Source organism: Rhinolophus sinicus, linkage group LG09, assembly GCF_036562045.2.
Source record: "Rhinolophus sinicus isolate RSC01 linkage group LG09, ASM3656204v1, whole genome shotgun sequence".
Classification (NCBI taxonomy): domain Eukaryota; kingdom Metazoa; phylum Chordata; class Mammalia; order Chiroptera; family Rhinolophidae; genus Rhinolophus; species Rhinolophus sinicus.
Genome location: NC_133758.1, coordinates 115,163,676 through 115,307,854, shown reverse-complemented (window position 1 = coordinate 115,307,854; position 144,179 = coordinate 115,163,676). Strand labels below are relative to the sequence as shown.

General features: G+C 46.4%; 1 protein-coding gene across 3 annotated transcripts; it reads left to right on the top strand.

Annotated features, from left to right (window-relative positions):
• Positions 1-84,544: 84,544 nt before the first annotated feature.
• On the top strand, positions 84,545-142,917 carry VWC2 (von Willebrand factor C domain containing 2). 3 transcript variants are annotated; one of them, XM_019731701.2, is made up of 4 exons: positions 84,545-84,821; positions 86,658-87,456; positions 103,597-103,726; positions 142,406-142,917. In XM_019731701.2, exons 2-4 carry the CDS (start codon positions 86,761-86,763, stop codon positions 142,555-142,557), a joined length of 978 nt encoding a protein of 325 aa, XP_019587260.1. In that variant the 5' UTR covers positions 84,545-84,821; positions 86,658-86,760; the 3' UTR covers positions 142,558-142,917. The 3 variants fall into 3 exon arrangements, with proteins under 3 accessions (XP_019587260.1, XP_019587259.1, XP_019587258.1); XM_019731700.2 differs by lacking the exon at positions 84,545-84,821 and adding an exon at positions 84,903-85,424; XM_019731699.2 differs by lacking the exon at positions 84,545-84,821 and adding an exon at positions 84,903-85,634.
• Positions 142,918-144,179: the final 1,262 nt, after the last annotated feature.

Here is a 144,179-nt window from a genome sequence, read left to right as displayed (position 1 = left end):
TCATGTAGACCTCCGCAAACTGGCAGCTCCCCGACGAGAGGGGACACTGCATCTTCGCTGGCCGGCGAAGACTGTGTCCTGGAGTTCAGATTCTGGCTCAGATACAATTGCTTGGGCTCTAACCCCTCATGGCATTTACTGTCTATATAATCTTGGCTTTGTATTTCAAACCCTTGCCTCAGTTTCCTCTCCTGCACAGTGGACATAACAAAGTGGACTTCTTTGGGGTTCTTTCTGGTGAGGGTTTCATGAAATGACACCTACGAAACACATAGGAAGAAGTTAATGTTTTCTCTCTGAATGTTTGTGGTGCGGTGCCCAGCCCCTGTGAATGTCAGGAAGTATCTGGTTAATAAAGCAATAATTAATTAATTATACCAAGAAAGGCCTAGGCAGGAAGTAAGGAGAGGAGGAAAATTAATAAGAATCATAAAACATCCACACACTAAACTGAAAGCCCTCAGAGGTATAAATGGGCCAGATTTCTCTAATGGCAATGAAAAGAAGGCATTTGAGAAAATCCATTTCCTTTCCAAAATGTTATTCAAATTTGTATTCATTTGCTAAAAATGGCTTTAGATGATGTAAGCAGCAGGGACTCTGAAGCCAGGAGATACCCCTGCCTGACAGCACTGGTTACAGGACCGGCATTTCTTGGCCCTGCAGGGCTCTTTCATTTTATAAGCTCAGAAGAGAGAGCTTCCCCGCTCCCCTCTCTGAGATGACCTTGACTCTCTTTTCTCTTTGGTCTTTGGGTGAGTGCTGCAAAGCAGAGAAGTCTCTGGTGAACCGGAAGCATATCCCGGAGAGAACGAATGAGGCCACTTGGCAGTCCTGCCAGATGGTGTGTTGGGGCTTGTCAGGGAGCTGGCACCGAAAAAAGGACATGGGGTCAGGCAGGCCACTGGCCTAGCTCGTTGGTGTGACTGGAATCTAGTTTAGTAAATGAAGTCTTAGCTGGATGGACTTGCATGCAATGCTACGTTGGAAAGTCACCTCTGTGCGTTGTCACTATTGCTACTTCAAACAGTCACCTGTCAGGTCACTTAGCTGTATGGAATGTAACGGCGTTATTTTATCTTCATTAATCCCTTCTCCAGTGCCCTTCCTTTCTGTCTGGAGTTCAAGTTTCTGATCTACGTAATTTTCGTTCTTACTGAAGAATTTCCTTTAACATTTCTTGTCCAGTAGGTCCTCTGGTGATGAGTTCTCTCAGGGTTTGATTATCAGTGAAGTTCTTTGTCCTTCATTTTGAAGGCTACTTTCACTAGATATATAATTCCGGATTAGTAGTATTTCTCTTTCAACAATTCAATATGTCACCTCACTCATCTCTTGTTTGCATGATTTCTGATGAGGATTCATAATCATTCTTAACTTTGTTCCTTCATCAGTAATGTATCCTGCTGCTCCGGTTTTGTTTTCTCAAGGTTTTTCTCTTCATCTGTTTGTTTTTAGTGTGTTTTTTGTTTGTTTGTTTTTAACTTTGAATATGTCGTGACTTGGTGTAAAGTTTTTGTTATTTATCCTGTTTGCTGTTCTTTGAGCTCCCTGGATCTCTATTGTAGTATCGATCATTAATTCTGGAAAGTTCTTGGCCAATATTACTTCCAATCTTCTTCAACTCCGTTTTCTCCCCTGGTATTCCGTAATACCAGAAATTGACCCATAATTTTTAGGTGTCCCATTCTTTTTTTTGTTTTTTCCCTTCTTTTTCTCTTTGTGTTTTAGTGCATAGCCTACTGATAATCTCATCAAAGGCATCCTTCATCACTGTTACAGAGTTTGGGATGTTTAGCGTTTCCTTTTGATTCTATCTTAGAATTTCCATCTCTAAGCTGACATTACCCATCTGTTCTTGCATGCTGTTTACTTCCTCCATTACAGTCCTCTACGTATTAATAATAGTTAATTTAAGTTCCCTACACGATTATTCCAACAGCTGTGTTATATCTGAATCTGTTTCTGATTTTTATTCTTCTCTCCTCAGATTGAATTGATTTCTAGCCTCTTGGAACACCTGTGATCTTTTGTTGGAAGCCGAACGTGTTGCATCGGGTAACAGGAATTGAGGTAAGCATTTGGTGTTTAGATTTATGACAATCTGACTAATATTTGTGTTAATCTGGTTAACATTTGCTGTAGGTGTAGGTGTCAGAGCCTTCCGATTCATTCAGCATCTTTGTTTGTCTCCTCTGTTGTCTCTGAGCCTCCCAACTCCTCCTTGGGGAGCGTGCGTTTGTTCCAGCTCCTCCCCACGTCAGCCATGTTATCGCGTTGCCGCCTTGTTGGTGTGGTGGTAAGGCGTGGGGAGGAAAACTGCTGTGGCCGTAGGATCGCATGTCAGCCTTTGTGGGCTTGTGTTCTTGACCATCGAAGTGCTTCTTAGTGTTTCATTTACCCTTTTACCTGTGAATGTAAGGGTGAAGGGGGTGGAGTAGAAACGCCCTTTCTCCAGGTGGGACAAATCTCTGGTAAAGTCTTTTCTGCTATGGTCTCGGCCGTTGTATGGAGCGTGATCTAGGATGTTTCATAATGTACACTTGCCTGTCCCCTGGCAGAGCAGCAGGGGTCTTTCTGGGGTGTAGCTGTGAGAACACGATGGGGTTCCTGGAGGCTAAGCCCATGATGTATAGGGGTCCCCTGGAGTCTCTCACTCTTGTGCAGTCCACACTCGGCCTCCAGCAAAAATGTCAAACAAAAATGTCAATATTCCTCTGAGTTTCTGGCTCCAGTAAGTATATCTCAGCTCTGACTCTTTGGGATTTTCTGTCTCCCCAGATTTGGGGGTGGGGGGAGTTTACCCTGAAACTCCAGTTCTTTGATGAGTCCAAGAAAATGTTTTGTTTTGTTTTAGCTTTTTCTCATTATAAAGACAAGAATATATATTTCCAAGACATTTACATGTTAGAGCTGAATCCAGAAATCCTCCCAACTCCCTTTCAAACCCTAACGTTTCTCAGCTGAATCTGTCTGCTTTGCCTCATGTCAGTGTCCATAGTCCTAGGGAGGGCCAGCATCTGTCGCAGGCGGGACGTGGTCACGGCCCGAACGGATCCCCACATTTGCACTCTAGCCCCAGCCAGTTCTCTGTAACACCCAGAGAAACGTTTTCAAATGCAAATTAAATCAGTTTTCTCTGCCACTTAAAGCTCAGCAATGGTGGTAATGGCAATCGAAGGGAGGGCTCTTCTGTGTAAACTTTTAAGATTTTAAACATACAAAACCAGAAGAAATACTATCTCGGGAATATAAGATCCAATGGAAAGAACAAGGAGATTTGGAGAGATGACCAAGTCTAAAGATGTCGGATGATAAAACAGACCGGGTGCATGACAATAGCGTGAGAAGGGCAGAGAAAATGGAAAGATGAGTTGGGGGTGCAGAGTGCTTTAGATGTGCTGGGTGAACAAATGCAAGGGCACTGATTCCTCCTCAGGATGCTGGAAGGTCTTGGCCAGTGGGCAGCACCAGGTTCTCTGGTGGATGATGCCAGGTTACCAGATGGGGATGAACAGGAGAACCAATTGAAAGTCTGTGCAAGGAGTGGCTGGATACCCAGGTTTGCTCTACCACTGTAAGCATCCACATGGCTGTCCCACCCCTGCCCTACAGAGGAGAAACACACCTGCGATAAACTTGACTCACTGAACTAAACCAGAGCAACTTAGGATGCAGACACTGGCCAGAGCCGTAGGCAAGAATGGGGAACTGTAGGGAAAGAGGGGTTCAGTGACAATGTGCATATTCAGTTGCTGTCTGCGTACCGTGGTGCCTAGAGGCTCAGTGAACACAGGAATGCATAACTGAGTGTGTGAGCGGGCGAATGAATACATGAATGAAAGGTTTAACCAGCTGACTTCTAAATATTTACAGCTTTATTTATACTGTCGAGATTTTACAATTTTTTCAAATATCTTCCTGGGAAGAAAAATTAAACGATTAACTTCTAATTGGAGGGAAACATGAGCACAGCGGCAGGACAATAAATGTGTGACAAAGACGATGCCCGCTTGCCTCGTCCATGGTAAGAAGGTGTTTTGTCCCGTTGGCTTCAACTGTCCCATGGGGCTCACTGCAGCGTGTGTAGAACAGGGATGCGGACTCGCTAAGCCCGTAGCGTGACTGTCAGTGAAGCAGCCCCGGGCGTCCCTGTAGCAGCAGGAACTCAATGATAATTGTAGTCAAAGAGCAGCATTTTGTTCAGACCGATCCCAGGCCAGGAAGTCATAATTCAAAGTCTATTCACTGGTTCAGGAAATTTGCTTGTACTTACGTGGGCGTTCACCCCACACATTTAATGCAGCTGTTATCACTAAACTAGTTCTCGCACGTCTGTACTCTCTCAGATTAGTGAAGGCCAAAAGCACTTCTTTGGCAATGAACATGTAGCCATGTTGGACTTATTTCTTGTGGTCTGAGTGTAAATCAGGGCAGGTAGATGGGATAAACGAAGCAAGCACAGTTCAAGAAAGGCCAGTATCACTTATGAATATGGATGCAAAATTGTGCAGCCAGTGGTAACCATCCACACAGAGCAATGTCCAAAAAGGATGATGCCTCGTGATCAAGCCAGAAGTATCCCCGAAATGTAACATGGATTTGACATTTTAAAAAGTCAATTAATATTATCAGCATTAGCAGAGTAAGGTCTCAAAATAATTTTTTTGGTCATCCCAATAGATTGAGAAGAAAAAAAAAAAGCATATTATGAAACACAACCTTCATTTGAGATTAAACAGACACAAGAAAAATAATGAATCTTAGCAAAACAAATTGGAAAATAAGGAACTTCCTTAACCTGATAAAAGTTATCAATAACAACAACAACAATCCCTTTGAGATTAAGGCACAAAATAAAAGTGCCTGCTTACCACTGCCGTGCAATCGGGCACTGAAAGGCATAGTCAGTGGTACAGGGGACAAAAAGGAAATGTCAACATGTATGTGGATCAAGAGGGAAAAAAAGATCTCGTTTAAAGGTAATTCAGTTGCATAAAAGAATATTTAAAAGTCTCAAAATATCTAACTGAATAAAAACATGCAATAAGAAAACTCAGTGTAAAAGTAATATTCAGAAATCCATTGCATTCTTATATATCAGAAAAAACAAAGAGATACAATTTAACATCAAAAATATAAACTAGAAATAAATCTAACAAAATAGTTGGAAGATTTTTATGGAGACCTTTATCAATAATATTAAGTGGTATTAAGGAAAGATATATAGGTCTTCATAAAAGAGGTTATATCCATGTAGTAGAAAATCATGTTTATATGTCAGAGGACAATATTTTTAAAATTCTACCTTTCTATTTTATCTGTAGAACCAATTTCATCTTCATCAAAACCTCAGGAGGTTTGTTTTGTTTTGTTTTTCTTATTTATTAGGTATGTTTTTTAGAAAGTTATGACCAAATGATCCCCAAATTTATCTGCACTCCTAAAACATCAAGAGAGTTGAGAAGGGGGGACAAGGTGGAGAGATTAGCCATAATTGGCATTAAGGTTTATTTTGAAATAATAATAATAATAGGACATTGTGGTTTGGGAAGAGGCTCAAAGAGATCAATGGGAGAACAAGAGATCCCAGAAGCACATGTATGACACAGGTAGCATGACACAACAGTGGGGACATGACAGGCATGTTGGTAAATCATGATGAGACAGCAGTGTGTGCACCTGGGCAAAAAGGACGATGGACCACTTTCTCACACCACATAACTACTTCATTCTAGGTGGATTAAAGAGCTACATCTGCAAGGCAATACTTTAAAGCATATTGGTAAAAATATTGGAAAATATCAAGACTGAAAACATAAGCCATCTATTTATCTAGACTATATAAGTAAGCATATGAATTAATAAGAAAAAGGTGAAACATCCATCTAAAAGTGGGCAGAAGACTTGACTAGCCAGTACAAATGCAAATGGCCAACAAATATAGAAAATCTGCTCAATGTTATTGATAAACAGGAAAACACAAATTAGAACTGCAATAAACTGCTATTAAAACCCTAACTGGCTGGCAAATCTGTTAGAATACAGAGTGATGGCACCTTTCCTACATGGCTGGTAAATGTGTGAGTTGTAGAAGTACTTTTGGGCAGAAACGAGCACTTATTCTTAAATTAAGAAATTTCATTCTTAGGTATATTTCTTAAAGGAACCTTTGCCCTTGTGAAAAAGGGGACCCATACAAGAACATACATAACAGCATTGTCTGTAGTGGCCCCCAAACTAGAAACAACTTAACACGTTGCGTATGGCAGGGTTTAAATCCCTCGTGAAGATTCTCATGATCCGTGATCTGTACGCAACGTGTTAAATTTCCATCAGCAGTAGATTCGATAAACAAATTGTAGCATGTCATATAATGGAGTGTTGCAAAGCAATAAGAAAATCAGTAGCACAGCCATGGGCATCCCAGCACAGAGATACATCTTAGAAATGTTGAGAAAAATAAACAAACCACAGAAGAATACCTGTAGTATGATTACATTCACATGAACGTCAGAACCAGGCAAAATCAAACACTGCATCTTTAGACAATTGACACATGGGTGATAAAGTCACATTTATAAATGGCAAGAGGGTGCTTCTGAAAACCATCAGTTCATCTCGCGGCGGGGGTGCGGTGCAGCTGGGGAGGATCGCAGGGGCTGGCCTCCAGAAGTGACCATCTTTCTTTTACCCTCCAAGGTGGTTACATGTGTTTATTGTTATTTGAAATATGCATATATAATGTCTATGCTTTTTGGCTACATTGCTGATGGCTGGCACCCTTATCAGACGATACAGGACTGAGTAATATTGCATGAGTGGTATCATGAACACATGAACCATAGAGTGTGCCAATGAAACTGTGCATCAATTAGGATAATTAGAGGGTGAGTAGCAAACGTGGGGGAGGAGTTGGGAGTTGAATTTGGAAAGGTACATTGTCAATGGTGTGGGAGGCTGTAGTTCTCCAGGAAAACTGGACTCGAGCTGTGGTCAGTTAGGAGATGTCGAAAGTTTCTGGAAGGAAGTGTGATATGAGAATATCTGCTCATCACAAATCCTTAGAGTACACACACACACACTCACATATATAACCATGAAGGTACACGAAGGTAATGTAGAAAGTTCTTAGGTGACATTGGGTGGGAGTGCATGGATTGTAAGCTAGCAGGATAGTAGACATATATGCTTCTGTGGGTATGTACATTCATTTTTGAAAGTATTACTTTAGAGAAGCCTGAAGGTTAATCAAATGTTGTTACCTGTCAGGTGGTTGGAAATACACATGAAGAGGGGAGAGGAAAGGAGGGAGAAGAATGTAGACTGCGGATCCTTCCTCGTGGAGTAAAGGGGGAACTCTCAGAAGGTGAAGTCTTCAGGGGTTCAGTAGAGTTGAGAATGACAAAGGGACAAAGGCAGAACTGCAGGAGAAACCTAGTCAAACAAGAGATAGCAGAGAAGAGCCCATCATGGGGCAGAGAAAGAGGCCGATAAGTGGTAGGAAGATCACTAAAATCGATTAATGAGCAGATGTCGAGGAAGGAGAGAAGAATGGGGAAAATCCGAAAGACGTCCATAGGTTCTTTGAGGGCTTCTCTCTCTGGAAGGATTGTCCTCTTTGGCAGCTTTCATGATGGATCAAGGCAGAAAGAGACCCGTCCCCAGCCATGCAGACCAAGTCTAGGATTGCCCCCAAATCTCCAACTCTTTCCATTCATGCTCTCCATCTCCTCTGGGTCAGTATGGCCAGGACCTTTGACTTGCTTCTGACTATGGCAAAGGTGGTGTGACTTCATGACTAGCTTACATAAGATTGTCACCTTTCTTGCTAGTAGACTCTCCCTTGCTAGTTTGATGAAGCAAGCTTCTATGTTGCAAACTTCCCGAAGGAGGGGCCCACACAACAAGAAACAGAGGACGGTCCCCAGCAACTAACTTCCAGTCAGAAATGCACCCCTCAGGCTTACAAGTGACAAGGAGCTGTCAGTGGTCAGCCCACATGGGCTCAGAGGTACATCTTTCACCAAGTGGACCTTGCGATGGAACCACAGTCCTCATGGATGTGGTGCTTGCGTCTGGCTTGCTTAAAACCATGTGCATTTAGTTAGTGCTGTATGGTTTCTGGGGCCAAGGAAGATTTAGCTGGATCCTTTGCCCTCCCCTTGACCTTGAATTTCTGGCTTTCAGAACTGTGAGAAAAGTGATTGCTGATATTCAGCCAATCAATCTATGGTGTTTTGTTATAGCAGCCCTTGCAAACTGATAGAATGAGAGAGAGAGAGAACTTGAGGGAAAGACATTTCAATTTCTCTAAACTCTAATTTTGCAGTTTCACTTTTTTTTTTTTTTTGAAAAATAATATAAGGTAGGCACTCAGGGAAGAGTATATTTCTAGAAGTTATTTTTGCATTTTGCTCCTAACTGCACAAATAATCCTTACTGATATATTGCCAAGATAATTTTTTCAGTGGCTAATTTGTCTGGATATCATTTTGCTTATAGACAAAGTTCACCTATTGTAACATCACTCTGCTTGGAGTTTCATCTTCTGAAAACAAAGGCTCCATTTTGGTAATGGGTGAATGATAGACGTTATTGTTAGTGAACCATCCTTGGGACCAAAAGACTTTTCCCCGTAGCAATAATTACCAACAAAGGGTACAGACTCAGATTTTCACAATTACAGGGCTTAGGTGACCAGTAATGGCTCAGCATGCATTTAAATTTTATGAAAATGTTCTTGAGTAACAAGATTTTGCTTCCATGGTAATTCTATTATAATCTATACATTTGATGTGTATAATTATGGAAACTGTTTTGTTATATGAATTGTTTGTACCTGTTTTGATGGCCTTTCTTTGTTCATTACATTGAAATTAACCTAATAATCCCATTAATGTTAATGGGAACTGCCACTTCAAATCCTGTAAAAGGGGATTAATATGCCCTGCAGTCCTGGGACATGACTTTGATACATTTTATATTATTAATCTCATTCATGGGCAGGTTTTATGTTGTTACAAACAGGCATAATGGTACTGGATGCCTTCAGCAACAGAGGAAAGAGGTGGTGAATTAGGGAAAGGTAATAGCCAATCCAGAAAATTCGGAAAGGAAGTTCACAGATTGTTGGAGTAATTGAGTCATTTGGATGACATCAGGCCTTGTGCCTCCTACTGGGGTGGGATCTCCTGCCCCGCCCAGTACAGGTGTATAAGTCTCCGCACTGCAGGACTTATACAGCTGGCAAACACTGTCCAGTTCACTTGTGGTGGCTTTTTAAGCACTTCCTAAAATTACAATAGCTCAAATCATTGACAAAAGTGATATATGTGGGTCAAAAATTATTGAACACAAAGAAAGAAATTATGTGAACTGATAGAATATATATATCTGCCCCGGATCCTGGCACAGAGCTCCCAAAACCCTTGGAATTTCCTGGGAAACAGGAGTGTCTTTTGTTCTAATGAGATACCTCTTGGTGGCTCCTGGAAGGGGGATGGTCATCAGAAAGACCAAGCCATGATTAGAAGCTTGGAACTTTCAGCCCCACCCCTCATCCTCCAGGGAGAGAAGAGAGGTTGGAAATAAAGTCAAGGGTCATAGTTCTGGAGGCTGGAAGTTCAAGATCAAGATGTCAGCAGGGTTGGTCTCTCTAATGGCCTCGCTCCTCAGGTGGCTGCCTTCTCCTTGTGTCTGCTGTGTGGGCCCCTCTGTGTGGTGTCTCTTCCTCTCTGAACAGGCCAGCAGCCCTATTGGATCAGGACCCACCCTTATGACCTTGTTTAACCTTAAGTACCTCTTCAAAGGCAGTATCTCCAAATACATTCACATGCGGGGTTAGGGTGTCAACAGAAGGGGCATAATTCAACCCACAAAAATGAGTTTCCAGCTTTGCTTTGGTTGGTTTTGTTTTGTCCCTTAACAGAAGCTGAATAGGAGTCACATGTCACCTTACAGAGCACCTTGGCCTGCATCGGGCCTGGCTTTGATAGGAGAGAGTAACCCCAGACCCCAGCACCTGTACTCTGAATTAAGTGAGATGTTACTTATCCTGAGAGCTCGCAGCTTCCTGGAGCAGTGAAATAAGAATAAAATTAGAGTTAGAGGAAGAAAACGTGCCAGCTGGTCCTGAGTACGAGACGGGGAGTGGTGGGCGTGGCCCTGACGGACGCGCATGTGTGACAGTGGCCACAGCACACTCGCGAGGTGGCAGACACCTAGGAGCGGGGGGCCACAGGCTGCCCCAGTGGTGCCCGCATGTCCCAGGGGTGCGCGCTGCGGGCGGCAATGAGGGCGCGCGGGAGGACCCGCCACCGCCCGGAGCGGGAGCGGGTGACAGACTCCTGAGCCGGCCGATTCACAGCTCAGGCCTCAGCCCTCCGTGAAGAGCCTGTTACAGCTGCAGATGGAGCCCTCAGCCTCTAATTGCGGAGGTGAGGAATGGTGGCCACAGAGTAGTGTCCCTAAATCATGTGACTGGGGACCTGATTTGTGTGGGTGCCGTGGTCGCTCAGGGAAAGGATGACGCAGCTGTCTGAGGTCGACTCTCCAGCAAAGGCTGACAGGAATGCAGCAGGGAGCCAGGCAGAGTTAAGTGTGTTTGGGGGAGGGCAACACACCCGGCATGCTGGCTCTAATAAATAGGGCCCCAGGGGTCACGAGGGGCATCGTGTGCCCGCCAAACCACTGGGGTGGGCGTGGGGTGGGGAGCGAATCACAGGCCCACCTCCGTCTGCAGAAAAGCCGCCTGGAGAGAGGATGCAGGCTCGGGATGAGCCCGGGGAGGCGCGGGACCGTCCTTAGTGCTTGGACATCCAGGCTGGCACTCCGGCCAGTTAGTGCAACGTATCTGTTATTCCAAATCCCGGCATCGTGCATCCTTGCAGCTGCTTTCTAATTGCATATGTTTGTAGGAAATAATTCATTTGTGCATATGGGCATCTTTGTTCCCTCAAAACAGAATGAGAGGGAGGGAGGGAAAAAGAGAACAAAACCCACTCTCTTCCATGCTGAACCACTGGCCTGTCTGAGGTCAAGGGAAAGGAGAAATGGGACCCCATCCAGGGGCACAGAAAGCCCCTGGCAGCAGAAAGGAGACAGATGGAACAGGCCAGACAAGAGCAGAAAACCCAGAGTCACATGAGGGGCTCAGGGAGAGAGCACAGGAGTCGGGAAGCTGACCTCGGATCAGTGAGGCAGATGGGGCTTAGGCAGAGGCACGCTTTCCAGGGACCGCCAGGCCCCTCACTCCCAAAAGGAGGAAGAAAGAGGTACCATACACAACATGTATTCTCTCTTCCGGATTTAAGCACTTTTTTGAGCTTAATGAGACTTCAAAATCTTACAAACACAAGTTTATTGGAGAATCAGCCCTGGCTGTCAGAGGCCATCTCAATGAGATGGCTGGTGGGCCCACCACTTGCACGTGTCCCCTGCCCGGGGCCTGAGCCAGAAATGGCCATGTGTCCTGCTTCCAGGGAGCTGTGCCCTGCACCCTGTCTGCGCTGCAGCCCATCTGACCCACAAGGGGGCACCTTCAGCCCCCAGAGCGCTGAACCACAGGGTCCCTTTTCATCCAGTGCCTCTTCTTTGTAGCCCCAGAGTTAGCAATGTGATTCCCTGGGAGGAACCACTCATCCCCGCCCTCCTCCCTTAGGGGCCCTTCCCTACACGTGGAAGCGACCCAGCGCAGTCTCCGAGCTGCTGTCGATGGATCGGGCTTCTGCTTCTGTCTGAACCAGCCTAGACTCTTTCTGGAACTGCACAGCTCTCCAAGGACAAAGCACTTGCTCAGAAGAGCCGAAGGAGTGAGCAGAGTGTAGAGTTCCCACGCTGATTAGAACGCTGGCCAGGTAAAGACCCTCTCAGACCCTCTGTGCACCAAGGAGCAGTAGTAATGGAGGTCTGAGGACTCTGCCGTCCAGACGTGATAAAGCAATGCCGATTAAGCTTACTTTCAGCCAGGTTTCCCCAAAGCTGAAAGCTGACCCTCCCTCCCAACGCATATCCTCACAGGGGCCGGGTTTGCTTTGGAAGCATCTGATCACCTCCCCACAGAGCGACTTCCCATTCCAGACTGACGCACATGTGTATACAGACCTCATTCATGGATCCATGTGCACAGGCCTGTTTATTCACGAATCCATACATGCAGACCTCCCCATACACACAGATGTATGTACACAGACCTCCTCACACACAGATCCATGTACACAGATTTTATCATACACTGTGGTAAGAATGGGCAACATCCCCCCTCCCGCACTCGACCTGCCTGTACCCCTCATCTCCCCTAATCATGGCGTCTTGGAATGTGGTGCCTGAGCCCCAGAGTCTCAGATCTCTGCGGTGATTATGGAATTTCATAAAACCTATCACTGAATCTAGTATTCTGCTGAAAACATGAAATGAATGCAAGCAATAAGATGCCCTAGCTGGGAGGCACAGAAGAAAGGCTTACTTTCTGCAAACCCCATGGAGACCCACAATTAACGAGTGCTTCATAGAAATGTCTGGGAATTAACATTTTCGTAACATCACAAGGTCTTCTGTTAATTTGGTTTTGACAAATATGAATAGAAATGAACCTGTTTTAAGACCATGGTGCCTCCCTATCCTAATTGTTTGGCTTCATGAGCCTGTGTCCTCATCTAGAAAATGGAAATCATCATAGCTGCTGCACCACGGCTGCAGCCCAAACCTGAGGTCACACGTGGGAAGTGACGCGTACAGCTCTGCACAGAGCAGGCAAATGTTAAGCTAAAATCCCCTTCTTCCTTCCTTGGGGACACAAAGGAGTATGAACATTAAAGTTTACTCTCTCCTCAAACACAACGTTCTTTACAGTATGGTCTCTTTTTAGAGCAGGATCTCTCCTAATTAAAGAAAATCAGACAACTAATTATTTTTTCTTCTTGAGAACCAGTGTAGTCAGATTTCCAAGGCAATACATGGGAACTGTACCACAGTGGAGGAATTCAATTATTTAAAGGAACGTCTTTTTCCAGCTCCTAGCTAACAGAGGAAGATTTACTAGAATAAAGCCTAACCATAGAGAGAATCCAAGCAAAGAAAGTAATCTGCAAAATAAAAAGGACCCCAGGAAACATTACTGTCGTGGGGAGCTACATCAGGAAGGAAAACAAACATTTGTTTTGTTTTGTTTTTCCATCTGCACTGTTCCACTGTGTCCAGAAGGTTCTCAGAAGAGCTGCCTGCTTTTCCCTCTGAGGGGCGGTGCAGTGGCCTCTGTCCCAAGTGGAAGCAGAGTGAGGGAGCCTGCTGTAGACACGTGTGTCAGTGGTTTCGTGACTTAAAAACCCCGTGCATTTTCCCCACTTCAGCCTCACACCAACGTCAAGGCCCACAGCTTTCTGTTTCCCTCCATGACTGCTGGCGTTTCCTGATTTCTGCCCAGTACCCGCATTCCTTCAACGCCGTGGCCGTGGCCCGACCTCCACCACCTTGTCTTCCCCAGAAGCTGTAAAGAGACACCCGGGACTCCCTGCACACCCTCCCATCCCTGCACACTGCGGCTTCTAGACACCAACCGCGCATTGCCTGCTTGCCGCTCCTAAGTGGAACCCGTTCCTGCAGCAGACAACGTCCCAGCAGAGCCCCCCTCTAAACACAGCAGCAAGCTGCATGCAGGTCCTTCGTAAATGATCTGAAACACCGTAGATGACACAGGAAATTGACAAGGAGGACAGTCCAGTTGGCAGAAGGGCCCAGCCCCTGTGTCCCCAGCACGCTGTCCCCTGGTGTTCTGGATGAATCAAGAGTCACCGGCAGTAGCCAAAGGACTGGGTGAACGGGATAGTCTTCAGACATCATCCTTGAATGTGGACGCTTACACTTGCCTGTGAGACAGGGAACACGTGGCAGGGTTCTTGATGTTGTGTTTCTTGACAAGAATCTAGGGTAAAGAATTCCCATGTTGCCACTTAAGGGTTTACCCACATGTTGAAATAGAGTCAAGAACATTATCTAAATCTTTCCTCACCAACATTTAAAGGTATGTGGCTTTGGGAAAGTTGTGGGGGCGGGAGAAGTCCCGTGACTTTGTGGTCTGATTGACAAAACGCAAGTAGCAATGTTTATATCACGGACATGTTCTGAAGCACGGATGATGTAAGCAGATGGACATCGCTAGTTACTGACATACCAGACGAGGGGTTTGTGGCTTCTTGTCTGAATCACAGCCACTCCCAGTCTTATTCCCAGCAGCAGTGCCCCCATTTGGACATGGGGAGTCAGTGTTCTTCCAACTCATTAGTTTTAACTACAAAGTTTAGTTGACCAGTGTTGGGTGATGCGTTGTATAGACAGGTGTTAGCTAAAACTGGAGGTAAGTGCATTATGACATATAAGTGTATCAATTCAACACATTGTACACCTTCAACTTCTACAGTCTCATATGTAAATTATATCTCAATGAAACTAAATAACATGCCTCGCCATTTTAAAACAAGAAAACACATTACCCTACAGTTAGATCACACCCATTGCTCTTTCTGTCACCTCGAAAACATGAATTATGATCACACAGACCCTTTACTCTTGGCTACTTCTTCATTAAGCACCCGTGTGTCCTGTATACACACCTCCCACCTGCCTGGACGTTTTATTCTGATTCTTTCATCATTCATCTGAAATATATGCTTGAATACTAATGTCAGAAATGGAAAAGGACATTTCTGAGTCCCTGTTCCTCCTACAGTGCCATCTCTTGGCCTCCTTGGTAAACGTGGGACTTCAGGGAACTCACATCCGTGTCCCCTTGGAATCACAGGTGTGGATCTGTTGCCCCGGCCACTCGGGGCTGACTGGCCAGGCAGGTGACGCTCCAGCCGGCCTCAAACTAGCCCTTTGGCATGAAGTTGTCTGCATTTCTTTAATTATTGCTTCTTTTTCACATGTTCTCTGCTCTCATTTTGGAACTCCTTTCAAATGGACAGCATCCCAGGATGTCACCATGCTTCTGAATTTTATCTGCTTATGTTTCAACGACACATGAACACTGGCCTTGAACTCAGCCAGGATCTGCCGTTTGCCAAACACTGTTCTAAATCATTATTTCACTTTTCTTCAAAGCGACCAGCTCTGTGATTTTTCAAATTTTATTAATCAATGTCAGAATAGCAAGAATTTCTCTTGCTTTCAATTTACGAGTTTCTTCTTCCTTCATAACTGCCTGTTCTTGTATCTCCATGTCATTGTCTGAATCTCACTGAGGGTGATGAGATGTATGTTCTTTACCATTTCCTGCATCAAATGCTTTCTACCTGAGGAGTCTGGCCTGTTTCTTCTGAGTTGCTGATCCTTCTCCAGTGATGAGGGATTCTTGTTTAGGTCTGACTTGGTCAGTCCCTTGTTGGTGGCCACCAAGGCCCCTCAGGCACATCCTCTGGCCTCAGAGCCCCCACCAGGGACTCGCCTCCTGCCCCACCTGGTGGCCCCTGGAGGCCCACACTTCACCATCCTGTGCAGAGTTCAAGTGCTGTTCAAAGACCTTAGTGTTGCCACTGGCCACTGTTACTAGGCCCCATATGTCCTGTCCCTGCCGGTGACTTGGGGACATCAGTGAAGGGAGAGGGAGGTTATTCCTGTGGGGAAGTAGAGAAGGTTTTGCTTTGGAGATGGAACTGCTGAGCTCATGCTGAGCAGAGGGCTGCGGTGGCCGGGAGGGAGGTCCTTCCACAGATGGCTGTCCTGCTCGTGTCTCTGACCACCCCATAAATCCCCACGTCATTTAGCAAGAAAAGTAAAATATGGGCATGAGAGCTGCTCCTGCGTCGTCAGCTCATAACTATTAGTCAGTTCAGGCTAACAGCGTGCCACACGGTAACATAAGCGACAGAAACTCATTGCTCACAGTTCTGGGGACTGGAAGTCCAACATCAGGTGCCACCAACTCAGGCTCCTGGTCAGTACTCGCTTCCTGGCTGACAGGGGGCGTCCTTGTCACTGTGTCCTCACGCAACAGACACAGAGCCAGGAAGCTCTCTGGAGCCTCTTCCTGTATTATCAGTGCACTAATCCCGTCATGGGGGGCCCCACCCTCATGGCCTCACCTAAGCCTCATCACCTTCCGGAGGCCCCACATCCAAACACCACCACACTGGGGGTAGGGCTTCAACATGTGAATTTCGGGGACTCAGTTCAATTCATAGCAACATTCGTGGCTGACGGTGCTGACGCCCACTCTTCGTGCCAATTCCGAGGGTCTCTGGCTATCCTGAGAGAAGCTGGTCTAAGCCTCACATTCCCGGGGCGGGGGAGGTTAGTAGGCAGCTTCCTAGGCTTATCCTGCAAGCTCAGCCCTGAGCAGCTACCCATCTGCAGGCCCCACTGAGACAGAAGGGGTTAAAGCAGCCGGCCTGTGAGCCACTGGACCTCGGGAAGACAGGGGTCCCCTGGGAAAGGAATAGAAGGGAACTGGTTATTCAATCCGATCTCTTGGAAACTGTGTCTTTGGGTCAATTTTTGCTAAGGGAGCAGTTACCTAAGGGACTATCCATAGTTGGATATGCCCAGTGCCCCGCTAAAGAGGCGCGTGGAGCCGATGGGCCAGAGTCTCTAGGCCGGGCTCCTGGGCACTCACCTCTGGGGAGGGACGTGCCCTCCTGCCATGGGGCACCCCACAGACCTCACCGCGACACCTCGCCCGCTGTTCCTGTGCAGGGTGTGTGTCTAAAGGAGGGAGGGAGGGCGTGAGGGGCAGCGTCGGTGTCCGCGCTGCTCACGGCTGTGTTGGTGCCCCGATGGGCATCACTGAAATTACTCCCCACACTTGACATGGGGCAGCTCTGACTGGTGGGAATGCGATTTGATGGGCACTTTCACGTCAGCTCCCCGACAGAATGAAAAACAACAGAAAGCCACATGCCACGCAGCCCACAGAAGGTGCTCTGTCTGCGTCGCTGCACTTCCGAGGGGCTTTAGTATTGTTCTCACTTACCTGCGGCTGCATCTCTTTGGAGCGAGAAGCAGTTGAACCGTGGATTGAATGAACTGCCATATTGGAAGTGGGGCCCTTCTGCTACTTTAATGACGTCCATATCTTTCCCTCTGCTGGGTGACAACACGGTACATTTCAAATGAAAGCAGAATTTGTCACTTTTATCAGCACCATTTTTACTAGACAGAAAGCAGTGATCTGAGGAAAAAATGATAAGCCCTTCAGCTAGCCATGGCTGAAACTTTTCATCCTGGGGGTTTCACAGAGAAGTTCCCAGTGTAGACATAATGTGCACGCAGAAAAAATCAGAAATGACAAACCAGTAAGTGCTCACAAGACGAGACGACTCACAAAGAACCGTGTTGAACCCAGGTCGGAACGCCCACGTGTCTGGGCTCCCTCGAGTCGCTTACACCTGGTTCGCACTTTCCTTTTGGCTCATTGCTCGCCTAGGAGTCCCAGCAGATGGCAAGGTAGCATACAGGGAACTCACCTGCGGCAGGTGAGGGCCTCGGAGGCGGGCAGCGGGCTCACGTTATCCATCTATGGGAACAATATTACGGGACACCTTCCAGCACACTAGGGGCTTTAGACACGTTACTTTGTTTTGTTTTGTGTTTTACATAGTAAATGTTATTGTTTTAGAATGGGTTTAGGTTTACTGAAAAATGTAGCAGAAAGTACAGCAGTTCCCACATACCTCTCACACCCACCGCTTCTCCATTGGTAGCATTTTGTGTTACTGTGTCCCATTTGTTACCAATGGTGAGTCAATACTGATACATTAACAGGAATCAAAGCCCATAGTTTACATTAAAGTTTACTCTGTGTTGTAATTCTGTGGGTTTGGACAAATGGATAATACATGTATCTGTCATTACAGTGTTATACACATGTATTTAGGGTTCCTGGCCCTAAAAGTCCTGTGTTCTGCCTGCTCATCCCTCCCCCTCCCCGTAACTACTGGCAACCACTGATATTTTTACTGTCTCCCTAGCTTTGCCTTCTTCAGATGTCATATAGTTGGACAAATACCGTATGTAACCTTTTCACACTGACTTCTTTCACTTGGTAACGTACACTTCGGCTTCACTCATGTGTTTCTGGTTTGACAGCTCATTTATTTGTATCACTAAGTAACATTCCCTAATCTGGATGCACCACAGTTTGTCTGTCTGCCGACCTACTGGAAGGCATCTGGATTGCTTCCAAACTTGGGCAGTTATGAACAGAGCTGCCATAAACATCTACGTGTAGGGTTTTGAGTGGACAGAGGTTTCTATCTCCTTTAGTAAACACCAGTGGGAGTGATTGATGGATCATATGGAAGAAACATGTTTAGCTTTGTAAGAAACCACCAAACTGCCTTCCAAAGTGGCCACACCATTTGCATCCCCAGCACCAGTGAGGGTTCCTGTGGCTCCATGTTCCTGTCAGCGTTTGGTGGTGTCAGAATTCCGGTTCTGGGCCATTCTAATGGGTGTGCGGTGGTGGCCCACTGTTGCTTTAACTTACGTTCCCTGATGACATGATGTGGGACATCTTTTCATGTGCTTATTGGCTAACTGTGCATCTTCTTTGGTGAGGTGTCTGTTCAGATCATTTTTTCCCTTTTTCTAAGTTGCTTTTTTGGTTTGTTTGTGTATTGTTGAGTTTTAAGAGTTTTTTTAAGAAAATACATTTTGGACACTAGTCCAGGCTTCCCACATACAGGGCTTGGTTTTGCCTCCGACATAGCTCAGCCTGTAGGCACATCCAGCCAAGGCTGCTGTGACAAACGTCATCTGACGCCGTCTGCTTAGGATGTGCAGTTGCTCTGCCCAGTTTGCTCACCCCTACAATGAAGTCCCTGAGAAAAGCATTTTGCTTTGTTCTCCTTCTCACATACATTTCAGTGAGTGCAACTGCAAGGGTTACAGGTGTGTGAATCTTTTACTTAGGATATAAGGCCCACATGTTTCCCAGAGAAGTGCCAGAAGGTTCTGTTCACAAGCCCTGGGTGAGACACCCTGGGGTTCCCGCTTTCCCCATGTTGACATCTGTGGTGCTTTCTGTGCCTGCAGAACGAGTGTTAAATCCTGCCTCGAATGTCCGTGATTTTCACCTCGCTTTTCACTGATGGTGTCGCACATCTCGACTTGGGTTTTATTGCACATGTTTTCATTTTCAGAGACACCTCTTCAGGCCTGTGCTATCCTTCTGTCTATCGTCCTTGCTAATCACAAGCCAGTCCCTGGAGAAATTGCCTTGTATTTCAGCCTCAAAGAAGATGGCCTTTACCAGGCTAACGCTGTGTGAGCTCTCTCTGTGATGGCTTTACTGTTCTAAGACTTTAGGGCAAGTCAGTGTCAAGCTAAAGGAAACTTCCAGCAGTTGAGAAGGGGGAAAGTCCAACCCAAGGCATGCCCCCTGGAATGAATATAGTTTAGACATAGGATCAGGTTCCGATGACTGCCTTAGAAATTCCCAGGGGGTGACCCAGTCGGAACCTCTAAGTTTGGGCAAGTCTAGTGTCATTCAGGTGACACAGTGGAGGGAATCCAAATATGAGAAAATAGCTAAGGGTCACGTGGGGCTGCGTCCCTCACCTGGAAGTGTGCCTACTGAGCTGGAAGGAGGGCAGGAAAGCTCCTGGGGGGAGTTAGTGACGGGCGCGCCATCCACGGGAGCCTGCAGACCTGACAGCTGTGAGCATTGAAACGTCTATGCAAGATAAAGACACCGGGTCAGCACAGAGAGGTCAGCTGCAGAGCGTGGGTTAAATCAAGCTAGGATTTGGAGATGCAGCTGCTTTTAAAGCAAAGAGTCATTTTTTGGGAACAAACGGCCTACATCTGATTGGCAGGAAAGGATGTTGTGGAATCCAGTTTGGGTTCCAGGAGTCACATGCTACCTGTTCCAGTGCATGGGGGTGGTGGCTTCACTGAAAGGCGCATTGGTGAGAGATAGCTGCTGACATATTTTCTGATTCCTTCAGGACTGAGACTAGGACCACTAAAGCTTCATGCAGGAAGCCTGGTTTTGAGAAAATACAGAGGAGAAAAAGGAATGTATTTTAATGAACTCTTTTTACACTCAATGTATTCTAAGCCCCGGGACTGTTCAGGGACCGAGCTCAATCAGATACAGCGGCTGCGCTCAAGTTGGCTAATAATAGTAATTATAACACGGGTTAGTTAGTACTCGCTATACAGAGCATCTTACATGGATTATCTCATGGAACCTTTAACGAGAACATATAAAGTAGGTGCCAGTATTCTCCCCATTTTCCAATGAGGTGAAGCGGCTTCCCACAGCCTTCCCACAACCTAACTCACTTTGTTGTGATGTTAACCATCTCAATACATTAGACTAAGTACACATAAATACGGACACATTGATAAATCCTATGCGAATCACAAAACTAATATAATTTAAAATAAATAACATATGAATCAGGCAGAGGTGCGGTTCTACCGTTGCCGTCGTCTGTGAGCCCGGCCCACCATGGCTCCGGCTCCCACCGTTCCCTCTGTTTGAGCGATTGTGAAACTTCATCAGGACAGTATGCCATGGTGCCCTCTGGCCTCCGCTAGATGAAAGCACGGTACTTATGAGTTAATTCACCCTAGTGCTTTCCCATTCACTTGTGACAGTAAAAGAAACGTTCTTTGGCACCAACTCAATAATAAACACAAAGCCATAAGTGGGCACTAATATCTCTCAGCTGGGATGAGGTGAAACCAGCAATCTCCTAGAGAAAACTGGACCCCAGTTTGAGAAGGTCTTCATTATGCTCTCCTGCCTACCTCTAACCAGCCCTAACCAAAAAAGCAGTTATCTCCCCGTGTGGTAAACACCAAGGCAGGGGAAATGCAGGTACATGTAGAGGACTCCAAACCATCTATCCTGAGAGGATAGGAAAGTTTTCTGAAAAGTGTGAGCCCTCAGCTAATTCTTGACCAAGTTGGCCTGTAGAGGAAGAGGAGGGTTTTCCCGGTGAAGGGAAAAGCATAAGAAAAGGCGAGGGAACATGAAGCAGCGTGATGTATGCGCAAAACAGAAAACACACACACACACACACACACATATATATGATGTATGAGGAACAAGAAAAGGGAGAGCAGGTTGGAGAAGCATGAACAAGACAGGTCATGGGGCATCTCCATCTCCATCTCCTTCTCCATCTCCAGCTCCATCTCCCTCTCCATCTCCATCTCCATCTCCATCTCCTTCTCCATCTCCTTCTCCATCTCCAGCTCCATCTCCGTCTCCTTCTCCATCTCCAGCTCCATCTCCTTCTCCAGCTCCAGCTCCATCTCCGTCTCCTTCTCCATCTCCATCTCCGTCTCCATCTCCATCTCCTTCTCCTTCTCCGTCTCCGTCTCCGTCTCCATCTCCATCTCCTTCTCCATCTCCTTCTCCATCTGCTTGTACACTTATTTGTATGTCTACATCTACATCTATATTCCCAACCTGCCCATGGCCACTGTAACAAAAGAGAGGAAAATGGGCAATGTCCCTGGAGAGTTTCCATTTCCATTTCCCTCTGCACTAGCTCTGCAGTGAACACCTCTATGCTGTCTGAAATGGAAAGGCCATGACTTCTGATGAGGCAGTCTCCCCCCAGTCACCCTGGACATCCACCTTTGCGGTGGGCATCCTGACGTGCCAGGGCTGCAGGAGGCCAGGGCTCTTCAGTTCACAGAAACAGCACTCGTATTTCCCATCCCTGGCACTGGCTTGTGGTTTGCTAGCTCCTTTCAATTACAGTCCACGTCCCGTGCTCTGATCGCTGCCGCTCTCATGGTTACATTTCTTAAAGCAATAGCTTTCACTTACAGTGATGCTTCTTTAATACCAGGGATATGTTGGCCAATATTTGTGTGCACTTACTTGCATCGCATTTTCTCATCTAGGAGCTTGTGCCAACACTAAATAGGCAAATTTAGTAAAAGCAGAAAAGCATAAAGAAGAGAATAAACATGACCCATGGACCCCTTCCCGGAGTCTCTGTTGACATTTGACATGCTTTCCTCAGAGTAGTTCCTTTGCATAATGGGAATATATTGAATTTGGGGTGTCACTGCTAACATTATAATATAAATATGTCAATATAACTTTACACTTATTGGAAAATAATTCAATGGCTGTGTACTGTTTCCTTATATCCCTTCATGATTGTCGGCCATTGCTACCACACTCGGTCCTTCTTTGGTTTCTTTATTCATTTATCAAACACCTGCTGAACCCTCTGCACCAGCCCTGATTCCAGCCCCGAGATGAGCAAGGCGAGCAGTCCCTGTCCTGGGCGCTTCCTGGCCGCGTGTCAGAAGCAGACAATGAGCACGTGATGGCAAGAAACAAAATCCCAAATGTGCGTATACTGTATGCAAGCCATGTACAGAAGAAAATTCAGTATTTAAATTTCATTTATAATCCATCATCCACATAATCCCATCTACTAAAATGTGAATAAAAGATAAATAAAGATAAAGTATTTATAAGAAGTATGTATCAAAACATGAAAGATGAAGTACAATACATTTTAGTACCTACCAAGAAACCTAGGCTGATTAACAAAGTGGAATGTTTTCTTAGTTAAATCATGGATTCTCTAGTTAAAGGGTCCCGTTAGGTAGGTCCCTGCTCCGTCGCCTGCCCGCCCCCAGACCCGTCCTCACACTCTCTGCCTGCAGGCTTGTTGTCCAGATCCCGAGCTGGCTGGTCCGTTGTGTTCTCAGCATCTTGAGTGTCTGGGTCCTTTGCCTGGCACTGGAAGCCAAGGGGACCTGAAGTGATGCCACAGAATCCCTCGGCCACCGGCTGCCACAGGGCAGGCCAGCCTTGTGTGGACTCACCTGGCAGCCATCCTCCCCGGAGCGGTGGTCCTCACGGTGTGGTTGCCGGGCCAGCAGCACCCGAGCATGTGTCAGAAGAGCCAGTTCTGTTTCCCCGCCCAGACCCACCCATGCAGCCTGCGCCGTAGGAGCCTGGAGCGCTGTCAGGGAGACGCTGCCGTCCACTCAGCTGGGACAGCCACCACCCAAGTCACTGCACGTGCCTCTAGTGGAGAAACCCACATCCTGATTATCTTCTCATCTGTAACTCAATCAAACGTCTCTAAAAACCCGGGCCGTATTCCAGGCACAACCCTGGAATATGTAGTGGGGGAAACTGAGCTTCAGAAGCCACCTGTGTCTTGCCGTCTCCTCCGCCCCCAGGTGCCAGGTGGCCCCACCCTGGCCCTCACCTGAGGCCACAGGGCTCGTTTACCTGCCAGCGTGGGAGCCGGGGCCCCTCTCGTTTCCGGAAGGGCACTGCGTACGCCCCCTCCAGGCTGGGTTCTCAGGATGTTGCAAGCCTCCAGAAACCTCCCTGCCTGTCTCTCCTGCTGTCACCCCAGCTCCTGTGTGTCCCCACAAAGCCACACTTGCAATCCTTATTATCTTGATACAGTTTCCAACAAGCAGAAATATCGATTGGACAGTCCAACTGGAGAAATGAATGTACTGATTTAACAGGTATGTCTTCTCTCTCTGAAGCATTGTTTTAAAGGGTGTGAAGTCTCCAGGGCCAAAAACAAGTCGGAATATGGAAATACATCTGAAAATATTTCCAAAGGCAATATCCGCGTTGCACCAGCACAGAAATCAATATGAACTCTTTCACTGGACAAGTATTTATGGAGGCCCTTCTACATGCAAAAGCACTTCTAGGCTTTGGGGAGTCAGCAGTGATGCTGGGAGTTCTGTAAAAATGGTTGCATCCTTCGGCCCCCAAAGCAGCAGTGCAGGATGTGGCATCATTCTGTCTTCCAAGAGCTGAGAACGTGAGCAGCAGTGTCCAGAGAGTGCTGGTCCCCCACATGCCCTGTGCGTGAGGTGGCAGGTCCCGCCTTGAACTGGAACAGCCTTTCCGCTCAGTTCTCCACGTGATGTCACCTGGTCCAGGGGACTGTCTCTGGGTCTCCCATTTTCTTCTCTGCCACAGCATTTTCTTTGCTATTGTGTTTTCACATTCTGTGTGTGCACAAATGTATATGTGCACAGCAACGCGTGCATTTCACTCACTTGTTATCTGCTTATCTGGCTCCCCCATCCAGTGTGTGGAGCAGAATAATACCCCCCCCCCAAAAGTGACCACTTCCTAATCCCTGGAAACTGTGAGGATATTATGTGACCTGCCCAGGAGGGAGTAAAGCTGAAATGGACTTAGGTTGCCTAGCAGCTGACTCTAGGACAAGGAGATTATTCAGTATTATCCTGGCAGGCCCAGTGCAGCTCAAGGATCCTGTAAATGTGCTGGAGAGACGAGAGAGTCAGAGGGAGGCGGTGTGACAGGGCCTCCGCCAGCCATCGCTGAACGGTACCCTGGCATCTCCAGCCAGAAGGCGGCCCTGCCGGCACCTTGACTGCAGCCAGGCAGGGGCTGGGGCACTCTTCTAAGTCCCAGAAGTCCAAGATAACAAATGCAGGTTGTTCTATGTTCAAGCAGTGTGGGAGGAGAGAGCCAAGAGGACCTAGTAACTGGTTAACTGTCCTGAAACTCAATCTGGTAACTAGGCTAGCATTCAGTTCTCCTTTTGTTAGTGTTTGCAATGGTCCAACCAGGGTTTGGGATGCAGGCCTGACAGGATTAATTAGAGAAGATAAAAATGCTTACAGGGATATCATATTAAACAGAAAGCAGGTCATATGACAAATCCAGAGAAGGTCTGCTCAAAGGATGGGAAGGATGACTCGATTTGCTTCTTACCCCGTAATTAAGTTATTGACTGCTCTGAGCATTATGTGGTCTATCCCTCCACCATGAGACGTGTGAATTATGAACTTACCAGAAGAAGAGATCCTTGACTTTCTTAGAACTCTCTCCGGAGAAATAAGTATTTGCCCAGTAGGCCAATAGATTCTAATTATCTGCTCTTCCCAGAAGCTGGATGCCCCCGATACTTCCAGCAAATCCCTATTCTCAAGGCTGCGTCCACCAGTTAACTGTCTTCATCTCCAAGCATGTCTGCCAATGCCTGGTCCTCCCTGGGGGAGTCGGGGCAAATCCGAATACAAGAAAGACTTCCCTCTAGCCTGTGTTAAGGTCAGTGTCAGAAAACCTTACAGGCAATCAATTGTGTGAATCCACACAAATTTAATAATGAGTAAAGTTACTTCACATCTGCTGTGAACACAGAATTGGTAAAACATTTTCTGGAAAGCAATTTCAAAATATGTTTCAAGAACCTAAAATTAAGACACCCTGTGGCTCAATAACTTCATTTGTTTCTAGCAAAAAAAAAAAAAAGAGAGAGTAAATTCTCAGAAATACAAGCAGACATTTACATATTCACCACACTTTTGTAAATAAGAGGCCAAAAGTGGAATCTCCAGTATAGGATAATGGTTAAGTAAAGTATAGTTCATCCATCAAGTGCCGTCACAGGTGTAATTAACTTTATTCTTAAAAGCAAGTAATGACACAGGAAAATTCATATTGGAATGTTAAGTGGAAAAAAGCAGGATAGAGAATTAATATGCTAAATTATTTCAATTTTGTAAAAACAAATTATAACTCTTTATCTCTGGGAAACGGAAATTGGTTAATTATTTTTTTCCTTTGTAACATCTACAGTTTTGTATCCGAGGAGTGCACAATTCGTCCATGGGTAGGGAATTCTCTCTTTTTGAATTTTTTGCTTATCCACCCCACACACTTATGTACCCGGCTTTGTTAGGAGAGAAAATGTCCTTTGGCTTCTCCAAGGTTAAAGCCTGGCCAACGTTTCCAAGAGGCAAGTGACACCCAGTCCCCCATGAGGCTCTTTATCCAAAGTGTCAGTTTGATGTAAATCTCTGCCCTGTGTGCCCTGCAAGCCAATGTGCTAGCTGGAAAATCCATGTTAGGATAAAATTGCCTCCTATTTTTTGCAAAAATCACTTCCAAGCACAGAACAAGTGCTAATAATTTGCACAGTCTCCAAACAACTGTCAAATTGGCGAGCACCCAGTTTGCAGCTGCTGCAGTTCCTATTTGCTTTAGAAATAGGTACATTTGTTTTTATGGAAAAGATCCTGGCATAGAGTTAACTGTTCTGTTTTTTATCAAGTTTATTGGGGTGATATTGGTTAATAAGATTATATGAGTTTCGAGTGCTCAGTTCTCTGCTACATCATCTGTATACTGCCTTGTGTGCTCACCACCCAAAGTCTAGTCTCCTCCGTCACCATATAGCTGACCCCCTTACCCCCTTCAGCATCCCCACCCCCTTCCCTCTGGTAACCACCACCCTGTAGTCTGTGTCCATGCGTTTGTTTGTTGCTTTCTGTTTCGTATCCCTCTTATGAGTGAAATCATATGGTTCTTGTCCTTTCTTGTCTGACTTATTTCACTCAGCATGGTGGTCTCAGGATGCTGTGGAGAAAAAGGAACCCTCATGCACTACTGGTGGGGACGTAACTGGCACAGCCGCCCTGGGCATCTCTGGGTCATAGTTACAAATGTGCGCTGTCCGAATTACCTGCTTGATGCTTGCGTGTGCTTGCTAATGATAGAGTATGCTTATATCATAATTTACCCCAGAACTTTATAAGAATATTTTCCACGTTTCAACGTTTCAAAAGTTTTGAAGTAGTTATGCTCGGGTGGTGAAGGGACAAGTGTTGCCCTTCTAATTAGGAAAGAAAACCAGGTTGTCATCTTCTAAGTCAAATGCCATAGTTGCAACAAGGTCGGTCCAGTGCTAGATGTCCTTGCTTTTACCCTGTAAACCACTGTCTGGCGTGCAAGTGAGGAATCTGATGTCCAGAGGAGCTGCAGGATCCCCAAGGTCATCTGTCTGTGGCTAGTGTGATGGAGGGAGGTCTGGCGCTTCAGTCCTCCTGACTCGAGCTCTGGTGTCTTTCATATGCTCTATCTACTTGGAGAGGTCTGTAAGGAGACAGAAATTGAACAAACACTGATGTCATTGCACCGGCCATTGAATGAGGCCACTAGCATTAAAAAATGGGAACATTTAGTCATATACAGAAATGGAAAAACAAAGAAGTTCTCTGGTCCTAAAAAGAATGTCTTCATGTAAATAAAGTTATAAAATACCTAATTCTTTATGTCTGGCTTCTTTCCCTCAGTTACACTTGGAGTATAAGTCTTTCGTTATTTATCACTTTATGATTTTACATTGTATGGACATATTACAGCTCCTTTACCCAATTTATTGTTGAATGCAATGTGCTTTTTAATTATGTATAAATTTTGAATTTTTGAAAAAATTGATCACATATTAGGCAATTCTAGAGGTTTGCTTATTTGTTTATTTCTGTATTATCTTTTAGTTTACCTTTCATAATATAGTCTCATTTGTCTTCTCTCTTTTAATCAGGAGTTCCTTTCTTAGATTAAGTTACATTATGCTAGTTTCTATTTCCTTATATTTTCTAAATATTTTTTTATCCACTGTTCTTAATTTTATCTAAAGTATCACTGAATAACTTTTCTGCAAGCTTAATTCTACTCTTTAATTGCTTCCAAATCCAATTAGTTAATCAAGGTCTTCTTTACAACATATTTCTCTTTCTGCCTCTGCCTATTTGTTTGATACATGACGTGCTCTGTAAGTAAATTAAGAACAGATAACAATCACTCTATAACTTTATGTCATAAGCTGTTTTCATGGGGAAGATTTTTTCTACATCCCTAAACATTATTCACTTGATTATTTCAGATGATTGACTATATATAATTAGTAAATTTGATATAAAATATTATTATAGTGACACCTACATTTTGAACTAGCGATGCCTGTTCTAATAGAGAAATTATTAAGCTCCAAGGGTGTCTGTTGAGGTTTATCCTCCCAGGGTTCTGAATGCCACTGGATAGTCCTACCTGGATTCGAGGTGGTATTATTGGAATTACAAACTCACCTTCATAGGACCGAGTAAAAATAAAGAAACCATAGAGCTTCACAATTATGGGAGAAGCACATGAGGAAGGAGGTGACAGACCTCATTACTGAGCGGAGAAGCCTGTTGTGTCGAAAAGGCCAGCTCTGTCCCTGCTGTGGATGTTGCCACATGTTTTCTTTCCTCAGGATGCTCTTTACAGAACAACGAGCATTACCTCTCTCCTGTCACATTCTCGGAAGGGCATCTTCAGTAGCTTTCTAGCTGCTCTGTTCTTCTCTGGGTTACTCAGGAGCCAGGAATAGTTAACACTTGAGGCGAGAATTGTCAAAATGCTTGTAGGAAAAAGTAATCATTTTCGTTACATGAAAATGTAGAAGGAATCAACTGAAAATTTCCATAGCAAAGAACTAAGAATCAAAAGCTCTAGGGTGCGTTTCAGACGTGTCACTGAGTCTCAGTCAGAGCCGTCCAGAATTGCTCCCCACCCCCAGATATTAAAAAAAAAAAAGTGTAGTAACTTTTGTATTCATGGTAGTTACTGAATTCTGGGAAAGACAATATTCATGTGATTCAAAATAAAATTATAAAAGAAGAGGGAGAAATCTCACTGGCACCTGCGTTCTCCATCTCCCCAGTTACCATCCACCTCACCTCTAACCGTGTAACCACTTTCTTATATATCCTCCTGACATTCTTCATAAAAAAATAAGCAAAATTCTAATGTCTCATTTTTCAGCTTTTTAACAAATGGGGTCGCATGTGATCCAGACTAGGCTACATCTTGATTCATTTATTTAATTATGTTCCCTAGAGAGATTTCCATTCTACTATCTACAAGCATCCATTATTATTATTTTTTTATTGTTTCAGAGTAGTTTATTGGGGGAAAGAGGACCAGAATTCATTTTATTATCCCATATTGATGGAAGTTTAGTAACCTTTTTTCTGTTTTAAACAATGTTGCAGTGAGTAATACAACACACTATTTTTTAAATGTCTGAGTATATCCATAGCATACATTCCTAAAAGCAGAATCGATGGGCCAAAGGGTAGATGCGTCCATAGTTCTGATCAGTACTGATAAGTTACTGTCGTAGAGTTTACATTTCTAGCACATGTGATTCCCTGCTCCCCAGAGCCTTACTAACAGAGAATGTGAACGCGTTTGTAGTGTGCCGCTCAGGAGGGAACTTACTCATGTGCTCTGAGGTGTCCCCCGTGCACTAAGGAGGTCAGGCCTTTACACGTACACTGGGACATTCCTCCAATCATTCAAATTTTGACTATGCTCAGCTGATGCTTATTCTGACCATCTATCTATATATCTGAGGTTGTCATTACTCCCTTTAAAGTAATGGACGTTTCAGACTGTCCTGTCATGGTTTGCGGATTTCAAATTATGGTTAGAAAGTCCTTCTGCAGTGTGAGGTTATAAATAAATTCTAATTTTCATTAATTACATTTCAATTTTTGACCCAATTTTTTTCAGCTCTTTAATGTGAAATTGGGATCTAAATTAATTTCTTTCCAGATGGCTAGCCTCATTTTGTCAATAATATTTATTGAATAGTCCATATTTCCCCCCACTGGTTTGAGACACCAACTTTAATTTATGCTAAATATTATATTTATATGTATGTTTGTATATTTTCAAACTGTTAGTCTATGTGATATTAGTAGATCAGTGCCATGCTATTTTAATTACTAAAGTTCTATCGAAGTGTTTCATAACCGTTAGGACTGGTCTATCTGTATTGATCCTCTGTTCCTGTATAACATGTTTTGTTTACTTTTCTATATAACTTTAAACATCTTGTGTACTATACAACAAAGGAAAAATAACTTACTGACATTTTTGTGTATAATGCATTAAATTTATAAATTCACATGATATAGTTACTAAGTTGAATCTTCCCGCCCAAAACATAGTAAATATCCCAGTGTCCTTTTCAGTGAGTGGTTTGCTTGTTACTTTAATTGTTCTTGTACATTTTCTGTGGCATTGATTCCTAAGTACTTATCTATATTTTATTGTGGTAAATGACATGCTTTTCCTAAGAAGATGTCCTAGTTGATTGTGGTTTATACATATGAAAGCCAGATTTATTTATAATGAATTTGTGCCCTGCTATCTTACAGACTTCTCTGATTATCTGTTTTGGTTTTCTAGTCCCTTCTCTTGGGCTCCCTCAGCATACATTCAAATAATTTTCAAATAGTACTTGTCTTCATTTCTTTCTAATTTTTGTCACTTGATTTGTTTTCTCTTTGCTAAAAGTTACTGCTGGTATCTCCTATGCAGCATAAAACAATAGAAGTTGACAGAGTTGTCACATGTGGTTCCCTGTCCTTAGAAGGGTGACACCAGAGTCCTGAATTTGGGCTGAAACAGGTCAATTTAATCAGGTTACACAAGTACGCATCCATTTGTACTTAATGATTTGGTTGTATCAAGATACTTAAAAATGTTTTCCCAAGTAGTTTTTCAGAACATGTAGAGGGGATCATAAGATTCTGCACATTGCAGTGTATTTCAAATGTAGCTAATTAGGAATTATGTTTTAGACTCAATAATATGGTCTTTTTTTAAATCATGCTAAATTAGGAATTAATTTTCAAAGTATTATGTGTTTAGCATCATGAATATTTTAACAATAATATAAACTCCCATTTCCTCACATTATTCTGTATCAGTGCATCATTCTCTTCTACTGTAATATTTTTGTATTATTGGTATTTTGTGTATTTGTGTTGTCTTCTCAGAAGCTCATTTTTTCACCAGGAAAATGGCAGTAGATTGTGGTTTTTATGAGATTATTGTGGGGACAAGATGAGGTAATGCCTATAAATTCTGTTGCACTGTGCCTGGCACATAAAAGCTGAATTACTCTTGGTTCCTTTTCTGCCTTATCAATCATACATACAAATATTTCAAGTTTATGTAGCTAACCCTCCATGCTATCCAAAGAGTCACCATCCATATGTCTTTGTGACACTTGACTAATGTGTAAAGTAACAGTTGAAGTTAAAGCAGGCAGAAGGATCTCAATTCTCCGTAACGGTCAACCCAAATCAATGATTGCCTGTCAGTGACAACAGGACCACAGAAACGTGTGACGAGGGGTTCTTCTTCCAGGAAAATGCATTTGAGTTTTTGCCTGTTGGGTGAAGGCTGCTACAGGTGGATGTCCACAGAGTATATAATTTCCTCACAGGAATTCTCTTGTTTCCTCATTCGGCATTCGTTTTACAGGACACTTGTGGCCAGAATGCTAGTGATACAGATGGCAAGTTATCATCTATTGCGAGAATTAAACCCACATTCAAAACACTCCATCCCACTGATGTCATGACATGAAGCTCAGCCGTGTTTCCAGTGTCAACGAAAGGAGAATATAAAACATGGGCTTTTCCCCATAAAGTATTTACCAACTTGGCATTGTATTAGATCCAACACTTTTCCACTACATTCATCCTTCAGAGGCTGTTTATTGTCTCATCACCCCAAAGGCAGGTCAGTAAGCACACAGCAGCCATCGGACACACATGTACCAAATCCCTGATGCTTAGCTCAATCGGACCTCTGAACAGATAAAGTTCTCCTTCTGCTTGTTTCTCATCATAAACTGTCCAATGGAAGGGGCCGTCCTTTCATGATATTTAATGTGTGAGCCCAGCCAGAGATACCGTCTCCATCTTCCCTTATATGGGACATTGGGCTTTCTATGAACAGGGATGAGGTGGAAAATATAGGAGGGGAAAAAAAAGGCACAAATCAGCCGGATCTGGGCATAGCTCCTGGCCTCCTTACTTAATCAATGCTCTCAAATGGATTCTAAAACTAACTCGTCCCAGCTTCAGTTCCTCACAAGAGCTGACACGACCAGACCCACGGAATGTTCTCTCCTTCCGTCCCCTGTCATGCTCACAGCCTGTCTGCTGTCCTGCAACTTCTGCTCTCGGCCTTTTTCTGTCCTGGCAGCTACTTCTCCTCAAAATTATTTATCTTCAAATAGCCTCTTGTTCTCCTCACCCCAGCATAACCCGGGCTTCCTGTACCATTACCATCTTTTCAGTGGAAAGAAAGAAAGAAAGAGAGCGAAGGAGGGAGGGACGGAGGGGGGGAGAGAGAGAGAGAGAGAGAGAGAGAGAGAGAGAGGGAGGGAAACACGCCCTGCACTAGATCCTGAAGGACTCCATCAGCTCAGTGACTGAAAACTTCGGAAGGTCTGGTCTTCGTGCCCAGTCTCTTCATACCATCTGTGAACAGTGGTTTTGCTGGGATTCTCGCCTTTTCCATATGCTGCCTTTACCCAGAGAAAGATGCTTATCAGTGTGGCTGGCGCTCCATGCTTTTCACCGGGGAACCACAGGTCTCTTCCCATGGCTGTTATAAAGTGTCCTCAGCTTCAGTGCCCTGGGTCATCTCCGGCCATGACAGCCTCCTGACCAGTCGCCGAGGTGGGGGCACTGCATCACCCGATGGGCTCCATCCGCGAGACCCCCTCCTGCGCTAGGGAAGCTTTCCGCAATGACCAATACCTGACTGCCACACAGGGGGAGAGTGGTGGCGTGCATTCGCGGAAGGGAAGTAAAAGTCTCCATTCCCTCGGTATCACCAAGTCTCTGCTTTGCACAAGGTTCCCGAGCTCTGCCACCTTTGCTCCTATGTGATGGCGTTCCAACCCAACAGGATACCCCTGTGCCCACACCAGGAAACCCAATGCAGAGGCCACTGTGGACAGCAGGTTGTGGACGCATCTCTGAGGGCGGGCCGCCTACTTGGCCGCCCAGGGATATTTCAAGAATTTTCTAAAATTGTGACACTTCTTTGTTAACAGCTCATGAGTGTGAAAGTCTTCTGATTGGTTCCAACGTAAAACTCACCTACAGAAACAGACGTGCACGTTTCAAGAGACACTGCTTTGGGAGAGAAAATTAGAGGGACAGTCCAATAGCAGAGAAATTGTTAATGAAACTGATTTATTAGTCACATGTTACTGCAACAATGACAAAGGCATTCAGAATGCAAATGTCATAGCATTTACAAATAATTTATATTAAATTGATATATTTTGATGTAGAAGTATGTCTAGAGTATGATACTAACATGAAACAAACAAGCAAAACGTATGTGGGGTGGTGAAGAAAACAGAAAAGATGAAAATATCAGGAGGGGCCAACTTCGGAATAATAGATACCTTTTTACTATGGAAAGGAGAACAACCACTAGTTTTTAAATTACAGCAACACTGTCAACAGATTGCATAGAGACTCTGTCACGTTATAATAAATACACACAGCCTCTCAGAGAGACAGCTTTATGTGAATAGTATGTGTTATGTTCAGTTCGAAGGAAAGACAGCAGCAATGCCTAGTAACGCGCGTCCGAGCTGGCACCTGTAATACTGGGCCTGCCTGTCGCTGCTAATACGCTGTTATTCATCATCCCCTCACGCTCTCAGAACGTTCTCCTCAGCTCTATTAATCCTCCATCCTCTAAACAGTCTGGCAGAAAAATTTGCAAACATGCTACATGTATACACACAATAATGAATTTTAAAACGTCACAAACAAATACAAATATGTCTCCATCTTTAAGAAACCTTATTCTTCTCAACCAATGAGAGCGTATCTACATAAACACCTATCACAGGACACCCTAGACTTCTGGTTTCTCCTCCTGAAAAACTGGAGCCGCCAGCATCTTCTGGCCAGATTCCCAGCGCCTGATGCTTTCATTTCATTACAACACTTGCCCATTTTAATCTGATTCTCTCTTCATGATACATGGGCGTCTCCTGGCAGGCTAAGTTCATCCGAGTTCAGGCCTCTCGTTTTGAATTAATCAGCCGCTTTCCACATTATCCAGGTTGAAGTGTTGATTGTATGCTATTTATCTTCTTAATAACAAAAAAATTAATCTGCAAAGGAAAGATCAAAAGAGATAGTCTGTTCTCCATGGTGAGAGATGGAGTGTTCTGAAGTTCTCGCTGAGAGTAACATTTGCCTCCTCATATTTATTTCTGGGGAGACATTATTCTGTCTAAATGTGATTGCTTTCTGGACCTGATGTTTCCCACATTGTTCCCAGAACACCCATCAGATTCACTCTAGGTCTCACCGAGACCAGAGCAGTGTGCTGGCAGCTTCATTGCCACTTTTAGCCAAACCCCCAGGACCCCTTTTCAGGACCACAGATGGAACATCCACCAGAAGCCACCAGTGAGGGAGGCTGGGGGTTCTGCAACACTCGTCCTTCCTGCCTGGACAATACCACCCCTTCCGACCGGCCTCCATTGGCTGCTCACCTGACCCCCTTCCTCCTCCCCACTGTACAGCGTGATGGGCAGACGTGCTCCATTTGCAAATGCCCGATGGAAGCAGGCAACACGTCCAGTCCCCATGTGCCTAAGGAGTTAGATGGGGTTCTGATTCGGCTCAGGCTTCTCTGTACCATGGGGCTAGGCCTGTGCTGCATTGGAGAACAGCTGTCCACGGTTACCCCAAGGTTAAGAGCAGATGAAGAAAGACAGGGCTCCTTCTAGAAAATTCTGCTCAAAGGAGTCAGTGCAGAAGAGGACACGCCCCACAGAGAAACACTAACAGAGCCTGCGATGAAGTCTGGTCTCTGTATTGTTACCTCCATCAGCTCTCCAGCGCCAGCCACTCCCCAGGCTTGGGGAGTGCGGCAGTTAACCCTGTCATGTCATGTCACTTGGAGGACATGATCAGTGAGCCCAATAGTAGCACAGACTTTTACAGAGAACTCATTAGATGCCAGACATCGCTGTGAATGCTTCCCAGGTGTTTCTTCTTTTGACACACAAACATACTGCGTGGAAGTCACTGTTACTGTCCTGATAATTACAGATGAAATGACATAGGGACAGAAAGTCTAAATAACTGGCCCCAACACACACGGCCAGCAGACTGCCCCGCAAGGATCAGTGAGTGGGCAGGGTGGCCCCCAGATGGGTTATTTGTGGTGTCAGGGGTCCCTGTCACCCTCCACACTCAGTGCAGTTCATCTTCTCAGAACAAGAGCAGATGACAGAATCTTTGGGGCAAGAAGTCATGGGAGAGGTAATTTTAGCCACAACTCTAGTGTTTTGGAGCGAGGAGACTGAAGCGCAGGAAGGGCCACTGAGGGGCAGGCACGGGGACTGTGTCCCCATGTGTCACGCCACCTTCCTTCATGTAAAACTAGCTACAGCCAGGCTCCATGCTGCCTGGGTCGCCTCACCCCACTTCCCAGCCTGCACGCAGCAGAATGGATGCATTTGAGCAGCGCTGCCTATTGTTAAGTTCCCTTTCTCTCTCTCCATTTCCCCCGACTCTCCACGTCTCCCAGTTGTCTGTCTGTGTACTTGTAGCCACGTCTTATTCCAAGTCTCGCGTGTGGACCGCAGGCCAGCACACACCAGCACGGCCCTTCTCGCAGTGTCCAGCTCTCCCATGTGCAGTGTCATGTGTTTTCCCTAGATGAGTTCATCACTGGTAAGGAAGCAGCTAGCTTTCTGGGGTATCAAGGAAACCAGGGTGTCCCCAATAAGAATAACACTCAGTATAGCTGGGAATCTCCCAAAGCACCGAGGGGGTGGGGGAGTGAAGGGCCGCTCATCTCTGCTCTGCCAAAGCCCAGCCCGGCTCTTCCCTTGGGTGAGTGTCCTCGTGTCAAGTGACAGTTGAAAGGTTACAGCCTGCAGAACAGTAACCGTCTCATAACAAGTGCCCTGAATCGGTCGCTCTGATTATTAATGAGAATTAGCCCAGGGTTGGTTACCTAGACGTTTTCACTTTGTGGAAATGTATGGCTTCTGATTTGTGCACTGTTGTGAGTTCACGGTACACTCACTAACATCCATGAGATGTGACCTCACAGAGGCTGAGTGGAGGCCTCCAGGGACTCACTTCCACCTTTGGATCCAGTCGAGTCTCCTCATCCACCCTGGTCTCCACTTATAAATCAAAAGAGTCACGCCTCCCCATGTTTTCCGGGGAAAATACACACACAGAAAAGCACCGGGAACACATCAGTCCCTCAGCAGTTCTCATAAGGGAAGAAGAGACTGGCATTTTCACCTTGGTTCCCAAATGCCCATCATGAAATATTAACAAATGTTCTGTTTAAATTACCTATTAAGTGACTGATGGACTGATTTTTCTCTCAGAGACGGCGTATCTCAAATCATCATGGCCAGAGAGCTTCATTTCAGACAACACTGAATTACGGACCTGGCTGTTCTTTGCACAACCCAAGTAGCAGACGAGTCTCCCTGGGTGAGTTTTTTCTCCCGCCAGTGTTGAGCGCAAGTCCCGCTGACTTGGCTAATACGGTCCTCAGGGTCTGGCCTTCACGGGGCTGTCCCCGGCCAAAGCCTGCACCCAGCGGTGCGTATTTATGCATGTAATTACCCGATTTGCATCGCTAATTGGTGTGGACTGTGCCAGCAGTCTGGAGGGAGGCTGAGAGCCAGCACGCGCCTGGGGAAACTCTGTCCCTGCTGTCCACTTGCCGAATGGCTGACACAAGTCACCGGGCGCCCCCACATCTCAGTTCCCCACTCTCTGCAGCAGTGGCAGTACTTTATATTTGTTTACCAATTAACTGACTCAGTTAATAAATTTAAATGGCTTTGTAGGTAGGTGATCTCGAGAGCCAGGAAGTATTAATTACTGTGATTTGCGAACATGTCTGAAGTGGTGCGTCTTGTATGCAAATGAGGTAATAACTTGCCTAATTTGGTAAAATGAGAAATAGTGCTGAGTGTCAGCAAGTGCCAATGTTTACACAAAAGAAGAAAGGAATTAGAAGAGTCTTTGATAGGAAATTGTCCTTGGACGGCCAAATTGGTCTGTTGCTTGCAGAGATTAAATAGATCCAGTGGCCTGGGACAGGACCCTGGGGAGGGCAAGCAGAAATCCAAACACTTGGCCCTAGAGGAAGCAAAGGTGGCCCACCAGGCCCTAGGGCTGTCCTTGGTCGTAACGGATTATTGGGTTCCCACACCTGAACCTGAATGGGCTGTATCACCGTCCTTCGGTGTCGGGTAGGGGACTACGGCCACAGGATGGACATATGCAGCATCTGAGGAGTCATATGGGGTCCTAGGTAACTAAGTGGGATTAACCAGGCAGAAATGGGGAAGGAGAGGGTTGTGGGGAGCACGTGTGCCGTCAGCAGGTCGTTCTGGCGGCCATGTTGAGTACGGACAGGACAGGAGCAGGGCTGGCGAGCCAGTGGGAGGTGATGATGGTAGGTGAGAGGGAGGGGAAGGTGTGGCCTCAGGGCGGATCTGAGGCAGCTCGTTCAGGCATTGTTACCCAGGACCAGACCCTGCAGGCACCAGGGACAAGATTTCACATGTGCGGAAGGAGCACATCCCTCAGTCCCCGAAACTTCCTTTCCCAGTGAACCCCAAAAGTAAAGCCATGATCAAAGAGCATGAAAGCGTTAAGGTCATGTGACTAAATGTACAAATCTCAGGAAGCCAGACGCCTTAGTTCCTTTACATAAGGGATGGTGACTTCCACATTCGTCTGAAAGGGAGATAATCATTGTGCTCACTTCTTTACCCACCCACTTCACGCGCACACACACACACACACGCAAGTCTGTGCTGGACACACGTCAGCGCAGACTGAACCCTCTTCCTACTCAGGATCCTCACTGTTCGCTGTTTGGGGAGAGAGGCCTCCTCCTTTTAGGGAAGCTGTTCGAGAGCAGACAGCCCCCTTCCCATTCGGAGGCAGCCCCGGGATGGCCCGTGAGCGGGGCCAGCTACCACCTAAGTGCCGCCCACGTGGGTCGGGGCTGTGGACGTGGCGGGAGGGAGCAGAGACCAGCGTGGCTCGAGACGATGTAGTGGGGGCTGCAGAGCGTGTGTGCTGATGGTCGTGCCGGTGGTAGCAACCCAACTGCACCTGCGTCGGCTGCATAACCTCCCTGGATTCCAGCCCCAGCCCTTTTCCAGCCTGTGCCAGGGCCCTTTACTGGAGCTCAGGGAACTCCCAGTATCCACTGCAGGAGTTTCTTTTCTGTTTGAACTTTCAACCAAGAATGCTGACTACACTGCACAACTCCCATCCCACACCTGTAGAGTACAGGGACATCTGCCCTGTCCAGCGCTGCCCAGAGGTTCCGCCCAGGGCTAGCGAGGGGGGCACCCAGCAGCATCTGAGATTTGGCAGAGCAGACGTCCTGGAAGCTGCCCAGGAACAAGCCTGATGGTTTTGTCCATATTCATACACCGTGACCCATGTGAGCGAGGACAAGCCACCATTTGTTCATGCCCTATGTGTTCACATGCCCCACCCTCTTCCATGTGCCATCTCATCTCTCCTATCACCCATGGAAGGACATGATTGTCCCTTTACAGAAACAGAAACTGGGCTGAGAAAAGGTAGGTGATTTGCGAATGATGCAGAAACAATCCATGTCTGCCCAACTCCCAACCCACATGCTTTCTGTTTCACCACAGTCTAGGTAGATCTGAGACAGGAGGTGTGGTTATCTGTGACAAAGGGCGTTTAACAGGTTGTGCAAAAGGGGGCAGTGCAGCCAAACAGAATTAGGGAAGAACGTGCTTAATTTTAGGCTTTACTGTGTTAGTAACAACCCCTAAAATCCTGCAGAGACAGAAGCTGTTCTGCTTTTACCTCTTGTGTTGAAAAAGAAAGAGAAGATTGCATATTAATGCTGTTCCTTAGATTCCACATATAAGTGAGATCATATGGTATTTGTCTTTCTTCATCTGACTTATTTCACTTAGCATAATGTTCTCTAGGTCCATCCATATCATTGCAAATGATTTAATTATTCTTCATGTCCAAGTAATACTCTGTTGTGTAAATGTACCACAGTTTCTTAATCCAGTCATCTGCCAATGGGCATTTCAGTTGTTTCCATGTCTTGACTATTGTGAATAGCACTGCAGTAAACCTAGGGGATGCATATAATTTTTTTTTGAACTAGCATTTTGGATTTCTCTGGATAGATACCTAAAAGTGGAATTGCTGGGTCATAAGGTAGTTCTATTTCCAGTTTTGTAAGACACCTCCAGACTGTTTTCCATAGTGGCTGCGCCAATTTGCAATCCCAACAGCAGTGCACAAGGATTCCCTTTTCTCCACATCCTCGCCAGCATTTGTTGTTTGTTGATTTATTGATGACAGTCATTTTGACTGTGGTGAGGTGGTATATCATCGTGTTTTTATTTACATTTCTCTGATGATCAGTCATGTTGAGCATCTTTTCATATGTGTATTGGCCATTTGTATGTCCTCTTTGGAGAAATGTCTCTTTGGGTCCTCTGCCCTTTTTTAATGTCATTTCATTGAATGTCAACTATAATTTAATAAATATGTAGTCACAGGATGTGGAGCACAGCATAGGGAATAGAGTCAATGGAACTGTAACAGCTACATATGATGTCAGAGGGGTAGTATATGTGGGGGAGGTTACCACTTTGTGAGGGGTGTAAATGTCTAACTATTACATTGTGTTGTACACCTGAACTAATAAAAAGAAACAAAGAAAGAAAGACAGAAAGAAAGAAAAGAAAAGAAAAAAGAAAAGAGGAACATATGTAAAAATCATATATCCGATAAAAGATAGGTAATGTCCTGAATACACAAAGAATTATTACAACTTGATAATAAAAACAAATAACCCCATTTAAAATGGACAGATGTCTGAATAGACATTTCTCCAGTAACGACATTCCAAGGGCTGTAAGCTCATGGAAAGATATTCAACATCATTAGGCATTAGGGAAACTCAATTCAGAAGCACAATGAGTTACCACCTCACAGCAACTAGAATGGCTAAAAAAAAAAAAAAAAAAGACAAAAAAAATAACAAATGTTGGCCAAGATGTGGACAAATTAAAACTCTCACACCTTGCTGATGAAAACGTGAAATACATGCAGCAGCATGGATGCGCCTCAAAGCTTGATGCCACGTGAAAGAAGCTACTCACAGAAAACACATGTTTAAAATTCCGTCACAAGACATGGCCGTGATAGGTGGATCTAAGAGACAGAGAGTAGAGGAGCGGTGGCCTGAGGCTGTGGCCCGGGTGGGGGCGGGGGAGCTGTCCAAAGAGAGGCAGTGCTGCCTAGTGGGTCCTAATGGTCCCCGCTGATGTCCGTTCCTACTCACATAACTACGAAGGTAGTTCAGTAATTGCCCCCGCTGTGGCTGACCCACCTGAGGTGACACAGGGTGGTGACTAGCTCGGAGTGACACTGTGAGTGAGAAGCTGACATCGGAGCTGCAGGCAGCAGCCCCGGCCACATCTGTCCCTCCAACAACAGAGACACGAGCTCAGTCATGTTCGTAACCAAACCAACATCATTCAGTCGACGTATTCACTCTATTTTGGAGATTTTTGCATTTAACCCACAATAAGTGTCTGCTGTCTGTTATTATTTTCATTTTATGGCTAAGAAAACTGAGACGTGGAGAAGATGTTTTTGTTTTTAATTTCCATAGTTAATAAGTGGTCCAGATGTACATTTCTTTGACTTCAAAATGGCGACTCATTCCTATTGTGCGTATTATGTTTCCTTCTTTAGAAGTTCAAATCCCTAGTACTTAATTATTTGCTTCAAAGCTAGCAAACAGTTATGGAAAACAGTGGTTATTTCTTCATAACTTTTACAAAGAAATAGGTGCCAAAGGATTGCAAAATTTGTCAAAAGGCAGCCAACACGTTTGAATGATGACGTTCATTTCATTCCCAGCCTAGTATTCTGGAAAATGTTGGAGTAGTGCAGTGCCACCTAGAAGCGACATTTAAGGTGGTTTTCTTTAATTCTTGTGATCTTATTCTGTAAGAATAAGGGGAGCACATGTGCCGTAAGCAGGTCATTCTTGTTTCTTCTTTAGAAAAGCAATGTAATGAAAGCACTGATGGTTAAAGGGAAAAAAAGACCTTTCCGTTTTAGAACACAGGTGTTAAATTAGCCACAAGAGGACTCTCGTGTTATTTCCCAAATGTAACACAATAGAATTACAAGGAATGCATCATTAAAAAGGGAAAAGCTTTTTAAATGCCTGTGCTTCGGTCTAAATTAATAGCTTCTAGGCTTATTGGTTCCCAGAAGGAAGCGTCTGGATTTGTTTACTGCACATGTGAGTAATCACGTCTATCTTGTCCCTTCGGAAGAAAACACACCAGCACGAGGCTGCTCCCGGTTAGAAGCAAACAGGAAGCCCAGTGGGGGTGAGGGGGAGAGGCAGAGCAGACTGGCCCTGGGAAGCTGGGTTCCTAGATGGAGGCAGAAGAGAGCGCCGTTCAGTGCGCGGCCGTGACTCCTGTGATGTACCCACCAGCACCAACAAAGAAATATTTCCCCCTTGGAGAGTTCGAGGTCTCCCTCATCCCAGTGCCAGACAGTGAGTTTCATTCTGGGGTAATAGGGAGAGAGAAGACTGGGAGATGGGAATAAGTGACTTCCCAAGATAAGCCCACCCTTATATGGGTCTTACATTGAAAGATACTTAACGTTAGCAAACCTTACTGAGCAGGTTAAACTCATGTAAGCAATGATTTCTATGATGTAATGTCCATAAACCACTGAGATACTGTGACCTACGCTGTCCAGCGTGCAGGCCCCTGGCACGCCGCCAAAGCCACTGCCCCAACCCCTGTGACTGTCTTCTCCTGGAGGAGCAGGCAGTAGATGCAGGGCTGAGCACCGCAGCAGGCATGCAAGCCCCAGAATACAGCCTGGATCGGGATGACTTGCTCAGCCAGCTGCTGTCCTCTGAAGCCACTGGGGAAAATGACCCGGGACCGTCAGTGGTGGCACTCGCAGTGAAAGGATCAGGAGGGACCAGGTCCCGGAAGTACCATCGGGACTTCGTGGCAGGCAGCACGTGCTCGCTGCAGCCGGGGTCTCAATGGCACAGTCCCCGCACCTGCCTCTCCCCTCCTCCCCCCCGTGTTAGCGGATCAGTGGTGGTGACTGTCCATACACCCTTCATCATCCACGCAGGGTCACAGGCCATGGGGTGTGTTCTTCCCAGGGCCACAGCGGAGCTCCAGGGCTCTGCCAGCTGTGCAGACACAACAGAAGCCCGTCTCGTCGGCTGCTGCCCTGTGGCCCAAACCAGTCACGAGGTGCAGCCCAACGCCCAGGACGTCCCCTTGCTTTCGTGGTGGGAACACAAAGGACAAGGGGTGTGGATACCAGGAGGGTGCAGAGCGGGTGGTGATTCAGCACATCTGCCTTCAGCAGCGACCTTCGGGGAAATCATGGCAAGGCTCCACTCAGGGTTTGCAGCAGTCAGATTCGTTTGGCAGGAAGAAAACTCTGGAAGGGATGCGTTGGTAGGAAATACTGTTCTCCCTTCCCTGAAACACGTACGGATGGGAGCCGTGGCCTCTGGTGAAGGACGCAGTGCTCATGCCCGGCCCCCGCAGAGGAGTCTTGCCGTCTGGTGCCTTGATCAGCTCGGACCCCTGCAAACGGCGCCCACGTGTCTGTAGTTTTCATTCACATGCGTCCAAAGACAAGACACCAAAGCAACTAGGATCAGATTTCAAACCCTCTCACAATTAAGGAGCACACTTGTATCCTATAAGTGTCTTTTTATACCTTTATTGAATAGAAAACTTTTGAAGTTACCACCTAGTTTTTATTTAACGTATCCATTGCCCTCCGTAAAAGTGTGTCTTCCCACATCTTTAAATCGACTGAAGTATCTTTACAGCCTGTACTGAGCTGTCTCCACCATCTGAGCTCCATTTAAGGAACATGGTGGAGCATCCTGGCTGGAAAATGCACCATTATCTCCAGTTTTTTGGACTTTGAAATCACATATTTGAGCTCCTAACTTTTCTGAGCCTCAGTTTCCTTGTTGCAGAAGAAATGCTAATACCAACATTTTGGGACGTGTGAATATTAAAGGAAATGTGCAACAAGCGTCGTGGCTGACAGGGTGCCATGGACAAATGGGAAGCACGATATTGTTACTGTGTGGGGCCACTCAGTCACCAGTGGATACACAGTTACGCAAAGGCCTGGCCAGCTAACCATGGACCCCGCCAATCCTGCTGAAAAGACAACAAGGAGGAAAATGGTTTGTTCCTTCAGAATCAGTGACTGAAGCAATAGGGTTTAAAAGAAGAAAGCACTACAGCATTTTCTCCTTCGTGGTTAGTTTGAATCCAGCTCTGCACTGTGAAGACTGAAGGTCATTAGTGGCTGATGGGCTGCGATAAAGAAAGTGTGCGTCTGGTCCAGTGAAATAATTGCCGGGTCCCCTCCCAGATCCGGAGACAGGAGAAGAGCCCACTTCGCCTGTTGATGTGTGGTCCAGAGCAGCTTCTGGGGGGGCTCAGAGGTGGAGCAGGCGACAGCAGGGAGAGGCCCACATGCCGACTTTTCTGTTCACTCCCCCCTCCCCTTTACGAGAGCAACATAAGCTCCACTTCTTGGACATCAGCAGTTCAGGGGAGCCCTGGGCATTAGGTTCACATGGGGCTGACGAGGAGTCCGTGGGAATAAGTATGGCCACGTATGACAACGTTTCTGTCGTATACACTTGTCATGTACAAGTCACGTGTACATTAACATTCTCTATTCCTTCCAAAATTAAAGTGTGAGGCACCTACTGATCCATTAACCACAAAGAGAAAAGAATCAGTGTATTTGGCTTTGATCTCTTAAGCATGTGATTGAAAGGGGCTACCCGGCAGGCCTGACAAGCCTAATAAATAACGGATGGTGTGGTCACTAAAATCCCTGGCTGAGCACGTTTGGAGGGGAGGCACCGCTGAGGCCTGTGTGATGGATTCATTTTTACTTTGAGAAGCCTGTCCATTGTTTGTGTGCATCTGGAGTAACATACTTTAAATGTCAGAGTGGTCTCTTCTCCAGAAAGCAGCACCCCAGTATCAGGATCAGGGTGAGACAACCCCGACATTCCGCTCCCTTGTTCTTTACCCACACAGCTCTGTACCCTGTGTGTGTTACACGCTAACGGCCCTGCCCCCCCTGTGTAAAAGTGTGCGTCTCTCCATCTTGCTTTTGATCCATCCCAGACACCTCCCCGCTTTGCTGCCTCCTGACTCTCCACCTACTGCTGCTGGCTCCATGTACCCCCCTCACGTCTGTCTCCTTCTTTCACTCTAATGGATAAATGAACTGCGAGACCACTGTGCTTCAGACCGTTCTCTTACTCCTTTGAGATTTTGCTTCTGGGTCTGGCCCTCAGACGTGGCTCAAATAAACTCTTCAAACCTTTCTGTCGGTGTGGAATTATTTTTGGTGACAAGCACAAGAGTCTTAAATTTTCCCAAGATCCCCCATTAGACTTTAAAGCACATGCTTTTCCCTGTGTGAAGAAAATACCTGTTTTTCTAATTACATGGAGACTGCAAGCCTCACCTTCATCCAGACTTGTCCTACAAATGTATCATTGATGTGATGACACAGGGGCGGTGCGTTCATCAGTTTTTGAAGTGGACGAAAGCCAGGACAATTAGCCAATTTATTGGGTGCTGGCATCCCGAGTGACCTCACTAGGCTGTGATAAAGCCAAGCTGATGAAGAGGGACAAGCATAAAATTCCATCTGCTAGTTCAAGAAGTGAAGGGAAGCAGGTGTTTTTGTTTTTGTTTCCCTGTACCTAGTTGAAAAAAGTATAATGTTTCTTCCATCCATCCCTGTAATACAGGGACCAAGAAGGGTGTGGGGGTGGGCAGTGCCAGGCCAAGTCCACTGAGGCCGCGCATGAAACAGATCAGTAGAGAGCGTCAAGAAGACAAGCCATGCAGTGTGACCTCCAGGTGGTCTGTCCAAGAAGTGGTGAGCTGCAGTCAGGCAGCCTGCCGGGGGTCAGCAGGTGAAGCAGGAAGTCCTGGCCTCGAGCGAGCGCCAGTAAACGGTGCTGCCCAATGTGGACACGGGGACAGAAGTAGTCATGGGGCCGAGGAAGGAAATGCAGGCACCTGCAGGGGGCATGGCTGATTCAAGGCTGTGCTTGTAGGTGGGAAGCTCAGAGCACAAGGTCCCAGGCTGAGAGGGGCCCCAACGTGCTCTGTTCTGTTCAGTGATTCTGAGCAGACGATCAGTGTGAGTCCCACCACTGAGGAACAGCACAGAGTCTTCTAGAATGAGTCACTTGCAGTCTTACCAGATGTAACGTGACAGTGACAGCACTTTTGCCACATTCTGTTGGAGAAAAGCAAGCCACAGACCCCGCCCACCTCAAGGGGAGAAGAGCCAGGAGGCAGGGTCATCAGGAGCATTACCGAGTCTGTCAGCCACACCAGCCTCTTTACCTGGGGGACCGGGGAGGGAATGCTCCACAGAGGAATAGCCAAACCCCAAAACTGCACACCCCTGCCCATGGTATGTCTCCTCAGTTCATCCTAGGAACAATCTCTCTCCTGTTTGTGCTTGGAGCAGAACCCGTGGAGGGCAGGGAGTGACCACTGGAGGTTCAGGCAGAGGCAGAACCCTGGGCTGGTTAAGATGCCGGGAAAGGACGAAGTGCTTACACTACATGCATTTTATATCCAGTTCCTAATAGAAAAATTCGGAAAGGATGTTAACATGGGTTGACCACCCACTATTTGTCAGACACTGTTATAGATGCGTTTTTGAAATTCTGCCTCTATTGTATAGAAAAGGGAAATACACTTCAGAGAGAATAAGGAACTGTCCCAAGATCCTACATGTAGAGAATGTCAGAGCGGAGGTCACAGCCAGTCAAGCTTTTCTACTTGGTTTTCTGAGGGGGTTTACTTGCTTCACCTCACGGTGCCAGCGTCTAACCTCGGTGTGTGAGAAATGATCACGCACAATCAGAATGTAAATTTGATTTAGTTTGGCCTTTTCATTAGTGACTAATCATGTTATCCTATGAGTCGGAGAAGAAGACAAATACGGCAGCAGCTTCTGTGGCGTCCTCTCCTCCCCGTGGCTTAGTGGGAGGGGAACAAGAAAAGCAAAGCTGTATAAACATCTTGGAAGACAGAAGTGAAACTCACGCTACCTAAATAACACTGTACCTTTTCCTGGCTGCTGACTCATCTTCAGTCAAGAAAAGGGTAACTTGGCAGGGATGGGAATACAGAAGAATTACCAAAAATCTGGGTTCCCCCAGAATCAGCAGAGAATTACTACTGAGCTCTCCAAATACTGGGGTTTCCCTGAAGACAGAAATTAAAATTCCTTGAGAAGTACCACATGGCTCTGCTGGCTGGAAAAGCAGCCCTAAATCCAGTGTTCCCTAAATCCTCCCTATGGAGTTCCCATTTCTGAAAGAGTTGTCAAGGATAGGAAAAAAAAAAAGAAGCAGAAGGGGAAAAAATCTGAAGCAAGAATCTCCTTTTAACCGTATTATATGAACGTATTATATAAAAATGAACAATAGCCAACTTTTAGGAGAAGGGGGTGATCAGTGTGACAGAGGGCAGAGCTCGCCCCTCCCCTCAGACGCCCCAAACGCTGCTCTAGAGCTGTCCATGGTCCTTCACTCACCTCTTCAGCTGGTGGTTGTTACCTGATTTTACGTGGTAGGCACTCTTCTAAATGCTGGTACTGTAACTGCGGAAGCAGCTCAAAATGACCCTGTCCTGTTTTTAACATGATACTGAGTTGCTTTTCACAAACAACAGACCAAAACCATAATCAAAGTCTCGCCCCCCACCCCCAACACACACGCACACACGCACACACGAAACCCAAGGACGGGGACATAGCCTGAACTTGAACGCTCCTTACCATGCATGGCCAAGCTCCAAGGTCCTCCAATTAAAACGTGCCCGCCAGCGTGTCCCCATATCTGTTCCACCTAAACCCTGAAAACCCACCACGAACCCTGCATTAAGGAGGTGGATTTGGCTGCCTTTTGAAGTAAATTCTTTCTTTGTTGCATAGTCATTTTAGGGTTTGGTCTTACTGCACATCGAGCGTACGAACTTGGGTTTGATGACAATATCAGAAAGCTAGCTCCACTTCTTTCCAAAGCCCAGGACTGGTGGAGAGGGCAGGCTGGTTAGTGGGTGAGGGGCCCCAGTGTTCTAAGAGCTGTGAGAGTGGGGTGTCCTGTTGGGCGGCGTGGACTCGGGAGCCAGAGCAGCTCGTGTGGAGGCTCAGGGGTCAAACAGAAGAACTGGCATCAGCCACGCCATTGACGCCGTAAGAGTCTGTGTAGCCACACTCAGCACAAGGAAGTTCGCTGATGGACCGGAATCACGGTTCACGTTGAGCCAGGTAGCTGAGGGGCCGTCTGCTGGCAGACTGCCGTGGTGTGATCTCAGCTCCCACAGTCACTGTCTGTGGAACACTAGACACGTGATTTAAACTCTCTAAGCCGCAGCTTTCTCCACAGTAAGATGAGCGTAGCAGCAGTCTTATTCCATGATAACCACAGATACATGTGGTTAATGTACTACCTGAGACGTATCATGCCTTATACAAATATTTGCAATTGTTTTCTTCATAAGTTAAATGCAAATGCTTGGATGTGTTCCCTCCATTGAGGATGTAGAAACCTCCTATTCTCTGGATAGAAACCTTCAAGGAGCCAGTGGACTCAGTGAGGGAGAGGGGAGTTCCGGGTGAGCATGTGTTGTCCGGAGAGGAAGCCCTGCCGGGCGTGTGCTGGCGAGTCAGGGCTCTGTTACAGGAGGCTGAGTTTTTAAATTTTCATTGACATAGGCACAAACATTTTTCAGGGTGTCTAGGACAACCTGGCTACAAAATGAAGACATTGTCCATGTTTCCAAGATGACCAGTGAAAGCATTAATATGTATGAAAGGAAATTGGGTCTTCACACTGTAGTGTATAGAAGGGAAAACAGTCTATGCACAAAACAGGATGCGTGAACTTGGATGGGCCATTTAAGGTGTTCAGGCACCACACACATGGGACTCCAGTGTCCTGCACCGTTCATGCTCTGGGAACTGCCAGCTCCCCCAGCTCCTCACTCCATCACATGATCTTGTTTATAATCCAGTGTCAGCCTTTCAGTCCTTACACTTCCTGGCACCTGCACTTTGCCAGCACCGCTTCACTCCTTGCTGGCGCTGCAGGCTGCCCTGCGCTCTGTGTTTGAGTAAACAACCCACCCCATGTCTAGGACCCTTGGAAGGCAATCCTGTGAAGGAGAAACCCCTCTAGACTCGCATAGCAGATAATTCTGAGCTTCTAGTGTGTTCGTTAGCAGAACTGGCTACATAATCTGAGGGGCCCAGTGCAAAATGAAATGACAGGGTCTCTTGCTCAATATGGTGACAGCTGAGCCCTAAATCAATACAGGACCATGTAAGGTGCACATGCACGAAACCGGCCTTGTTCATCAGCATCCAACCAAAACACCAGGAGCCACCATAGTGATGTTTGAAATAGAGAACTGAATTAAGGGAGTGGGTTACTCAGCTTATGGGAGAGCTGAATAGATGAAGGGAGATGATGAAACAAGCCAGAAATTGACAATATCAGGAAGTGGTCGTCACCAGTTTTTAGAGCAGAGACTTTCCCGAAGTCCAGCAGCTAAAGGCACCCCCCACACACAGGAACGAGAGTGAGTCCGTCTGCCTGAGGCTGGGCCCCCAGACAAGCTCCTGCTACATCTGAGGTGCTGCCTAAGGCCTCTCCCCTTCCCTTCCCTCCTCCAGCCTCCCCATTGCCTCCTACTGACCAACCCCAGTCGCGGGCCAGCGGACAGACAAGCCTGAGCGCTCAGCCTGCAGTGATGCGCCCTGCTGTGAGACAAGCAGCGAGTAGGGAAAATAGGGGTGAATCTGAGGGAGGCAAGCTCAGGACGTGTACAACCATCCACGTCAGGACTCAGCAGCAGCCCTCACTCATTTACCCTCAAGGAACACCACCACACTTCCACGTGCCACGGGCCAACAATACCATGCAAACGAAGACACTCTCACCTTCTGTCCAGCAAGCTGAGTCCCCCAGGTCACCACAGCCATGTCCAAGCCAGGATACCGTGGAGCGGCAGTGCCCACTGAGGTGTGGATGTGACTCTGCTTGGTCTGCTCAGCTCCCACCTAAATGCCACCAACACCCCTCACATGCAAGAGTGGGAAGGAAATCGTTGGTGCCTGGTTGTATGCACAGCAAAGCTCTGTAGCTATTTCAGTCCCCTTTGCTGTCCCTGGCCCAGAGTGGTCGTTTATATTTATGACTGCCCCCGTCCACACCCATTGCTTGGCGCTCTGGCTTCAGTTCGCTCCTTAACTGCTCTTCATCTTTACCTGGTCAAACCCTTAATGGTCCCCACTTAGCCAGCCCTTGTAGTCACATATTAACTGTTATCGTTGACCCTGGAGTTACTATGAGACACTAGAGAATTTCCTAGTTTCCAGATAAACAACCCCTAAACTCATTGTGAGTAGTACCCCAATTCCTCATTAGTAACTGGGATCAGTTGTCCCAAAGAGTACAGTAGTCTCACATGCCAACTGTTTCAGAGTTAAGGAGCCAAAAATAACCAAGAGGCAGTCTCGCCGTCCACTGAACGGGGCTGACGCTGCGTCCACAGATGAAAGCGTTCCTTTCTTGGAAACTAGGATCTCTAGACCAACGGATTTCAGAATCGAAGGGACAGGAAGCAAAAACCCTGCAAAAGTTATTCATATGCTGGTCCTGGTCCATCATATAGTCCATCTTATAAAATAGCAATCCAGTCTTAAAGAGGGCCATCTCCAGTGACAACTGACTCATCAGTGGACATTTAACGTGAATCTGTCACACTAGTTGTTCCCAGATTATTGGGTATGTGTCAAGACCAGTGCAACTGGCAGAAGCATTCTGGGCATAGAAATTAAATTTACACCCAGGGAGGTGAAATCTCTGTGTCCTCCGATCCATCATGATAAGGACACAATGTTAGTGCATCAGCCTCTTCCCAGGGACCTGTCTGGTCCTCCTGGAGGGAATCTGTGGAAGCCCAGTGAGGAAAGAAGGAATAAATAGAACGGAATCATGATGGCCAAGCTGCTGAATTACTGAAAAGCAATTGTCTGAAGCATGAGAAAATAATTCTATTCTTGCTTTAACTAACCTGGGAACTTGACCTTTTAACCTGTATATATATATATATAGTGGTCCCCTCAAGGGAGCACAGCTTGGTCACTAACCTGCAATGGAATCCAATCGTAGAGATTTCCCCACCTCGCTGTCTCCCACTTTTCTAACCTTTCTTACTTCTCTCCTTAATTCCCAATGTATAGAAAGGACTGCGAAACTGTCACTCTCTGGGGAGTTTGACATCCTGCTTGTCATCAGTTTGACTCAAGTAAACTCATACAAATTCTCTACGGGTCTGAACATATCCTAAGTCGACAATCCTCACTAATAAGCCCGTAAATGTAAGGAATGGGTCCTGTGAACTATTCTAGAGAGTTAGTGGACCTGGAGTTGCACATGGGAAGCCCGGGTTTATAGCCAGTCCCTCCTAAGTGTGGTGGCCCAGGACTTGCAACTGGGTTCTGAGGTGTGGGGCGTGTTGTGGGACCAACACCTGAAAGCTGTGGGGTCTGTGCTCACTGCAGGTACTTAGTGCCAGAACGGAAGTGAATGGTTGGACACCCAGCTGGTGTCTAGAGAATTGGTCGTCGTGTTGGAAACAAGCCCATCAATCACTCCCAAATCCTCAGCTAACTGTCCAACGCATGAGTCACTTCCCATGAATAAGTTATGTCTACATCTCTGGCTGTTTCTCCTTCTATTCAAAATGAACAGCCTGATACTCCTTCTGGAGGTTTTCACTCTGGAAGGACTGCCCAGAGCCACTAATTTTCAGGGCTGCTCCTGTGTGGGGTTTCATTGAGGCAGCAATTCACTTTTCACTGATGCCAGTAGATTACACAGACCCTTCTGAAAACCAGGGCCAAGAATTTGTTCCTTCTCACTGTCAAAAACGTTCAGAACAAAAGCGGAGTAGAAACACTGAATCACAGAGGTAGTGATCAGTAAAAGTTTATTGTGTGCGCACCAGAAAGACAGTTTGCAAAAGGGGAGCTCCAGCAAGGAACGAAGCTCAGGGGTCTGACGTTACATGGTGGCTTCTATGGTGAAAGTGAGCACGTTAACCTTTCCACTGATTGATTATTACAACGGGAGTTACCAGCTGGCAGGGGACTGGTTAAACGTGATTATCTCTTAGCATTTTTAGAATGATGACTTAAGTTTTCTGATGACCTTCAGAGGCTTTACAAGAAATAACCTCAGTTAAGTTTTGCTTATGTTCATGACATGAGCTAGATTTCGTTTTTGCTTACTCAGCTTAAGTGGTTTGGTCGGCTTGGGGAATTCTCCAGTCTGATCTCCATTTTAATTTTAATTTCAACATCACTGGTTGGCCACAAGGGTTCCTCTTAAGGCCACAGACTTGGGCTGAGGGAAGATTCAGAAGCAACAAGAAGCTGGTCTCAGCTGCTTCCTCGTGTAGACCGGGAAAGCCTTGGACATGTACCTCAGTATTCGCATGCACCACTTCCAGCCTGAAATCTATTCCTGCCAAACACGTCAGCCTTGTGTTTTGGTGATTGGATATCGACCAGTTCATAGGGAGAAATCCATGTCTCATTGTCACTTGGTGCCCCTTGGCCAGGGCTAATTGTTACCAGGCAGGTAGTTATCACCAGAGAAGGGTGTGGCTTTGCTCTACAGCCCTCAGGACCTACCTGCATGTGATTCTCCTCTGAGAGCTCCTAATAGGAGTTGCATTTCCTGTAGATCTCTCCTCCAGCCCCATTAAATGCACTGGACCACAGGGCAGGGAGATTCATATCACAGCCGGGACCTACCATGGAGCTTTCCTTCTGGCCCCACTCACAACCACGGGACTGTCTTGTGCGTTGTTCCATTCCTGGGTTGGAGAAGCACATTTCCAAAGATGCTGGGACCAGTACTGGACGGAAGTGTGTAAGACTCATGAAATATCTCTCCAGACTTTCACAAGGCTTCTGACATCTGCTTGTGCTTCTGTTTTAGCCATCGCTCACTGCAGATATGCTTGTATTAAAGCTAAAGAAAAAAGAGGAAACCTGCAGAAAACCAATGATGCCACTGTCCGAACCTCTGCAAATGTTCCCATTGAATGCGCCGATGCCCTCAGTGCCCAGGCCAGAGGGATCAGTGGCAGAGCCTCTTTTCTGTCTCCCCACCAGGGAACAGGTTGGCGAGGCCAATGATGGTGCTGCAATTCATCCCAAGTCACTTCGAGTGTGGATGGCACAAATCATTTAATAGAAAGGTTTAGTGGTTACCAGAGGAGAAGAGGGAGGTGGTAGAAGAGGGTAAAAAAAAAGGGTGTCAAATACATGGTGATGGAAGGAGAACTGACTCTGGGTCGTGAACACACAGTGTGACATATAGATGATGTATTACAGAATTGTACACCTGAAACCTATGTAACCTTACGAACAAATGTCACCCCAATACATTTAATAAAAAAAATGTAAAACATATAAATCTAATTGCTAAGCCAAAACATTAGTGAAACAGCTCTTTTACTTGCTTTTTAAAAATAAATGCTTCATTTTAGTATAATTTACAGAAAAACTGCAAAATTATATAGCTAGTACGTACCCAGTTTTCCCTATTTTTAACACTTATACAATACGGTATATTTATTTGATGATCAGATTTCCTTTATTTCTATATAGTATCTTTTTTCTTTTTTTATGTTCCAGGATCCCAGTTGGATACAACGTGTAGTTGTCGTGTCTCCTTAGGCGCTTGTTGGATATGGCAGTTTCTCTCCATGTTTTTTGATGACCTTGACAGTTTTTAAAGAGCATTCATCAGGGATTTTATAGAATGTCCCTCAATTAAGACTTGTTTGAGGTTTTCATCGTGATTACACTGGGCGCTGGGTTTTGGGAGGGGATGACCCACAAGGTAAGGTGCCGTTGCATCAAGGGCGTCACATCAAGGGCGGATATTATCATCCTGAGTTATGACCGCAGCTGGCAGTTCTGTTGGTCAGGTTCCTCCACTGTCAATTTCCTTCTTTTCACCCCATTTCCTAGTGTCTTCTTTGGAAGGAAGGCACTGTGCACAACCCGTGTTTCAGGAGTTGGGAGTTACGTTCCGCCTACTTGAGGGCAGAGTGTCAACACAAATTACTAGAGATTCTGTGCGGGAGTTTGAGTCTTCAGCCTGTTTTCCATTTATTCAACCTTTTATATCAGAGTGGACTTGTGGATATTGTCTTTATACTTTGGATTATAATCCAATACTGTTTTGTTTCTCTATTTGCTCAAATTTTCCAGCTTGATCATTGGAAGATTTTCAGTTGTCTTCTGTGTACCTTTGCAATATCGCCATCATGTTGTTTTTTGTGTTTGCTTGCTTTGCTTTGCTTGTTTTGCTTTTAGTAGTCCCTAACTTTGTGGTCCAACAAGATGCTTCAAGCTCAGTTTTGATTCTCTTACCCTGTCCTAGAATTAGCCACTTCTCCTAGGAGCCTTGGTTTCTTTTATTGGGGATTAGAAGCTATTCTAGGGGCTAGGTGTGCCTGCTGCAGCTGGCTGTTGTTGCTTCTATGCCCGCTCAGGTGACAGAGCAAGGAAATAAATGTGTCCATACAAACTCCAGTGTATACATATAGCTGTGTGCACAGAGCTATAAATATTCCTTGATGTAACTATTGAATCTGTAATTGGAAAATGAGCCCCTGCTGAGGTCTTCAACTCTATTCCATGACCACAAGGATCACTCTAGCCTCCTTCCCTAGCTTAGCTATCACTCCAGCTCCAACAGTGAGAAACCTGGCTCCACCCATTTCCCATCCATTCACCTCGTTGTTCCATTCCATTATATGTGTGTAAGAGTGTCAGGATTATTACACTGCAGCCCTGTGGGAAGCAACCTTATCAGCTAGAGGCCAGTGCTCATATGAAATTACTTTTGCCTTTAGACTTACAGATTCCACTCATTTCCAGAGTTACTTAGGTCAGCACCTTATTCCACTACCACCTTCAGTGAGCTGGTTTCATGAATCTGTAATACAGTTAGAATGCTTTGTTACATTCTGCATTCCATTTTGAGTTCCCCTGATATCCTAAATGATTTTTAAATTTTTCATATATCAAGTTTCACTCATTGTGCTATAAATATCTATAAGTTCACAAATGTACAATGTCATGTATCTACCGGTACAGCATCATACAAAATAGTTTCCACACCTTAAAAAACCACCTATTCAATACCCCTTTGTCCCCCACTTCCTCCAAACCTCCAGCAAACACTGATCTATTTACCATCGCTATCATTTTGATTCCTCAATGTCATGTAATTGGAATCATGTATTATGAAGCGATCCAGATTGTCTTCTTTTAATAAGCAATATGCATTTAGGATTTACCCTTTTTTTTTATTACTTGATAGCTCATTTCTCTTTTTTTGCTGAGTACTCTCATTGTCTGGATGTACCAGTTTTTTATTCATTCGCATATTGAGGACATCTTGGTTGCTTCTAGTTTTAGGTGATTATAAATAAAGTTTCTATAAACATTCTTGTGCAAGTTTATGCATAGACCTAAGTGTTCAAATCAGTTGGATAAAAATCTAGGGTGTGATTGCTGGATTGTATATTAAGGCTATGTTTAGTTTTCTGAGAAACTGCTAAAGTGTCTTGCAAGTAGCTACCATTTGCATTTCCACCAGAAATGAATGAGAGTTCCTGTTGATTCACTTCCTAAATAGCATTTGGTGTTGTCAGTGTTTTGGATTTCAGCCATTCTAATAAGTGGTAGTGGTATCACATTGTTATTTTAATGTGTAATTCTCTGGTGACAAATGATACTGAGCATCTCTTCTTATGCTGATTTGCCATCTGTATGCTGAACTCACCCTACATCATCACAATCAAATTGACTTTGTTTTCTCATACTCAAGGGAATGAAAGATTTCATTGGCAGTGATGGCTATCAAGGAAGCGGGTAAATAACTTTGGGTTCTAGGTATCTAACGGATCACCAGAGTAATTCAGATATAATAGAGAGGATTTGAATGGGAGGAACTTGGGAACTAGAAGTGAGAGACAGTATAGAAAGAAAAATGAAATCACAGCAAGGTCAAGGTACACACGCAGTACATTTTGTGGGGGTTGGATGGATGAGGAACCCAGGCTTACATTTTTCTCTTCCCTTTTTATGAAAATAAATTTTCTAGCTTGCGATGGGCACAAATCCTCTCCCTGCCTGCATCCCCCACTCTATGACCTTGAATATCTACAAAGATTGTTGTTTGATAATTACTGTACATGCAAATTTAAGAAATCAGGACAGAAATATACACATTCGCAAAACAAGACTCAATCCAAATGAAACAACACCACTTGGCGGAGATGTGGTTGGCTTTAGAGGGAAAGTCCCCCATATTAAGACAGGTGGGTCAGCGAGGAAAGCACTAGAACGAGGGCCAGGAAAGCGGACTTTGTGCAAGGCCTGTGTCCCTCTCCAGAGGAAGAGGTGCCTGGCATGGAGCTGAGCATGGTCTGGTCCTGGGAGAAAATACACACCTTCTGGGAGTGTAGGAGCATCAAGTTAGCCCAGAAAATCCTATCAGCTCCGTGAGCTCTGAGCTCGGGAAGCAGCGTCTGGTTGTCTCAGCTTTCCCACGCTGTCCTGTCTTCAGAGAGTGAGGACAGCAACAATGGATTCCACAGGAAAATTAAATCCCACAGGAATGGGATATTTCTCCGTGCAGATGGATACCTGGCACTGTTGTGTACAATATTTAACTAGGTGAGTTAGTACTCGTCAGCGTCTTCAAGCCAGTTGTAGAGTCTGACAACACTGAGTGACCAATGGGCAGAGCTTAAGCGCCAAGCCCAGGCTCAGTGAGTGCTCTGAGTGACACATCATGGTGTGTCCACAATATGCCCACGGCAACCCACCTCCCTCGCCAGCGCCAGCCTCACCGCCTTTCTTAAAATTTCAATAATCCCACTGATAATAATTTTGTTCCAAAAAGCTTAAAAAGGCAAAGTAAGAAGTAAAAAGGTGACCCCAGGCCAGTTCCTCCTGGGGAAGGAGCTTCCTCTCGGGGAATTACTGGTTTTTCCCAAGGGCCATGCTCCCCCATCTTTTCCATCTGATGCTAAGTAGAGCACTCTGCCCCCCCACCTGAATCTCAGAGTGCCACACATGGCTGCGGAAGGGGGAGCACAGAGGCTGTTGGAATAGTCAGAAGCGACCAGCCCCATTTTGAGACCCTTCTTGAAGAGGGCAGTGCCTACATAGTGTCCTCAGAAATAGCCTGAGTGAGAGACAGAAGTGACAAAAGCACGACTGAAACGCAGTCCCAACGAGCAAGCACATTTCAGCCACACCCACTGCAGGAGCTGCAGAGGCAGGGGATCTGACTCTGGCTAAGTGACGCCTCCATCCTTCACGATGGCCGAGGCGTCTGTTTCTGAACACGATATCCATCTTCAGTTTTACGGAGGCTGACTTTAAATGATGGATGCAGCCACGACACCGCTTCTTGCACAGAAACAAAATCACAGAAAGGTGATGAATGGCTTAGGAGTGTAGGCAAGTGAATCAGTCAGTCTGGAAAAAGAAATGAGCAGTGTTTCTATTCTCCTCCCCAAGGAGACCTGTGACAACGTTGAGTGTGCTCTGAGTGCTTAAAAGCCTGCTGTCCTTGGAAAGACAACTTTGCTGGTCTCTGAACCATGTGGAAGGAACAGCCACCATAAGAGGCCTCAAGATGAACACTTACACCTTGGCACAGACCAAACGTGGGCATGGGCTGTAGAAAAGGCTGTCCCTTGGGGTGATGTTGGGCTTCTGTAAACATTTTCCACTTTCCTCTGAACTTCTTTCTGATAATGTGATGCAGCTCAAAATACGTGCTCCGCTTCATTCTCTATGTAGAATAATGATGCTGATGCAATGACTTGTCAAACCTTGAGGACAGAAGCAGAATTCTGATGGATTGTGTACTGGGCGGGAGAAGCTCTTTCTAAGAGAAGAAACCCTTGAGAACGGACGCACCAGGGAAAAGAAGACCATAGGTCTCCGTGGGGTGTATGGGGAGAGAGGGGGGACACAGTGTCCAAAATCAAATCTGAAGGAGAGTGACAAACTCATCAGGTATGAATCGATAGGTCAATATCCAAAATGTGGAAATGGAAGGAGTTTATAAAGGTCTGATGTAGGAACAACTGAACAATCGGGACTCCTGGCCATAACAGGCCCAAGAAGGTCTGTACAGAACGAAACAAGAGCTGCTAGAAACAGAGTACAAGCTGCTACAACTCCAGTGAGAAGCCGGGATCCCTGGTTGTTACTAACTGAGCTAGAATCACAGAGAAAACTGGAAGGCAGAAAACTGCAGAGGCCTGGAAGGGCTGGCTGTCAGGCAGGCCATGCACAGAGGGCTTTGGGGGGGCTGCCTCCCAGGGCTCATTCATGAACCTCGGTGTCAGCAGACATGGAAAACCCTGAATTTATGACATTACCAGAGAAGTGATTTATCAGCAGCAGTGCAGGAAATCCGTAATATAGCATAAGGGTCATTAGACTCCTGAAGAGGATTATAAGGAAGCATGTAGAGAAAGTACCAGAAACGTACTTGAGTCATGCAGGTGAGGGAACCTAGCAGGTCACACAAAGTTTGTTTTTTGGTTTGTGGCTTTATTGATTTTATTTTTGTTTTTAACTGAAGAGTGGTTACCGCCTATATGCATTTCTTATGTGTGGGGAAGTCAATTTTCTTTCCTACTGCCAAAGAGCAGAGGGTGCCACATACACTACCAGGCCAGTCTTTCACTGGCCTGATGCCCGGACAGAGGTCAGCCCGCAGCGGGGGCAGCTGAGGACGCGCTGATGTGGTTGTCTCAGCATAGACTGGGCTCCAAACGTGTGAGTAATGGTCTCAGGTGAACCACAGAGGCTCACCCCCTCATCGGGACCCAGGGAAGGCAAGGCAGTGGCCGCCGTGCAGGAGGTGGTGGCCCAGGGCAGGAAGTGGCTCAGTGTCCACTTCCCTGAGAGCAGAAGCAATGACAGGAATTCCAGGCACCATCCACGCACACGCGGCTGGTGTGAGCCCGGGCGTAGCAGTGGCTGTGAGCAGGGCTGTGCTGGCCAGGATTTCAGAAAGAGCACGGAGAGCCTCGGCATCTTTAAATACAATTTTTCTTATGTCCTGACATTTAAAAAAACTGATCATTGTTTAAAATTTAGAAAAAATAGAAAAGTGTAAAACACAGTTTAAATCACAAACGTTATCACCACTCACAAAAGCAGTGAATCATTTTTATATATATTCCATCCAGTGATTTTGCCAAACTTTTATATGGAACTGAAATCCCAATGTATGAGTGATCCTGACTACTGCTTTTTACACTGACAATTATGTACATAATCTCATAAAAATGCCTCATAAATATTTGGATCACTGCATAGTATTTTACCACATGGATATATCAACTTTTATTTAATCCATATAAATTGCATAAAGAGATTGTTTCTAATACTTTGCTCATGTAGTTTCATGATACACAAATTTATTTACCCACAAATCTGTGTCCTTGTAAATCTTTAATACACAAATCTTTCTCCATGTGCCGTATCATTCCTCCATAACCTGCTACTTGAAGAAGAATGTACAGAGCACAGAACCCAGGCTGTAGACTTTGGGTACAAGGGGAAACCGAAGGAAGTGCTGCTTTTTCGTGTTCCCTACAGTGTGGCTTTTCCTAGAGAAAGCAGAGAATAAAGAATCTTTTATGCAGTAAAAAGGAACGATTTTTGCTATGTATGATAATTCTATTACCATAGAAATTTGAACCAAAACCATGGTGGTGTGGTCACTAATCAGAAACTGTAACAAAGTTAAATTCTTAAATCTTAATAGTTCAGTTTTAAATTTGGCAATTAAGAAAATGCTTCTGTAGAAAGAATTAAGGAACAACAAAAAATTGATTAACAGTTGTAATAAGAATTTACATTTGTATAATGACTTATTTGTTTTTAAAATTACTTTCACATCCATTATACTGTTGACCCTTAAAGAACACAGCTTTGAACTGCCCGGGTCCACTTCTACGCAAATTTTCTTCAATAAATACACAGCTTTTTGCGTCAGATGATTCAACTAGCCATGGATTAAAAGCAGGATGTTAGTTTAAAAAGAACAGTGTTTCGACCTGCGGGTGCAGGGGGCCGGCTGGGTGCACTGCTCTGTGCCGTTCAAGGGACTTAAGCATCCTGGGGTTTTGGTATCAGTGCCCCTGTGGATCCCAAGGGACAACTGCAGCTTTTGGGGGGTTAAAAGTATATTGGCAACAACGTGGATGGACCTAGAGGGTATGATGCTAAGTGAAATAAGTCAGACAGAGAAAGGTAAATACCGTATGATCTCACATATGTGTGGGATCTAAAAAAGTGAATACACAAAACGAACAGACTCATAGATGCAGAGAACATTTTCTTGGTTGCCAGCTGGGAGGATGGTTGTGAGGAGGGTGGGAAAGGGGAAGGGATTAAGAAGTACAAACTGGCCGTTACAAAATGGTCATGGGGATATAAACTACAGCACAGGGAATATAGTCAGTGGTGTGGTAAGAATTGTGTGCAGTGAGTGGCAGGACTTACGGAGTGATCGTCTCGTAAGTTATATAAATGTGTAACTACTATGTTGTGCAACTGAAACTAATACAGTATTGAAAGTCAACTCTAATGGAACATTTTTTTAAAGTTATATGCAGGTTTCCAACTTTGCAGGGGGTGGCTCGCCTACACTCCCCCCATTGCTTTGTTCAAGGGTCAGCTGTATTGTCTGCCTGTAGAACAAGCACTTTATCCAGATGGGCAGTTTCAGACAATTAGACACATGATCTCAATTAAGCAAATTGGCTCCCAGGCTACGTACCTGTCAAAGCAAATCCACACAATACATGGCACCGTCACAAACTGAGCTCTGAAAGCTGTTCTTTTAGGAGGAGAACCTGTGAATGTTACTTTTTGTTTCCTGCACCTGCTACGTTCACATGGGGATGGATTGCTTGTATTTTCTTTCTGATGGCAGGCATTTGGTTCTTCTGAAACAGTTAACAGTAAGCTTGGTAAAAAGGCCAAATGTGTTCTGAATGAAATAAAATCTAACATTGACATAACACTACAATTTACAAAAATCCAAACAACGGTGGTGCAGCCACACATACACTGTAGAATCCTACTCATCAATAAAAAGAAAGGAACACAACCACTTAGGTAAATCTCCAAATCACTAAGTATGGAGGAAGCTTTTTTAAAAAGATGCTGTATAATTATATTTATATAAAGTTCAAAAATAGGAAAAACTAATCTACAGAGGGTGCCCCAAAAATGTATACACATTTTAAGAAAGGAAAAAAGTGTATTAACATTGCAATACTCAACATATACCGATAACAACAGATAAATACAAGTCATGTGTATACATTTTTTGGCACCCCCGGTATGTTAAAAAAAAAAGCAGAAAAATTGTTGCCCAGGATTGGCAAGGATTTCTTAGGGGCAGACATTAGGGGATTCTCATCTTCTGTATTGTGGTAGGGATTTGGGTTTCACATGTGTGTACCATTGTTGGAAATTACCAAAAGATACCTTTAAGATTTGTACAGTTTATGGTAAGTAAATTTTACTCCAAAACATTTTAAAAGCATTGGCATATATTGAACTTTTATTAATGTTGTGCGTGCTGAAATATTAAGCGGGTAAGGAAGTACAGTGCAGTTTACTTTGAAATGCAGTAGAGTAAGTCGGACTGACGAATGGAGAAAAGGGCAGCAAAATGTTAACTGTAATGTTTAGGGGGTGGGTTTACAGGAATCTACTATAAAATGCTTTCAACTTTTTTGTATATTTGAAAAGATTTATACTAAAAGAAAGGGGTAAAAGGTAGCCTGTACTTTGATGGGGGAAAAAAAATAAGATTTTAATGGGAGATTTTGGCAAACTGTGTTCTGTAGTTAGGAGATCGGGAACACAAAACAACATGTAAAAATGTGCAAGACTCTCAAAGATCTGAGGAAGAATCAACTTGACTTAATGAACAAATAGAACCACACAGGAATGCTGATGGTCTTTCTGCCACGTCAGCGCATGTCAAAGCTTCCAGTCACAGAGAAACATTTATCTCAAAGAAATGCACTTAAGTTAGAAATTAACCACAAAAAGATAAAGAGATAAAGAGATAAAATCTATACATTTGAAAGTTTAAAAACTGTATTAAACAAGTCACAGGTCAAAAGAGAAAACAAAAAGCAATTTGAAAATATTTATATTTGAAAAATAATATTTATTCCTACCCAATGAGCTTTAAAGGAAAACTCATAGTCATAAATGCTGGCTTTACAAGTGATGGAAGCCTGACAAAAAGGACAAAGCATCTAACTGCGAACATAGAAAAGAGAGAAGAGCCTAAGGGAAGAAGGGAAGTAGGTAAGAGCAGAAAGTAGGGAAACAGAAACAAAGCAGACTCACCAATGCCAAAGCTGTTTAATTGAAAATACTAATCATATAGTCAAAGTAACAGTAAGCGAATATAGCTAATACCACAGAACTGTACACTTAAAAATGGTTACAATTGCAGAGTTCGGAATAATACCAGCAAAATATAAGATTACAAACAGAAAGAATCTGTCATGTTGCCCGAGATACAGTAGGAGTTCAGAAATAGTGCCAAAAAATGTAGAAGGCACAGATAAACAATTATAAGAATGAAAAAGTTAACTATAAAAATGTAACAGAGAATAAGAATAAAAAATGTGTATTATAATTAATAACAATATTGTTATTAAACAAAGAATATATTGATAAATTCCTAGAAAAAATGAAACTTACTGTTATTTTTAGAAGAAACAAAGAAACAATTATTAACTAAGTCCAAAAATTTTATGATATCAATGGTAAATTTTACCAATCATTCAAGAAATAGATAATTCCCATGTTACATAATTATAGGATACAGGAAAAAAAGCAACCCTCCCCAACACATTCTATGAAGATAGAATAAGCTTAATAGCATTTCTATAAATGCAATAATTTTAACAAAATACAAGCAACAACATCTAACAAACATAAAACAAAAAATGATATGTAAAATAAAATAATACATAATATGTATATGTCAAAATATTATAAATGGCAATGGAATCTCAGGAATTCAAAGTTGGCTAATATTAATGAAATTCATTACATTTTCAAGGGGGATGGAAATTGTGATATTTGATAAAGTTAGAGAAAAAGTGATCAAATAATTCAATAATCCTTAATGATAAATATACCTCCAAGCCGACTATGATTAGAAAGAATGTACTTAAATGAAAAATGTTATGTACCCCAAACCTATAGCAAACATATGCAGTAATGATGTGGTCAGAGTATTCTCTGTAGGAAGAGAAAATGCAAAGGTGCGATCTCAGATTTTATGTTTTGAACTTGTATTGCTACTCAGTGCAATAAGGCAAGAAAAGAGATACAATTATTAAAATTGGAAACAGTGAACGTAAAATAGTCATTATGTATAATGTCTTTACCTGTGGAAAAAACAATGCATGAAAGAGTACAGCAAGGATGCTACATACTTTGTTTGTTTGTTTATGTTTGTTTTAATTTATTGGGGTGACAATTGTTAGTAAAGTTACATAGATTTCAGGTGTACAATTCTGTATTACATCATCTATAAATCCCATTGTGTGTTCACCACCCAGAGTCAGTTCTCCTTCCATCACCATATGTTAGAAGGGATGCTACATACTTAATCAACCTACAAATGCTAACTATTCAGAACCACACAACAATGAAGTGGTAGAAAATATATTTTAAAGAAGACAAAAGTCTTCTGAAACTGAATATACATATATTGTATGATCCAGAAAGCCCATGGCTAGGAATATATCCAAGCAGAAATACTACATATATACTCCTAATCCTGATTACAAAAATGATCACAGAAGCATTATTTTTAAAAACCCAAATTGGAAAAAAAAAATATTTACCACTAATTGAAATGACAAAAATTAATTTTGGTGTATTTCTACAGTGAAGGAATACTATATAGGAATGAAAATAAACTGCAGCTATATGTGTGCATCTCACAAAAGTGATGTTGAATAAAAGAGGCCATATCCACAAGAGTATATACTGTATGTTTCCATTTATATAAAGTTCAAAGTTAGCATAGTGATAACCTTTGGATGAGGTAAAAACAGAGGGAGTTCCGGGGTTTCTCATCACTTATGTTCCTTAATCTGGGTGATGTTTAAATGTCAGTATTCATGTTGTAAAATCTAATCGAACTGCACACTAGAGGTACATGCAGTGTAAGGTGTGAATGTTAATATTCAATAAACATGTTTGTAAAAAGAGACACTCAGGACTTCTGATCCAAACAACAGGCATGGACTCGTGTCTCTGCTCCTCCCAGGTAAGCCAGCTACGTATGAAATAACATGAGACAAAGAAAAGAGAGCTCTGAAAGGCAGAAAGGGGACGGCCACCTGCTTAGGAAGACCAGGGCTGAGCTGCTGTGCCACCCACTCCCACCCACAAGAAGACACGCAGGCCCATTCCCTTCCCTGGCCTGGCAGGAGAGGGGGCCCCAAACAGGCTCGTTTCTCCTGCAGACTGAGAGTAATCTACTTACAACATAACAAGCTCAACAAAACCAGCAAAGTGAATTAACTGGAAAACCTGCTGTCCGTAACTCTCCAGCAAATCAAGAAAGCATTGCTATTTACACTTGCTGGCAAACAAAATATCTAGAAATAAATTTAAAGATGTGAAAGTCTTGTACACTGAAAACTACAAAATACTGTGGAAAGACATTAAAGAAGACCTAAAAAAATGGGACGATGACCCACGTTCACGGGCTGAAGGACTTAATATCGTTAGGACAATGCCACCAGATTCAGTGCAGGCCACATCAAAGTCCAAGCCTTTTTTTTTCCTTTTTTTTTTTTCAGAAGTGGAAAATATGATCCCCGCATCCATGTGGAATTACAAGGTACCAAGCAAACCTTGACCGAAACACCGCCACCCTCAGCACTACCCGCTTGGTCCATAGGAGACCATGCATTTGACCAGGTTCCGATTCTGACATTATTGCAGCATTCACCGTATTAGTAACAGAGTTGCCGTTTTTTGTAGGCTCAACGCACCTCCTCCGGGAAGCCACCCCCGGACAGTAACTATCTCTCATTGTTCTCGTTACTCCTAGTACCACGCGCGGTGCTGAGCATGAAGGGGAACTGCTAATAAACTTGGGAGTCTCATGGTTAAAAAGGAGAAAAAGGCTCTTAGTCCCCCAAGCACTTAAGATTTTAAGGATGATCTGTGTTTGGTATCTTTCTTTTATCTTTTCCTTGACGGGAAAACAATTAGAAGAGACATTTTATAGTGCTGTTGAAGTGGCAATTGTGTAGGCATTTCTCACGTTAGCTTTAGAAGGAAAACAATTTAAAGTTCACTTTAGTACATCTATAAAAGGGTGCTTGCCAGATAATATTTTGTGGAAACCAGGACACCATATAAGGAACAAAAATCATTGTATAGACTGCTCAGCAAGAAACTTAAGGTTTCAAAATGCAAAACCCTCATTTACATTCACATCATGTCTAAAAAGTTCAGGCAAATGAAGTCTCCAAGTTGTTACCTAAATTGTTGAGCCAGATTTATTATCCATAATAAACGTAATTCATGCCACATAGAATATTTGGAAATAACAGAAAAGTATAAAGAAAAATAGTAAATCACCTATACTGAGAATTGGAAATATAAATGTACAATGTTCATGTACACAATTATATGTTTGATAATTTCATCTGTAGCATTTAATCTGAAAAACGATTTTCTCATAAAAACATCAGCTAATTGTTCACTTCTAATATATAATTATTTTATATTAAAATATAATTATTTCCATGTTCATAGACAGGCAGGCTCGATATTATCAAGATGTCAGCTCTTGTCAATTGATGTATAAATTCAATGTAATCCCAATCAAAATCCCAGCAAGTTATTTTCTGGGTTTCTAAAATTGATACGGAGACGCCAAATCCCAGAAGAGCTAACATAACACTTAAGGAGAAGAGCAAACTTGGAGGACTGGCACTGACTGACTTCTGTAAAGCTACGGGAACCGAGCTATGAAGACAGGTCCCTGCAACAGGACAGAGAGCCCAGAAATAGACCCACATCAATAGGGTCAACTGACCTTTGACAAAGGAGCAAAGCCAACACTGTGGAGCAGAGATCGTCTCTTCAACAAATGGGGCTGGAGCCACTGGTCACCTACATGCACAGATCTCACACCCCTGACACACAGGAGCTCAAAATGGATCAAAGACCTAAAGGTAAAAGAATAAGTAAGTACAAATAAAAAGTGGGGTCCCTGACATGATGGGTTCCCCAACCCAAGGCCGGGTGGGCTGTCATTGTCCCCAGGTACTCGGGGATGACCACTGTACCACTGCAGCTGGGACCCATCACAAAGGACTGTCCATCATATGGCACTGGATGGCATTCACAGGACGGTAGCTCCACCTGGCAGCACAGCCAGCTTGGCAGACCCATCATCAACTGTGTCTCCCAACTTGTACGCCACTCCTGTAGATGCGGGGTGGCCCTCATACGGCCTAGGGGACCGCAGCCCAAACCAGGACCTGTGGAGCCCAAGGCTCGCAGGCAGCGTGTGTCACAGGCTCAGCAGGTGCTGGTGAGGTGCCCTCACGCACCAAAGAAATCAAACGCTCTGAACATGACGGCTGCCTGTGCAGATCCCCACAGGCCAATGCCACACGAGGGCAAGAGTGACATCATAACAGCAACAGGCAGCGCTGGCTGTCGGTGTCACCAGGAGAAGCCCCGCCATAGATGGCATTCAGAAGGACCCCAGGAGCTCACCTGGCAGGATCCCCAGGGGCCCGAAATCACCTACATGCCGCAGCAGCTTTCCCACCCATTCAGGCAGGTGCAGACACCTACCTGCAACACCCAGCTTGGGGGACAACAAAGTGAAGACAGAAGCATCGGACTCAGTGCCTGGGATTCCCCCGGGGGAGGGGGGGCACCGCCTTGGAGTTTGCAGTCACACGCCTGTGTGCTGAAGAAATTACCAGAGACAATTGACAGGACTGTTCAAAGGAATTTTTTGGATACCGTATACTTTTTTACATCTTGAGAATGCATTTCAGTATTTCTCATGCAAAAAACAGCATGAGCATATTTCCTGGAGTGCTTTTAGTATTTGCAAATCATGTGTCCACTTCATCAGCTTCTTTTCTTTGTGAAACACCAAGCAGAAACCAAGCTAACCTGCATTTTAAAACTATTTGCCAAAATCTAGTAGATAAAAATTATAATCTGTGTAAAACTAGTGAACATCACATATTTTATGGCATTCTGGCCAAGAGTGCTGTCAACATACAATTAAGTAAAGTTACAGAGGATTTATAACCGTTACTAATACTAAACATATCTGAATATTTCATTTCAAATTTTAAAGATTTTTTCTTACCTTTATAGCTACATAGTGAGTCATTGGTTATCAGCTAGTATTCTGGAACATTATGGATGGGTTTTTTTTAATGTTTTGGGCCTTTGTCCCTCCTGCAGTGTCAGGTAGAAGTTTAGTGTTTTGTATCAATTTACTATGCAAAACATACAGACCTAGAGGTGAATGCAGTGAATGAAGTGCAGGATATTCATAGGGTATACAAATGACTTGAGAAGTAGAAGAAAATACAGGGAGAGTGGTCTAGTGAAACAATTCTAGAAACTACAGGACTTCAGCCAAAAATCCTCCCCCGTGTGTCTCCGATGTTGCACCCGCCTTGTTGTTTGTGTGTCCGTCTATTGCGCTGGGAAGCAGGAACCCTTCACTGTGTGTGTCCAACGGGCTGGGGTAGGACTGTGCTCCCACGGTGTGGCCATTAATCCCCCCAGGGCCCCTTCACTTTTTCAATCAACCCAGGAAATTTTATAAAAGATGTGTTATTTAGAATAAAAAGTAACCTATTGACATTAAAAAAAGGAAGAAAAAGAGGATTGTGTGAAGGCAAGTTGAGACACAATAGTGCACAGAGATTCCCTATTCCACTGTGTGTGTCTGGGTAACTGCCGGAAGCCTGGAAATGCAGCAGGGAATTCAAAGGTCAGCTGGCTGCAGGTGCTGTCACCAGTTCAGGGACTGTGCAGGCTGAGTGCTACACGCAGGGGACCCAGCAGTCACCTCCCCAGACGCTCCCGGAATGACGGAACGAAGGGAGACTCAGCCACACGCGGAAGATGGGGAGGCTCTTTTCTGATTCAACTCACCCCGCAGGGAAGACCTAGAGGCATCAGTGCTTCCCTCACGAACAGCTCCAGCGATAGTCAAGGTCAACATTAACGAGCCCTGCCCATTTCAGAACTTCCAATGAGCTTTTCAGCCCCCTACTCTTCTTTTTTTTTTTTTTAAGATTTTATTGGGGAAGGGGAACAGGACTTTATTGGGGAACAGTGTGTACTTCCAGGACTTTTTGCCCAGTCAAGTTGTTGTCCTTTCAGTTTTAGTTGTGGAGGGCACAGCTCAGCTCCAGGTCCAGTTGCCATTGCTAGTTGCAGGGGGCGCTGCCCACCATCCCTTGCGGGACTCGAGGAATGGAACCGGCAACCTTGTGGTTGAGAGCCTGCACTCCAACCCACTGAGCCATCCGGGAGGCAGCTCAGCTCAAGGTGCCGTGTTCAATCTTAGTTGCAGGGATCAGCCCCCTACTCTTAATTAGGAGAAGACAACCATGTATTATCTGATATATAGCTGAAGAAAATGCCTATCAGAGAAAAGAGACATTTCCTAAAATGATAAGGGAAAAAACTTAAAATAAATAGGACCATATGGGGGAAGAAAACTACAACAAAACAAAAATTAACATGCTCAGGGGAGAGATCCAAGATGGCAGAGCAGGTAAACACTGTGCCTGCTGCCTTCCATGAACGCATTAAAATTACAACTACATTATAGAACAAACAACCTGGAGAACCACCTGAAGTCTGGCTAAACAGAAGTTTTATAACTAAGGATACAAAGAAGAAGCCACAACGAGACTGGTAGGAGGGGTGGAGACATGGAACTGGCTAACCCCACACCAGCGTGTGGTGAATGAGAGTCAGGTGGGATATCTGGGCCATGGTGGTTCCCCCAGAGGAGCGAGGGACCCCAGCCCCACAAACCAGCCTCCCCAGTCCAGAGCACTGGTGCCGGGAAGAGGAGCCCAAACAACATCTGGCTGTGAAAACCGTGGGGATTCTGACCTACTGGACGGGGCAGAGGCTGCGGAAAACCCTCTTAAATGTCCTGCGCACTGACTAACTCACGGGCAGGTACTCACCTGGGGCTTCCATGGAGGGACAGTGACTCGGGGAATCAGACTGAGGTGTGTGGGCTCCATGCAAGGGCTGGAGAACAGTCACCATTTTCCCTGTGAGGGGGCCTCTCCCCATGCAGCCAGCAGGTGGGCTCCAGCTTTCCTGTGTTGAGCCTGCTCCCAGAGGCCAAATCTGGATCTGATTGGCCTGGTGAGCTCCGCTGGGACCCCGCCCCACCCATCTCCCCCAACAGGAGGCAATTTCTCAGAGAGCAGGCAGCCATGGCCACATTGCACTCTTTCTAGAAAACTCACAACATATTGAAATTTGTGAAATGCAGCTAAATCAGTGTTCAAGGGAAAATTTATAGCATCAAATGCTTATATTACACAGATAGGAGAGTCTTAAATCATTGATCTTACTTGTCACTTTGAGAAATAAAAAAAAAAAAGCAACAAAGAACAAATTAAACCCAAAGTAAGTGGGAGTAATAAAATAATAAAAATAAGAACCAAAATCAATTACATTGAAATAGAAAAATATCGATGAAACAAACAAAAAACTAGTTCTTTGAAAAAATCAATAAACTTATAAAACTTCTAACCAGAATGACCAATAAAATACATGGAAGAAACAAATTATAAACATCAGGAATAAAAGTAGTGACATCACTCTACAGACTCTGTACACATTAAAGGGATCAAAAGGGAAAACTATAAACAAATCTAACTGTGAATTCAAGAGTTCAGCTGAAATGGAAAATTCTTTGAAAGGCACCAACTGCCAAACTCATTAATGAAAAACTAGATAATCTGAGTTGTCCTGTACCTATTAAATTGACAGTTAATAATCTTCCAGCACAGAAGACTGTAGGAGCAGATGCTTTCACTGTCCCATCCTAACAAACACTTAAGGGAGAAATTATATGAAAGCTACACAAACTCATCCAGAATACAAAAGAGAAGACATTTTATGATACAAGTCGTACTCTGATACCCAAACCAGACCAAGACAGTACAAATAAAGAAAACCACAGAATATCACTTGTGCACATAGATGCATACATCCTCGATAAATTCTCACAAATACAATCCAGCAATATGTACAGATGATCAGATATCGTGGCCAAGTGTGTTTTATCCCTAGGATGCAAGCTGGCTCAACATTTGAAAGTCAATCCATATAGTTCGTCATATGTGATCGATCTCAGGTTAAGTGTTTTTACCACCATAAAATAAAATAATTTAAATTGTTTGATTGTTTGAGAGTAGTGAGTCAGGAGATTCAGGCCATTGGGGAATCTCGTAGGCCTGCTGCTACTGCTGCAGGAAGATGGAAGCTGGAGAAACCCGAGGGGAGGTGAAAGGCCTCCACAGCGTCTCACTGCTGAGCAGCTGTGTGCTGGTGGCTCCTGTGGGATCGGGGATAAGCCACTCTGCTATCTCCTGATCTGTGACACAGTGTTAGAACAAAGAGTGGCATGGCTACATCAGTGAGACCTACCAGTAGGCTTAATAAGGGTAATTACAGGAATTGGAAGGAGGAGAGGGAAAGGTGAGCACTTACCTTCAGATTTAAAATGGCACAGCAAGTAGTGAGGCAGGTTCCACATTTGAAGACTCTTAGGTGTTTCTTTTCCAGGAAAATCAATAATGTGCAGGAGCGCACATTTCCCCAAATGGTGCTGTTCATGAGAATTCCAAGCATCTCATTATATTCTGAGAAGTAAGAACTAGCACAGGCCAGAGAAAGTTTTTTAGTAAGACCCAGTACTTACTTAATGTGGCTGGTGTGTACATATTTCCCATGGTTAAACAAGTTACAGAGGGTACAAATTGTGTAGAAATGTCTCTGGTTTGTGATCTGTGGAGCACAAATGGCAGAGGTTGTCCCACTGAGCACAAAGCCCCCAGACCAGACATCACAGGGCGGGTCAGAGATGGCCATAGAATGGGAGAGGACTCTCGAAAACGACATTCACATAAGCAGTGTTTCCGTAGTTACGTGGACATTTGCTGCTTGGGAAATGGAACACTGCTACTTTGTGCCTAGTGCTAACTTCGTTTTGTGTTGAAAAGCAGGTCTGGCTCATAAATTGTCTACTTCTATAGCTTCTCAAAGGTCAGTTTCCCTTGCTTACAATATTAAAGGTGGGAAGCGTTGGGATGGGTCTTTTTCTTGCTACAGCTATGCATTTAAGCACCCTTCAGTCTTCCTTTGCAGAACTTGATTTCAATGAGGAGAGTCTTGCAGGTTTAAAGCTGTCATTGAGATGGCACAGCTTTGCAAACTCAGGTCCACCCCCTGGGAGGGAGTTCCGGCTGCTACTGCACTGTACGCACGGTCACCCGGCACCTCATGGCAGCAGCCACTCACACCTGGAAACACAGATGAAGGCCCCAAATTAGGGCATTTCCATCTTCTTTCTTTAGCTGTGGCGTGTCCTTTTTTCCCTTAAAAAAAACTAAAGTAATATAGAAATGGTAGAAGAATAGGAAATACCAGTAACAAACATGAAAATAGTCACATAGAATTCCATTTTCTGGAAAGAATCACTACTAATATGTTGCTTTCTATTCTTCCAGGCTTATGTGTATATACATATATAATAAATCTATGTCTTTACTAATCTACTTTTTCTCTTAGAGTGCAACTTTCCATGTAATAAATAAAATAGCATCATCATTTTAAATAACTGCTGCTTTGAGTGTGCCATAATTTATTTAACGTTTTCTAGCTAGAGGCTAGAGAAGAAGCTCTATCAATAATAATGGACTTTTAAGGACATAAAATGGCAAAATATCTTGGGAGACCGAGTGGGCGAGTACTTTATATTTTAATAAATTAATCAGTTTTCTAAAAAACCACTTGCAGTGAGTCCTCTGCATATGTGCAATCTTGCAGGATTTGTGACAGCAGCGAGGACGGAGCAGGTCGGATTCTGACCGCACGGGGTTCGCTGTGTAACGGGAAACAGACGAGCTCGTCCAGCAAACATTCAACGAGCTCCGTAAGGTGAGAAGGAACGTGAGTGGCGGAGCGCGGGTGCGGACGGGGCTCACACGGAGAGGGACTCGCCACTGGGTGACGGGAAAGGCGACATTTCATTGGGCGCCTGAAATTGATGCGTCTCAGGTCAAAATCAACTAGAAAAGCGCCCCGTGAGGAAAGAACAGCCACGGAGAATGCCCCGCAGAAGAGCGTGAATTGATCCTGAGGGTTCCCGGAATGCAAGGCAAGAGCGAGGAACTCAGTCTGTGGACTTCCAGCATGCACTGCGGGAGAGATGGACCAGAGCCTGGGGGTTCCCAGCATGCACTGCGGGAGAGATGGACCAGAGCCTGGGGGTTCCCAGCATGCACTGCGGGACAGATGGACCGGAGCCTGGTGTCCCAGAATGCACTGCGGGAGAGATGGACCTGAGTCTGGGGGTTCCCAGAATGCATTGCGGGAGAGATGGACCGGAGCCTGGGGTTCCCAGCATGCACTGCGGGAGAGATGGACCTGAGTCTGGGGTTCCCAGAATGCATTGCGGGAGAGATGGACCGGAGCCTGGTGTCCCAGAATGCATTGCGGGAGAGATGGACCGGAGCCTGGGGTTCCCAGCATGCACTGCGGGAGAGATGGACCTGAGTCTGGGGGTTCCCAGGATGCACTGTCGGAGAGACACACCTGAGCCTGGGGTTCTGGGACAGCATCAGCTTCAGCCCCAATGAGGAGGAGCAATCATAAGGAGGTGTCCCCGTGTGAAGGTCTGTATTTGTGTCCTTGCTTCTCCAATGTCAGGAATTGGAAGGGGAAGAAGGCAATCAGAACTGGCAATTACATTAATCAGAAGTTCCCTAAACAAAAACCCTACTGCTTAAGACTGATTTACTGCACAAAATGGACGGGCAGTAGAGAGTTAAAACCTTGTGGATGCTCTGCTTGAGCAAGGAAATATGTGCATTAGATCACATAGCTTCACCCACCGGTTTGGACTGGACATTCCTGAGTCCGTCCTGTAAATAATGGAAGAACTGAGGCTCAGAGCATCACACCAGCCTCCAATAATATAGATAATAAGTGCTGGAAGTCAATGTAAATTCATGTCAGCTTTCAAAGACTATCCCTTTCAATCCCATCATTGTCACCCTGCAAGTGATTCAATGCAGGCAGAAGCCTGAAATGAACTTTTAACTGGAGGGAAGGCTCAAGTTTGTGCAGGCGGGGAGGGGAGGGAAAGGTGAGAAGAGGAGGAGAAAGGATGTGCGTGAACACTGGGGCCTGACTGACGGGCGTGGGATGCTAACTGATGCGTCTCCCCAACTATGCTGTCCAGGAAAGAGGCCCTGGAAGTGCCACAGAAGGTCAGCAGAACCTTTTTACTTAGTAAGTTGGTCACATTTCAATCAGCATCCAGTTGGAACCCCAGACTGAGAGAGGCCCCAAATCTCCAGATTGGCCCCCAAAACTCCTATTTGCCATTGCAGTAAATGTGCTGTGGATGAGATTCATCTTCCTATAAAGGCTGTTTCTAGACGACTGAGATGGCCTAGCCCTACCTCTAAAAATTCCAATTCCTTCCTTGTTTGGATCAGTTTGATAGCTTCTCCAGGGATGGATGGCTGCCACTCAAGATGGCCCTGCCCACTTTGGCTTGAGGTGGAAACAGCTCTTCCAATGGACAGCAAATGACAGCAGGACAGAAAAGCCAACTATTTGCTGAACCCAAAGCTGCAGAAAGCAAGCAATTAGCTGCTTTACTGGAACAGATGGCCTTCTGCAGGGGAAACGAGGGAGAGTCCACCTGGAAGATGTGACAGGGCGTGCATCCTTCAGAGGAGTCAGGGGTCCAGAGTAATGGTCACTGAGACAGAGGGGCATCCTAGGCCTTCGCGACTGCAGAGGTGTGTGTAACGTGTGTGGAGTCAGCGTTTCAGTGATACCTTCAGCTATTACAAAAAGCCCATGTGTGTAAATATGTCTGTAGCTATGTCACAGGCTGGCTGCTGGAGTCTGAGACATAGTGAGTCTACACACACACATGCACACACACACACACACACACACACACACACACACCATTCTATATCTATATAAAGAGTGAAAGTGATGCATCAAAATGTGAAGAAGCTTCTCTCGAGTAATCAAATTGTTGATTATTTTCTTATACAATGTAATTTTCTAAATGTCTTTAAATGAACACTTTTTTTTTTCAATGCCCTTCTTATGATCTTTTAATATGAGTAAAAAGAGTGTGTCCTTTCCCTCAAGGGATGCAGTATAATTACAATATAATAACAGAAATTTTAGTTCCATGAAACAATTGCTTGGATCCTTTCCCTGGAACCCAGGATCATAAAGTGATTTCACTATAAGTCAAAAATCTCTGTCAGCAAAGCTCTGATTATATGGAAGGGTAGAATGTTAAAAACTCATTTTTTGCCTTTTGATTTGGGAAAAAGGGAAAACTGTCATTATAATGTCATCTTATAGAAACTTCACATAAATAGAGTCAGTATTATACACTGGAAATAGGGCTGTCAGGTATTACAAATAAAAATGCAGGCTCCTCAGTTAAATTTGAGTTTCTGATAAACATCATACAATACTTTAGTATACATATGTCTCCTGCAGTCTCCTATGCATTTATCTGCCAATCCCAAGTGGAAAGAATCCAGCAGAAGAAGCCTTGCTTTTTATCTCAGACTCTTCCCCTGGCCCAGGGCCTGGGCCTCAGCCTTCCGTCTTCAGTGGGAGTGCTGGTTGCTGGCTGCCCGAGACTCTGCATAAAGCCTTCTTCCTTATGAAGCTCACCTCCCAGACAGTTGTTATTGTCTTTTTCTTTTTCCTCAAATCAGGATCTGAGGATTCCAGATGTTTATATTTGTTTCATTGATTTAAGGTGTTTACCTTTATCTTCTAATAACTTTTAAAATCATATAAGCTAGTTCCATGTCCATTTAGCATTTAGAATGATGTGAAAAAAAAATTACTCCCATTGTACCAAGAAAAAAGTCCCCAACAACTTTTTCAAAAATGTCCTTGAGGTGCTGTGGATGCACAGATATTTAAAGACCTGAACTCTAGAGGATAAGCCTGTCCTGGTGACAGAGGATGGAGCCCCTTTTGTCATCACTGAACTGGTGGCAGGAGTGGAGGAGGTGTAGTCAGCCAGAGGAAGACAGTGTGAAGGCGTGAGGAGAAGCTATGCGAACTAGGAACAAACCGGTGGGCTGGCACGGCACCTCTGAGTCAGCAGAACGTGCAAAGCAAAGACAGCCCTGTCCACAAGTAATTCTGTCACCGGTGGATTTTGCTGGGGGTGTGAACGCATGGCCGTAAGGATGTATGTATGTATAAATCCATGGAACAGAACAGACATCCATAAGATGCATTCAATGTTTGACGTAACCTGGACAAATTCTGAAAAGAAAGCCATCTTAACAATGATACTGGAAAAGCCAGATATCTATAGGGAAAGAAATAAACCTTGACCTCTACCGTTGGACAAACCACAAAATTACCTTAAACTAGCTCATAGACCTGAACATACAAGCTAAAACTATAAAGCCCCAAGGAAAAAAAACATGGAAAAAAACTGTTCTGAACCTCAGAGTAGGCAAAGATGCCATAGAAAGCATAAACACACACAAAAAGCCCTAATGAATAAAACACAAATTTGATAAGTTGGAATTTGCAAAAATTAAAAATTACTGCTTTTCAAAAGACTATTTAAAAATGAAAGCATGGACTTATAAAACTTAGTTTTTATTCCATTGTTAAACATTGAAAATGCAAGCTTTTAAAACAATGGAAATGGGAGAAAAATAGTCACAATTCTTTAAGATTTTTATTAAAATATAGCTAACATACAATATTATATTGGTTTCAGGGGTACACCACAGTTATTCAACATTTACATACCTAAAGAAGGGATCACCATGATAAGTCCAGCCACCATCTGACACCGCACCAGCTGTCACAATATTACTGACTATGTTCCCCATGCTGTGCATTACATCCCATGACTTATTTGTTTTATACCTGAAATTTGAACCTCTTATTTTCCTTTATCTCCCCCCCCCACTTTAAACATTTTTCAGTTACAGTTGACAATATTATATTAATTTCAGGTGTACAGCATAGTGGTTAGACATTTATATAATTTAAGAAGTGACCCTGCTGACTAGTGTAGCACCCACCTGGCACTATACATAGTTATTACCATATTATACACTATATTCCCTGTGCTTTACTTTACATCCCCATGACGATTTTGTAACTACCAATTTGTTCTTCTTAATTCCTTCACCTTTTTCATCCTGTCCCCCAACCCCCCTCCCAACTATCACACCAAAAAATCTGATACCCGTCTGACACCATACATAGTTATCACAATATTACTGACTATATCCTCATGCTCTACCCTACATCCCCATGACGGCTGTGTAATAACTAATTTGTACTTCTTAATTCCTTCCCCTTTTACACCCATTCCTAACCCCCTTCCCATCTGGCAACCATCAAAATGTTCCCTGTATCTATGAGTCTGTTTGTTTTGTTTGTTAATTTTTTTTTGATTCCACATATATGTGAAATCACGTTGCATCTGTCTTTCTCTGTCTGACATACTGCACTCAGCACAGTACCTTCCAGGTCCCTCCATGCTGCCACAGAGGGCAAGGACCCATTCCCTTCCATGGCCGAGCAATATTCCATTGTGTATACTGGTATGGACCACCCCCTCTTTATCCATTCATCTGTTAATGGACACCCCCAAGGCTGCCTCCACATCTTGGCCACTGTAAACAATGCTGCAATGAATGTATGGATGCACATGTCCCCTCGAAAGAGTGTTTTGGGTTTCTTTAGATAAATACCCAGAAGTAGGATTTCTGGGTCCTTTTTTGTCTCTTTTCATAGTCTTTGTTTTTAAAGTCTATTTTGTCTGGTATAAGTATTGTTTCCCAAGCTGCTTCTTCTGTTGTTGTTTCCATTTTCATGAAATGTGGTTTTTTTTTCTATCCTTTTACTTCCCATCTGTGTGTGTCTTTCAATTTGAAGTGAGTCTCCTGTAGACAGAGCGGGGTTTGCCTAAGCGGGGCTCTGATGCCTGCCCAGTCTGCCCTGTGGGTGTGTCATTCTTCAAGGTGACCAGGTGATGCTCCCGCCCACCGAAGCTGGCCAGTGAGCCTGCCAGCCCCAGGGCCTCCTGTGAGGTCACCCGCTGCAGGCCAAGTTCAGCCGCAGTCTGTGCCCTGCCCTGGGCCACCTGGCAGGAGCCACAAAGCAACTCAAAGATGTCTACCACCTGCTCTGTGCTTGGAGGTGCCGTGAGAGGCCAAGCTGCGAACAAATAACTTGTGCTGGGCTTAGGGCTGCCACTAATGCTGGGCTTAGGGCTGCTCAGCCAGAGGAATGGGACACACCAAAGCCAGATGCTGCATGTCTGGGTTCTGAGAACCTTTGAGAGATTTTAGGAAAGTCTGCAGTCTGAGCCAAGGCAAGTGGTTTGTATGAGAAATCACTGGAAGCAGCTTGGGTGTGCCCAAAAGTTGGGTGGGGCGTGGCCTTAATCACCAGGGCGGAGCCAAAGGTGTTAACCAGCTTGATGGAAACTCAGAGATGCCCACCTTCATCTGCATGCGGGGGGGGGGGAGGGTTCAACAAACAAACAATGGCCTCCGATGGCCTCCACCAGTTCCTCTGTCAGGCTGCCCCTCCAGCCATCTCCCTGAAGCCAGACAGCTCAGCTCCTGCCCACATGGCTCTGCCGCCTCGCCAGCTGCTGCCCCGGCACTGGAGCTCAGAGCCAGTGATTCCTTCAGTAAGTCTGTGCTCCATCCTTTTAAGAGGAGTGCCTAGGACTCCAGCTGCCCTCATCTCAGCCACAGTCTCTGCTGGTTTTCACAACCAGAAATTGTGGGGATTTCTCTCCCCGGCACTGGAACCCTGGGGTGGTAAGCCTCCTGCGGCGCTGGGACCTCTCCCTCCTCCCCAGGGACCTCCACAGCCGAGATATCCCTCCCGTTCAGCATCTCTGCCCCTCCTGCCAGTCTCGAGGTGGCTTCTGCATGTCTGTAGTTGTAGGGCTTCGGTTCGACTAGACTTCAGGCATTCTCAATGATTGTTGTTCTGTACTTTAGTTGTAATTTTGATGTGGTCGTGAGAGAAGGTAAGCACAGCATTTACCTATCCACCGTCTTGACCGGAAATTCCCACAATTCTTATATGTAAGGAAATCTATCAAAAATGTATAAACTCCAGAAACTCAATTTAAAAAGATAAAAACCAATTAAAAAAGGGTAATTGCGAACAGATTCTTCATGACATAAGATACACAAAAGGCCAAAAGCTTGTGAAAAGTGTTCCACATTGTTGAGTTAAAAGGCAAAAGCAGATTAAAACCACAGTAAGATTCCACTTCACATTCACTAGAGTGGCTAAAATTAAAGCCACCGATTACATGGATGCTGACAAGCACAAGGGCCAAAGATGCTAGTAGGAGCATAAAACATGTACGGCCGTTCTGGAAAGTGATGTCTTACAAAGTTATTCATATATACGAGCTTACTACCATAGACTCAGAAATTTTACTTCTCAAAAAAAAAAGGAACCATATCCACAAGAAGATTTGTATAAAAATGCTCATATCAGCTTTTATTCTGCAAGTCAAACGACCCACGTGTCCATTAGCCAGTGAATGGAAGCACAAGCTGTGGGAGAGCGGCACCTGGAACACGCTCCACAGTGGGAAGGAAGGGCTTCGGTGCGAATAACGCCTGCGGGCCTCTCAGAAACAGTGCAGTGAGTGAACGGGGCCAGGCACAAAGGCTCTATGGCAGGTGTGATCCCACGTATAGGACGTCCTTAGGCAGGGAAGTGAAAGGTTTTCTGGGACCAGGGTATGAAGGGTTGGCGGGCAGATAAGGGCTTAACTGAAAGGGTTAATTAGGAACTTTCTAAGGTTGTAACCTTGATTGGTGTGCTGGTTGACACATGAATAGACATTTGTCAAAATTCATCAAAGTATATCAAATCGGTGCAATTTATTATAAATAAATTGTTCCTTGATGAAGTTGGTTAGCAATGATATAAGTGTCCCAGACCCTGAGATGAGCCCCTTATGGAGGCCTTGATGTGATGGCTTTTCCCACAGTTCACATTGGTTAGCACAGGCCCACACCACACTTAGTGCAATTTTAGTGCTCACAGACTCAACAGGAAGCAACAGCAAGTCTTCATAAATAAATGCAGTGCTTGTGTTAGGTTGAAGCCAGTGACATCACGGGAAGCCATGCTAATGAAGCCCTAAAGTAACCTGAATAGAGAAAGATGCTGGAGGATCCAGACCCCAACAGACACGAATCTTCTCAGGATGCTGAGCTCACAAGAACCGGAGTAGAGACACGGCTTCCCACGCTGTGAGCAGCTGGGGAGCTTCCAGGGCGGCGCAGTCCGCTTAACCTAATAGGGTTAGTTTCCATTCCGTTGATTTTATATCCGATCTGTAAATTTATCTTTTATAGTTGCCTGAAAGCTATAAGCCTAAACATTTGTACTTTGTTATGTTTGCATATATTTAAGTAAAATTACAGTAAAAGAGTAGGTAAACATTGGGGGTCTGTGAGAATCTTTTCCCCTTTTAAAGGAATCCATACATTATTCAGGCCTGGGAAGTGCTGAGCCTTTCTAAATGGTGTTATAATTGGAAGAGACCCAGAAGTCTTGATTGGAGGCTGGGCTGCCAGAACAATGGGGCAGAGCTGGCACGGGCCGCTCTGTGCACAATCCAGAGACAATTCTGCCTCTGAGCACACAGCAGATTGGCTGGGATGGCATGAAAGGAATTCTTGTGTAGAAAAAGCAGTGGCTTAAATTCTAAGTGAGAGAGCCCTTTTGGGAATACTGACTATACGACAAAAACTACTTACACTCTAACCACTACAGTGGGATTTCGGTGTCTGCAGATATATTGGGGCCACTATTTGAATTGTGATATTGCTGAATTCCATCAATGCACCATTTTATTTGTCAAGGCTTTGGAATTTACCAGTGACAGAAAACTCCAGTTCAAATCATCTTGGACATAAAAAGACATACATTGGCTTTGGTCACTGGACACCAGGTAGAGCATTCTCTGATACTATGAGGACCTCATGTAGCATTTTCAGGACTTAGTTTGTCTTCTTTTCCTGCTTCCACTTTCTTTTGTGCTGTCATCATTTCAGGCAGAATTTACAACTCATGATGCCCCTGGGTAGGTCCAACCTTAATTTTTTATAAGACTCGAGTCCAAAGGGAAAACAAACAAAAACACTTTTGTTCTCAGGTGGTTCAAGCAGAAATTGTGGGTCTGACTGTCATAGTGTAAATAAGGTCACGTGAGAGTCCCTGAACCACCGTGTGGCCAAGGGACTGTGTTGCTGGCAGGACCTGGCCCATGGCCCCATCTAACAGCTCTGTCTGGGGGGCAGGTGGCTGACTGTAGCAGGACTTGGTTCTCTAGAGGAAAAGCAGGTCAGTGTTTGGTATCAGAAGAAAGAGGGTGGATATTGGGTAGCAAACATTTATATATTTATAGCCATAGATCACTATCTATTTACCTACACACAATCTCCAATAAAATAAGTATGGTCTCCCTCAGTATCAGTGGGGAGTAGATTACCGGACACCCCCCCCCCCCCGCCATGCTTACAGATACCAAAATCCAAGGTTGCTCAAGTCTCTTATATAAAATGGTGTGATGCCACATGATCTCACTTATATGTGGAATCTAAAGAACAAAATAAATGAACAAACAAAAGAGAAACAGGCTCATAGATGCAGAGAACAAACTGGTGGTTGCCAGATGGGAGGAGGGTTGGGGGGCTGGGTGAAAAAGGGGAAGGAATTAAGTACAAATTGGTAGTTACCAGAGTCGTGGGGATGTAAAGTACAGCATAGGGATTATAGTCAATAATATTATAAAAACTATGTATGGTGTCAGACAGGTACTAGACTTATCAGGGGATCGATCACTTCATAAATTGTACAAATGTCTAACCACTGTGCTATACACCTGAAACTGATAGAAAACAATATTGAATGTCAACTGTAATTAAAAAAATAGTCACAGGGATATAAAGTACAGCATAGGAAATATAGTCAGTAATATTGTAATAACTGTGTACAGTGTCCGATGGGTAATAAGTAGACTTATTGGGGTTATCACTTTGTGAGGTATATAACTGTCTAATCACTGTGTGTTTTTTGTGTACCTGAAACTAAAAGAGAGAAAAAAAAAGCAGTGAGGACACGAAAGGGGGGAAATGGCGGAGTATTTGCATAAAACTTATGGGCATCCTCCTGTGTACTTTAAATCATCTCTCATTCCTTACAATACCTAATGCAACGGAAGTGCTACATAAGCGGTTAGAACACAATATTGTTTAGGGAAAAGCGACAAGAAAAACCATGTGTTCATACAACCGCCATAGTCCTGACTGCATAGTACACGTCACAACAGTATCAAATTTTAGGGGGGATATTTTCGACCTGGGTTGGTGGATATTTTCGACCATGGTGCACGATGTGCACCCATGGATGTGTAAGGCCAGCTGTGTGGTCCTAAATAAGTAAACCTCTAAGGAAGGAATAGCAATAACAATATATTTGGGGCCCAACTAAGAAATGTAATGTGGATGCAAGCCTAGAATGGGGCTTTGGTGTTGCCTGAAAAACTGCACTGAAGACCCAGTGAGCCTTGGTGTCAGCGTGGCATCAGAGCAGCAGTGGCGAGCTGAGCACCCTAACTTGGAGACAGAACCTCCAAGCGGTGCTCGTTAAAACTCTAGAGGAAGTAAATGTTGGCTGGCCAGTTGATTTACTGGAAGAAAGAAAGAGGATTGCCAGAAGAATGGACCAAATGGAATAAACTGATGTAAAGAATAAAATAAAGACTGATTCCTAGGCACGTAAGACCAACTGCACAGGTCTTGCCCACTGTCACATTCTCTGGACTCCTGAGCCACCTCTTCTCTGGCCAGTGTGGGGGCCTGGTGTTAAATCCCTCAACCCTCCATTGAATCCTTAGAGAATCCCTTTCTGGAACATTACAAAAGAGCAGGGGATGGCTGAGATGCAGAAGGTATCGGCAAGCGCTAGAGCAAGAGTTCTTCTTGGCCCAGGACCTCACAAAACTTTCCGGCTTTCTTATGTCTGGTGCTGAAAGAAAGTTCTTTTCAGTAGCTGGGGCTAAAACCTACCTCGCAGGTTCTTGAGTGAGGGGAGAAGACTGAGTGCCTGGCACAGGGGAGAGAAAAGTCTGCAGGCCTTTGCAGAATTACTGTGCATGACTGAGTCCAGGCTGGCTATGGGGGGACAGGAAATGAAGGCCAAAGCCAGATCAGAAAGACACTTGGTGTCGTGTTGTTTACAGTTCCTCGGTAATTCATCTGATAAACATTTGTCCTGACCAGGTTACAGGCTAGAGATGCTGGTAATACAGAAGTGACGCAGGGTAATGGGGTTGGGGCATAGAAGGTGAGAGATAACCCATGGGCGCTCTGTTACAAATGCTGAGGAATGCAGATTTGGGGGTGTGGGGTGTGGGGGGGGAGGAGGCTGTGGGAGGCTCCCTGGGCAATTTGATGGTGGGAATTCGGGGGGAGTTTCTGTGGCCTGTGCTGCCTACTAGCCAGCCCTGCAGAACTTTCTATCTTAGCAGCCTTGCCTGCTCTGGGTACACCCGTCAAAAGCCACCTGACCACCAAAGGTGGCTTCTCCACTCATTACGTTGAGTTAGTGATCAACCTTGCGCCTGAACCACAAAAATCCTGCTGTCCTTTTTACTCCCTCTAACCCCCAAACGTACCCTGCTCTGGGTCACAGGCCCAAATAACCCCCACCCACCCCCACCCAGGGGAAGACCAGCAGACGTGGATTCCAGAGGGTTCTGTATGAAGGAACAGCCGCACTGTGCCTGGGAGGGCGGATTTGCAGTCCTGAGCATCCCTTACTTCCCACAGTTTCCCTTTAGCCTTGATTTCTCCTGTTTTAAGCGCCGACCACTGACCGTTTCCTGAATTCCTGTAGCTTTGCTTTTACCTCAGATTTACGGCTCAGTCATAGCCTTTGCCCCCTAAGTCCCAGATGTCTGGATGTTCCTGTTTGGGTTCCGTGCAGAAGTAGTTTGGGACCTCCTTGTAACAAATGACCCAGATTCTTGAGAAACACTGGCTCACTCCTCCAGCCGGTATCAGAGGCCAAGAGGCATTGCCGACCGCTGTGTCCAGGGTGAGACTCCTGGCTTTCCACCCTCAGGTCTGTCATTCCAGGAGCCAATGGTAGGTAGCTGGGAGAGCACTGAAATGCCCTGGAGGACTCCCAGGTCCCCTTGGCATACCATGGAAGGTTCCAGAAGCCAACCAGCTTGGGGCCTGGGAGAGAAGACATCCCAGGAAGACAGTTGCCGGACTCTCCACCAAAGACACCTGCACCGCCCACTCGTGTCATCAGTCTACCTGCAAATGCCCTCCCCTCCTTCCACTGCTTTCTGCTGGGCTCAGCCCATTTTGGGGGAACCGGGAGCAGAGTATAATAATGCTGCGTCCTGGTTGGGCCACAGCCGGGTCTGGGGCCTGACTCCTCAGAAGACGGTGGGCCAGGGAAGCAGACAAGAGAAAACACACCCCATCTCAGAAGGGCTCCAGAGTGGCTTCCAGACTGCCTCTATCAGCCCCAAGAAAAATCTTGCCCAGAGTCCACAGGGCACCCAGCATCTGCCAGCAGCTGTCTCCTTGGGACTGTCCAAAAGAAGGAGGGAAACCTTAAACACTGCAAGCACAGCCTGCAGCCCCAGGCCAGTTCCTCCAGGGCACAGCAGCGTGCCAGTGAGATCCGCACACATGTCCCAGCTGCTGAGGGTCCTCTGAGGCCTGCACGTGCAGCTGGCCCATTGCATAATCCTTCTTTCTGAAGCGTGTTTATTGCTCGTATGTCGCCTGTGATGTTAATACAGTGAGTGGCTTTAGATTAAAAACGGATCCCTGGAAACCTCCGATCAAGGAACATGCTTTTGCCCCAGATTTTAGAAGAATATCTGAGTCATCCACTGGATGATCTGAGCAGATGCTGCTGACTGTTGACTGAGTGCAGAAGGCCCGAGCCCCTGCGATGCACTGTAATCAGGCAGCCTGCACAGCCGGTCGGCCAGGGAGCAGTAACTCTCCACCCTGGCTGGCGTCAGGCTGGCATCAGGTGGAGAGTGCACTGAGCTGCAGCCGCTGCGGCCTGGTGCCCCAATCCAGAGCGGAACTCTAATTAGCAGCTTCCTTAGCGGCTAGGCCTGCTCTGTGTACACCCATCAAAAGCCACCTGAGCACCAAAGGTGGCTTCTCCTGCTCATCAAGTTGAGTTAGTGGTCAGTCAGCCTTTCTGCCTGAACCACAGTCCTGCTGACCCTTGATTTCAGATGGAAGTGGCTTTTACCCCTTCTAACTCCAAAAGATGAAGGTTTTACAGCTACTCCTTTTCATTGGCTCAAGTTCAGAATTCAAGTTAAAAACGGCTTTCTCAAAGGTGAGAGCTAAGTGAGAGAAGCCCTCATGGATGGGGCCCTGGCAGCCAGAGGTCCCCAGGATACAGTGAGGGAGCTCTGCACTTTCCCTCACGCTGCTGCGTCTTGACCTGGAAAGCAGATCCCAGAAGGCTCTTCTTCCTGGAAGCTACTCTGCACCTCTCACCCAGCCAGGCCGGACGCGCTGGCAGCGCACTGTCTCCATGCCACTGGGAGAGCCAGCTCTCCACATCTCCAGGCAGCTCTCTAGATGTGGGGAAAACGCACAGGGTGCTTGTTCCCTCCGTGTGCGTCTGCGTCCCAGTCTCCTCAGACCCCCTGCCTCTGGGCCATGTTTTAGTCATCCTGACCTCATTCCGGATTTGCATTTTATTTCAGTCTCTTTTCTACTCTCAAATCACAAACACCACCTCCGCCGCCCTCAGTTCCAGCAGACGGCCGAGCTCAGCCTCCTAAGAGCAGATCTGTTTCCGGCGCTGTCTATGTCTCTTCTACTTCCCTCCGACTTTATGCTTTGACTGCCTCCATCGCCCTGCCTTGCTTTTCCCTCCAAGGCGAACCTGCTTCTTCATTTCCAGCAAATTCCCGTCGCTCGGCCATGCGTGCATCATGTGTTCCCCCATTCCTTGGCAAATATAAACCGAGTCCCTCTTGTAGGAAAGGGGAGACAGAGGGATGCGGGAGAGAGACTGCAGAGTCAGGAAGTAGAAGAGCTCCCCGTGGGTCTGTAGGAGTTTCTTAGTCTCGCACTTGCATCCCTCCGGGTTTCTGAATGTACAGATGGAACTGCTCACAACTGTCTGCTAAACTAATCAGGCCTTTGAATTCCAAATCCAACGCAGTTTGGTTCAAGTTTTTCAACAGTGGCAAAACAAAGATGTCCCCAGGATGAAAAGCCAGAGGGGGTCAATTAGTAGGGAAGAAATTCAAGAAAAGAATAAAGGAAAGAAAAAAAAAAAGCCCAGATGAAAGTGGAGAGAAATAAAGCCCAGGGCAGTGGAGGGTGAGTGACAGGGAAGAATGGCAGCCAGGGCCAGGCTGGTGGCCGGCCACGGAGGTGGGGACACGGCCGCGCGCGGGAGAGTGACAGGTAGGTTGTGCGGCCAAGGGGAGCAAGTCGGCGGGAGGTCCTCCAAACCCCGGCAGAGCGGTCTGTGGGGAAAGAGGGAGCAGGGAGCGCGCTGGGCAGGCAGCGGCTGCGGCAGGGGAGGCGGGCGCGCGAGCTCCCACGCGGGCCTCGGTGCCACTCGCCCGCCTGTCGCGCTCCGGGCGCCTCCTGTCCCTCTGAGGCGCCACGGCTGCTTGGCATCCCGGCTGCCCGGTCTGGAGAGCTCCCAGCGCCTGCGGGAGGAGAGGAGCTTGGCCAAGCCTGGGCGGCCCCTGGGGCGCGATTCGTTGTGGAGACAGAGACGACGAGACCCAGGGATGAGCGGCGGAGGGCGGCACCGGCACTGACGCGAGTTGGGGCCGCCACTAGCCGCCGCCCGCAGCGCGCTGAGCAAGCTGGCGGAGACGCCCTCGCCCGGTGAACGCGCAGGGCGGAGCGCGCAGGTGGAGCTGTGCTCTCCGCTGTGCGCCCTGCGCGGGTCCCCGGCCACAGGGAGGATGGGTGCCAGCGCCCTGGGGCCGCACCCGCCGCTGCTGTCCCCACGCCCACCGCGAGGCCAGAGTCCGGCCCGCGTCCTGCGCTCATGTACGTAGGCTGGGCGCCCGCCCTCAGGGGTGAGGGTACTTGTCGGGTGTCTATGCCCAAGGCAGCGTTCAGCCTCCCTGCTGCTCCGGAGGAGATTCCCCCTCCCCAAGTTTGTAAATATGGGCGATTCTCCCTGGGCTGAGGTGGACCAGGCAGGGACTGGGAGTGAGCCGAGGGCGTGCAGACCCGAGCCCTACTACTGGAGACCAGGTGAGGAGGGAGGGAGACACCTGAAGCGCGCCAAATTGGGGTGGGGGCGTGGTAGGTGAGGTGGAGCGGCTGGGCCACCCGCACCCTGCGGTGACGAGGGTTCTCTCAGCCCCTTTGGGCGACAGAAACTTTGGAATCCAGAAAGGCTTCCCGAGACCGGGAGAGTAAGAGGGACTCGCCCCGCCCTGCGCCTTCCATCCCCAGCCTCCCCCACTGCCCAGTTAGCGCTGCCCGGGGCTCTTCTGCTTCACAGTCACGACCCCCTCCTGGGGAAAGCAATTACGCGACCGAGCTGTGCCTGAGCGAGGGTCTCTCCCAGCGTCCGGAATCACTGAGCGTCGGGGTGGGCGCGTAGCCAGCGGAGGAGCCAAGCCCTCGGAATCCCCGACCCCGCCGCCAGGGGTGGTCAGGGGACGTCGTTCAGGGCAGGGGGCCTGGGGAGGAGGGCGGGAAGCCGCGCCTGCTCCCGCACTGGAAACATTTAAAAAGTTGTTGGAAATGAATCATGGGGTCCTCGGAGCTTTGTTTAACCCTCTTCTTTTCCTTTTCCCCAAAAGCCCCAAGGCGAGCGAGAGAGGGTGTCCCACTGGCTTCCAGCATGGTCGTCAGTCTCCCCTCCACTGCGGAATTCTCCATTTAGTACCGTTTGGGAAGTGTGGCCAGAGCCTAGGGAGGGGCACCCTGGGCTCCTGAATTACGTGGCTCTATCCCAGGTTTTCGGGGAGTGGGGGCTGGTCCGGCTTGCTCGCGGCTTTCCCGCGGCTCCCACCCGCCCTTGGCGGCTGATCAGGACTAGAAACGCTGCGGGGCCGGGGTTTTCTGGGACTTCGCTTCCATGTGTGTTTCCACAATTCGTGATGTGTAAGCAGCCCGGCTGTGCACCGACGCTGGGCTTGCGGCCCCCGCCCGCACGGTCCAGCTCGTTCATCTAGAGCGCTGCGGTAGCCGGGCGGCGCGGGGCCGGGTGGGGGCCTGGGCGCGCGCGGGCCGCCGGGCTCAGCTGTGCTGCCGTTCTCTCCGCAGGGATGGTGGCTCCTGGCTGGCGGCGGCGCGCCCCGGGGCTGTGAATGCAACTCGACTCTCCGCCGCGCTCCCCGCCCGCCCGCCCGCCGGGACGTGGTAGGGGATGCCCAGCTCCGGTGCGATGGCAGTTGGCGCGCTGTCCAGTTCCCTCCTGGTCACCTGCTGCCTGATGGTGGCTTTGTGCAGTCCGAGCATCCCGCTGGAGAAGCTGGCCCAGGCGCCGGAGCAGCCCGGCCAGGAGAAGCGCGAGCATGCGTCTCGGGATGGCCCGGGGCGGGTGAGCGAGCTCGGGCGCCCCGCGAGGGACGAGAGCGGCAGTGGCCGGGACTGGAAGAGCAAGGGCGGCCGCGGGCTCGCCGGCCGGGAGGCATGGAGCAAACAGAAGCAGGCCTGGGCCACTCAGGGCGAGGGCGCCAAGGCCAGGGACCGGCAGCTCCTGCCCCGCGGGGACACCCCGCAGGGGGCGCCCCTGGCTGCGGCAGCCCAGGACGCGGCTGGGCCGGACCTTGCGCCGGCAACCGAGCCGCCGGAGGAGTACGCGTACCCGGACTATCGCGGCAAGGGCTGCGTGGACGAGAGCGGCTTCGTGTACGCCATCGGAGAGAAGTTCGCGCCAGGCCCGTCGGCCTGCCCCTGCCTGTGCACCGAGGAGGGGCCGCTGTGCGCGCAGCCCGAGTGCCCGCGGCTGCACCCGCGCTGCATCCACGTCGACACCAGCCAGTGCTGCCCTCAGTGCAAGGAGAGGAAGAACTACTGCGAGTTCCGGGGCAAGACCTACCAGACTCTGCAGGAGTTCGTGGTAAGAGGCGAGCGCCCGCGGGCGACTTTGCACCTCCCAGGACGGGGCGAGACCGCTCTGTGCACTTGTGGCCCCGCTTTGGAGATGAGGCGCTCTCTGCTTCCCAGAGGCGGAGCGCGCTGTGCGGGCGCCCCTCCGCAAGGCCTCTGCTTTCAGTGCAGAGGTAATCGTTGAAAGCAGAGTGGCCACTCCACGGTGATCCCTTTGGTCTTCGCTTTAAAAGGGTTTCCTTAGAGTGAAGCCCGCGGCGTGGAAGGGACTGGCCCGAACACTAATTAGCTGTACTTGCAATATTAATTTACCACTCCTCATTTAAAAGTGTTGAGGCTGAAATGCTCAACCTGTTTGCAGACACAGGGTAATTTACCCTGCCATTTGGGATAGAGTCTTCAGTTAATAGCCAATTAAGGGAGTCTATTCACATAAATAAGCCATTTCCTGAGATATGCGTTGGGGTATCATGCAAATACGCTAACAATTCAAAGAAAAAGAAAATGCTGGCTCATTTGGGTACCAAAACATGGTGGCTGGCAAAAACAGGAAGCCCAGTCCATGGGTACAGACTTTTATCTTAGATGAGTACTAGTAATAATATTAAAAGCACTGACCATCTCCGGAACGCCGACTGTGTGTCAGACTCCAGGCTGTGTTTCTCACATGTGTTAACTTAGCTAAATCTCATACCATGCTATAAAGTAGATTTATTGTCTATTATCTTCAGTTTTTGGAAAAGAGGAAACTGAGACACAGAATATTTAAATAACACGTTGCAGGCAATGCGACTCTTCAGAAGCAGACTCCGGTGTCAAGCTGAACAGCTCTACACCGTGCACGCTTCCCCCCTCCCAGTGCTTGAACCAGAAGCTCAGCCCTGATGGCGCTGGGTTAGGTGGTAGTGCTGCCCAGCACGCATGCGCCGGCCCCACGTGCACTCCAAAAGCCCTGCCTCCCCAGTAGTGGGCCTGGGAAATACCTGCATGGCTGTTTAGCTGTTCCAACTGCCTACCCCCATACCCCCACCTCAGCCCCAAGGTAGGCTCAACCTATGGCCTACCTGGACATGACCTGTGGACTTGGCATGCCTGAGATTTCCTGGGCAGCAGAGGGCATCCTGGGACCTACAGTCCCCAAAGCTGAGCAGAAAAGGCAGGCGGGGTTCCCTAGTGCACACAGACGTTGAGATCTGCAGGTTCAGGATGTGCCCAGGGTGTAACTGCAGGTGATGAGTTTTAGGATTGAATTCCTGAGTGTTGCAGAAGGAGAGAGCCAGGAGAACAGATCTAGGGATGATGTACGAAGTGTGGAAAGAAGATCGGCATGTAGAGTCAGTCAACAGGCGCTTCCATTCTGGCTTTGCCACTCACCAGCCCTTGGAGAAACACAGACAGCTTTGGTGAGGAGCTCACTGAAGCCAGGCCCCGGGCCACACAGCATAAGAAGTCAGGAGCCCTGCCCCCCACAAATGCAGCCGCCTCCTGGGGAGTCCAGCAGATGCCTCCCAGATGATTTAGGTGCAAGAGGAAAGTGCAGAGGCCATGGCGGCCATGGCGGCCCTGGGTGCTGGTGAGGCCCAGGGGACGGGCTCCTTCCTGTTGGCCTGGGACAGGGCTGGGGCACGGACCCAACCAAACAGTGCTCTTGAGGTTTCGGTTCGTAAGAAAATCTGAGTGTTACAAGAGCAAAGATAAGTGGCTGGTCTTCAGTCGTGAACATGTATTGTTGCCCTGTGTGGAATTCCAGTCATCTTACAAGTGCCCCATGAGGTAGGCTGAAAAGCCCAAATACAGGTAGACGGAAGGTTCCAGACTTGTGCTTAGTAATTCACTGCTAAGTGCTAGATGCCATGAGGCTGCCTTCTGTATGGGGAGGGGGGGGTCTCTCATTCCTGTTGTCAAACATTGGTCAATAGGAAGAATGTGTGTCAGACTCGGGAGATGGGAGATAACAGCCAAAGGGAGATTGCAAAGCTCGCAATCTTGGGAAGAATTCAAGTACCAATCAGCTCATTTTTGGAGCATTAGGGTGTACGTTTCATCTCCAGGTGACACTTCATTCTTAACTTTTGTCCAGTCATTAACAGCTGAGCGCGTGCACCGTGCCCAGATGTTGCAAAGTTGCTATACATTTTTAATTATGTGCCTGCTCCTTCAGTGTACAAGTAAATTACAGTTTCATTGTGTGTGTATATATGCCTGTTCATTTTTGTTACTATCAGGAAAATTTCTAGGCATTTCTCTAATTTAGTGTGGCTTTACGTAAGTCATCTAGTATCTGTATTTTGGTTTGTGGTGTTTCGTTCAGGGTGTCAGAAGGAGGAATATAGAAGGGTCCGGGGTCAGCTGTGAGTCCAAGGGGTCTGTAAGTTACACTGTTGGTGAACTGTTGTCATGCCAAGTGCCAGGGCACAGCCACTGGTCATGTGCCTGCCCTGGGTATCCTGGGCTTCAGAGAGACAAACGGTAGTCTGTGGTTTGCGTAGCACAAAGTATATGGACAATGGAAAAGAGAAGCACTCCTGTCTGAAGTGCCTTATGCTTCTCTCAAAAAAATGTAACTCAAACGGAGGCTGTGGTACAGTCGGGTCAATTTGGGCCCTGTTTCCATCGCAAGGAAGGAGGTGAAAGGGAGGTCCCTGTGGGGCCGCTTCTGCTGGGAGGCACGCAGGCACTTGAACAGTCTGCCCTCTGCTTCCCGGGAGAGAAATTACTGGTGGAGGCTGGGCGCTCACCGTGGGTCTGGCGTGAGAAGCAGATAGAACCCGAGACCCTGCCCTGTGCCTGGGATGTGCGTTTGGCCCGTGAGAGGGGGCGCGTCCTCCCTATCTTCTGTGTTTCTCTCTCCGGGGTCACATGTCCACCTGCTGTCCTCGCCACCCAGGTTTCTCCTCGTTCGAGCCTGTGTTTCCCCGTCTCTCCATGCTGCTCACCCCACTGGGACTCCCTTTCCTTGCAGCCCGGTTGGTCTCAGCCAGATGCCAGCAGACCTCACTCTCAGCTTCCACAAAGTACCATTAAGCTGCTAATAATGATTAGATAATATCCTCCTTCCTCCAGGATGTTTGCGATTTAATTCGTATGTCCAAATAAAAACGTAGTTACTGATAGAATGTTCTCCACTGCTTCTCAAATTGTACCATGTCCTGGCCTTCAACTGGTACCAGCAGGCATCCAAATTTGAATAAGGAAGCCTGTCTATTGGTCTGTATGTTTTAGAAATGAGAGGTGTTTTGGTGTGCTGTCTGCTTCCTAGGGTGCATTCCTTCGCTGGGGCCATCGTAGCAAAGTACCACAGACCAGGCGGCTTAAACAACAGAAATGTGTTCTCTCACATCCTGGAGGCTGGACGTCTGAGATCCAGGTGTGAGCAGGTCTGCTTCCTCCTGAGGCCTCATTCCTGGGCATGTAGACAGCCGTCTGCTCCCCGTGTCCTCACGTGGCCATCCCTCTGTGCATGTGTGTGTCCTCACCTCCTCTTCTTAGAGGGACACCTGTCATGTGGTATTGGGGCCCATCCATATGACCTCATTTTAACTGAAGTACCTCTGTAAAGACCCTTTCTCTATACAGTCACATTCTGAGGTGCTGGGGGTTAGGGATTCAACCCCATCTGAACTTGGGAGGGGTGGACACCGGCCGGCCTGTAACACAGAATGTCAGTGGCCGTGACTGGCCTCGTAGGTGTGGGCCCAGAAGTGTGTGTGTGTGGGGGGAGCTGCAGCAGGTATGACTGGAAGGAAGACTCCGTAAAGTGATTGCTGCTAAACCACTGCCTGACAAACACAGCTCCACAGCCCACGTAACGCGCCCTGGTTCTGTCGGTTCCTGCCTGGGCGACACTTCAGGAGTGGTCTGCTGATGTCACCGGGTCCTCATATCGTGCATATCGCAAAGCTGGCTGTGACGGGCTCTAGTGAGCAGCTTTACACGGACCCCTGGTGACTACCAAGCAGCCCAGCAGCACATCAAATTTGAAATTCATTAATAAGAAACGATTCCATTTTGAGCAACCGGAGTTGTTCCCCTCGTGGATATCCTGCTGCCCTGGGCTCTGCAAGCCTGTTTCAGTGTTTTAGAGAACCTAGTGGAATGTATGCGACTCCCTGAGATAAGGCCGTGAGGATAACGAATACTTCACATCGCTTTGCTTTCCGTAGGGAGGATATCCGTCTGGTGAGTCCACACCGGTTAGCATAGCTGATCGGGAGCTCCGATTGGCAACTGTGTGAGTCTTTGAAGGAAAAGAGAAAATGAATTATTAATAAGTGCTGCTTGCCAGACTGTCTTTTCAAAGCTCGAGGACTGTTGACCTAGAGATAATGGAAAGCGGGGTTGCTGGTGAGATGCTTTGGGACCACTGAGGCAACCAGACCCTCCCCTGTGGCTTCAGGGTCTGACTTGTGACTAACCTTGTTGCAAAATCTCATTTCTAGAAGTTTATTAATGAAAAAAACAACTTACATGAAATTTGGAATCAAAGGCTCCATCTAAATAGATTTCTATTGCAATTATGAGAAAGTGCCAGTAAAGAGGAAGACACAGGTCTTCACACTTTCAATTTAATGGTATCTATATCCTACTGGCTGATGTTACTGAACATAAAACAATGCTATTGTTAGTTCCCTTCGCAAAGGAAAATGAACCACGCCGTGAGAAGTTTCCGTTCTCCCTGAGCCACCCTAACGTGTGTGACGGCGGTGCTGCCTCTGCATTTGTTTTGGTTCCGAGTCAGATTTCGTAAGTTCCGGACTTCTCAGTGTGTCCTCTTGTCTAAAGCTATTTAAACAGGAGCAACTAACCAAAAAAGGGGGCTCCATGAGGTTTCTCTGGACCTTTCAGATGTGTTTCTGCCTCAGGTTGGGGAGGCATAGCTGGGACTGTCAAGCCCCATATGCCAATTTGATTTGTGAATATGGCGGGAGAAACACCATAAAAAGCCGATTTTGTTACAATGGGAAGGAATCAATATTTATTCAGTGCCCGTATGTTTTGTACATTTGGGAGGGGGTGATTTACACCATAAGTTGATGAATTGGTGGTATTTTCTTTATTTTAAAGGAGAGAAAACTGAGGTTCAAAACAGTTAAGTAATTGGAGCAAAGCCATTGAGTTAGTAAGTGGAGGAGCCAGGTTGTGAGTCCACGTCTGCTGGGCTCTGAACATTGTATACCTCCACCTGCCACCTCGTCTTTATGATGGTACAAGTGGCAGTCTGTGTGTGGCCAAGAGAAGCCGGTACTTGGGGAAGGGAAAGCTTATCCAGGCTTGGACACCTGACCCAGGTGTGTGCCCAGTAAATGCTGGATCAATTTGGTTAAGTGTTTATTTATGTGGATTTATGTTACATTTGACTCAAGCTATCTAGGACAAAGTAAGTATGTGTCCTTCAAAGTCTGAAAGCTTGAGTTGTAATGAGATCAGAACCATTTAGTTGCAGGGGCTCCCTGAGCACGAGGGGACAGTCTCCGGGGACAGAGAACAGAGCACTAGGTCTCCAGGGGGGCCAGGACCTTGGACAGTAGCAGCCCACAGCGCAGCCTGGTGGCTCCAGAGCCGACTCGGGCCCAAGGAGTTGTTCTGCTTAGCTCCTAGCACGTGACATTTGTTTGACTAGTGCAATTTAAGTGAGAGGCTCACATAGATACCCAGATTGCCAATCTGTTGTAGAGAATGGGACGATCCCCAGGCAGCAGCCATCTGCCAGGTTCAGAGTGGGCGTCCCTTTAGAAGGGTGTTTACTCTCCAGCTGACCACACCCCCACTTGGCACGATATACCTGTGCTCTTAGCCTCATGGCTTTGTCATTCCTCTCTGTTCATAGAGAAATTTCACCCTAGGAAACCGATGCCTGACTCAAAAATCATACAACCAGCTGGTGTCAGGAGGCCTCGGAACTCAGGCCCCACGCTGCCCAGCCCCCCCCTCCCCCGGTTGGGTGGACAGTCAGTCAGCTTCAAGGACAGAGGACCTCTGTCTAAAGACACGGTGGGTGTGAGCCCTGTTCTATTTCATCCTTGTGCCGTGGGCAATTCTCAGAGCTTCCTTATTTTCCAGTGGTAAAAAGTGGAGAGTATCCGCTTATCTCTCACATTACAGAAGTAAAAGAGATATATATGGGAGCAGTTTGAACCTACAAAGCTCTGAACAAACAGGAGAGAAGCCCACTGCTGGGTTACTGTGGATTTTCAGGTGTGGTCTGTTGCGTGTGCATCTTAGGGGACGTGACTGCCCCCAGCATGGTTTTTGGTCTCTAGGGTGACTGCCTATGGAGGCTGCTGCCATCATTAGCAGGTGACTCTATAAGTATTTTCCTATAAATATTTCCTTCTCAGATGATATCTCAAAATCTGATAAGTTCCAAATAAAAACCCATTCTTGTATTTATTTATGCAAAAACAATTGAATATCTAGATGTCATGCACTGGACTGGCTACTGGAGGTATGGTGACAAACTACGGGGTCCCCCCAGTAAACGGGCAGTGACCTGCCGTGTGTGAGGTGTGCAGGCGCATCCAGAGGGGCTCTGTGGGGAACACAGGTGGAAGCCACTCATCTAGGCTCTGCTGTTGTCAATGGTTTGTTTTCAAATGACAGGAACCCTGGGGCCGATTTCTAGGGTGAAGACAAGAGTTCGGCTCAAATGGAACGCTTGTGAGCTGGAGGAAGGGATGTGGTTTTCATTCCAGCCGATGTCCATGGGCTGTAGCAATCCTGCATGGTCCAGTTCTGGCCACATAGCTGGAAACCCTTGCTGCTTATCTGTTCCCAGCCTGACATCCTGCCAGCTGGATTTCACTTGGCCATTCTATTTCTGTCGGGCACTGGGGTGCAGCCAGGACACAGAGTGCCTTTGAATCTGCGGGGAAGGATGATGTCAGACGTCTGCCTGTGGCCCTGTGGGTTCTCTCGGAAGCCCCAGGCCCGTGGAAAAGCAGAGGGATGGAAAATCCGGATACCGTGTGGCTCTGCACATTTCCACTCATGGCAAGAATGATTTTGCTTTAAATATGATGACCACCCCTTGGCTGGGATGTGGAAGACTGATAGCCTAAAAACCCATGTGTACAAAACTCATGAAATCCCGGATATCACATACAACACATCTTAAAAGCACAGCTGAAATGGCACAAAAGAGAGAAAAATTCATCCCTAAAGGTGGAGGCCAGAATCCAGAGAAGAACATCAGCCTTGCAGTGGCAGCTACTGAAGCCTGGGGCCCGACCCTTGTGCTCAGGGCCAGGCTGGGACACATGCCAAGCCCAGGGCCCCAAGTGGAGAGAATCAGATCAGGAGATGTCTCCCTGGAAAAGCCTCTCCTGCAAAGGGGCAATGGGGACAAACTCCCCTGGACGGGCCTCAGCCTGTGTGGGATTTTTCTGAACAGTTGCATTTTGAGTGCGTGTGCCCTCCTGTGGGTGTGGAGTCGAGATTTATGCTTCTCTGAGCGGTCCAAATAATCCAAGTGGGAGACTTTTGTTCAAAGGGGTCCCAGGCTGTATCTGACAGAGGCAAATGCACTCAGCAGGAATGCACCCACTGTCCAGGCTGTGAAGAATCCCATAAATTGTTTTCCAAGGAACATTATGTCAAAATAGCATTATGCACAAGAAGAAAGGGCTTTGTGAACAAGAGTCAGCCAAAACAGCAGTCAGCTCAGACACAGACAGACATTGGGATCTAGATGAGAATATTTAATGTGCATAAAGAAACCACTGCTGGAATAAAAAGTATGGGTAAATAACACAGGTGTACCCGAAGCCCTAGTCAGCTTTGAAAGAGAAGCAGGTGGAACTTGTATAAATGAATGCTATAATAATTGGATTAATATTGAATGGGAGGGTCTAACAGTACATTAGATACAGATTATAAATAATTCAGTGAACCAGAAGATAAATTTGAAGAAGTGATCCAGAATGAAACACAGACACAGATGGAACACAAGAAGGCGATGTCTTGATACATGAGAGTAGAGAGAGAAGGTCTAATATCCACCAGGTTAGAATTCTGAAAGAGCTAGTGAGAATGTGGGCGTCCATGACTTTCTAGTTGAAAGACTACTATTTTCTGATTCAGGAATCCCAATGAACATTATGGAAGATAAATAAAAATACATCCACATCATAGAGAGACTGCGGAACACCAAAGGCAAAAGAAAGATTTTTAAGGGAAACCAGAGAGAAAAGACTACCTATAAAATAACAGCAAGTGGGCTGTCAGCTAACATCTTGTCAACAGAAGAAAACCCCCAAAAATAGAAGAACATCTTTAAAGAACAAAGAAAAAAATAAGTGTCAATCCACTTTATGCACCAGCAAAACAGTCTTTCAGGAATGAGCTCAAACAAACATATTTTCAGACAAAAATAGAGAGCATATCACCAAGAAACCTTTACTAAAAGAACTTCAAACTGCAATTTGAAGGATGAAATTCACAAAGAAGGAACATGAGCCCAGAAGTAAAGTCACCCAGTGAGGAAGGAATGAACCTTTGTTCAATAAGCCATAGACCACTGGTTCTCGACGGGGGCCACATTGGCCCAGCAGGGGGCATTGGGCGATGTATGCGGACATCTTTGGTGGTCATAACGGGGAGGGGGGGTGGGGGGTGTTACTGACATCGGTGGGTAGAGGCCGGACATGTTGCTGAAATCCTCCAGTGTCCAGAGCAGCCCCTGACAACCAATGTCAGGGTGCTGGGGTTGAGACCCCGACTGTAGACGAAATTGGGTCTCCAGGGTGGTGATGACTAACTGGAGATTTACCTAATGTTCTGTGCCTTGTGGGGGTTGGTGTGTCTTGCACTGAATTTTGAGTTTAGAATTCTATCTTTAAACAAATGGGAAATGCCATTAAATACAACTTTTAAAAGTTTTTGGAAACATAATATTACTGGGACTAGCTCAGGTTTAAGCCAAATCACAAAGCAGGTGACCATCTTCAGGGACTCCTGCCGTTGTCCTGGTCACAGACAGCCCTGAGCCCCGATCTGCCATGGTGGCTGCTCCTGCCTCCTGTAATGCAACTCTCACCACATCCCACATGCGTCCCTCTTGCTTGGCTCTCCATAGCCTTTGCTCATGAGGCAGCTCAGAAATAACTAGTAACATCAACTCAACCAGACTTTCCTCACATGGTGACATGCGACACTCATTTATACTTCCTTCGTCCAGCTTTAAAGACGGTTGTTTACTTATATTTTACTTTCAAATTTCACATGCTTTTTGAAAAGGTAACTCAGTATTTTTGTTTTAGGAGGCTTGGAACAAGTAACACACATAATTAGTTTCAAGCAAGCCTTGGCTCAGACTGTTAAGGTGTCAGGAGCTCGAGCTCCGCTGCTGGTCACATGCTTGCACTGGTGACAGTTATGTTCTGGGGACACCGGCCCTTAGCTAGTGGACAGGCTGTCACGGTGGATCTTGGTTCCCTCGGCTGCAGTGCAGGGAGGGAGTCTGCAGGGGGCTGGGGTGCTGACAGGCCCTTGTCACGTGGAGCACAGCTGCCCTGGGCACCTTTGCCTCGACCCACATGCAGTTCAGCCATGTTGTCACACGTGCAGAAATGTCAGGGTTGGGAAGAATGGAAAAGAAATAATTCTGACAAGGCCACTGCCTTTCCCTGGGCCTGTGAGGAGCAGGGGACTCGGTGGCCCGAGGGATAAACTGTGCTCCACTGCCAGTCTCAGCTCAGGTCGCCTCCCGCTGGTAACAAAGTTCCCCTCTGGCTCCCCGTGCCCTCCAAGAAGCCAAGGAAATAGCTCATGTTGCTCCGTGGTGACAGTGAGGGAAAGCCGACACAATTCAATGGTCAGCTCTCGGGGACCATGCTGCCTGTGTGTGTGAGTGCCAGCCAAGCTGGGTCCCTTCTTGTGGGTGAGCCCTGCAATGTCTGCTCCAGCCGAGCTTAAACCCCATGGAAGGGGCTTCATTAATTGCAGCCACCGCTGGCGGTGTCCCGCGTAGGGTCAGGGTGCTGGGGAGAGGCCAGGAATGAAGGAGGGCGAGCCCAGAGCCAGCCCCCTCCCCCCGCCCAGCACTGGCCCAGGGGTCAGAAGCCAGGCTCCCTGAGGGCGCGCCAGCCAGGCAGCCAGGCTCCGGCCTCAGGGGCTCCCAGATGGGCGTCCACGGGCCCCTCTCAGCTGGGGAGTGAGCCCTTTCCTGGAGCCGGGCCAGCTTTGGGCAAACGACACTGACATGCACCTGTGGCCATCGTCCTTCCACCTGCTCCTGGTGAGCATCACGACGGCCGTCACACGAGGGACGCCACATGGAAGCAGTGGGTTCTGTTTCTTTCCGGGGTGTGTGTGTGTGGTGTGTGTACGGAGTGTGTGTGCACATTTGTGTGTGTGAGTGTGTGCTGGGTGTGAGTGTGTGTGTGTGAGTGTGTGCTGGGTGTGAGTGTGTGTGTGTGTGTGTGAGTGTGTGTGTCCGGAAGGGCGTGCCCATCACTTGCAGTGTCCTCAGTGACCTCCCCGTCTGCCACAGTCCCCACCGCTCCCTGGTGCTGCACCCAGCTCACGGCCTTGTTTCCTTGGTGATTCCTGAAAGAGTTTGAATGTGTGATTCCCAGGAGAACCAGAGCCCACACTGGCCCTCACACTGTCTTTCAAAAGCCTCCTCTTTGGAAGGCGTTTAACCTTAATCACTTATGTATGAAGGGAGAAGCCAGCTCTGCCCGTTCTCCCCGCCCCTGTGGCCTGCGCTCTCCATCCTGCTCTGTTGGCCGCGCGCCAGGGTATGGAGGTCAGGGTTGGCCCACTGTGGGCTCGCATGGCCTCCAGTGCAAAACTCAGGGTGCGGGTGGTGTCTTTGTCAGCTCAGGCTGCCGTAAGACCGGAGGCCGGCGGCTCAGACAACAGAAATTTACCTCTCACAGTCTGGAGGCTGGAAGTCCAAGATCGAGCTGCTGAGGGCGCTTGTCCTTACACGGTGGAGAGAAAGCAGGGTGATCTCCTGCCTCTTCTTCTCATCTTCTCAGGTCACTGATCCTGTCATGTCCTCACCTGACGCAGGATCTCCCAGGGGCCCCACCGGCAAATACTGTCACCCTGGGGATTAGGGCTTGGACACATGCATGTTGGGGACACACAAACGTCCAGTTGGTAGCAGGGTCCAACCTGACTGCTTCCAGAATGCTGACCAGGTCCGATCTGCAGGCAGAAGGGTCTTCCTCATTCTCGTCTTAGCTACTCGGCTGTTTGTCGCCCGAGGAACTCGCCCTGCAGACACTGCCAGCGTTTGCTCCCTCGTGAGGGAGCTCCTGTGTGATCTACACTGATCTGAGGGAATTACACCAGCGGATTTGAAGGCTGCTTACATGGAGGGTGTTGCCTCAAGCGCAGCTGTGAAGAAGGAGAACTTATTCTTTGGTGCCGAGAAGAGAGACGTGCTGGGCTGGCTACTTGGGCTGCTGCACTGTTCATCTGCCATGCGGTCGGCAGACTCGTTTTCTGCCTGAGACTGAAAGCCGACAGCTTCTGGGGACAGTTCTCAATTCAGTCCCTTTCTCTGCACATCCCTTCTCTGACAGAGGATAGAAAGACAGAGAACAGCAACAACCAAAGAATCTTTCTGAAGGGCACAGGAAGCAGAAGCGTCCGGTACTTTGGCCAGCAGCTCGTGTTGGAGGCAGGAAGGTGGCTGTGGATGACGTCCGTGTCACTTAGAGCTGCTCTGTGTCATGAGGAGAGGATGGAAGGGCACACGGGTCTGGACTCTCCGCACTGGCCCTGGGGACAGCAGCTGGTGACACAGCACCTGGAACCTGGAAGACGCAGGCTGTTGGGCAGGGGCCTCCGTGATGGGCCTGACCCTCGCCACCTGTGGCTTTCCAGCCTGGAGACACAGCTCGGGGTGCCTTGGGCTAGTTTGATGAGACAGTTTCAGGTCAGGAGCCTGAAGCAGGATTGGGGACAAATTTGGTTTGAGGTGACTGTTGAAAAGGAGGCCTTGACCTGCGTGGCATCGTGCAGGAGTCAGGAGGGGCTGGCGAAATCAGGAGGGATGACCCAGGACGTCCTCGTGAAGGCAGTGTGTGAGTGGTCTGGGGGCCTGGCCAGACTCCGAGTTCAGGCTGGGGCCTGACTTGCTGTGACATTCCCGGCAGTCACCAGACCTGTGGATAGGTTTTCACTCCAGAAAAAGCGGGATTGCAGGACATCACTCCTGCTTTTTCCTCCAGTTCCAAAATAACACAGTTCCTTCCGGGTTATCAGAAGCTACTACGACCCCGTGGTTTAAATACAAGGGGACTTGGTGGTTTCCTTCTAGGTGAGTCCTGCTAAGGGTGACGCTGGGCACTTTCAGAAAGACAGACTCAGCAACTGGAAAGGCCACTTTCGCCATCTGGTGACGAAACTGGGACAATGATTTTGGGAGGCTGCTTGTCATCCAGGGCCACTCAGACTGCTTTTAGTGACGGCTGTTGGCAGCTTGTGCCTCTGGTGAGTTGTTTCTTAATTTGAGGTCGTGGAAATAATCACATAATGGGGTAAAATGTGTAAACAAAACTCAGATGTGCAAACACTGAGACAACGTTCTTTCACTTTAGAACAGTTCTGTCAGTTGTGGAATTGCCCACAGCCAGTGATGGTGGAGAGCGTTTGTTCTTGTCAGTTTAAAGTTTCGAGGTCTCTCTGGCAAATCTGTCTTTTGAAGTCTCAGGAGTCTCATCACTTCGGGGTGATTACTAAGCGGGTTGGGGGTTCTCCTCCCAAGACGTCTGCCAGGAAGAACTCACACAGTCTCACAGCATTGGGAAAGGCACCTTGTCCCCGTGACATCTCCTGCTTCTTGCCTTGTCCCCTGTGGTAGAGCCAGGTCCCCTGTACCAAGCTGTGGCAGGTCTCGTGGCCATGGGGACATTGTGCTGCCTTCGGGGGCTGCCATTGTATACTTCTTGGCAGTCCTGGTCTCAGGGCCCCTGCTCTCTGCAGCTGCCCTGCTCAGCCTCTCAGGACCACTGGTCCTGGAGCCATACGGGCCCAGGGATCCCCACTGGGTTCTCTGCCTGGGAGGGACCTGTCCGTGAGGCCCCTGCTTGTCTCGACGGCCGTCCCCTCCTTACCCGCCCCAGTCCTCCCCACTAACGTGACCACATTCTAGTTTGAACTCTTCCCCGTCGCTCCAAACACAAGTGACATTGTGCCTTCAGAGTTGTTAACATGTGCCGAGCCCAGCTGGCGCCTGCCATTTCCCACCATCCTGCTAGTTCCTCTTCCGTACTCATATCTCAGCTCCCGACCCTGACCGAGCACTGGTCGTGTCTCCGTGTCTCTCCTGGAGAACACAGGACTCTGCAAAGTGGTGATCCCCTGGGGTCGGTCAGTGGGGGATGGAGGGGCTGCTGGTGGGACCTAGAGAAGCCGTCCCAGGTGTCAGTCCCATGACCTCCATGTGTGTCCTCCCCAGGCTGCAAGATGGATGTGTGCGTGCCTCGTGTCTCCCATATTTGGATTCGGAAAGAAGTTTGACTGAGTGAGTAAGGGAGCACGAGTCCTCAGCTACTCAATATAAGCTTTAGCTATTTAAAGCAGATCCTGACTAACAGGGTCGAACAGTTAGAAAATACAGAATAAGCAGAGCGTGGTGTGACCCTGTCCCCGGAGGTCAGGGCTGGGTGACGTCAGAACCTTGACGTTCGGCTTTCTGGTCTCAGGCTGTGGCTTTAGCCGCTCAGTGTCCGCACATCCCTTCACACACCGCCAGGCCCCTCCTGTGACGTCACCGCCGTGGTGTTGGTGTCATCCCAGTGTCTGTGTCTTCTCTCCCCTTCATGGGCTACTTGTGTAACCGTAACCTTGACCTCTCTCACTAGAAAGATTTCACTCTCTTCCTTTCCCTTACAAGTGGCATCGAATCCTTGAATGGCTCTTTATGAGGTGTTCAGTGACCCTTCCAGAAACAGATTTTATGTTTTATGTTTTTCATAATGTGCTGTGTAAGTTGATTTTAGCTGTTGTATCTTTGCAACCATGTCTTTCTCAACTCGGTCAGTGTTTACAGCCCATTCAGCATCTCCCACTGGCTCGGTCACTGTAACAGCCCCAGATGTGGTGGACACACGGCTTTGGCACTTGTGAGTCTGGCTGGCCTCACACCTGCAGACGGGGCCTGGGAACTCAGTGACAAAGACCCTGTGCTCCAGCCCAGAGCTCCCAGAAGAATTCAAGGGCTCCTGGGACTTAAAGAGTTGAGAAGGCTTGGGAGAGAGGAAGGAAGAGGGAAAGCCCAGATTTCAGTGTTTCTCTTTGTTTTCATGTCCATCTTATTTATGTCATTGTAGAATCCAACAGTAGGGGTTAGAAAAGTAAGTGGAGCATCTCTGCTGACAGAAGAAAAAGAGAAATGGTGAGAAAAGTTTATTTGATGTTGAATAGTTTAATTGAGAAAAGTCCATGCTGAGGTCCACTAGCTCATACTTCTCTTTCTTTTCTGTGATTAAACTAATCTCATCTATGAGAACATTACAGTTACTTGGCAGGTTGCTCTGGGTGGTCTTGCCTCCCACGTGTCTGTTCCTGGGGAAGCATCTGCACTCAGCCTGGAATTGCTCTGTGGCCACCGGGAGCAACGCATTTGGCAGCAATGGGGTTTCATGGCACCCACTCCAGCTGTCACACTAAAATGTTCCAGATTGGAAATTTAATGGCGGTCGCAACAGGAGTCAAGGGATTTCTTCCCCAGGCCAGTGGCCTTTTCTGGCAGCAGAAGGCAGGAAGGTGTGTTTAAGGTTGGGTGGAGAAAAACAGGCTGGCCTTCCCAAGTCACTGGTGGGCAGGCAAGGCAGGAGGAAGTGTCTGAAGGGGGCAGAGACTCGGGACAGAGTCAAGAGCAGGATTCAGAGCTCGGTCATGTGACTTGGGTCCCAGGAACCCCTTAGTATCAGGTAGGGAGCTCTGACTTAGAACAAGCGGCCTGAGTCCTGACTCCCAGCCATATTGGCTGTGGTCTGGTGCCTGAGAAACATGCCTTCAAACACAAGTTTGCTTCATGGAATAACAAGCCATTCGGTGGAGACCTCAGGTTTTATTTTCTGCATTGCGTAGACAGTGCAAGCATCGAGAATACCATGTGTGTCCTTTACCTGACAACTGCTGGTGGTGTCATTGTGTCGTACACAAAAGTCATCGGGGCTTCCCAGCCCAGGAAACTCAGCTTGACATTGTCCACCCATGTCCACTGTCTCTTAAAGCCTATGTTCCCATGTCACAGCTTCTGCTTCTTATTGCTGGGTCCCCATATGCTCTTTCTGCTTTGTCCTGAGTCAGCCCAGATGAAAAGTCATTTCCCTGGTGGTTGTCAGGGCAGGAATGACCCACACGATGGCCCACGCAAGTTCCTGTGGGAGGACACTGCTGGCAGGGCACGGCCTCCCCAGGAACTGCCGTCACGCTTGACTGCAGTGACCCCACATGTAGAACTGAGGCCCGTCGCTGGAAAGCACAGTGAGGCAGGTGAAGCACATTGTGTGGAAGGAGCCGGTCACACGGGGTGGTGCAAGGGGACACCCACGAGGCCTGGGAAGGAGACCCCATGCACTGTGGCATCTGGAGCCCCCTCTGAAGGGCCTGCTCTGGGCAGGTTGCTGGACACCTGAGTCTCTTTCCTCATCAGGAACTGTAGTTGGCGTGTTTTAGTGTTGCTGTGAGGGTTAGATGGGGTCACGTTCAGACAGCTCCTGTCTGGCACCTGGAAAGTGTGTCCTTCCCTCACCGCTTCCTAACTCAAAGGTCATGGGTGTTCCGGGTGAGGTCGGGTGGCCCTTGGCAGGGCTATGAAAAAGGATTCCCCTGCGTGAGGAGGGGTTGGGCAAGAATTCAATACGACATACTATTTGTTTAGTACTTAAACAGTAGTCTTCCTTCAAGTAGCTCAGCCCGGGGATGGCGGTAACACAGCTGCTGCGCGAGCCCCTGACGGGAGGAGAAGCCCTGCGCCCAGCCCTGCTGCCGCCCCCGCAGGACCTACCCACGCCCGGGACCACTGTGTCCACGCTTTGAAAACCCCTGGGCGGGATCATTTTGTGTGTTTGTTTACATTCCTAAAATACTTAGATGTCTTCACAGAATGTTTGGGGAAGGAAAACGTGAATTTGAAAGGTAAGGTCAGCGGCATGTACCACCTGACCGTGGGCTTCTGTTCCAGGTGTCTCCATGCGAGCGGTGCCGCTGTGAGGCCAACGGGGAGGTGCTGTGCACAGTGTCCGCGTGTCCCCAGACGGAGTGTGTGGACCCGGTGTACGAACCCGACCAGTGCTGCCCCATCTGCAAAAACGGTACGTGACCAGCCAGAGGTCCACACGCGACCCGTCTCTTACTTCCTGGCTGATGAAAGAGGCACAGACGTGTGAGCTCGCACACGTCTCTCCACACAAAGGCACCTGCATGTCTCTGCAACCTCGAGGCCCCAGGGGACAGTTGGAAGCGGCTCTGTAGTAAGGCGGGTGCTCTTTTGTTGGTGTCAGCCCCATGTTTACGGACGTGAGGTTCTTTGGGGAGACATTCAATTTCCACTATCGAGGAGAGTCACTTATTTTAATTTAACTTTGTTTGTTCTTGCAAAGCAGTTCCCCTTTCCAAGACAAATCAAACATGCTGGTGCGGCCCATTTACTTTTCATTACTAAGTGAATTAAAACTTGACACATAATTGAATATTTTTCATAAGCAAATTAGGCAGGAAGAGACGCTCGTCTTGTGTCCAGTGAGAGCCCGTGGAGGATCAAAAGCCTTGTCTGCTGTGTGAATTAGAAATGGCATGGCGTCCTCGATCATAGTTTATAAAGGCAGAGTGTTTCCTCCTCCCGAACAGTGAGAATTACCTCTTACCTGAAGCACTGAGTGCCACTCTGGGCCTCACACTCTAAGAGGATGTTTGACAAGAGTGCGTTCCCAGGCAGAATGGTCTTGACATTATGGCTGCAGAGGACAGTTTGTTAAAACAGTTGAGTGTAACTTCAAAGAGAACTGACATTGGAGACATGACCAAGTCTTCAAGTGTACAGACGTCTTCCCTCGCTAGAGGGATGGGCCTGTCCCTGCGTGGCCCCAAGGCCTGGTGGTAGGACTCATGCAGAAGCCACAGGTTGGCTCACAAAGATGAGAGCAATTCCATGGCCTGAGACAGAACGGGCGAACCTGTGAGGTCGTCAGCTCGTCAGCGGCAGGGTGGCTGGACCAAGCTTGGCAGCCCCGTGATGTGGGTGGTGTAACTGGCAGGTGGTTACACAGGCTGCTATTAGTGTCGGAGACAACTCTGAGATTCTGCGGTCATGCCAGCCAGATGGTGTGGGCCATGACGTAGCACAGATACTTTTCACTAGATACACGCAGGTACCCAGATTCACCAGCAAATTGTAAAACCCTTGAAACAAATAAATAGAGGAAGAAGTATCCAGGGAAGAAGGAGAGCCCTGAAAGAAGAAAGTCACTGTGTTAGGGGTGTAAGGTCTGGTGAAATAATTGCGCAGAAGTGCTTTGTGCAGTCCTCTGAACGTCAGTGGACAGCGTCAAAAGATGTCCTAGTGTGACTTGATATGGAGTAGGCCGTTCTTCCGCGTGTATTAATTATGACAAATGGAGACCATGAGCTATGAGTCCCCGAAAATGATCAGGCCTTTGAGCATGGACTATCTTTGAAAAATAAAGCCCAATACTAGCCACGGGGTGGAGGGAATCAGCAAGGTTTACTTTGCTAGGGTTAGTTAGGACTGACAAGAGGGCAGAGTCTTGAGGTTTGGAAGGAGAAGCCGGTGGAGAGGCTGGTGGCGCTTTGCTGGGGCGTGGAGTGAATTCAGCCTGGTGAGGCGAACAGGTGTTGCCTGTGGTCTCTTAGGAGATGACGGTGGCTGATGTCCAGATGCAGAGCCCTGACCTCTCACTGAATCTCAGGGAATGTCTTGATGGCTTACATACAGCCGCTCAGGTATCTGGCACCTCCAGGGTCCCAGAGACTGCATGCTTGTCTCGGCCTTTAGGGCAGGAAACAAAGGTGGGGCTTTACACATTCGGTCATCTTCGTTTGGATGTTTATCAAAGATGGGGAATCAAGGTTTCAGTCCCTGAGGATTTTTTCAATCCCTGAAAATACGAAAGTTTCAAACCTACAGAAAACTTGCAATGGTTTTGAACAGTCGCATACCCTTCACTGTATTTACGTATTATTAACATTTTGCCATATTTGCTTTATCTCTTTTGATCTCTGTCTTTCTCCCGCTCTCTCCCCATCCCAGTGCATAACCCAGCACCACCTTTTCACTTATTTGTTCTTTCGCACAATACACATAGGATATACCTTCTATTTATACCACCACCAGCATGAAATCTACTGAGTAAAGTTCAGTATTTCTTTGCTTTTATTTTTGCCCTTTGGATATATCCCACTTAGGAAACAGAGTCAGAGAGTTATATTTAGAAATTATTTGAATTCTTGATAAAAATTATTCTTTATCATGTGTGGGTATGTTAACATTTTATAAGGATTTAAAGTCATTCTATTTATACTCAATTTTTGTCATTAAGGTATAATTTTATTTTTTAATAGCAAAGAATGTTCGAAAGTAAAATCCACATAAAGAAGGTCTACTCTGAAACTCACAGGGTGTTTAATACGGCAGTGACAGTGTCTGCAGAGAGGAGGTGGTTGTTGCTATGGTGGCAAACTCCCAGATGCTCTCCCATCGCCTCTGTGCTTTGAGAGACGCCGTGGGATGGAGTAAAGCAGCATTATTTTGGGTGGCGTATTAGAGCTTCTTAGGAGGATGAATATGGTTTTTAAAAACTAGGCTAAGGAGGATTACAGGTTACAGAAGGATTTGTATTAAAAGGTGTGAGCCAATTATATCAAAACATCAACGACTTACTTTCAGGACTGTAACTAGAATAAACTTCAGTGCGTCTAATCACAGGTGTGCTATTAAATTTTGTTGTAACATAGTCAACAGATAGAATTTGGCATTCAGCTGTCTCTGGTTGTAGGGTTTTCTGACCTTGAAAGGGTACATGGTGTTTGGAATTCTTAGTAAAGTATTTGCTTCAAAGATGAAAACAGTTTCTATCAGAAATGAATGCTCTGTATAAATGACTGAGATTAGTGAATAATTTATGGCAGTCCATCCATGACACTTACACAGAAAAACATAATGGTTTTATTAAAAATAATACATTTCTGATAGATCACAGATTGCAGGACATCGAAAATGGTACCTTCGATGAAATTAAATGCTTGGATAGACTTAGCTAGGATGGAATATGAAGGCTTAACCGGTGATCTCAGTAAACTGGACTTTACCCTCACACGCTCATGTCTTGACCTGCAGCATTAAATAGCTCTTTCTCCTGACAGAAGGAAAATTGCAGTTCAGTTGCAAGCTGCCAAAGTCATTTGCATCAAAGGAGTGAAAATTTGAAACCAAGAATGCCTGGACTATAAATAAATGATCACAAATCAAACATAACTTAATCTATTCATTTTATTGACTTGTAGAACTCAATCTCCTGAGGATTCTCTTTTGATAAAATGGCTGTCAGTGTGGCACTGTTTTTGTTTTTCCCCAGTGATACGAACAGTGAGTGTTATATTGACTTGCAAGATTTCAGGTTTTCTGTGGTGACAGGTGCACTTCAGGGGTGAGGTCCATGGCACCCGTTGCATTCCAGTCCCTTCATCCTGCACGTGTGCACGCATCCTACATGATGCACGCATCTTATGTGGCACACATCTTATATGACACACATCTTACGTGACACGCATCTTACGTGATGTATGTAGACAAAGAGAATTGCTGAGGTGGGACATTGCTGTTGAAATACGAGGGCATCGCTAGGATTAGCTCTTGTTCTCTAAGGGGAGACACCACGCCCACGGGGTACGATGTTACCAAGAGCACGCAGGCACTGGGGGCAGGGGTTGTGTATCTCCCTCAAGCATCAGTGTTGCTTAACAGTAATTCGCAGCTTTATTTCCACAAGGAAATAAATATGGCTGTTTTTGGAGGAGATGAAAACTTAGGAAAATGGTAAGATAAATACTGAGACTTCAAATTATTAGAAACAATTTCATGGAAAATATGTGAAGAGCACTAAGAATTAGACATACTTTGTTGTTGGTTTTTTTTCCTGTTTATTTCAGAGAATAGAATAAGATCGTAATTAAATCACAATAGTGAGTTGGACAGAACTGAATGGGCTGTGAGAGAGAGAGAGAGAGAGAGAGAGAGAGAGAGAGAGAGAGAGAGAGAGAGATTGAGATTCATATCAAGATCCTTCTTACGGGCCGGCCCGGTGGCTCAGGCGGTTAGAGCTCCATGCTCCTAACTCCGAAGGCTGCCGGTTCGATTCCCACATGGGCCAGTGGGCTCTCAACCACAAGGTTGCCGGTTCAACTCCTCGAGTCCCACAAGGGATGGTGGGCTGTGCCCCCTGCAACTAAGATTGAACACGGCACCTTGAGCTGAGCGACCGCTGAGCTCCCGGATGGCTCAGTTGGTTGGAGCGCGTCCTCTCAACCACAAGGTTGTCGACTCCCGCAAGGGATGGTGGGCTGCGGCCCCTGCAACTAGAAATGGCAACTGGACCTGGAGCTGAGCTGTGCCCTCCACAACTAAGACTGAAAGGACAACAACTTGAAGCTGAACAGCGCCCTCCACAACTAAGATTGAAGGGACAACTTGACTTGGAAAAAGTCATGGAAGTACACGCTGTTCCCCAATAAAGGCCTGTTCCCCTTCCCCAATAAAATCTTAAAAAAAAAAAAAAAAAAAAAAAAAAGATCCTTCTTACAAGGAAAAGTCGACTCCCCTATGGCCTCACTATTAAATCTTAACAAAATTAAGAACCTCTGTTCATCAAACACTATTTAGCTGGAGTAAAACCGCCCACATATTTGAAAAAAAATATATGCAATACTCATATCTGCAAAAATATCTGGCAAATGGCTAAACGATTCTAACACATCAAAACAAAATGAAGAGATGAAAAGAGAGAGGAAAAATATGACGGGGATTCCCGACTCTCTGAACCTCAGGGGCCTTCTCCCGGTTCTGCTGTCAGAGGGACACATGTTAGGTGCTGGGTGGCCACCACTCACCACCGTGTTTGGAACACTGCAGTTCTGGGACTGGGCCTGTTCTTGATACAAAGACATGAGAGGAAAAGCAATGAGTTTCCTGTTCTGATGAAATTAGATTGTGATCAATTCAGATGCATATTTTAATTCTTAGAATAATCACTAAGAAAGTCAAAGGGGACGTAACATACAAATCACACTGTACTCTGGTGCAAGACCTGTGGAGACACCGTAATTAAACATGCTCTCTTCCTGAACATTGGGTTCCCTGTAGGTTTTTGGAGAGGAGTGTGTGTGTGTGTGTGTGTGTGCGCGTGCGCGCGCGCATTTGCACATCTGTATTGCTTTTATAAAACATTGAGGCACTCATTATTGATTTCACTGCAGATGCCAAGATGTGCCTGCCCTTAATGAGCTCATAGACTGGAGGGGACGTGGCCCTGTAAATGACTTGTGTCTGCTGCTTTACTTGAACTATGATGAAAGTGGTGAGGGAGGTGTTGAAAACCCTGAGTAATACTGCAGGACACGTCATGGTGTGTATAGCCTTTATTTGTTTTTGAATGATTTCATGAGGATAAATGCCTGGGAGTGAGGTGGTTAGGTCAAAGGCTCGGAACATTTTTATGGTTCTGACACATATCACCATGTTGTTTGACAAAAGCTTTCCCACGTTTATAAAGCCTCTGGTTTTATGATAAACTTGTTAACCTTTCAATAGTTTATGGAAAGTGGTGCTCATTGTTTCAATATTAAGCCCCTACACTTCAAAATATTTCAACGGCATTTTTTTCTACAAGGTGTTATACTTGTCTACCTTCCTCACAGAGTCACTTTGAGCAGAACTGAAATGGTTCTTGATGTCTGAAAGTCACTGGGGTGACAACCAGTTGTTGGACTGTGCTGTGTGTAAGAGGTCTTCAGAGTAAGAGTTCGATCAAGCCACTTGATTTCTCCATGTCCTTTTTGTGCCTGTAAAATAGACACACGAATATGGCTACATGTGTGGACGTTTTGTGACAATTAAGTAACATGATGGGTTTAGAGCTACATTAACTTAGTCCACAGATAGTGAGTGGCCCTTCGCTGATGCCACAGGAGATAAAATGCAAACAGGAGAATCTCCAGAAACATGGAGGAGGTGAGGGGAAGGTCGAGGAGCATTGTGAGGGGAGTTGGGGTGCAGGCGGGGTATGGGCAGAGAGGGAGAGGGGCGGTGTGCTTCTGGGCAGGGCCTGTGCAGGGGTGGAGGCATCCTGCTTGTGGCTGGGATAGGTCCCCAAGCCTGGGGCTGGAAGGGCAGCTGAGGAAGCGCCTGCATGAGCTCACTGATGACCTATGCGCCATGGTGTGGGTCAGATGAAATCCTGAGGCAACGAGGCACAGAGAAGGGGCTTTGGGATGGAAGCAGCATAGTTCTGCTCGAACTCTGTGGTCTCTCTGGTTGTGGTGCTCAGAGCCCTTGGGAGAGCAGGCTGTGGGCTTGAATGGAAGACAAGGCTTTTAGATGCCCTTTGTTCAACATTTTGAGCTGTCGAGTTAGACTCCATTCCTTGAAGTAGTGAGAGACACCCTGGCTTTGGAGCTCGGCAGCAGTGACTTTCCAGTGGGATCCCTGTCACCTCCTTTAGTTTTTCCTCTTCAGTTTCCTCACCTGCAGATGGGACCATGTTGTGTAGGAGCTTGCACACTCACCGCGCGATGAGCCACGTCACGCCTGCTGCTGGGTGGGGACTCAGGACTGCTTTGGCCAAAGAAGCTGTACTTCAATGTGAGGCCCACCACCAGATTCTTTCCAGGACGCCCTAAATTTACACCATGGTGGACCAAGGCAGCAGACCAGGTTCCACTTCCAGCCGTATTTGTTCTCTGGACAATTATCCATCCATCCATCCATCCATCCATCCATCCATCCATCCATCCATCCATCCTCCTTTGCCATCACCCATCTGTTCAGAGACTCTTGGTCAGTAAAGCAGTGGTCTCAAATCTCTCCAGCTGGTGTCCTCAGGCATGGAAAACAGTTGCCACAATATGCAATAAACCGATTCATCCCGAGACGGGCAGGCATCCCCACCACGTCCACAGAGTGAGCTTTGGTGCCATTACCCGAGGTGACGTGAGTTGCATCCAGACTGCTGAGATGGGATGCACTCGGGAGAAATGAGCTGTCAGCATAGATGGTGTGAAGACAGATAGTGCCCACGCAGCTCACCCAGTCTGTCTCCCCCGGAGAATAAGCCGGTGAATATGCTTAGCGTGGACTTCCTCGCTGCTGATCAGAAGACGTTCTGCACTTATGGGAACAGCAAACCCCACACCTTGTATTTGTCTTTCAGGACGATAAACTTCAGGTATAAAACAGCCCTTGCCCCAGGAGACGTCTCTACACTGCCAGTTCTGAAAATTGCATCTCATCTTTTTTAAAACGAATGCATTCGCCGAGGAGCGGTTCCCATTGGGCAACCCTGACAGCTGTGCATTGAACCTACCGTTAATCACGGATTCGCTGAGTGTCTATTGAAAGCCCATCAACCGTCACTGAGTAAAGCATTGTGACATGGGAGAAAAAAATCCCCGATTCTTTAATTAGGAGCACGCAGATTTTCAGATGAAAGATTTGTAAGCCTCTGGAAAGAATGTCTATTTTAACCTGTGTTAGAGGCTGATTCTCATAACATTGGGTAAAAATACTAGCAGTTGTTTGAACAACGCTGTAGTCACGTGAGGAGCCGCCCACAGCAGGCACAAAGGTACATGCTGGCGCCTCTGCATCAGGCCACCTCAGGAGGGTGAGGCTGACATGAGGACACTGAAAGGACACAGGATGCCTTCAAAGCTGGCTTTTCTTCTGACCCTTAGAGCCATTGCTCAGCGTTCAGAGGCTGGGGAGCCAGATTCAGAGACAAACATTTTCCAAATGGGCCAGATGAGGGGCCCATCAGTGATAACAATCTATTACACTTTGACTGGAGCACATAAATATCTCCGACAGCGTTACTCAGCAACCCATTTTGGGTGCGCAGAAAGCACAACGTTCTCTTCTCAGGTTAATTCACACATTTTCTTGTTTTTCTCTATCTTAGTTATATCAGCAAGTCATTCTGTAAATGAACAAGATAAGCATTTCAGCCAAGACAAACACTTATTCTGTGAAGACCCACAGAGAGAAAAATGGTCCATATCATCCTCCCTAGTGGACGGGGAGACATATAAGCTCCGGAAGGGCTGCTGGCTGTGCTTGCGCCACTGCTGTCTCCTCCTGTGCCACCAAGGGAGTCCCTGGCCACAGCTGGGGCTCACTTTCCTCATCTGTGATAGGAAATAGGTAAAAGAGGAGAGAACGCATATGAACTTGCCTTTAAAAATTCATGTATCATATATTATTTAAGGAGGGGGAGGGTCTTAGCAAATCGAGTAACTGTGATTAATACTTACAAAAGCGTCTCACATTTCCCCCTAAAAACCCGAAATTCACATATCTCCTAGTAATTAGATACTCGAATCCCTCTCTCCCGCCCCTGGAAAAGCAGGGCACAGTCACAGAGCCCCTGCCTGTCCCCCTGTGCCCTCTGCCCCCCCCCCAGGACAGCCTTCCGTGCAGGATCTACCGAGCTGCAGACACATCCCTTCACCTGCTTTTCCTCAGTGGCTCACTTCACCTGGTGCGCGTTACAACTCTGCGTAACAAACAAAACTGTCTGTTCCAGAGCCAGTGCCAGCATCCGTCTCCTGCTTTGCACATGCTCCCCACTTTCCTATTCACAGGACACCCCTGCTGAGGCATGCCACCCTGAGGACCCGTTCCTGTTCCCCCCGGAGTCCCCAAGGCTGGGGACGGAACTTACTCATTTCATACCCCATCCTCCCCTGCCATGCCCACACGGGGGGACCACTGTGCAGACTAAAATGTAAAATAAAGCATTTATGTATTTCCAAGATCTGATCCCTTTTAAATAAAGGAAGCAGAGAGACCAAGCTTCCTGTCCTTTCTTTGAGAGAGAGAGACCATACCAAGCTCCCTGGAAGGAAATGTTTCTTTTCAGCTCTTGTAAATACCTTACTGACCCTCTCCCCATGGCTTCCATGGGCCCTGACCCGTTTGAGTGCCAGAAACATCTCACGTGCTACTGCGTCCAACCCCAGGCTCCAGGAAACGATTGTCACCGGGGCAGCTTGGCGTTCATTATCTGAAATCCAGCGTGAGAATAATGAAGGCACTCAGACTCTCCCGCCGGGCCCCAGGGGTAATGAAAAGCCTGAAGGAAGGGCTCATTCATTAAGATTTTATAAGCAGGGGAGAATAAAAGGATATGGGTCTTCAAGAAATCAATTTCATCCAGTCTATTCTTACTTTAGAGGAATTTTGTAGGGAATGTAAATTTTTTGAAAAATATAATTAAAATGAAATCCAATGCCTGCAAATGGGTCTTTCACCTCCTTATGAAATGTTCCACTAGTGACATTTTGTTCACAAATTCAAATGGAACTGACAAGAATTTGATTTTTGTCTTGTGTTCTGAAGCAGCGTAAATATGTTTAAATGCATATACCGGGGATACAAAGGAAAGCTCATCTCACTGGAGTTGGCTCTTCCATCGTTTAAACCTACGGTGCCTTTGCTGTTCCCAACTAAACCAGCAGAAAGGGGTCATTGGAAATGACTGAAAAGATGAAAATTGACAAGCATACCCCAAAGAAGCAGCGAGGCTGGGAAGTCAGCAGGATAGGAACCCTGAGAAGGTCATGGGTGTGGACAGGGCTGAGCCCTCCTGCAGCAGCCTGGAGCTGAGCTTCACGGTGGCCCTTCCAGAAGTGGAGTCGAAACAATGCTTTTCTGTTTGGCAACTAATCATTTCATTAGCAGTGAACTAAAAAAAAAAAAAAAAAAATACAATTAGGAAGAAAGTGAACATTTAGCCAACCTTTAGTATTGATTTTCTGTTTCACAAGGCTACTGCTGATGAACTTGTAATGTGCACAGACTTTTCTAGTCATTGATGGAGAGAGGGGTGCAGTGAACTGGCTGAAAGATACAAATAAACTAGAAAACATTAATCTGCTTAAGAAGTATTGGCTTCTAGTTCAAAAGTTAGTAGTAATTTTAAGAAGATTTTCTAAAGACAATGATTTCACACATGTGGCAGTAGAAGACTCACTTACCTGTCATTCTCTGGACAGGTTTTCTCATTGAGAGCTACTTCCTCCTAATGAACTTCTCTCACTTTCTTTTTAAATTTTTTATTTATTTATTACATTTATTGGAGAGACATTGGTTGGTAAAATTGTGTAGGTTTCAAGTGTACATTTCTACAATACATCATCTATATATTCTATTGTGTCATTTTCAATCGCAGGTTTTTTATATTCGTACAAAAAAGTAAGACAACAGTCATTAATATGTTGGCTTCAAAAGCAGAAGAAAAATGTAGTGAAAAAAATTAAATAACACCAGTTTTATGTCAGTTTCTCCTATGTTTCAGAGAGGAAATCAATTCAGTTAGTTTGAACAACAAACTCAGGTTGTTTTGTTTGTTTGTTTGTTTGTTTGTTTGTTTGTTTTAAATTCAATTCCTGGATTCAAAGTAAAGTTTTAGAAATTAATCATCAAAGGTAGAACATCTATTGCTATTGCTAATTATTTCTTTAGATGCATTTTTCTTTTAAAGTTCAATGTTAGAAGTAAAATTATTTTTTGACTGCTACTGTGAATACATTTTTGGCCGAGCAAAGCACACTTACAAAATCAGAATCTTACTAACTTAAGGAACCAGGAGTAGAAATGCCTTTGAAGTTGATTGTGACACCTATTATTATTCATAACTCTGTCCAAACAAACTGTGGTATCCTAGAAATAGATATCAAAGCTATAATTGTCAAAAACTTTAAAATATTCTCTAAACACATCTTTTTGTGAATTTAAAAAAAAAAAAATTGCAGCTTGGCAGTAGTGCCTCTTTCTGCACCTGGATTTTCTGTAGAAATGTTTGACCCTTGGAAGAAGTGCTTTGAGGTCAACCTATGTTCCTAACAAGGTTTTTTGACTTATTTTTTGTAAATGGATTCTCTGTATTTTGGCTGCCTACTTCAAAATCAATCAGAAACCTTTAATCACAGTATTCAACAAAGAAGGGGGGAAAAACCCCAACTCTTCAGATTTTGAAGTTTTAGAAAGTTATTATTATTGAAAGAAAACCTTCAAACCAGACAGACAGCTCTGAGATGTCTTTGGAAAGACTGAGCAAATTACGTGACTGGACCTTCTCATGTTTAAGATTTAATTCCCAAATTTTATTATTGTGTTTTGGAATACATCAGATTTGGTGTAGAATGTTTTGATTGAGCTTATATGTTTAAATTGGATTTCTAGGAATTCTCTACTGAAATGATAAAGTGGAGAAGGCCTGTGATTTTTCCAACATCTGAATTCAGTGAACACTCAAAAAATCATAAATGGTGAACTTTGTCTTAAAATGTATTAAGGAAAGTTACTATACAGTGCTATGAAGAGGGTACCTATGGAGATATTCGGCATATCCACAAAAACAGTGATAAGAAACAACAGTGTCTTCCCTGTAACAGATGTTCTTGAGTTCACCAGGTACCTCAGCATCTGGAGAGATAATTTTCTCAATTAAAAATATATTCTTCCAAGGAGTCAATTTAATGTACCAACAATTCCAAATTCATAAGCCCTAAAATGTCATTTGGAAAAAAATTCCAGGTAACTTTATGGAAACATTTAAAATGAGAAGAGTTGAAAAACAACATCTCTCAAAAATGAGATTATGTAGTTAAGAAACTGAAGAGTTTATGAACAGTACCAAAAATATTTTTTCCTGGTATAGGGGAGAAAACATTTGCCTTGACCCTCTTAGTGTCCCTGGATGGCCACCGTCTTTCTGCTCACCTGAGCCATGCACTCCAGATGTGAGCCTTGTGTGGGTTGTGTGTGCCCGCCTTGTAGCTGAGCCTTGGTTGCTGTTTGTACACCAGTGGGAGGGATTGGCCCTTGTGCCATTGGTTGCGAGGACTGGCCTTGACTACAGTGGAGGAGCTGTGGTGCAGGGGCTGACCCTACAGAGCAGGGTCTGCCTCAGCAGGACTCTGGTGCCTGCCCAGTCTGCCCTGTGGGTGTGGAGGTGGCTGAGTGAAACTCCAGCTCCTTTTGAAGCTGGCCACTGGACATGCCAGCCCCAAACCCACCTGGAAGGGGACCCGCTGCAGGTCAAGTTCAGCCTTAGCCTGTGTCCCACCTGGGGCCACATGGCAGGAGCCACAGAGCAAGCCACAGATAGGCACCACCAGTGCCATGCTTGGAAGTGCTTCTAGAGGCCAAGCCATGATCCAGGCCAGCTGCCACTAGTGCCAGACTTAGGGCTGCTCAGCCAGAGGTGAGAGACATGCTCAAGCCAGATGCTGCTTGTTTGGGTTCTGAGAACCTTTGAGAGACCCTAGAAAAGTCTGCAGCACGAGCTAAGGCAGGCGGTTTATACAAAAAAAAAAAAACCATGGAAATGCCTTGGCTGTGCCCAAAAATTGGACATGCCAGCCCCAAACCCACCTGGTGGGTTCACAAAGGTGAAGCTCACAATCAGTGATTCAGTGATTTTTTCAGCCAAGCACCTATGAGGTAGCCGGTGTGACCCTAAGTGTAGGATGTACAGATGAACAAGTCAGGGTCTGTGTCTGAGAGAACAAACGTGTGCTTCAGAAAATTCCAGTGAAAAAAAGGAAAATCCTCTCAATTATTTTCAACTAAAGAAGAAATTATACTGAAATTATATACTATTTAGAAATGAATGAGGTATATATTACATGTGAAAACCAGTAATAATTTTTATTATTAATTTTTTATAAACTACAAATCTGGTAGGAAATTTTTATCAGTTACATTTAAAAAGTTTTTAGATTTCTTATGCATCTAGATTGATCTGAGTACTTATTTGAAAGTGTGAAAAACATTATCGCAAAAGCTGACTTAAGTTATTTGACAGAACCTAGCACCTAATACGTTTACAATATAAGCATAATACGTATTTTTGTCAGCAAGTGCTACATGTTATTTTCCTTATAGTAAAGTTAATATTACAATAATTATCTATATTTTCTTAGGTAAAACTTTCTATCTTTAGCAAGTCAGGAAAATATAGTTTATCTACAATTGCTTTTCTTCATCTTATTTACACTGTACATAGTGTACACATCTTATCGTTGTAACCGTCCCAGATTTTGATATAACATTTATTATATTTTCAAATATCTTTGTTATTTCTTGGTGAACTTGGTGTTTCATATTCTGATAACACAAACACAATTAGATATTACAGATTGAATTGTGTTTTTGAGTTAAGGATTGCGTTTTTGCATGTTTCGATTTTACGTAGTTTTCAAAATTCTTGGGTTTATACAGTCCATTCTTACACTTTTATACTCATGCAAGTAGAGTGAAGCTTTGTCCGTTCTAGAACTTTAGCCTATGTAGATTGAGTTTGTTACCAGAGAACAGGCCCTTCTCGGCGCGGTGTCCAGGTTCTTGCGTCTCAAGCAAAGAAGTGAACAAGACAGAGAAATGAAGTGGTGAAAGAGCAGTTTATTAGGAGAGATAGTACACTTGAAAGAAATAGAAGCGGACCTGAGCAGTAGAGATTGGTTCAAGGGCCCAAGGTGGCATTATTAGAAGAAAAAGTACATTCCAAAGAGTTTGGAGCAGGCCGAGCAAAAGAAGGGGCTCAAGAGGCCTTGAATGGCAAGGACTTGGAGTTTTTATCCTTTTTTCTCTAGAATGGGCTGTTCCTTTCTGGGCGTGGGCCCACTGGATTGACACCCATGATTGACAAGAGGCTATTACCTCATCTTTTTAGAATGTGCATGTTCCTTCCCAGAATTCAGTCTGTTATGATATTAATGTCCAGGTGCAATGAAGGTCGTTGTGGCCTTTACCGTGCAGGTGTGAGTGGCTGGTTCACTCTGGTTGGGTATTTTGTACCCATTTGTTTCCTCATAGGGGTAGGTAATTACAATGGAAAGGGGAAGTTTTGGGCATAGAGGGAAGGTCTTTGGGCAGGAATGCAGAGACCCCTTGAGAGACGTGATCTGCATAAAATCTCTATGGGAAGTTGAGGGACAGTTGGAGGTCTTTTCTTCTGTATCTGCTTCCTGCTGGGCAGGGGCGTAGAGCTGTAGCTCCCTATTGGAGGATTCACAGAACTCTCACCCCATCAGATCTCAGACGAGAGGAAGGGGTCTCAAGATCCGCCTGGAAGACCGTGTTGGACTGGCAGTCTTGCTGGGGTTTCCTCTGTATCCCCAAGGCCCCTGAATGAGGAAAAATAGATCTTAATTAATTAATCCATTAGTTCTACAGAGCCTGTGGCCATTCAACTCGTCACTTAGGTGACGTCCATTGTCCAGGAGCTGGGCCCAGAATGGGTTGGAAAGAACATTAGGCTTCACTGATTACAATCAACACGTATACTGGCCTGCGGGGTCGGAATGGCTTGGGGGGTGTTGGGAAGTCACAGGCTTTTAAGTAGTTACCTGAGAGACATTCTGTGACTCAGGCTAGGAGCAATCTTTAGTCTAGGATTCAGAAACTGATTAGAGGAGTAATCAAAGCCAGGGGCTAAGGAGCTAAGAAACTAGGGGAAAGGAGACTTAAACAATTTCTGTAGTGAGGGAGGCTGAAAACTTTTATAGTGGGGGGGCTCTCCCATATCAATTTTAAGTGTTTTTTAATAGTTAGCGAGGTTGTTTGACCTGTTTTTTAATTTTTTTTGTTCATATTCAATGTAGTAGCATCTTCTTTTTATAGAAGAGTCCAGCCCATTTTAGTATTTTATTAATGCTGAGCCCCCATTTTCCCATATGTTCAACATTGTTGCTAGCATTTGTTGTCACTTTTCATTTTTGTATTTATTGCTCTGTGGAGCAGTTACCCTCTTTTTCTTTGTATGAGACAAGAGGTAATTGCATGTGATTAAATTTATTTTCTCAGATTTTATTATTATGTTCAAAACAAAGTTTATTTCATTTTCTGCCATGCTTACCGTGACATTCTATTATTAACAGTAATCACCACTTAGGAGGTCCGCTTGGTACAATGAACAATTCTAAGCTCTCTGTGTAACGGCCCTTGCCCTCCAGCCTCACCTTCCTTCTAAGAGACTGTGTGATGGAGCATTGGGACAGCCCCTCGAAACATCTCATCACACATTAGTCGTTGAGTTTTCCACTATAAAAATGTAATACTTTCCCTAGGCTGTTCTCTAAATATGTTTTCAGAATGAATTTTGTTTGCAGAATTCTGATCGACCTTTATTGAGGAATGATTTACACACAATAAAATATGCAGCTCTTAATTTTCCAGTTTACATTTTGATAATTATGCCCATTTACCTAACCATCACCCCAGAAAAGTCCTTTAGATACATTACCATTAATTCCCACCCCACCCCACCAGCTGGAGGAACCTACTTTCTGGTTTGTATCTCTAGATAATTTTTGTGTGTTTCCAAACTTCATATAAGTGGAGTCACGCATGAGATATTTTGTGTCTGGCTTCTTTTATTCAACACAATATTTCTGAGACTTATCCTTGGTTTTGTGCTTATTTGTATTTTGGTTCTTTTTTTGCCAGATAGTGCTCTGTTGTACAAATATACCACAATGTGTAAATCTCTTCCCCTGCTGATGGGCTATAAAGTCTATAATGAATACAGTGCCAGGAATATTTTTGTGCCAGTCTTTTTGTGAACATATAGTTTTATGGCTCTTAGGTAAGTAACGGGGAATGGGTCATGGGTTAGGTCAGTGTTCAAAGTCATAAGAAATTGACAATTGCCAAAGGAAACCCTATTTTATACTGTTTTACAATCCTGCCAACAATTTATGAGAGTCCCAGTTCTACATCATCCTCACCAGCACTTGGTATTGTCAGTGTTTGTAAATTCAGCTGAAGGGGAGGAAACAGATTTCTTCTACTCTTCTGAGTTCTTCTGGCTGGTCTAAGAGTGAAATTGACATGGGACAGATTAACAGGAGAAAAAACAAACAAATTTAATTTTGTTCTAAGGAGGACCCATAGGTATGGAATTTAAAAAGTGGCCAAGGCAGGCTGTTTATATTCCTTTTTAGGCAAAGAAGCAATTATTTGTGAAGATTTGGCATAACGATGGAGTTTTTGTTTGGGTTAGCGAATTAAGGAACAAGTAACAAGGTTTGTTTATATGGACTTCCTGACCCTGGTCCTCGCGATGAGGATGCATCTACCCTCTTGGTATAGGGAGGGCACCTTCACATGGGAGATTTGCTTCCTGCTGTTGTGGGGACAAAGGAGTGTCCTGCTTGCACCAGCTGTTTCTCAAGAAACTTTAATGCAAAATCATCAGTATGCCAGAGTGGCATGTTTGAGGGTTGCCTGCCCTGAACCCCGTCACGGCCATTCTGGTGGGTGTGAGGTGTGCATCTGTGCGTCTGCACCTTGCTTCTGCTCAGGTGGCTGCAGATGTTCTCACAGCTTGATCAGGGTTTCCCTTCTGGCAGTGCTGGGGATCTGAACAACAGTCTGTCCTGAGAGCTCTTAGTTTTGAGGGTTATATTCCAGCAGCCAGCTTTCTAAACTATTAGAGTCTCTCTCCATTTACAGCCTGATGGCTGGCTCTTTGGGTCTCTGGGGGTTCCCCCTGCTCTCCCTCTGTGCTCCTGCATTGCTGCTCTCTGGCAGTTTCTCTGTCACCTGCCCTGCCCCAAATTCCCCCTGTGCACTTGGTGAACCCAAGAGAAAGGATGGATGTCAGGGTGCAGACTGGCCCCCCGCCTGGTGCTCTCTGCTGTGTAACTCATCAGGCTGGTGCACTTGAAGCCATGGACGTTGGGGAGCTTTGTGGTCACCTCCACTTGCCAGACACTCTGCTGGCCGTGGACGCATCTCGTTTCTTGCAGAAGGTGCCTCACTTTCTGGATTTAGTCCACCTGGGTCCTCTGCAGCCTCAGCTGTCTAACACTGAGCACATCAAAGAACAAAACCACGCACCCAGCTCTGCTTCTTAGCTGATCCGGCCCCTTTTCCTTCTGGAGGGATGACCACCTCTTGAGACTTTCCGTGCTAACTGCAGGCAGAACTTCGCCCTGATTCACTGGGATAGCATCAGCTGTCTTTTGGATTATGGTTGTTTTTTCTACTTAGTCTGTTCTCAGATCTCTATGGCTGCTTCTAATCATTGTTTGCAGCCATGAGGCTGTTTACAGATTTTCATCATGTCCTCCAGCTACTGAAACGTTGTTGTTTTGACTTCAAAAGAACAGTCAGCATAAGGAATGTGGCATTAGCAGTGGTGACACCCTCTCTTGTGACAGAGCTCGGCTGTCCCTGCTGCTCTCCCCTTCTTCAGAGTCTGCAGGAAGAGCTCTGAGGCAGTCTCCTTTTCTGTTCTGGCAACTTGCAGGATCTTTTTTTCTTTACAGGTAAAACTATCTGTAACAAGTAGGATTTCCAGAACAGAAGGGAAGCCCTTTCCTTAAGAATTGCTCCTCCGTGAGGTGCTGGGTGCTGTGAGAATTCTCTGGTTCCTCTGGAATGTTGAATTCATCACCTACGGAATTTACTGGATGTGATTTCAAATTCTGTGCATTCACCTTGTATGTCTCTGTGATTCCTGTGCATTTGGCTGAAGCTAGTTTTTCTGGGCTGTCGTTCATCTTACATTACTCTTTCAGTACTTCTGTCTGTTCAGTTATTTTCTCCTTCAGGAAATTTATGAATCCATGTACCCAGGACCTCGCTGTTTTAGCACACCTGAGGGAATGGCACACGTTTGTCTGCTTCCTCGGGACTGAGCTTTCTTCTTTTCCTTCAGAAGCTGCTCCTGGCTCCCGAGTAGGGGGTGCCTTTCCCTGTTCCTCCAACAAACTTGTCTGTTTTGGGTGGTTTTGATTTTTTAATCCTTATTGTTCTAATTTATTTCTGGTGTGGATTTTCTTTTTGTGAAATGCTACCCTTTGCTTTTAGATTGTTGATATTTTAAATATTTAATTTTTTCAGCAGCAGTCCTAAAGAGGACCATTCCATGCTGGCTGGATCCCAGGATTTTAGGATGACACGAAAACGTGTATCTATATCATAATCATTTAAGTGGGAGAAGCGATGTTGATGTTTCAAGGAAGAAATGTAATAATTGGGTACTTATTTCATGGGAAAGGGATAGGATTTATTCTGCATAGGACCCTCAGGGTAGAATACACAGGTGACTGATTTGGGCTCAGTTTAAGGAGAAACTCTTAATAATGAGAACTGTTCCCCACTGAAATGGACACTGAAGAGGCAATGACCTCCAGCTACTGGAGGTGGGTGGGGTGGCCATGCTTTTGTGACAGTGAAAAGAAATCCTGACTAACATCTATTCCATCAACCAGATGATACACTATTTTTTAAAGTCCAAACTTAGTGAGGAGAGACTTTTATTCAAAAGGATTGTCACAAGGGGATAAGGGATTTTTGCAACAGGGGAAATGCTGCGAACAGAAGGCCTGAGAGCATCGGTTAGGCCAAACAGGTTGTCTTGGACAGAGAGGTGTAGACAAGGCAGAGAGAATTGGGTGCAGGGACAGGATGAAACGGGAAAGGCAGCAAATCAGAGAACACTTTACCTGGGGCCAGCCTGTCCCGGGGATAGGGTCTGCCGTCTGTTGCTCAGGCTGATGGCGTCCCAATGCTGAGGGGCCTGGGGAGAAGTTAACACACACTTTATTCTGATCGATCAGTGAGGACAAACAGTTCAGCTCATTTCTTTATGAGGAAAAGAATGGGAGTTTGAAGGTTCTGTGTGTGGCCCATCACGGACAAACAAGGGGGCATCTGTGTGTCTCATCTGCCTCATACAGGGAACAGTGATTCTTTGCAGTTAGCCGTTTTCCAGAACACAAACAGGTGTGTGGGGGGGTCCTTGACCTTCAGATAAAATCACCATTGTCACGACTCTCTAAGGTCTCATTAGCTTCTGGACGATGGGCTGCGGCCAGTAGCCACATAGCTGTCCTCAGTTGTTTACCAAGTCCCCACCCGCAGTTCCATTAGGCCCCAGAGTTAAAAGTGCAGACTGAAAATTGGCCCGGCCCCCAGGAGTTGGAAATTGTGCAAAATCCAGGAAGTTAGATGCCCAGGGTCAGGACTGGAGATGAAAGGACGCTGTGAAGGTCAGGCAGTAAGGTTTGTTGATGGATCGGCTTTGGGCCTGAGGGAAAGAGAGTTCAGCCAGAGCAGCTGGATAATGGGCCTGGCATTTGTTGAGAAGAATGTGGGTGCAGCAGGATGGTGGGGAGGGATGACTTAGGAGTTCAGTTTGGATGTATTAAGTTTGATAAGCCTATTAGAGATCCGAAGGGCTTTGTAAAGTCTGGAGTTCAGAGGAGGGGTCCGGCCAGAGAGGTAAAGGTGGAAGCAGTCTTTGGATTGTCGTGCCCAGGAGACACACGCTGACCTTGTGTCTTGGGGAAATGTCCTGGGTGGCCAGAACAAGCAGTGGCTCTCCCGGGGCCTTGGTTGGTGGGTGGGATTTGGGAGTGAGGTAGGCTTGTTATTTTCCAGAACACTCCTCTCTGATCCCTGAGCAGGGTGTTCTGACTTGGTGAGTGGCATTTCCTGGGCTCTGTGGGCCGTGAGGCGACCTCCAAGGTGGATTCGTGCAGTTCTTTACTATGTTCCTACGTCCTCTATCCTTTATCCCCCGGGGCTAATTCACTCCCAGGAGGAACTCTGTGGGAATCCATTATATGGAGCATGAGTCTGGGCAGAGAGCTGCAACTATAATTGAAATTCTGCATAATTAGGAAAAGATTAAAATGAATAATTTTATGCAAAAAAATATTGAAACCTAAGTGAAATAAACAATTTTTTGAGAAATATAAATTTCCAAAATTGGCTCAAGGAAAAAATAAAAATCTAAATAGCTATGTAAACATTAAATAAATAGATTTGGTTTTTTAAAATCGGCTCACAAAAGAACATGTCCAGATTGTTTTACAAGTAGGACTCCTCAAACTTCAAGAAGCCGGTGTCTCTAGCATTTTTTTTGAATACAGGATATAACTCTCCCAACTCTTTATAAGGCCAAGTAAACATGAAAAAAGACAGTGTCCTTAACTCAATCTCACTTAGAAACATAAATAAAACTGTTAGTACATAAAATACATTAAGCAAACCCATCAGTATGAAACACAAAACCCCTTTTGATCAACGAGCATTTACCCATCAATTCAGAGGCGGGCAAGACAAACAAATCAGTTAAGGTCATCGATCATGTAAACAGATTAAATGAGAAAATGTGTGATTGTTTCTAAAGTTCAAAAGAAATATAAGACAAAATTCAGTCCCCATTCATGACTAAGAAATAAAAATTGTCTTAAGAATAACAGCAAAGTTTAAAGATCTGAATGTGATATGAAAATGAACAAAAACCTAAAGCAAATATATTTAAAGGTGAAACATGGTAAGTATTCTCCTCAAGAAAAAGAAAATAACTCTTCTCACCATTTTAAAAGTCAACACTTTTTTGGAAATCCGAATAAATACAGGGAGACAAGTGGTAAACAGAAAAGGAATAAAACTTTGCAGAGGAAGGAAGGAAGTTTTATTCACAGAAGACAGGATGCAGAAAATTCAAAGACTCCATAGATAAGCCATGAGAACTAAAAAGAGAATTCACCACACACAAAAATATCAGCAGTATTCTCACACACCAGGAACAACTAATCAGTGAATGTTTTTAAAAAGTGGCGATTGATTGTCACTGGAAGGACATACACAAACTATTGGTGTTGGCTATCTGTCTTAGAAAGTTATCAATATTTTTCCTTTTTCACATATTTCTTCCAATTTGTTGTAATGACCATTATTTTTTAAATAAGTGACAAAAATATTGAAGCCTCTAAAGTGGCATTATGACTAAATTTCTTGTGTACGACAATCAGAGATCATTTCAGTTGCCTTGGAAGAATCCTCGGCCATCCATTCCCGGATGCCACATGCTAAGTTGTAGATGACAGTGAGCAGGAGCCGGCAGATAGGTCTTTGTGAGGTCGTGTGTCTTCCTTCTCAGTTCAGCCACAGTCTGGGATGCTGTTCCCAGATTAATCCAACATGGCGTCAAGCCATCAAATTTAAGCTGGATGGAATACTTTATCCAGATAACTCAAAAAATTGTATTTATATGTATAAAACCACACTGATAAAATACTTCTGAATTAAATTAAGAGATAAATGTGTTGGTTGATGGCTTTCACTAATATGTTATACTTAAAGTAATGTTTCGTCTATGGCTTTTATTCAACATGTATTAAAAACTATTCTTAGACATGCACAGAATTTATAAAAACCTTTCGTGGGGTCAGGCAAAATAGTTCAGAATTTCGATATGCAAAAGATTGATGTATATATGCAGTCTGCAGAAGCAACCAAGCCGCTGTTTAGTTTTGGATATATCTGTACTGTGTATTCTTAGAGATAAGTCAGGTCACCCTCCCTTCGCTCTGCCCTTGAAGAAGATTTCCAAAGACATGAGAACGCATGCACAATTTATTGCTGAAGAATATAGTCAATAATTACTTGAAATGTTAGTCTTTGAAATCGAAACTATTTGCTTTGTCCGACATTAAGAACTGGCTTTACAGATGACATGTGGCAACTATTGAAGTGAGTTAAGAACTTTAACAGAAACGACCCATTTTTAAAAAACATTTTTATTAAATGTATTCTATAGAGATGCAAGGACTTTAAATTAAGAATCGCAATGGTGATATCAATGAGGGAATATTTAAATAAGCAGAGCCCTGTGAAACTCAGTGGCCCAGGCAAACGTTTCCCATCCTGAGTTGTGTGATTGAACTTACTTAATTGTGGACATTCTTCGATTAATTGTTGAAAACTGTGACTATATTTTGCAAAAACTGGTACAGTGTTTCCCCGAAAATAATACCTAGCCAGACCATCAGATCTAATGGGTCTTTTGGAGAAAAAATTAATATAAAACCCGGTCTTATTTTATTATAATATAAGACTGGGTCTTATATAATAATATGATATGATATGATATGATATGATATGATATGATATGATATGATATGATATGATTTAATATAATACCAGGTCTTATATTAATTTTTGCTCCAAAAGATGCATTAGAGCTGATGACCCAGGTAGGTCTTCTTTTTAGGGAAACACGGTGTTAAATGCAAAGAAACCAATAATGAGTAACCATGGTTCCGTGCTTGCCAAGCCAGGCAAAAGCACACATGTCCCCAGGGCATGTGAAAGACTTTGGGTCCCCATTGATTCGCTAAAAATGAAGAGTGGTCCTTCACATGAAGTTCTGCCTTAGAATCTCGAAGGTTGGGTGCGGGGGTGGATGGAGTTCTGGGTCCAGAGCACCTGACCAGAACTGAACGCTTGCTCGGGGGAATCACTGGTGTCCTGGGGGTTCTTTGTAGGTCAGTGTTGAAAAGTGAACATGGAAAATCAGTTTTATCCATTGTATCACACTTCATTTCAAAAAGGACTTGACAAGGCTCACACAAGATATGAATGAAGAGATTTAAAATTTAAGTGTGATGCAATTTGAGAGGAAGAAGAAAAGATAAATCCAATAGCAAGGTTATGACCCCGAATGCTTTCCAAAGGTCATATGCACTTATTAGAGATGGAATATTCATCTTGTTTTGCATTTTTTAGTAGTCAGGGGGATAACTCTAATCCCTTCCATGACCCAAGGTGCTAATAATAGAAATAAAATATGTTCCTTGAGGGAGCATATTTATTTCTTTTTCTGAGACCTAAGTGAAATACTCCCTTTCATCCTATGGTATAACATCATTAAAAAAATCTTTGAAATCCTTATAGAAAATGCATCCATAAAGTTCAAAACTCTGCTTATAACCTTCTATGTACATTGATGGGCTAGTGCTGTGCTCAGCTCAGTGGAAGGAATTCAGGGTGAGGCCAGAGTCTCCAGTCGGTACGCAAGTCTCAAATGGCCCGAGTTCATGAGAGGATTACACTTACAGTAGCTACGACGATGGGGGCGTCTCCTGCAGATGCTCTTCCAATCCTCTTGCTCACATGGGAGCCTTGTGATAAAACTGGGGGGCAGAGTCAGGTTGTTATCTCTGGCCAGTAAGTGCCAGGAGGACAGACTCAGTAAAGGCGAAATGCTATGTGAGTGAGGGACATTTCTCGTCTGAGACTCTTGAACATGGTTGCATCAAAGACTTAGAATGAGATTTATCGATAATCCCTTATTTTTTTTTTTTTTTTAAGGATAATCCCTTATTTAAATAACGTTTTTTTAGCAGATCGGTCCTCTTTCATTTCCTAGGATAACAGGTTGGACTTTTGAGGGATGTCTGGTTGTTGGCAGAGCCATGACAAGCCAGAGCAGAATTTAAGCAGACTCTTGCCTCTTGGGATCTTGTCACGGGGAAGAGGAGTCCCCTGGGGCTGAGATGGGGTGATCACAGCTGGGGGCCTCCCAGTGGCTGCAGGAGGAGGGGTCACATCAGTGGGGCGGGCTCCAGGGCATTCTGTCCTGGGGATTGCGGTGGTTTCATAGTGCTCTTGGAGAAGACAGCAGCAGCCTGCCAGCCGAGTTCTGATGGAACAATTAACCAGCATCCTTGTAAAGTCGCAATAGTCCTAATAATGACTATAATTCATTTTTCAACACACAAGTCTCCAGGACTTCCTGGGAACTGTGTTATAAACACAAGTGTCATCGTTAAAATTATTGATGGTGTATGAAAATGTAAGCATCCATAGAAATTTAGATGACCAACAGGTGGATAGAGTTCTAGATATCATGAACTTTAATCACCTCCCTTTACAAAAGAGGAAACTGAGGCTGGGAGATGGAGGGGGTGACAGGCCAAAGTGACACGGCTGCTGCGTGTCTGATCCAGTGACCCAACCGGACAGTCTTATTCCAAGGCCAGGCTCCTCCATTCTCTCTCTGTCTCTATCTATGTGGCGACTATTTTGCTGTTCTTTCATGGCCTAATGATAATTATAAATATATAGTCATTAATGGGCATACAATTAATTGGATAATACAGTATAAATATTGCCCAGGAAAGCATTAATAGGAAAAGGTTTAGGAAATGGTCTGGCGCTCGCCAGGTCCCTGGAGCAGGGCCAGCCGTCCCTGACAGACTTGGCGTCGCTTACCCGGCTCGGTGAAAATGGGGAGCTTAGTAACCTCACGAGAGTTCCCAAATGCAAGGCGTCAGTGTTTAAATTGCTTTAAAGGTGCAGAGGTTAGAATTAATGCCTTCACGCACTCTCTCTCAGTCGTCACCCAGATTGATGGGGACACCCCACGCCCACACTGTGACTCCCACTCTGTCTGAGGAGGCCTCTCCAAGCCGCAGTCACGCACACACCTTAGATGAAACACCAGCAACTCTTCCTCCTCTGGCCCCTCCCCCAACAAAATGACCGCAGACGCCCGCCCAGCCCTGCCTTCAGGTCCATCGTCCATCCAGTCTCACAGCCAGACCGTGGAATCTTCACTGACTATTCCCTTCTGTCCTTCCCTTACACACAGCCACCCCTCATCAGGTTGCTCCTGAGAGGCACCTTCCCACATCCTAATGGCCCTGACCCTCCCCTTTCTCCTCCATCCATCAGGCCCTTATACTGAGACCTCCCATCCCCTTTTTCCTTTGCCCACTGATGAAATATTAACGAAGATGAAAACATGATCACATCGCTGCCAGCTGAAGTCCTTGCCAATATCCTGTAGCATCAGAAGTGTGACTTTCATATCAATTCTCTATCCTCTCAAGCACTTCTGTGGTCTGGCCTCTAAGGGACCTCAGCCGCACTGCTGCCCAAGGAGCACACTGGGCGGCAGGCCTGTGGGACACTCGATGCCAGCAGAGCACCCCCGTCCTGCCTCGCTTGGCTCTCTGCCTCTGCCCTGCCCCATGCTTGGCACGTCCTCCCAGCCCCGGCTGGCCATGGCCCTGCAGTACTTGGGCACTGTCTCCCGGAAGCTCGGTGGCTAAGACCACGGACCCTGTCCCTTTATCCTAATGACACTGGTATTATCTCCGTGGTCTTCTCAGCACTGAACTGTGGCACGATATAGACTCTTCATCTCGGTACCCACGATGCCTAAAAGTTTACTGACACGTGAGTCCCCACCACACATCTGACTCCCAGGCACAGAGATGCACAGAGTTCCCCGCGTGTGCTGACACATATATGTGTCCCCAGCATCAGGTGACAGGCAGAACGGGCTTTCCTCATCCCTTTGACACTTGGCAGCTTTGCCTGGATAGGGTGAAATATTATGATGCAAACACGATTGTGTTTTTTGAAGCACTCCTTAGTGGTTTGACAGATGGCACACGTGAGTCCCTCGGCGAGAGGCTGGGGAGCGCCTGCGTGCGCGATGGCACTCCAGCTTGCACCGAGCGGGAGGCCTACGTTACAGGCCCTAGATGCCTATGAAAATGCTGGCTTGTTATTTGCAAAGTGTTGTATAAGAGCAACAAGCCATAGAGGTGGCCTTGTCATAAAAATGATAATAATAAATGTTAGCAGGGTCACTGCCTGAGCATAAGAATTTTCTGTGGAACGTAACAGTAAGAAATGAAAGGTGAAAGCATTTGATAATCTGACGGATGAGGCTATAAATTCCGGATGTGACTAATGTCAGCTATTGACCCTTTAAGTTACACGTTGTCCGTAATCCGCAGTCTTTCATCTTTAACGTGGCATCGTCTTGTCCCCTGTGGCACCATCCTGTCCCCTGTGGCATCATCTCTCCCCGGTGGCATCATATTGTCCCTTCTGTTGTAGGGCTGCGGTGAGGGTCACATCATGAGTGCATGTGTGGCCCTGAGTGCAGAGCTGGCAGTGACCTGTGAGTGTCAGCCACGTGCCATCACTGCCACCCTCCTGTAGAGTACGTGCCTTTGTGTAGGTTTCATGATTTTAGGATGGTGAGGCCAACAGATCAGGAGACGACTGCCATTGAAAAGCTAGCCTGTTATACTCCCAGTTCCCAGGACAAGGGCACCCACGCCACGCAGGCCACACGGGGAAGCACCAGGGTCGGTCAGGGGGCAGGGGGATGGGGAAACGGGGGTGAGAGTCTTTACTGTGGTTTCCGCCAGAAGGATCGGGCGCGGCAGCCGAGCGGGCCTAGGATTGGAGAGTTTGAATTCTTTCCGTGGGCTGTGGGCACAGGGCCTGCCCTCGTCGTCTGGTCCTGGGGTGACCAGGGCAGAGGGAGAGTGGCCCTGGGTGTGAGGGCCCCCCAGAGGAGCTGGGGGCGGGACCTGGAGTGGTCGTTTTACGTAAGAGAAGCACTTCCTCACCCCCTAGGAGTTGTCCCCAACTCTAGGAGCTCTCTGACCCTGGGAGGAGCCATTCCTGCAGCAGGGCCCTGGGTGACAACACCTCAGAAACAGAGTAACAGAAAGATGGATGCAGCAGCCTGTGACTGTGTGTCCGCAGCTGAGTGGCCTGGGCCCCACCCAGGTGCTGCCTCCTTGGCCAGAGCGTCACAGCAGCCTGTGCTGTGTTCTGCGAGGTCAGGTGACTCTCCCAGACCCGTCAGGCCTCGCCCACCGCGCAGCCCTTGGCTGTGGGCGACGTGTTTGCTGACAGACTGAAAGAGGGATGCTTGTGTTGGACGTCGCTTGGCCCAGCGCTTTAGGGAGATGATCTCATTCCACCTTTAAACCCAACCTTTATAATGGCCTCAGACCAGGGGCAGAAGGACTGACGAGCGTCCCGGGGAAATGGTCTGTCGTGGTTGCTCCTGGCTTGTCGCTTTCCTTTGCCGGGAAATGATGGGGACTGTTCGAGGGAGAACTGTCTCGTCTCCTAGCCTCCCTCGGAGCCCCGTCGCCTGTGTCTGGGGGTAAGTGCCCCTGGTTTAATTAACTTCCTCCGGAGCTGGTCCAGCACAGGCCCTTGGGACCTGGGCTTCCCCTCCCAGCGTCCGAACTTCACCCTCCCTTTGCTCTAATTCCCAAATGGAACAGGTTTGGTTGTGACCTAGACGGAAGCGCCATCTGGTGGCAGCATCCTTGAACTGCAGGCTCAGGCGGAAACCGAAGCCTGCAAATCATGACCTGCCAATGACTTGGGTGGTGTGGACCCCTATTTGAAGCAGGGAGGGCGGCCCAGAGAGGGGGAGCCCTGGGGCAGGGTAAGGGGGCACAGGCTGTGCAGAGAAGCTCTCCTGAGGTAACTGCAGGCTGCACGGCGTGGGCGCCTGGCTTGTCGCCAGCATCTGCCCACAGCGGAGGCTTCTTGCTGTCCCTAGGGCACATAGGGACATGCTTGACATCTCCTTGGCATCGGCAGATGCCTGTCTGCTTGTAGCCACGTGCTCTACGGGGCGTTGGACGAATACTATGAGCCAGAACCCTGTCGGCCCTCAGGCGTCTCCAAGTTCCCAGGGTAGAGTGGGACACAATGTGCCTTAGGGATATTTGCCTACATTTTATTTTCTTGTGACGTCTCCCTGGCTTTGGTATCAGAGTAATGCTGGCCTCTTGGAATGAGTTTGGAAGTGTTCCCTCCTTTTATATTATATGGAAGAGTTAGAGAAGCATTTGTGCTAATTCGTCGTTAAATGTTTGATAGAACTCACAGGTGAAGTCATCCAGTCAGTCCTGAACTTTACTTTCGTGGGATTTTATAACTTTACTGGTTATAGGCATTTTGAGATTTTCTACTTATTTTGAGTCAAGATTAGTTAATTTTAATTTGTTTACCTAGGAATTTGTCTACTTCATCTGGGTTATCTAACTTGTGGGGTACACTTGTTCATAGTAAGTCTGACAGTTCTTATGTCTGTAAGTTCCCACTTTCATTTCTGATTTTAGTTATTTGTCTTCTCTCAGTTTCTCTTTGTCATTCTGGCTACAATTTGTCAATACGGTTGGTCTTTACAAAGAACCAACTCTCGGTTTTGTTTATTCTCTACTATTGTTTTTTTATTCTGTTGTTTACCTCTGCTCTAATCTTTATTATTTCTTTCTTCCTGCTAACTTTGGGTTTTGTGTACTTTTTTTTTCTAGTTCTTTTATTTGTAAAATTTGGTTATTGATTTGAGGTTTTTCTTGTTTCATAATGTAAGTATTTGCAGCTGGAAACTTCCTTCTTAGCACTGCTTTCACTGCATCCTATACATTTTGGTATGTGTGTTTTTATGTGTGTGTGTGTGTGTGTGTGTGTGTGTGTGTGTGTGTGAAAAACTGGCATTTGATTATTAATGTGATAAGCTTTGAAATCAGTCTCAGCGTCTTCCACCAGCTTGCTGGTTTTCTTGCTGTTGGAGGTTGTTCTCACAGGTTTGGTTGGTGACTTTTCTCGACTGTTTTTGCAGAGACAGTGTTTTTTGCCATTTGTGTCACTGCAGTCTCTGTTCCTTAGCGAGTGTTTGGCTGGTGTTTTGGTCGAGCTTTCCTTGAATGTCTGGAGAATGTCAGGCTCATCTCTCTCCCACCAGCTGGGAGACTGACTCTTAACTAGACCCAGAGGCAAATGGGGCACATCTTTAAGTTCTCGAGTTAGTTCAGATGTCAGTTGCTTCAGCACAGTCTAACGCTGGTTGTCCCTTTGCTGTCCTGACTACCAGGTCCCCCACCCCCTCTGTGTCCTCTGTGCATTGCCCATTCCTACAGCTCATGCCACATGCCAGCTCGGCACCATGCCATGACGCTCTCAGGGGTGCCAGTGTCGTTAGAGATCCCAGCGTGCCAGCTCACCTTACGTTTGCTAATGGTCTCCTGGCCAGAGCTAGTCACGTGGTCACCACCTGAGAAGGTGATGTGGAATGAAGTTTTCCTGTCTAAAATACATGTAGGATTTTCTAGAATATAATTTCCAGAGGGATAAGCTACAATTCAAGAAAATAGCAGTCATTGTTTATCTGTCTGAATTGTCAGGCATTTTGGAAAACCCTTCCCGTGAGGGAACAGTTACACTTCCTCTTACTTTCCTATAACTATTCATGGAGCACGAGCTGAGTGCTTAAACCCTCAGCGACACTGTGGACATCAGCACGAGTGACATGTGCCATCCCACCATTTGGGAGAAGAGGCGGACATGGACCAGAATTCTCTGTGATAATGGCTGTAGATTAAGCATTTGGGAAGGACACAGTGAATGGAGGACTCATTCCATCCAGGGCCCCAGGAAGGACGGTAGAGGAAGTGATTCCGAGAAGGGTCTAACAGTGTGTGTCCACCATCCAGGTGGGAAGTGGGAAGGAAAAGTCCAGAGAGAGGGAAGATTTTCAAAAACCAAGGACTCACACAATAGTTCTTTAACCAGTTGACCATGTGTATCAAGTATTGAAAAAATTCAGAACCTGTGACCAAGACAGTCTTTGCAGAAGCTCATCCTAAGGAAATGGGCCACTCTGTGGGTGGTGGCTCACGGGGAAGGCTGTCTCAGGTAAGAGACGTGGGGAGGATCTGGACTCCAGAGGCACTGACTAGGTCATGCCCACGTGACAGGACACGAAATGGATTGTCCAAGAAAATTGGAAAATGCAGGGAAATTGTTCTCATGGGGAGCTGTTGTGTTTGGCTCAGTGGGAAACACACCTGCCTTTTATTTAAAAGACCAGATTTTAACATCTCTGTCTGCCATTTTGTGTTTGACAAGTTTGGGCAAGTCACTTTACATCCATGAGCCTCCGTTTCCACATCTGTAAAGTGGGAAAATAACACCTGTCTCCCAGAGTTCTAAAAATAATGAAATGGATGTAAAAGCTCTTGAGACCACACACTCATATGGGAATAATTCGGAAGGATATTCTTTCAGATCATTCATATTTCATTCAGTGTCTCAACGAAACACCTCTTTGGAGAATGATATGAGTGTTAGCTCAGAGCAGTGCCAGGACGGGAGTTAGGGGAAGAAGCTCCCTTTTTATAAGCCTTGACATCGTAGCCTATTATAAGACCCTCTTCCTCCTCACTTCTTTCTGACAGCCTGTATCTATGTTCAATCATTACCTGTCAACACAGTTTTATTTGGGATGAATAAATATGGCATAATTAGCTTGCAAACGATTCTCTTAATTACAGTTGTAGAGTTGCTTTATTTGCTCAGTCTTCACATCTAAGGAATATGACACAACCTGCCAAGTCAACTTAAAACACGAAGTCTAAATTTACCCGTGTGATGCTTCTGATGGCCTCCTTTGAGGGTCTTGGCCCAATTCCTTCTGACAGGTTTGCAGGGCTCAAACACAGTTAACCATTTGTTCCTTAGGATGCTCTGAGGTGGCAGAGCTTTGCATGTCAGCCTCCTCTGGAGGGAGGGGTGATGCCTGAAGGAACCGGAAGGAAGGACATTGCCACCAGTGCCTATCACTGTGGTGTTGCGAAACGCACTGGAAGACTCATGGCTTCCCTGGTGCACAGTGGGTGCGCAGACATATTCACTGAGTCCCTTGCTCCCCCACTCATCCTGGGCCGTCCTCCTGTAGGACCTTTTTCATGACTGAAGCTCAGAGTCAGGGATGGACCAATTCTGGTCTTGGAACTGTTGTGATTTATCTGCTAGTGTGCAGGTCACAGAGCTCCATGACATAGGGGTTACAAGCCCCCTGTCTCGTCCTCACTTACACCTGGAGAGTTATCATCACGTTTTCAGCATCAGCTGCTTTTATTTACATCATTGTTATTGTTATTATTACTATTATTTTGAAAGAAGCAGTGGTTTCCAAAAGTGCCACCATCATTTCCCCCCCCCCACTCGTCAGTACTTTCCGCTCCCCCATCTGGCTCCCTCCCCTTGAGTCTGGGCTTTCTGTGGGTGCAGTTAAAGAACGTGTATTCCAATTGTAGGGTTCAGTGTCTGTGTCATTTAGGTTGGGTTTTTCCCACCTTTCTTGGTTTCTTCCAGATGACTGAGGACAGTTTATTCCTCTTTCCATTAGCTCAAAAGCTCTATGCTTTGGACGTGCTGGCCCAGGAGGTGGCCTATGAGAGAGAGAGGAGTCACAGAGACCATGCACAGGAGGCTGCCTGCCACAGGAAGACTGGCCGAATGAGGAGTTTGGGGGGAGCTGGGAGTTAACCTTCGACATACATTTGAAATGCTTCTGGGACATGCAGGTGGGGCAGTCAGGTAGTGGGAAGGGGGCTCCAGAGGCTGGGGAGCAGTGGGGTTGGAGGCACCGTGCAAGAGCTGGGCGTGTCTGAGGCCACCAGCCGGGTGAATGCAGACAAAGTGAGGCCTGGGTACCACCTAGCCCAGTGAGGGACGTGAGGGGTCCCTGGTAAATGGCGTTTCTCTTCTGTTTATTGAAATCATCTTTGTAACTTTGGGTCACTTTTAGCAAAAGCTCTGTGTTATTCAGATACAAACACATTCCTATTTGAAGGTGCAAACTTCTTTTACCATTAGCCTGACCTCTAGTGTGATGATGTCTCCTGAGCCATAAACCATCATCCAATATACCTTATGCTAAATAGAGGTGATTAGAATTGGTGTGATGGCACGTTTTGATTTTTATTTCAAATGGGCTTTCTTCAGTATTTCATTGGTCTGCCCTTTGGTATGCGCATATTTCAAAATGGTATTTCTTCATTGTATTTTTAATTTGATTTTTCATTATAAAATGATACATTATAACATTTTATAATGGAAATTATAATAAAATTGCATAATGTGATGAACTGTTTTCTAAAAGAAATGATGCATTATTTAAAATTAATCTTTCTATTTAGATTTTCTGCGTTTTTATTTGTATTTATGTTCCTTGCTAGCCACATTTTCATGCTTCTTTGCTTTTAATCAAAAACATTTAACTTTTAGTACATAGGAAAATACATATCTTACAATTGTTGTACCCGGTAAGACTTCTAGTATCCTGCTTTGTATTTCATAGGTCTTTTTTCAGTTACTGAGTTATTTTTTTACTTTGCTTTTGACTGTTTTTTTTTTTTTTATTGTTGTTGTTTTTGTGTTGGTTTTGCCTTTTTAATACATTTGTTAAAGTATTTTATTTAGGTTTCTGTGGTGGTGCAGCCCTGATGATTTCAGGGGCATTCTGAGAGTGAATGTTCCAGTGTTTGGCGGCGGCAGCCCTCCCCAGGCACCTCTGTGTGTCCCCCCTGCTTGCTAAGCCCACAAAGCGAGATCCGTCTTCGTGTCTTTAGTATCTTCTTAGTACACTTCTAATTGCTTTTATGAAGGGTGTGAAATGTGTGATTTTTATAGTTAATTCTCCCATGATTTTCCTTTTTGTGTGCCGTAGGTTTTATTTTTACATAAAGCGATATTAGTTAGAATTATCGAGTAGCCATTCCTGTTCACGGCACGTTCTACTTACCTTTCTCACTTGGATGGGCTCATGGGCACACATATCTTTCCAAGTCTGCGGCTGTGCCCAGCGTCACACATTGGCCGCTCCAGGGTGGACGTGGGCAAAGTGCCAGATGGCAACTTCATTTCCGGGCTTCTTTCCTTTTTATTTGTATTTATTTATTTTTCTTTCTCAGACTCAGTTGTTAACCACTTATGGGGCACATGAGATTCACTTCCCTCTTCCGCACCCTGTGGGTGAAATCCTTGGTGACGTGACACAGAGGCACTCCTGGGAAGACCTGTCATCATCTGTACTCAGCGACTTGGTGGCCTGTCTTTGTCAGCCCTGTAGCTGTGGTGCAGCCGCTCGCTCAATCTCCTTGGTGGTTGCTCATGTGCGGGGTTAGGTGTGAGGGGGGCCATGAACTTCAGGCTGACACGTTTCACTCTGTTAGGAATACAGGTGATTTTTCCTTCCTAATTCACGACATTGCCATTCATCCCCCACTCGCCGGTCAGGTCTCGTGAAGGCCACTTAGCCTTTGCAGGAGCTCAGTGTGAAGGGGGCCCTTCAGAAGGAGGGGTGCTTCAGGGGCTGGAACCTGGGACCCTCAGGGAACTCTCGGAGCCAGTGGCGGGCGTCCCCCCACATCCCTGCTCAGAAGCGCATCCCAGGGCCCAGGGGCGGGGCTGGGGGACGCCCTCAGGCAGGTGGGAGGGCCCCTTGGAGCATGTGCACATCTGCAGGTTGTGGTCTGGAGATGGAATTGCCAGTGAGACCAGACATGGATGGCAAGTTAATCCTTTGTCCCTGCGTGGTGCGTCACGGAGCTTTGTCCCCTCATGTCTGACTCACTCCACGTTCACTTCGTCATCATTGCTGATGTTGTGTTTGTAACTTTTTAGAAAATTAGTGGAATTTGGCAAAGGGCCATTTGTAGGAGTTGCCCCGTTTTCAGGAGTGTTTCAGGATGCTACTTGTTAAACTTGATGACATGCCAGAGTGTTGGATAAAGCTGGGTCTGACTGAAATAGTAAGACGACACCATTTAGACAGACTCGTGACAATGCCAGTGTTGTCCCAGGTGTTTGAAATGTCTGTGCCTCGTGCGTGGGAACAGAGGCAGAGGAGGGTGGCAAAACCTGGAAATTCGGGCAGAAAATGGCCACAGAAAGGGGGAGGTTCCGGAGCTGCGACCCAGAGCCGTGACATGTGAGGACGCAAGGTGGTGGCCGCAGTGCTGTGGCCGGGACAGAACCCTGGGCGACCCTTCTTGCTGCCCTGGGTGGGCCCTTCGCTCCACAAGCTCCTCGAGGCTTCTGCACTTGGCTTCCGACAGTGACCGCTAAAACTTTATTGGAAGGAAAAGTGCGTGTTGGAAATACATGACAAACTTGATTCACATGTTTCTAAAATAGCCTGTTTGCATCCGGAAGCCTTAGTTGGTCCCTAGCAACAGGAATGAGCTGCCCCACGTGTTGTCAGTCACACTTGCGACGTGGAACTGGGGAGGCCATCTGGCTCGGCGGATTGCGTCCAAAGAGTTTGAGAGACAAATATACATTTCGCAAAAGTCTGATATCTAACCTCAATTCTACTCTGCACATAGTTCTGTTTCAATTTTCCTATCTGTATGTTGAGAGAGTCAGAGCAAAAGATCTGCCCAAGGTGTAATACTTTGTGGTGTGAACATTCTAGCCTCAACGTCCCCACCTTGCAGCCGCTCCCGTGGGAACAAAGGATGAACGTGAGTTCTGGGCAGAAGAACCACACGGATATAAGGAGATTCTCATCCTAATAGTTGTAGGTCAGGTGTAACTTACTAATATATTTGATACTTCTGTAATCGAGGCCAGTACAAATGTACAGCTGTGGCTGAGGCACCGTCACAAGGTGAGCAGTGCCCTTTCCTGAGGAAACGTGGGGCGGCAGGTGATGGGGAGCAGGGATCCCAGACACTTGCGGGGAGCTGGCCTGCACTGCCCCCTAGCGTCCGTCGCTGGGCTCTGCATGCGCTGTGCGAAGAGGTCGCAGCACTGTTTTCTCCCGTTGTATCGCTTCATTTTTCAAACGCTGTAGGATATAAATGTCCACGAGATAATACCGTTTGTGAATAAAGGCCTCCATGGTCAAGTGAATTTGGAAGATGCTGAAACACTAGTCCTGTCTCCGAGCTTCTCAGTCATATCGGCACACAGGTTTAATGAACCCACCCCGTTTGACGGCGGGGACCTTTTCTGTAAATCGGGAAAACTTTTACCATATTTCAGAACGTTGGAAAATACTTCTTTCCTGCCTCTTTCCTTTGCGTGGTCCTGATTATTTGCTAAAACGCTTCTGGAGAACTTAGAGCGTGTGGACTTTCAGCACTTAAACATGAAGGTGTATTTTATTTTTTAACTTTTGGTGGAGACTGGGTGGTATATGGTAAATGTTACCGACTTGAAAGGGTTGGAATATGATGACCGGGAGTAACCTCCTAGTCCCAGGAATCTACAACCAGGGCGTGTGCCCAGGGAGTGGAGAGGAAGCACAGTCCAGGTGACCCATCGCGTTGCCCCAGTGTCCTGCAGGGAGTCAGGCGGGGTCTCTGCTCCCGCTCCCTGCACCAGAACACAGGTGTCCTGCGGGGCAGCCTGCGGGGTCTCTACTCCCGCTCCCCACATAAGAACGCAGGATGTGGCCAGGCCCAAAAGGAACACCCACAGAGCCATAGGTAGGGGAGTCACACCACTATATTCTCACTGGTGGCTGGGCCGGAGACACAGGAAGCAGGAGCCACACAATCTGCAACCCACACAATCTGCAACCCGCCGTCCCAACAGCAATTCTCGCTTGCCAGCCCAGCCACCATCTTCTTGTTAGCCCCCGTTTGCTGCTAGTGTAGCCACGGCAGTTATATTAGTGGCCAATGGCTCACTGGTTACAGCTGACGGCCAACTAGCCACAGCTGATGGCCATCCAATCACAGTTGATGGTCATTTACTACCTGAGCCAGCACCTTTCCACATGAGGCCTAGAGCCTGGAAACTGCACTTTTGGCTCTGTCCCCACACCCAGCCACCCGGGCGTCGGGTGTTCATATGGCAGCATTGTTTCCTTTCAAAGAAATGAGAGGAAACAGAGTTTTGATGAGAGGAAACAGAACTCTGTTTCGTGCATATTTGACTGTCTTTTTCATTTTTCCTTATTTTAATTGTCTTTTCAACTTTTTGCTTAAGAAAATGACTTTCTACCTCAACAGAAAAACACGCATGTGCTCAAGAACACACCCCCGAACACAGTTTCAGTTGTTTAGTTTTACTTGGCAGTGAACCAGTGAACCGAAATGCAGGTGAGAAAAACCAGTTAGCTGCCCCCTGGCGGCCAGAGCCCGTGGATTTCACAGCCAGGTGTGTGAGGAAGTGCAGCAGGGGCTGCTTCCTCAGTGTAAACAACGTGGGGGCTTCGTGCTCAGGAGTCAGGGCTCGGGGCGGGGACGGGACCCACAATGAGGTGGAGAAACGGCTGCTGCTTCAGGACAGGCACCTGGGCACACCCGGGAATTACGCTCACCTGCTTCGAGGTTCCCAAGGGAAGCGTGCTGCTGCTCGGTACCCGCTCTGAGTTTCTGTGCCCCAGACAGGCCGGCCCGAGGCTGCCTGGGTTTCTCTCTGTCGCCCTGTTGTCCTGTGTGCCCCACTGTCCCTGTGTTCAGTCTTCCGTGGAAGAGGAGGACATGTGCCTCAGGCACCTGTGTGGGTCCCTGTTCCTCAGCAGCATGTCTTTGTGGGGCTCACATCCCTTGAGTCTCACACACGCTGGCCACTTACTCATCAGCACAGCTGTATCAGTGTAGCATTCTGCTCGTGTCAATTCCCGATTTAATTGTAGACCTGGAACTCGCTGGTCTGTATCCTGAGCTCCATGCAGACTAGACCCTGGGATGAAATTGCAATGGAGCCACGTCCCCCACCCCAGGGTCCCCCAGGCAAGGGAGAGGCTCACTGGGCACCGAGGGCTGTCACTGTGATGGCAGTTCTGGAAGACAGGAGTGCAGCCGTAGGCAAATGACAGCCGTCCCCGCAGGTTCAGGCTCCAAGTGGCATGTGCTTGGCACCGGCTAAGTGAACACACCTGTCGTGGCCTCGTGTGTGCTGCTGACCAGGGCAGAATGGGGGCTGGACACAGACCCTGCATTCCATGACCTTGATGGCGGAGCGTCAGCTGGGATGGGAGGCACTCCCTCCAGCTGACACCCGTCCTCCACCCTGACTTCGCTGCACTGGGTCTGACACTGAGCATCGGCAGCAGTGAGGGGGAGCAGGTGGTATAAGCATCCCTGAGGGCGTCCACACACCCGGATGGCACAGCCTCCCACGCCCTGGGCTGGGTGGGGCAGTCTGTTTCCTGGGCGACAGCCCGGGCAGCATGTCACTGTACTGAACTCTGCAGGCAGTTGTCACCCAGGGGGAAGTGCGTGTGTGTGGAAATGTATCTAGGCATAGAAAAGGGACAGTGAAAATAGGGCATAAAAGATAAAAAACGGCACACCTGTACAGGGCACGTAGCACGAGTGGAGCCCGCAGGACCAGTGAGTCAGGGAGTGTGAGTGTGAGTGAGAGTGAGTGAGTGTGAGTGGACGTGACGGCCTGGGGCACGACTGCGCATGACTGGAGCCTTCTTATAACACTGTGCACTTAGGTGACACTAAGTTTATAGAACGACACGAGATGAAATCAAGCAGAAGAGAAAATGATGCCATCAAGAGATGTGGCAAACACGAGATGTATGAGGCGGCTGCTGGCGTAACATGGCTGGTGTTTTGTAGCAAACTTTTATTTATAAGCAGATAGAGTGCACTCTAAAGTATAGTATAAAAGCACATACCAGTGACACGAAGTTTATTGTCATTACCAAGTGTCACGTATGGTACATGCTGTGTGTCCTGTCCTTTTATACAAGTGGGCAGTGGGCTTGTTTACAGCGGCGTCACCACAAACGTGAGCAATGTGTCGTGTTGCCCCTGCTAGGGCGTCACTGTGTGACAGGAAGTTTTCAGCTGCCTTTTGGTCTTATGGGACCACTGTCATATATGCGGTCTGCAAGTGACCCAAATGTGGTTATCGGGTGTGGTACTGTGTCACAATTCACCAAAGCGATGAAGGAGAGTGACTTTTCCACCACCAAAGCCCGTCAGGCCACACAAAAGCATGCTGGGCCCAGGCTGGGGCTGGGGCTGGGGGTCAGCAGTCCGTGTGGACAGCTGCCCTCTGGAAACACAGGACCAGTGTTCAGGAGAGAAAGTACAGTGAGACTGTGATTCGGGGCTATTCCCAGAGAAAGCATCGGTCACGCTGTGAGGTGTCCGAGGGAGAACGGCAGAGGTCCAGGGAAGAGCCCGGGGCCCTGTAGAGTGGGGGACGATGGGAAAGTTCCAGGAGGGGCCGGGCACATACACCCCGGCTGTTTCCTGGGTGTGACACTTGGCTGACGTGTAGGCAGCACCGCTTACACTCACTCCCACTAGTTACACAAAGGCCAGCTTTTATCCTGGGGCTCTGATGGGTTCATTCAGCTTTTTACAATTTTGTAGGGGAACGTTTTTCATCTCTTTTATGATTTCACGCGTTATAATTAAATGTGTGTCGGTAGTGAGCATGTTCTCAGACTTTAGAAGCGAGGGAAGGGAGAAGGAGACTTCGAGCCCATCGCTCAGGCTCAGAGTTGGGCCCTTAGGCTGCAGATGCTGTGACGTTTCCATGTTAGAGGGAAGTCAGGAGGCAGTTCTGGCTGAATCAGGTGTGTCAGCCACAACATGAAAACCGTTTGTTCCAACTCATACTGAAACCTTTCTGACACTCACGTCTTCGTGTCCTCGACCTTCTGTAAAATGCGGGTGTGGCACCTTGGCAGAATCACAGGGGCCCTCGGTTCTCAGGGACGACTGTCCCGGGTGTGACGCTGGAACGTGCTGAGATGGGCCTTCTCTAAGTGTGGTCCCCAGCCAGCAGCATCAGCGTCCCCTGGGAACTTGTTACCAAAGCCAGTTCTCTGGCCTCATCTCAAAGCTGGGAGTCAGAAGCTCTGGGGGCAGGACCAGCAGCCCTGTCTCAGGAGCCGTCCAGGTGACCTGTGAGAAGCTGCTCCAGCAGGTGTGTGTGGAAGTCACACTGGCGTGGGGTTACTTCAAGCAGCTTGCCTGCTTAAGGTCTCTCTCCTAAAAGTGCCATGAAGAATGAGACTGGTTCTTTGAAAGTCACGATTCATTATGTTGTTTTTTTTCTATGCTTATTTAGAATTCATTAAATCAAGTGATCGCAGATTTGGCCTGTGTTTAAGAGAGAATCTGAGTGGAAGAATCTGTTAGTGAAAAGCACAGCGCTGTCACTCATCAAAATATTAAAACCTGGTTATGTATCAGATAAAAATGCATGTTACTGAAATTATAACTTTTCCACTGTCCTTCAGAAAAGAGAATGAATAAAACATACATTGTAAAGCTAACTGCCTAATTAAATACAATATGTATTTATGCACACACGTAATATAGAACCTGCTTCTGCATTTTAGGTCCCAACTGCTTTGCAGAAACTGCTGTCATCCCGGCTGGAAGAGAAGTGCAGACAGACGAGTGCACAATATGCCACTGCACCTACGAGGAGGGCACGTGGAGGATCGAGCGGCAGGCCATGTGCACGAGGCACGAGTGCCGGCAAATGTAGGCGCTGAGCCCTGCGGACACTCTGACTTTTTCTAGAATCTTTTACTGATGTGAACGTTCTAGGTGACTCTGGGAAATACCATGCAAAAGGAGAAGACTTTTGATGAGGAATAATGGAACACTACAGACACTTTGGCTTTTCTTGGTAACAGTTACTGCAAGAGAAGGGAATGGGTATATTTCCAATCATCAACAAGAACTTTGGACATAAAATCCCTCTCTAAATAAATGTGCTATTTTCACAGTAAGTACACTAAAGTGCACTATTATATATTAAATGTATTTCTATAATCTGCACATTAGAGAGCTTCTATAAATGTTTTCTATAGATACAAATTAAACATGCTGTGTTGTCACCTTCCTCCTTATGGCCCTGAATTTTTTTCAGTGCTGATCCCATCACATTAGCTGCTTATGGCTGCTTCTGCTTACATCGAGGAACCTATACCCATTCATGGACTGTGGGATAATGGGACTGGTTTCTCCGGAAATCCTGCCCCAATTCTATTTCATTACAAAGATACGCTTGGTGTCTGTCCTCAGCAGATCCAGTCCAATTCACACAAATATAATGTCTCCTTCACACAATTTACTGCTTTTATCCCCTCGGGTCTCTGTCACTTGGGAGATGCAGGTCTAAGATAACTGACACACACTTTTTTCTGTCCCTCCAAAGCTCCCATGTTGGATGGATGCATACGTGTTTCATTTCTACTAACATTACTTTCTCTTCTGAACATGACTTTAAATCATCCCCTAAACTGAGGAACGGGGTGGGCTGCACGATTTGTGTTACTTAAGTAGGCGGTAAAGTGGGGCAGTCCCTGAACGCTCTGGAGGAGGCTTAAGGAAAGCCAAACTCCTGACCACGTCGATACCCGCAAGCTGAATGTGGCACAGACAGCCCAGCTCTCCTGTCAGTGGACCCAGGCTGTCATGGGACGGCCAGCTGTCCAGCGTGGCAGGCACAGCCACGCCCTGTGAGAGACAGCCTGTCTCAGCCTTCCCTCAAGCCCAGTGCGAGAAGGCGGTTCTTCCACGCAGGTTGTTAACAAGCAAGCAGGAGGCTACCTGCCCCCACAATGGTCCTGTACTTACGGATAATTCCAAACCGACTCCATTTCTCTCCATTTGGACAGGGAATAAAAGAAGCCATCATGACTCCTGCCAGTGTGACAATGCATATTAGAGGGTATCTCTGCCTTATCAGTCACACCAATGTGGGGCACGCTGACAGAAGCGGCCGTCAAATCTTAACTGGTGTAGGGTGAAAAAGGATGATGGTCAGTGTGCAAAGCCTTGAAGTAAAAATACGTTGACTCATCGCCCACTTTTAAATTAGCACCTGTTAAGGCCACAGCATTGTCACAACACAAAAGGGAATAAAGCATGGCTTCTTGCTTTCATGGACTTTTGGCCTCTGACATAACAATACATAAGAAACAACAGTGTGCTGTGCTGGGAGCTGGACTAGAGCTGAGCAAAGGGAGATTAGAAAGGCTTCCTGGGAAGAGCAGAGGGTACAGGAAAAAAGCATTCACTCTGTCAGGAAGCTTCCATCATCAACGGCTGAGTAACTGTGAAGAAATACTGACACACTGTCATCCCTGATAAGGGGGACCG

Bases quoted from the DNA above. Each gene is read 5' to 3' on its own strand.
- VWC2 (XM_019731701.2), top strand. From the start codon at position 86,761: ATGCCCAGCTCCGGTGCGATGGCAGTTGGCGCGCTGTCCAGTTCCCTC. The intron at 87,457-103,596 runs GTAAGAGGCGAG...CTTCTGTTCCAG, and splicing joins AGACTCTGCAGGAGTTCGTG to GTGTCTCCATGCGAGCGGTG. The intron at 103,727-142,405 runs GTACGTGACCAG...TCTGCATTTTAG, and splicing joins CTGCCCCATCTGCAAAAACG to GTCCCAACTGCTTTGCAGAA.